The following is a 133,847-nucleotide window of genomic DNA, read 5'->3' on the forward strand; positions in this document are numbered from 1 at the left end:
TGTAACTTAATGAGAATCAAGTCGTAATATTATGAAATAAAGTTGTGACCTCAACAAGAATTAAGTTGCAATATTAACAAGATTAAGTTAAGTTATAATTTAACGAGCATTTAGAAGTAATATGAACAGAAGACTAAACAACAGTCCCAATATTACAAGAATGATGTAGTTATACTATGATAATAAAGTAGTATGAGAATGAAGTAGTGATATTACAAGATTAAACTCATAATTTAACAATTATAAAGTTGTAATTTGGTTTCCGACCCTCGAGTTTCATTAAGATCTAAAACATTTCAACATTTCAAACAAATATCGATTTCCAGCGGTATCATTCCCCGAGCGAATATGAAATCTTTCAGTCTGAGAGTCGAATCTGCAGCAGCTGGTTGTGAAGCAGAAGTTTAACTTCAGGTCTTCACTGCTCAGGAGGAACAGTGGAACCCCCCCGATCGCCCCCTGGTGTCACATTATCCATAATTCATCACCTTCCTGGTTAACGTCTCTAATGCTTTTTCCTCTTGGGTCTTATTTTTAAACCGTGCTCTCTGCAGCAGGTGTCCTGGTTTGAGTGTTTCCCCCCCGAGCTGTGTGAACTCCAGAGGTGAACGATGAAGACCCCAGAACCGGAGCTACACGATTCTCCTCTTCACACCCGAGTCCTGAGCACCAGCAGCGGTGACTCAGCAGTTTCTGTCCCGTCGGCTCTGAAGCAGAAGATGAATTCCAGTCGACACTGAAGTCGCTGATTCGATGAATAATTGAGTTCTGTGGTTCTTGAAAGAATTGAACGTGTGATTTGAAACGGAGGGGTCACGAGGTCACGGTAACTTTAGACAGGAAGTAGTTCACATAATGTTCAGACCATAGACTGTATAGAAGGTTCAGACACGCTGTCATTAGGTGTAACTGCACAGTTCAATACAACAGACTGAGAATATACAGATACTTGGAGGTATTGAAAAGGTTTTACAGGTTTTACTTTATTTCCCTCAGGATCAATAAAGTATCTATTGAGAAGTTTGACTAAATTGTTTTGATAAATGTTTGAATTGGATCCTGGCAGATATTAATTTTTAGGGGCCCATATTGTCATATATATACATCTAAAACAAAATGTGTGTATGTGTTTTATATATATTATATTCATCTGTTAAAATCAGCAGTGAAAGTTTTTCAGAATCCGAATCAGAATTATTTTAATTGCCAAGTATATTTGCACATACAGGAAATTGCCTTGGTGTGGTTGGTGCACTGTACATAATTAACAATCAGACATTAAACAACAATATAAAACAATATAAAACAAAACAATATATATACAATTTGTGCAATTCTCAGCCGATAGTCATGAAACCTTATGAAATGTGAAGCTGCTGTGCAGGATCCTGTCGAGGAGTTTTTAATATAACTCGTTCACAAGGATATTAAAGAAGGTTTGAGAGATCAATGTGACCTTTGACCTTTGACTTACCATCGGGTCATTATTGAGTCAATCTGAACATTTCTATCAAATGAAGAAATTCCTTCACATAAACTGAATTCATCTCCAATCTGTTAGAATGACAGACAAGATGATAATCAATACTTTCAGTTATTTGAGCTCTAATAAGCACCACTAGTTATTTCTAATAGAAACCAGCTGATCATCATAGTTTCTCTCCTGAGCTTCTGGTTCTCGTCCTCCAGCTTCTCGGCTGAAAATTAAAACAGATTCTTAAACACAGACTGATGAAATGTTCCACTGGCTGTTTTCCAGCCTCAGGTTTTAATGTCCGACCTGAAGTATCTGTCCTGACGCTGTTGTCTTAAAGTCTGTCCTCGCTCAGGTCTCGGTTCATTCTCCTCACGAGGACACTTGTAATTACGAGCCTCTTGCGTCTCTGTCCCTGAGATGTCTCGGGACTTTACGAGGACATTTGCTTTATGTTTGTTGGACAGTTCACTAGAACAGCAGTTAAAGTGTCGCCGGGCTTTCTGCCAAACTCAAACTCATCAAGACTTAAGTTTGAGTTTTAAAGAATTAGTTTTTCTAGGTGACGTCTTGTTTCAGAGCGACAGTTAACTTTAATAGAGAGAAACAGATGTTAGCAAAACACAGTTCATTAGAATCATGCACAGGGGATTAACGTTAATTTAATTTATTCATATAACTAATTTAGTTCTTGTTTTAAACGTGTGTTTGTAATGTTGTGTTCTCTTATTATATTATATGATATTATAGATAGATAGATAGATAGATAGATAGATAGATAGATAGATAGATAGATAGATAGATAGATAGATAGATAGATAGATAGATAGATAGATAGATAGATAGATAGATAGATAGATAGATAGATAGATAGATAGATAGATAGATAGATAGATAGATAGATAGATAGATAGATAGATAGATATATTACTTTATTCATCCCCGAAGGGAAATTAAGTCGTCATAGCAGCCGGTATATTTGAATACAATAAAATACAATACAATAGAATAAAATAAAATAAAAATAAAAAATATTGAGGTAGAAAGAATAAAAACAGAAACACAAGATAAATAGGTAGATAAGGTGCAGTGGCAAGATGATGGTAATAGTACTGATGATATGATGGTAATGTTATTGTTAGACATTATATAAAAATAGTACATTATATATAGTATATAATATAACGTAATATATATTTATATTTGATAGTAATTATACCAATATTATAGCAGTATATAGTAATAATGGCAGCAACAGTATATATAATAATAATAGTAATATAATAATAATAATTACAACATGTACACATGTATAAATATGTGTATATAGACTTATATATACAAATAATATACAGAGAGTATGATATAATTTATGATATATAGTAGAGGTATAAATATATATATATGTATATAGTAAATGTACGTGTATGTATATGTTGTGTTTCTCTCGTCCTGTGTCGATACTTCAGATTTATTCCTCGTCCTTCGTGAGTCGTCTTCAAACCTCCTTAGAAGTTTGAAGCCGATGAGATGAACAGTTAGTTTTCCAGAGAAGACACTTGAGACAAATGCTTCATCACCTCAGACTTCACTGTTTCTGTTTGGATCCACTTTCATCTCGTAAAGAAACAAGTGGACGACTCGTTCCGGATGAAGTCGTCCAACAAACTATTCACAGCTCCAATAAAGAAGGAGCAGGGATCTGTGAGCCAAGTGAATAAATCTTCATCATGTCTTCATCAAGTCTTCATCAAGTCTTCATCATGTCTTCATCATGTCTTCATCAAGTCTTCATCATGTCTTCATCAAGTCTTCATCATGTCTTCATCAAGTCTTCATCAAGTCTTCATCATGTCTTCATCACGTCTTCATCATGTCTTCTCAAGTCTTCATCAAGTCTTCATCAAGTCTTCATCATGTCTTCATCAAGTCTTCATCATGTCTTCATCATGTCTTCATCAAGTCTTCATCAAGTCTTCATCACGTCTTCATCACGTCTTCATCATGTCATCATCATGTCTTCATCACGTCTTCATCATGTCTTCTCAAGTCTTCATCAAGTCTTCATCAAGTCTTCATCATGTCTTCATCATGTCTTCATCAAGTCTTCATCATGTCTTCATCATGTCTTCATCATGTCTTCATCAAGTCTTCATCATGTCTTCTCTTCATCAAGTCTTCATCATGTCTTCATCATGTCTTCATCAAGTCTTCATCAAGTCTTCATCAAGTTTTCATCATGTCTTCATCAAGTCTTCATCATGTCTTCATCATGTCTTCATCATGTCTTCTCAAGTCTTCATCAAGTCTTCATCAAGTCTTTATCAAGTCTTCATCATGTCTTCATCATGTCTTCTCAAGTCTTCATCAAGTCTTCATCATGTCTTCATCAAGTCTTCATCATGTCTTCATCATGTCTTCATCATGTCTTCATCAAGTCTTCATCAAGTCTTCATCATGTCTTCTCTTCATCAAGTCTTCATCATGTCTTCATCATGTCTTCATCAAGTCTTCATCAAGTCTTCATCAAGTTTTCATCATGTCTTCATCAAGTCTTCATCATGTCTTCATCATGTCTTCATCATGTCTTCTCAAGTCTTCATCAAGTCTTCATCAAGTCTTTATCAAGTCTTCATCATGTCTTCATCATGTCTTCTCAAGTCTTCATCAAGTCTTCATCATGTCATCATCATGTCATCATCATGTCTTCATCAAGTCTTCATCAAGTCTTCATTATGTCTTCATCATGTCTTCTCAAGTCTTCAGCATGTCCTCATCATGTCTTCATCATGTCTTCTCAAGTCTTCATCATGTCTTCATCAAGTCTTTATCAAGTCTTCATCATGTCTTCATCATGTCTTCATCATGTCTTCTCAAGTCTTCATCAAGTCTTCATCATGTCTTCATCATGTCATCATCATGTCATCATCATGTCTTCATCAAGTCTTCATCATGTCTTCATCATGTCATCATCATGTCTTCATCAAGTCTTCATCATGTCTTCATCAAGTCTTCATCAAGTCTTCATCAAGTCTTCATCATGTCATCATGTATTCATCATGTCCTCATCAAGTCTTCATCATGTCATCATGTCTTCATCATGTCCTCATCAAGTCTTCATCAAGTCTTCATCAAGTCTTCATCATGTCTTCATCATGTCTTCATCATGTCTTCTCAAGTCTTCATCAAGTCTTTATCAAGTCTTCATCATGTCTTCATCATGTATTCATCATGTCCTCATCAAGTCTTCATCAAGTCTTCATCAAGTCTTCATCAAGTCTTCATCATGTCTTCATCAAGTCTTCATCATGTCTTCATCAACTCTTCATCATGTCTTTATCAAGTTTTCATCATGTCTTCATCAAGTCTTCATCATGTCTTCATCATGTCTTCATCATGTCTTCATTAAGTCTTCATCAAGTCTTCATCATGTCTTCATCAAGTCTTCATCATGTCTTCATCATGTCTTCTCTTCATCAAGTCTTCATCATGTCTTCATCAAGTCTTCATCAAGTCTTCAGCATGTCTTCATCAAGTCTTCATCACAAACATGAACGTAGCAGCGGCTTCACTTCTTCTTCAGACAAACAGAATCCACCGGCTCCAGGAGGTCGATCCCTTCAGGTCAACCTGTCCCAGAATGCATTGGGCTTCAGTGACGAGCCGTCATCAGAGAGGTAACGACGCTCGAGACGCCAATCACCAAGATTCTCTGCGTCCTCCAAAGAAGGGCGGAGCTTAAACTGGGACACAGCTTGCGTCATTTGTTATTGTCATTTGGGACTGAGAGCCCCCTAGAGGCCAAAGTCACATACTGTCTGTTTTAAGTCCTGAAGAGAAACGTGTCCATCATCAAATCTGACAAAACAAACAATAAAAGACTTTGTGTTGAATAGAAGCTCAAACAAACGTTATAATTCATTATTATTATATTATAACAAACTGTCCAATGTGTCCTCTCTCATACACAGTGAGATCACTTGTTACTTGTGAAGACAGGAAACGAATGTCATGGAATGGAAGGAAGCCGGTGACGCTCTCTCTCCCCCCCCCCCCCCCCGAGGGCACAGGGTTCATCAGAGCCGGAGCTTTTTTAATCTGAAACATTTATGATGCTCCATCGTCCACAGAGAGTTGTTGAAGCCACAGAAACTCTCTCGGATCAGGAAAGCTCCGGCTCCTGAGTGTTCGCAGCTGAAAGCTTTGAACTGAGTTTCGTGATCTGATTACGACACAGACGCTGTATTAATTCTGCTAATATGAAGTTATATTTGTGATAAAAGCTTTTCATGAGAGGGATTAAAGTAGAATCACAGACCATCGGGTTCATGAAGCCGAATGGGGAGTTTTTTTATATGTGTACAAGGAAAAATGTCCCAAATAGCAAAATCATATATTATTTATTATATGGGCAAGTATATATATAGAGAGATGTTGAGCAGAGACGAGACGTTTGGGATAAAAGTTCATTAAAAACACCTGAGACAGATAAGTGAGATGATTGGCTGATGCAATTAGGAGAAGGAGGAGCCAGGGGGATCACCACGCCCACAACCAAACAGGAAGAGAGCCTGTCGTTTTATTTAACACGTTTTTTAAATGTCCCATTTTCATTTTTAAAATTTTCTGTTGACATTAATCCATCGCTGTTGTTAATAAATATTTTCCTCTGTTTTATTAAAACCAGGTCAAAGGTCAATGAACGCCTGTCATTGCTTTGTCTTTACTGAAGTTCGACTTTTCCTGTAATTACTGTTATGATTGTTTAATCTAAACCAACATTTACGATCTCTAGTTGACTTACTCTTGCTCATGTCGGTTAATTTGGTTAATACAATAGATGCGTTCACGAACTGTCGGGTTTCCACGAATAATAGGAAACAAAGAAAGAAGAAAACAGGAGAAAGTGATGAAAACCAGGAGCTCAGGAGATTTTCTGCTTCTGGTTTTAATGCAGGGATTTTTTAAATTATCTGTAGAAGCTTCAAACCGACTCCAGGAGATCAAAGGACCATGATGTAGGAGGGAAATCCCAAAGAGACCAAAGACAAGAAAGCAAAAGGAAACTTCCCCACGAGCACGTCCTGGTTTCTGAGACGTCTCCTGTCGTGTGATTACATCATCGGCTTCCACTGGACTCCATCTTCTCCTGTTGATGTCATGTGATGCTCAGAGTCTTTGTCACCTCCCACTTCTTCACTGGTTCAAGTCGTCAGCTCGTCTCTTTCTAAACACAGAAAGCTGCTGTAGATGAGATCCTCAGCAGCCAGTAAAGAAGTTTCATGTTTGTTTTGTCCATGAAACGACATAGATCCTGTTGAGATATCTATGTTTTGTTCTTTATCTTATGACTATGTTTTACCTATATCCTATGAATAATATCAGCTGTATAGTCTTTATAATCAATATTGCATAATACAAAGAATAAAATGTGGACTGTGAACTGGTTAACTGAAAAATACATGTTTTCTACCGTTGGCTCCTCAGACGAACAGTGAGCCAGAAGGATGGAAACAGGAACTTGACAATACTTAGAATAAGCTTAGCGACAACTGTTTTTTCTTAGAATAAGGTGTCATCTTTTTGACTCAGACGTAGGGTCAGACACAGGGCACAACCACAGAAAGGGCAACGAAACAGGAACCAGACATAGCAAACGACTGGTAACCATGCACATGAACTTGTGACATTCTGATAAGTGAAATACAATTTGAGGTGAATATGAGGTGAACAAATCTGCATAGCTGCACATTTAGGAAGCAGCATACCTTAGACCAATAACAGGGTCTCCTCAAAAAGGAACCTCCTCTGTGCCGCGCCCTGGGTCTGATTATATATACTGTGGACCTGTGGATAAAACAGGGCTTCTTCTTGACATGAACCCCAGAATTCTGTAAGTATTTGATAATTGTTCTTATACAATAAACGTATTACTGTGAAACTTTTGAACATTGAATTTGTCTGAATTATTAACCTTTCCCATTTGAACCTCGAATTCACGAACACGACGCCGGTCCGGGCGTGGACCGGGCTCAACAATCCTTATATTGAAACATGTTTTTCCAGCTCTGATCCAAGCTCCGCCCTGACTCCCCCCCCCCCCGATCAGCCCCTGGTGGTGATTTCAGCTCTTAACTCAGATTCTCATCAGCTGACGTCTTCTCACCGGTTTCCTCCGTCAGCAGATCTCTGTGGTGACATCACTCTCCTGCTCTCTGATTGGACGCAGCGCCTGTCGCTCGCACACGCTGACCTCGCTGCCCGGTAGGTTTCAGGAGAGGGGGGGAGCAGCAGATGCAGAGCTGTAGCCATGGCGACAGTGGATGCTGAGCGCTGCCACGACTTTGTGTGGGCAGAGTCTGAACGAGGATGACATCACTCAGGGAGACGAGAGGAAAACAACATCTCCCTCACTTCCTGTTTCTCTGCATCAGCTCACGGTTCAGGAGCTGAAGGAAAAACAAGCGTATGATAAGGAAATAAAAACGAGATAAAAACTGGTTTGTCTCCACAGACGATGTAGTTTGTTAAAAAAAGGTTTAAACTGTTATTACCTGTTAAACCTGATATTTTATTAAGATTTTCTGTTTCTTTCCCAGAAATGTTTTCCAGGAAAATCTGTGATTGTGTTAATTCATCAAGTGAAGAAAAATAAAAACAATCTTAGTATTAAAGGAAATCCCCAAAAGCTTTAATAAGAAGATGTTGGTAAATGAAAGCAAAATAACACAGATTGAAAAGGTGGAAACTTTTTTTATTTATATAACCCTATTCACTATTAATAACAAAAACAAAAAACAAATATTATTAGAATAAAACAGTTTTTATCACAGTTACAGTTTGTTTCTGGTTTTAACTTGTGTTGTTGTTCTTTTAACATCATGTTCACTTCGACCATTTGAACAAAGAGAGAAGCTGCTGTTTTGATGCTGTGAACCCCCCCCCCCCCCCCTCTCCCCCCCTCCTCCTCTGAGTCTGTGACTCACCCTCATGATGACCAGCTCCTCCCTCAGATGACATCAGGACTCCTGAAATAGCTGCAGCATCGAGGAAGCTTCCAGTTCAGGCTTCACTTCATCTGAGTGAGGGGGGGAGGGAGGAGGAGGAGGGAGGAGGAGGAGGGAGGAGGAGGGATGAGGGAGGCAGGAGGAGGGAGGAGGGAGGGAGGGAGGGAGGAGGAGGAGGGAGGAGGGAGGGGCTGGAAAAGAAAACAGAGAAGATGATGAAGTGACAGAGCAACAAGTCAGTGAAGGTCACTTCCTGTTTCAGATCAGAATCATCTCCAAAAGCAAACTCACAACCAGACTCCTCCTCTCTGGACTGTGACTCCTCCTCTTTAGACTGTGACTCCTCCTCTCTGGACTGTGACTCCTCCTCTCTGGACTGTGACTCCTCCTCTCTGTACTGTGACTCCTCCTCTCTGGACTGTGACCCCTCCTCTCTGCACTGTGACTCCTCCTCTATGGACTGTGACTCATGTGACTCCTCCTCTTTATACTGTGACTCCTCCTCTCTGGACTGTGACTCCTCCTCTCTGCACTGTGACTCCTCCTCTCTGGACTGTAACTCCTCCTCTCTGCACTGTGACTCCTCCTCTATGGACTGTGACTCCTCCTCTCTGGACTGTGACTCCTGTGACTCCTCGTCTTTATACTGTGACTCCTGTGACTCCTCGTCTTTATACTGTGACTCCTCCTCTCTGGACTGTGACTCCTGTGACTCCTCCTCTTTATACGGTGACTCCTCCTCTCTGGACTGTGACTCATGTGACTCCTCCCCTTTAGACTGTGACCCCCTCCTCTTTATACGGTGACTCCTCCTCTCTGGACTGTGACTCCTCCTCTTTAGACTGTGACTCCTCCTCTATATGATCAGAATAAAGTAATTAAGAGTATTAAAAGTTATAACTGCTAGACAAAGATGATGAAGCAATGTGTGTGGCCTGAAGTGAGCTCTCTCTCACAAACACACACACACACACACACACACAGTTCACTGCTTTGGTTCTCATGTTGTCGTCTGTAACATCCAGAGGAAGTCGACTCAAACTGAACCTGCTCGTGTGTGTGTGTGTGTGTGTGTGTGTCTGTTTCAAGACAACAAGTTGTGTGGACATGCATCTGTTTGGTCAGTTTGTGTCACGAGGTCCTTTAGTGTTTTACATGGTGGGAAAGTATATTGTATGTGTGTGTTTGTGTTAATTTTCTGTTTTGCAGAACTTGTGTCTCCTGTGGTTTGTTTTCATTTGTCTTTCTCTTCATTTTGTCGCCTTGTGGTCGGTTTTTATTCTGTTTCTCTTTCTCTCTTGTGGTTCATTTTCTGTTTTCTAGTCTTCTTGAGTCTCTTTGTGTTTTTTTTATATCTCTTTTGTTTGTGGTGATTTTCATTTTCCTCTAACCGTCGTCTGCACGGTGACGTAAAAGCTTCTTTCACAGAAACATCCCCCCCACCATGTGAAAGTCTTTAATCACAGAAAAGCACAATGTTTGTTCTGAGAGGAAAAAACAAACCAGCCTCAGAATGTCGACTGGATTCCATCGACCAGTTTCCTGCTTTTCAGTGTTCAGTAAAGAGCATGAAATCATCAGTGTGAAGCGGACGTTTGTTATTAATCAACGATTGTGGATGAAACAGATTCTAGATCAGGGGTCTTCAACTGGTTTTGTCCCAGGGACCACGATTCTGACTAGAGAGTACTCCACGGCCCACTGATGTGCCTATGTGTGTGCGTGTGTGTGTGTGTGTGCGTGCGTGCATGTTTCCATGTTGGTTTTATTTAAAAACCTCAAACAAATCTAGAAAAATCTGTGTAAAAAAACTAAAAACGGTTGATTTTCAGTGCTTATGATTTGAAAACAAAATTAAAAAGCAGTTTGTAGTTGTACTGCATCTTAGAACCATATGAACATCAATATATAACGTTCATGACTTAAATGTACAGACATGTAGCCGACATGTTGAGAGAACGTTAAAGTAACGGTGATCAATAACAATCAACATAAACTGGGGCTACACCTGAAGAGGGAAGATGACAAAGTAATGCAGAATATGTCACAAATGAAAATCATACAATATCACACAAACAATTGAGGCCTACTTAAGTTTAACCTCATGATCACCAGCACCTTTATATTATTTTAGCCATATTTTTCTTATTTTAGATATTTTTCACGATATTCAAGAGTAATCTGGAAATGTGTTGAAATATCAAAGCGAATTTCGCGGACCCCCGGTTGACAACCCCTGTCCTATGACATCAGTGTCCATCACTTTTAGTTGTCCTCTGGAAACACTTCCGTTGTCGTTTTCTGTATTTGCCGCGCGTTTCTGTAATATGTTGTGTAGTGTTGTGTTGTGAAATTGATGAAGATGTTTTCCACCTGCATGTGTTTTGTTAAGTTGCTGTGCGTTGAGCTCTCAGGGCCACCGTAGTTCCCAATGTGACCAGAGTGGAAAGAGTTAAACAAACCCAGGAAGTGGAGCAGAGCAGCAGGGGAGGGGCCATCACCAGCGTCATCATGCTGAAGTGAAACTCAAGGAGGAAAGAGACAGTTTGCTCGTCACTTCAAGCTGCTGCTTCTAAACCTCACAAACTTCACAGGTAAATTTAAACCTTCCATTAAATCTATAACAGATTATTCAGCACAGATATGAGTTATAACTGCCTCCCATGTGTTTGTCCAGATATGGCTTCAGCCAGCTCTCTGCTGTCAGAGGAGAGGTTACTGTGTTCCATCTGTCTGGACGTGTTCACAGACCCAGTCTCCATCCTGTGTGGACACAACTTCTGCAGCTCATGTCTCCACACGTACTGGGACAGCGGAGACACTTGCCAGTGTCCCATGTGCAAACGGGAATTCTCCACAAGACCTGAACTTCAAGTCAACACTGTCATGTCAGAGTTAGCTGTTGAGTTTAAGAAGTTGGTTCAAGTCAAAGCCTCGACTCCAGGCCCACAGCTTCCTGCTGTTGACGTTCTTTGTGACATCTGCTCTGAGATAAAAGAAAAGGCCGTTAAATCTTGCCTGACGTGTCTGACTTCTTTCTGTGAGTCACACCTGGAGCCGCATCGGAGAGTTGCTGTGCTCAAAGGTCACACGTTATTAGAGCCAGTGAAGAATCTGGACGACAGGATGTGCAAGACACACAACAAGATGACCGAGCTGTACTGCTTGAAGGAGCAGGCCTTCATCTGCGTCCTGTGTTTTACAGCTGATCACAAGGGTCACAACGCCGTCCCCCTGGAGGAGCAGTATGAAAAAGTGGCTGCAACAAAAGACGAGGCACAGGCAAACATGCAGAAGTTGATACAGACACGGATTGAGAAGATAGTGGAGGTTGAAAAATTACTCGATGTCAGACGGGTAGATTCTGAAAAGGAGGAACAAGCCGCCGTGCAGGTGTTCACCGAGTTGATCCAGTCCATTCAGACGAGCCAGGCCGAGCTGGTTGAGGCGATCCAGCAGAGGCACAGAGGAATAAAGCAAAAGGGTGAAGAGTTTCTCAAAGAACTGAGGAGGGAAGTGACTGAGCTCAAGAGCCGAAGCAGTCAGCTGGAACATCTGTCACAGTCACAGGATCACTATCATTTCCTCCAGAGCTTCCTGACCTTGTCCAAACCTCCACACGAGAGCTGTCCCGACACAGACCTCGACCCTGACCTGTCTTTCCAGGACATGCAAGGTCACCTGACTCGGCTGAAACAGAGAGTCGAGGAAATAATGGAAGAGTTTCTTGAGATCAGAATGAAAAGAATGAGAGAGCATGCGGTCGACTTGACCCTTGACCCCGACACTGCATTTAAGGCACTTGTCATTAGCGAAGACGCAAAACAAGTAACAGTAAAAGACAACTTTGAAAAGGACAAAGTTAAAGACAATCCAAAGAGATTTGATAAATATCGTGAGGTTTTGGCAAAAGAGGGATTCATGACAGGGAAGTTTTACTTTGAGGTGCAGGTGAAAGGAAAGATACGTTGGTTCGTTGGCGTGGTCAGGGAGTCGGTGGAGAGAAAGAGCTGGAGAGCTCTGTCAGTTGAAAATGGATTTTGGTGCTTTTCATTGGTTGAGGGCAAATATCGAACAACTGCAGACTCAGAACCTATAATATTGAAAGAAGAGCTTCAGAAGTTGGGCGTCTTTGTAGACTACAACAAAGGTGAGGTGTCTTTTTACAATGCAGACTCTAAATCACTCATCGGTTGTATCACAGGCTGCTGCTTTACAGAGAAACTTTATCCGTACTTCTGCCCTGAGCCAAATTATAATGGAACAAACTCCGCCCCTCTCATCATTACACCTGTACCTCAAACTCACTAGTCCATCCGTCCCATTCTGGAGAACGTGAAACCCATGAAAGTCAAGTGGGAATTTCTTTCAATTCGGTACAAACATTCACTTGGAATCCAGGATGAACTGGTTAGAATCTGGTAGCCAAAGGTCAAAGGTCATGGTGGCCTCACAGAACAACAAATGAGAGAATGTTGATTATTTATCATTTTGAATCAAAGATCTTTTGATGAATTACATTGGTCAAAGGTCACAGGGACCCCATATAAATCTGGAAAAAATGTATGGACCCAGTGCATGTTTCTAGTTATTGTTACTGTCTGATCCTTTTATATAAGAATGGTAAAGTTTACTGTCATAATGTGGTGTTGGTTTTAATTCAAGTATTTTATCAAGTGTTTCAATCGTTGTAATATTTACATAATAAACTGAATATATACAGATTCTGTTGTGTCTTTCTTTCATGTCACAGCTCAGATGGATTTATATATTAAAGACTAAAGCAGTTCCTCTACACATCACACCACTCGAAGGATTACAGTCCGAGGTTCCAGTGTTAGGAGCAGATCACAGGTTCAGTATTTTGCACTGAGATAAATGTTAAGGGGCCTAAACTACATCTTATTACAAGAGATCTGTCTCAATGATCGTGGAAAATTTGCTAAACTGTAAACGTTTTTTAATTCATTTTTATAAATAATAAACTTTATTTCTGCAGATGTCTACTGTTAACCCTCGGAGACCCACTGGGCCGTATACAATCTCAAATATCATGTTGTCTTTAGACAGAACTGACTCCTCTGGTCTGAGCTGGAGACATGCCGTGTTTTCCTGTTAAACTGAATAAACAGCACCAACAAGCAAGCTCCTGTTCACATGAGGCTCCAGAGCCGCGGGTTGTCGACCCCTGTGTGGAACCGAATTTGTAAGATGTATTGGACGTTTTAGTGTCTCCTATGACACGGGTTTTCAACTGGTTTTGTCCCAGGGACCATTGTGACTAGAAAGTAATCCGCTGCCCACTGATGTGCCTACGCACGCGCGTGCCTCAGGAAGCTTTAACATTTGGTTTTCCATGTTGGTTTTATTTAAAAACCTCAAACAAATCTAGAAAAATCTGTGTAAAAAACAACAAAAACGGTTGATTTTCAGTGCTTAAGAATTGAAAACAAAATTAAAATGCAGTTTGTAGTTGTACTGCATCTCAGAACCATATGAACATCAATATATAACGTTCATGACTTAAATGTACAGACATGTAGCTGACATGTTGAGAGAACGTTAAAGTAACGGTGATCAATAACAATCAACATAAACTGGGGCTACAACTGAAGAGGGAAGATGACAAAGTAATGCAGAATATGTCACAAATGATAATCATACAATATAACACAAACAATTGAGGCCTACTTAAGTTTAACCTCATGATCACCAGCACCTTTATATTATTTTAGCCATATTTTTTCTTATTTTAGATATTTTTCACGATATTCAAGAGTAATCTGGAAATGTGTTGAAATATCAAAGCGAATTTCGCGGACCCCCGGTTGACAACCCCTGTCCTATGACATCAGTGTCCATCACTTTTAGCTGTCCTCTGGAAACACTTCCGTTGTCGTTTTCTGTATTTGCTGCACGTTTCTGTAATATGTTGTGTAGTGTTGTGTTGTGAAATTGATGAAGATGTTTTCCACCTGCATGTGTTTTGTCCACTTGCATGTGTTTTGTTAAGTTGCTGTGCGTTGAGCTCTCAGGGCCACCGTAGTTCCCAATGTGACCAGAGTGGAAAGAGTTAAACAAACCCAGGAAGTGGAGCAGAGCAGCAGGGGAGGGGCCATCACCAGCGTCTTCATGCTGAAGTGAAACTCAAGGAGGAAAGAGACAGTTTGCTCGTCACTTCAAGCTGCTGCTTCTAAACCTCACAAACTTCACAGGTAAATTTAAACCTTCCATTAAATCTATAACAGATTATTCAGCACAGATATGAGTTATAACTGCCTCCCATGTGTTTGTCCAGATATGGCTTCAGCCAGCTCTCTGCTGTCAGAGGAGAGGTTACTGTGTTCCATCTGTCTGGACGTGTTCACAGACCCAGTCTCGATCCTGTGTGGACACAACTTCTGCAGCTCATGTCTCCACACGTACTGGGACAGCGGGGACACCTGCCAGTGTCCCATGTGCAAAAGGGAATTCTACACAAGACCTGAACTCCAAGTCAACACTGTCATGTCAGAGTTAGCTGATGAGTTTAAGAAGTTGGTTCAAGTCAAAGCCTCGACTCCAGGCCCACAGCTTCCTGCTGTTGACGTTCTTTGTGACATCTGCTCTGAGATAAAAGAAAAGGCCGTTAAATCTTGCCTGACGTGTCTGACTTCTTTCTGTGAGTCACACCTGGAGCCGCATGGGAGAGTTGCTGGGCTCAAAGGTCACACGTTATTAGAGCCAGTGAAGAATCTGGACGACAGGATGTGCAAGACACACAACAAGATGACCGAGCTGTACTGCTTGAAGGAGCAGGCCTTCATTTGCGTCCTGTGTTTGAAAGCTGATCACAAGGGTCACAACGCCGTCCCCCTGGAGGAGCAATATGAAAAAGTGGCAGCAACAAAAGACGAGACACAGGCAAACATGCAGAAGTTGATACAGACACGGATTGAGAAGATAGCGGAGGTTGAAGAATTACTCGATGTCAGCCAGGTAGATTCTGAAAAGGAGGAACAAGCCGCCGTGCAGGTGTTCACCGAGTTGATCCAGTCCATTCAGACGAGCCAGGCCGAGCTGGTTGAGGCGATCCAGCAGAGGCACAGAGGAATAAAGCAAAAGGGTGAAGAGCTTCTCAAAGAACTGAGGAGGGAAGTGACTGAGCTCAAGAGCCGAAGCAGTCAGCTGGAACATCTGTCACAGTCACAGGATCACTATCATTTCCTCCAGAGCTTCCTGACCTTGTCCAAACCTCCACACGAGAGCTGTCCCGACACAGACCTCGGCCCTGACCTGTCTTTCCAGGCAACACGAGGTCACCTGACTCGGCTGAAACAGAGAGTCAAGAAAATAATGGAAGAGGTTCCTGAGATCAGAATGAAAAGAATGAGAGAGCACGCGGTCGACTTGACCCTTGACCCTGACACTGCACATTACTCACTTGTCATAAGCGAAGATGGAAAACAAGTTACAGTAAAAGACAACATTGAAAAGGACAAAGTTACAGACAATCCAAAGAGATTTAATGCAGGTTGTGAGGTTTTGGCAAAAGAGGGATTCACGACAGGGAAGTTTTACTTTGAGGTGCAGGTGAAAGGAAAGATACGTTGGTACGTTGGCGTGGTCAGGGAGTCGGTGGAGAGAAAGAACGGGAGAGGTCTGTCAGTTGAAGATGGATATTGGTGCTTTTCATTGGTTGAGGGCAAATATACAACAACTGCAGACTCAAAAGGTAAAATATTGAAAGAAGAGCTTCAGAAGGTGGGCGTCTTTGTAGACTACAACAAAGGTGAGGTGTCTTTTTACAATGCAGACTCTAAATCACGTATCGGTTGTATCACAGGCTGCTGCTTTACAGAGAAACTTTATCCGTACTTCTGCCCTCAGTCGAATGCTAATGGAAGAAACTCCGCCCCTCTCATCATTACACCTGTACCTCAAACTCACTAGTCCATCCGTCCCATTCTGGAGAACGTGAAACCCATGAAAGTCAAATGGGAATTTCTACAAATTCGGTACAAACATTCACTTGGAATCCAGGATGAACTGGTTAGAATCTGGTAGCCAAAGGTCAAAGGTCATGGTGGCCTCACAGAACAATAAATGAGAAAATGTTGATTATTTATTATTTTGAATCAAAGATCTATTGATGAATTACATTGGTCAAAGGTCACAGGGACCCCATATAAATCTGGAAAAAATGTATGGACCCAGTGCATGTTTCTAGTTATTGTTACTGTCTGATCCTTTTATATAAGAATGGTAAAGTTTACTGTCATAATGTGGTGTTGGTTTTAATTCAAGTATTTTATCAAGTGTTTCAATCGTTGAAATATTTACATAATAAACTGAATATATACAGATTCTGTTGTGTCATTCTTTCATGTCACAGCTCAGCTGGATTTATATATTAAAGACTAAAGCAGTTCCTCTACTCATCACACTACTCGTAGGATTACAGTCCGAGGTCCCAGTGTTTGGAGCAGATCACAGGTTCAGTATTTTGAATTGAGATTAATGTTAAGGGGCCTAAACTACATCTTATTACAAGAGATCAGTCTCAATGATCGTGGAAAATTTGCTAAACTCTAAACGTTTAAATTCATTTTTATAAATAATAAACACTATTTCTGCAGATGTCTACTGTTAACCCTCGAAGACCCACTGGGCCGTATACAATCTCAAATATCATGTTGTCTTTAGACAGAACTGACTCCTCTGGTCTGAGCTGGAGACATGACGTGTTTTCCTGTTAAACTGAATAAACAGCACCAACAAGCAAGCTCCTGTTCACATGAGGCTCCAGAGCCGCGGGTTGTCGACCCCTGTGTGGAACCGAATTTGTAAGATGTATTGGACGTTTTTTTGTGTCTCCTATGACAGGGGTTTTCAACTGGTTTTGTCCCAGGGAACATTCTGACTAGAAAGTAATCCGCGGCCCACTGATCTGCCTACGCACGCCCGTGCCTCAGGAAGTTTTAACATTTGGTTTTCCATGTTGGTTTTATTTAAAAACCTCAAACAAATCTAGAAAAATCTGTGTAAAAAACAACAAAAACGGTTGATTCTCAGTGCTTAAGAATTGAAAACAAAATTAAAATGCAGTTTGTAGTTGTACTGCATCTCAGAACCATATGTACATCAATATATAACGTTCATGACTTAAATGTACAGACATGTAGCTGACATGTTGAGAGAGCGTTAAAGTAACGGTGATCAATAACAATCATCATAAGCTGGGGCTACAACTGAAGAGGGAAGATGACAAAGTAATGCAGAATATGTCACAAATGATAATCATACAATATCACACAAACAATTGAGGCCTAATTAAGTTTAACCTCATGATCACCAGCACCTTTATATTATTTTAGACATATTTGTCTTATTTTAGATATTTTTCACGATATTCAAGAGTAATCTGGAAATGTGTTGAAATATCAAAGCGAATTTCGCGGACCCCCGGTTGAAAACCCCTGTCCTATGACATCAGTGTCCATCACTTTTAGCTGTCCTCTGGAAACACTCCTGTTGTCGTTTTCTGTATTGCCGCGCATTTCTGTAATATGTTGTGTAGTGTTGTGTTGTGAAATTGATGAAGATGTTTTCCACCTGCATGTGTTTTGTTAAGTTGCTGTGCGTTGAGCTCTCAGGGCCACCGTAGTTCCCAATGTGACCAGAGTGGAAAGAGTTAAACAAACCCAGGAAGTGGAGCAGAGCAGCAGGGGAGGGGCCATCACCAGCGTCATCATGCTGAAGTGAAACTCAAGGAGGAAAGTCACAGTTTGCTCGTCACTTCAAGCTGCTGCTTCTAAACCTCTCAAACTTCACAGGTAAATTTAAACCTTCCATTAAATCTATAACAGATTATTCAGCACAGATATGAGTTATAACTGCCTCCCATGTGTTTGTCCAGATATGGCTTCAGCCAGCTCTCTGCTGTCAGAGGAGAGGTTACTGTGTTCCATCTGTCTGGACGTGTTCACAGACCCAGTCTCGATCCTGTGTGGACACAACTTCTGCAGCTCATGTCTCCACACGTACTGGGACAGCGGAGACACTTGCCAGTGTCCCATGTGCAAACGGGAATTCTCCACAAGACCTGAACTTCAAGTCAACACTTTCATCTCAGAGTTAGCTGATGAGTTTAAGAAGTTGGTTCAAGTCAAAGCCTCGACTCCAGGCCCACAGCTTCCTGCACTTGACGTTCTCTGTGACATCTGCTCTGAGATAAAAGAAAAGGCCGTTAAATCTTGCCTGACGTGTCTGACTTCTTTCTGTGAGTCACACCTGGAGCCGCATCGGAGAGTTGCTGGGCTCAAAGGTCACACGTTATTAGAGCCAGTGAAGAATCTCGACGACAGGATGTGCGAGACACACAACAAGATGACCGAGCTGTACTGCTTGAAGGAGCAGGCCTTCATTTGCGTCCTGTGTTTTTCAGCTGATCACAAGGGTCACAACGCCGTCCTCCTGGAGGAGCAATATGAAAAAGTGGCAGCAACAAAAGACGAGGCACAGGCAAACATGCAGAAGTTGATACAGACACGGATTGAGAAGATAGCGGAGGTTGAAGAATTACTCGATGTCAGCCGGGTAGATTCTGAAAAGGAGGAACAAGTCGCCGTGCAGGTGTTCACCGAGTTGATCCGGTCCATTCAGGCGAGCCAGGCCGAGCTGGTTGAGGCGATCCAGCAGAGGCACAGAGGAATAAAGCAAAAGGGTGAAGAGCTTCTCAAAGAACTGAGGAGGGAAGTGACTGAGCTCAAGAGCCGAAGCAGTCAGCTGGAACATCTGTCACAGTCACAGGATCACTATCATTTCCTCCAGAACTTCCCCACCTTGTCCAAACCTCCACACGAGAGCTGTCCCGACACAGACCTCGGCCCTGACCTGTCTTTCCAGGCAACACGAGGTCACCTGACTCGGCTGAAACAGAGAGTCCAGGAAATAATGGAAGAGATTCCTGAGATCAGAATGAAAAGAATGAGAGAGCACGCGGTCGACTTGACCCTTGACCCCGACACTGCATTTTACTCACTTGTCATAAGCGAAGACGGAAAACAAGTTACACAAGAAGACAACATTGAAGAGGACGAAGTTACAGACAATCCAAAGAGATTTGATGCATTTTGTGAGGTTTTGACAAAAGAGGGATTCACGACAGGGAAGTTTTACTTTGAGGTGCAGGTGAAAGGAAAGATACGTTGGTTCGTTGGCGTGGCCAGAGAGTCGGTGGAGAGAAAGAACGAGACAAGTGCGTCAGTTAAAAATGGATTTTGGTGCATTTTATTGGTTGAGGGCAAATATAAAACAACTGCAGATTCAAAACCTATAATATTGAAAGAAGAGCTTCAGAAGGTGGGCGTCTTTGTAGACTACAACAAAGGTGAGGTGTCTTTTTACAATGCAGACTCTAAATCACTCATCGGTTGTATCACAGGCTGCTGCTTTACAGAGAAACTTTATCCGTTCTTCTGCCCTCAGTGGAATGATAATGGAAGAAACTCCGCCCCTCTCATCATTACACCTGTACCTCAAACTCACTAGTCCATCCGTCCCATTCTGGAGAACGTGAAACCCATGAAAGTCAAGTGGGAATTTCTACAAATTCGGTACAAACATTCACTTGGAATCCAGGATGAACTGGTTAGAATCTGGTAGCCAAAGGTCAAAGGTCATGGTGGCCTCACAGAACAACAAATGAGAAAATGTTGATTATTTATCATTTTGAATCAAAGATCTATTGATGAATTACATTGGTCAAAGGTCACAAGGACCCCATGTAAATCTGGAAAAAATGTATGGACCCAGTGCATGTTTCTAGTTATTGTTACTGTCTGATCCTTTTATATAAGAATGGTAAAGTTTACTGTTATAATGTGGTGTTGGTTTTAATTCAAGTATTTTATCAAGTGTTTCAATCGTTGAAATATTTACATAATAAACTGAATATATACAGATTCTGTTGTGTCATTCTTTCATGTCACAGCTCAGCTGGATTTATATATTAAAGACTAAAGCAGTTCCTCTACACATCACACTACTCGTAGGATTACAGTCCGAGGTTCCAGTGTTAGGAGCAGATCACAGGTTCAGTATTTTACACTGAGATAAATGTTAAGGGGCCTAAACTACATCTTATTACAAGAGATCTGTCTCAATGATCGTGGAAAATTTGCTAAACTGTAAACGTTTTTAATTAATTTTTATAAATAATAAACTTTATTTCTGCAGATGTCTACTGTTAACCCTCGGAGACCCACTGGGCCGTATACAATCTCAAATATCATGTTGTCTTTAGACAGAACTGACTCCTCTGGTCTGAGCTGGAGACATGACGTGTTTTCCTGTTAAACTGAATAAACAGCACCAACAAGCAAGCCCCTGTTCACATGAGGCTCCAGAGCCGCAGGTTGTCGACCTCTGTGTGGAACCGATTTGAAAGATGTATTGGACGTTTTTGTGTCTCCTATGACAGGGGTTTTCAACTGGTTTTGTCCCAGAGACAATTCTGACTAGAAGTAATCCGCGGCCCACTGATGTGCCTTCGCACGCGCGTGCCTTAGGAAGTTTTGACATTTGGTTTTCCATGTTGGTTTTATTTTAAAATCTCAAACAAATCTGGAAAAATCTGTGAAAAAACAACAAAAACGGTTGATTTTCAGTGCTTAAGAATTGAAAACAAAATTAAAATGCAGTTTGTAGTTGTACTGCATCTCAGAACCATATGTACATCAATATATAACGTTCATGACTTAAATGTACAGACATGTAGCTGACATGTTGACAGAACGTTAAAGTAACGGTGATCAATAACAATCAACATAAACTGGGGCTACAACTGAAGAGGGAAGATGACAAAGTAATGCAGAATATGTCACAAATGATAATCATACAATATCACACAAACAATTGAGGCCTACTTAAGTTTAACCTCATGATCACCAGCACCTTTATATTATTTTAGCCATATTTTTTCTTATTTTAGATATTTTTCACGATATTCAAGAGTAATCTGGAAATGTGTTGAAATATCAAAGCGAATTTCGCGGACCCCCTGCAATGCCGTCGCTGATCCTCTGATCGTCGCTAACACTCGTCCAGTCTGAGCAAACATCTGAGATCGTCACTAGAGAACAAACGAAGCTGTTCACGTGTGAATCGTTTCACGTTGTAGCTTTAAGAGACGAGCTGATGAATGAGCAGCTCAAGGCCGTGAAACACGAAGCTGAGTGAGTTCAGCATCACCATCATCTGCTGCCATGGCAACGCCGGACCATCGCACTCTGATCACACGTCTGATCGACCGAGCTGCAGCGGCTCCGGTGATGGTTTTTAATTTATCTTTATTTACAGATGTGTGTGAAGTCGAAGGAACGAACAGTTTGAGAGACAAATGTTTAAAAGATCCACAGACGGAGGAATCAACAGGTGGATTATAATGAAAAGCTTTTGTGTTTCTGCTTGTTGACCTCGAGTGTCTTTATTCCTTTTTTCTCTCTCACTCACACACACACACACACACACACACACACACACACACACACACACACACACACACACACACACACACACACACACACACACACAGAGACACACACAACCACACACGCAGTGACGAGTTCTTCTCACAGAACATAAATGAATATTCATGTTTCTCTTGAACTCGCAGCAGCTGCAGGTTCATCCGAGTGGGAACAGACTGAGACTCATCTGGTCTGAACTGGTTTCATCAGGTGGGAGAAAAATATTTATTCAACCAATTTGTTTTTTATCTGGATTTGAGAAACGGTCAATTTGTTAAACTTTACCTGACGAACACGTGAAAGCTGCGTGACCCTGAAGAGCTCAGGAGTCACGTTGGCACCAGGAGGATTTACTTTAAAGCGAAGGCCCGGTCTATAATAATAATAATAAGATAATACAATATATAACTTTGACACTGTAACATTATTTTTAGCATGAATCAAAACAGTGAGCTTTACAGTAATGACAGTAATGAGACCGAGGCACCGAGTGAATCTCATGTTTCTTCTCGTCTGTTTTAATAAATCAGCTTCAGCCTCCGTCACCGTTCATTTCATCACATTCACAAACTCATCACCACGACGACCAGTTTCACACCTGTTCCTGTTTCTCAAACTGTCACTTCCTGTTTTTCTCTAACCACGATGAGAATCTTTATTATTAGGTTTGTATTATTGCTTTTGAAATCCACATCCCTCTGAGAACTCAATGAAAATGTGAAATATTCGACAAACACAAGTTAATGCCATTGAAAATTTATTGTGATATCTGATAGTTTACATTAGAGTGAAAACAGACGTGTGACATGGCTTCACTAATACAGAATGCAAAGCAATGTAGTCAAATAAAAAGCAGAGAGTATTTTTGTTTTAAAATTTAGGAAAGAAATCATAATAATAATAATAATAATAAAACAGGCACGACATAAAGCCATTATAAATACAGCATGCCTCACACTGTGGTTCCTCAGGAAACAACACAAAGGAAACATCAGCAGCAAGAATCTACATCTGAGAACCAGACGTTCTACACAAACACAAACGCTTCTCCTCTTTGATTTGGGTTTGACGGTCGAGGCTGCAGAACGGCGCCCGGCGCCCGGGCGTCTTCACTTCCTGTCGCCGGACACACGCCACCGACGCGTCCCGTAGAACTCGTATTTGGTAAACACCGGCGTGACACTGGCTTTGTGTTGGTTCGACTTGTTGTGGTTCTGGCTTTTTGTTGGTTCGTCCCATCATGATTAAAGTCTGCTAGCATGATCCAGAGATCTGTTGTTGTGCCCCTACTGGCAACAATCATAATTAGCCATAACATCTTTTAAATCATATTTCATATGGTACCAGCTTCTTATGTTTAAATATCTGTTTTTTCATGATAATACATTTAATATTCTTGTATTTTCCTAATGTAAATTTGGGCCTTTTCCATTATTTTCGACCTGTCAATCACAAATCGTTGACAGACGTGTTGATAATGATAATGCAACTGATACAGTAAATAATAGTTGATGCAGGATTGACGAACAGTCATCGTGTTAAACTTGTGATTAATCAAATATTTTTTAGGCCCCAAAAAAAAGGTCTAATCCAAGTTTTGGACACGAACTCAAAACACTTCGTCCCAGTTCAGGAGCCGTGATCTTTAAAGGTGCGGCCCCTTGAAAGAGCGCCACCTGGAGGCCACACTGAGCCCGGACGTTCACATGTCTCGTCCTCAGAGCATTTTAAAGAATCTAAAACAGGAGCTCAGGGACTCGATCGGGAGAAGCTAACGAATCGTGACTTCTCCGTTTCTTGAGTAACAAGAAGAAAAACTTAGGCGAGTTTTCAGGAAATGTGTTTTACCAGCACTGACGACTCGGTGAGGTCAAAGGTCAAAGGTCCCGAAGGTTACGGTCTAACAAAGAGCGCCTGAATGCACAATGTAAACACTGGGGGTGGGAAGGGGGGGGGGGCACAATCCTGCATTTTTGGCTTTAGAAAAAAAAATGGTAGAATTAGTTTGACATGTGTTGAAATGCAAAGTCGAGCTGAAGAAGTACAATCCGATATTCACCGCCAGCGTTTCTAAAAGCTCAGGGCGTCCCGTGTGGCGGCCGGGGGGGGGGGCGACGGTGGTGAAAGGGTTTTTTCTGTAAAGGCTGCGACACGGTGGGAGATTCCAGCCCCCCCCCTCGCCACGGCTCTCCGGGAGAGACGCTGACGCCGAACAGCTGTGAAAGAAAAAACACAAACAACAGGACCGATAAAATAATAAAAAACTTCCAAATTAAACAGACGGAAAAAAAAAAGAGAGAAATAAAACAAGTCGGAGGAAAAGGAACCAAACATTCGCTTCGGTGTGCCGGCGTGCACGTGGGCTAACACACATGCACACACACAGACACACACACACACACACACACAGCCAGAGGTACAGTGAACAAAAGTGCTTCAAGTTGGGGAAGTGAGAGAACTAACCCGGTAGAAATACATATAAAACCTTAAATATTACTTTATGTACAAAAACGGTAACCGGGCCGATGACTCAGCTGTTTCTCTTCAAGTAGGTTTCACTGCATTGTCTTTGTTTTCAGGAGTAAAGGTGATATGACCGACCTCGCCGGCAAAGTAATCAATCACTGCTGATTCTTAAATCTGTCTCTGTCCATCGCAGACCACAAGCTCCGCCCCCTCAGCGGCCGAACGCCTCCATCTGCGCCCGGAGATTTAATAAAGTGAATATTCATCTGTGTCTGAATCTGAACATAGAAAATATACGTGTGTCTGTCGACCCAGAATTAGGATTTTGGTGAAGAACGTTATCTGGAGGTCAAGGGGTCAAGGGGTCAGAGTTATGCACTGCACAACAGAAAGAAAACACAAGGGGGGGGGGCACAGGATTCACGCGGCTTCGAGGCAAAGCACCGACGGCGTCCGCAGTGAGACGAGAGAGAGAGAGAGAGAGAGACGGATAAAGTGCAAAAGAGAGAGAGAGAGAGAGGATGAGAAGCTGAATTTAGTTTGACTTTATGTTTTATCAAATCAGAAAAAGCTGAAATCCTCCAAATCGTGAAAACGTCCTGGAACCAGAAACGAGTGCGAGCGGCGCGTTGCCTCGAAACCGACAGGAAGCTGCGTCCTCGGCAAAGTGCAAACGAGGGGGCGTCGTCCAAGTGTGTGTCTGTGTAACAGTGACCACACACACAGTCATATGCATATATACATATGTGCATGACAGCAAATATATATATACATATATTTAGAATCCATGTTCCAATATCTACGTACTAGGAACATTTTCATAGTATTTATGGATATGTAATCATAGGATGTGTATTTATACTCGTATGTACTTGTGTCTCATATTACTACACAATGGAATATTACAATCTGTTTTATGACGAGTGACTTCTCGTGTTTCTGCTGCAGAATGGAACCAGCCAATCGCATTCAGCCAATCACGACAAGTACAACTTATGTGTGCGTGTATATTATATATACACACACACACACACACACACACACACACACACACACACACACACACACACACACATTTATGTCAAAAACAAACATATCAGGTGCTACCAGAAGGGGCGGGAGGAAAAGAGAATTCACAATTCAGAAAAAAAGATATAAACGGAAAATAATATTAGGTATAAAAATCCCACACGACTGCAATCAGGTCCGCTGCCACTCTAAAAACAAGCTACATATCCATAATGAGGATAACCTTTCCCCCCCACCCCACCCCACCCGTCCCTGACCGCTCATTTGGACGTTAGCAAAGAAAAGCTAGCTCAGCTACAGGCGGAGACACAACGAGCCCGACGCACAACCAACAGACGCACAACCAACAGACACACAACGTGACGGGGAAATCAAATGCTAACCAGTAACATCCGTCGGCCATCAAAGCAAAAATAAAAGATCCAAAACCAAAACCCACACGTTTAAAGTTTAAAATAAAGCAAATAAAAAATCAAAACGTTCGTCAGAGAGTCGCTGGATGAGGAAAAAACAAAGAAACGTCCTTTGAGTGAAGTGCGCCCCCGGTGGCCGAGCGGGCGCCACGTCACCAAGACCACTTGTAAGCGTGGTTCGAGGGGGGGGGGGAGTGAGTGGGAATCGAACCCACGAGCTCTGGAGCCGCGAAGTGGGACGTACAATCTTCAACGTAAACGATCGGACTCCTGCGACGTGACTTTTTCAGGAGGAGTAGCTCCGCCCCCCTCGCCGTTCGCTCAGCTCCCCGGTGAGCAGGTGGGCGTGTGCACGTGAGGGGTGTGACTGTCCGTGGAGGCGTGTCTTCTTCGTCTTGTTTTGGGGGCGGGGTGGCTGGTGGCTGGTGGTCGGGGGGGCGGAGTGATGGGAGGACGTTATCGCTCCACGCAGTTCAGTAAAGATAATCCCAAGGTCAGAGAAAAGGGGGCGTGGCCTCGTCACTCCCACCCGTTGTCCTTGATCATGTGAGCCAGCTCGATGATGAACTTCCCCTCCTTGTACTTCTGACTGCTCTCGAAGGCGTGCTCCTGCAAAACCACAGAAGAAGAACAACACCTCAGACCTCAGCACACGTTGGTTTAAATCTCCTGGATCCAGAAGCTATCAAATATGAATATAGATGATATTTAATCAACAAAACACTTTAACACTTTAAAAACTTTCCATTTAGAGTTTCAACAAATAGACGATGAATCGATCTACAGCGGTTTCCTGATATTACATTGACATTTCTCAGACATTTAAGTTATTTGATAATATAAGTAACGAATTATAAACAAAATCAGATAAATTAAACGATAGAGAGCAGTGTTCGAATTACGTGGGAGCCAGAGGGGGCCGAGCTCCCAGAGAGTGAGGACTAGCTCCCATGAAAGCAACAAAGTCAAAAATCTGAGGGGGTCTCTCATATCTGAAGTAGGGGTGCAACGATTACTCGACGTCGTCGACAAAAATAGTCGCCTACGGATTTACTCGTAGATGAATCGTTGGTTACGTCATAGCGCGTGTTTCTCGTGCCGTGCAGCTGAACTAAACATCGTTTTACCGGAGGTGGTGATGGAAGTAGCTGAGGAGTGAGCCATCTCGCTCCCTTCCTATCTCTGAAAGTCGCACGTGTGCAATAGCGACAGAACATGGACCAATGGCGGCGTCGCTGCCTCTCGCGTAGCTTCGCGCACCAGGAAGTCAAAAGTTCGGGAGAACTTCACTTTTAACAGCCCGAAAAAAACTACCTGCAGTATCTGTCAAGATCTGCACAGCGGACCTGCTCTCCATGGAAGCAGGACACGCGTGTGTGAGGAGGAGGAGTCACGTGTGACATCGTAACGGAGACGATGCTGACTCGCCTCTGTCAGATAGCCTGTTAGCTAGCTTGCCATATACCTGTGCGCAGGATTCTAGAATCCATTACAAAAATATGGTTTAAACTTTTTTTTTAACAAGTTTAAAAGCGAAATGTTATCCTATTGCCTGACAAATGTCTTTTTTTAATCACAATTATTTAGTCAGAAGAAGACTGTAGTTTGGTTTGTGGATGTTTTTATTGCTGTTATTTTCCCTGTCATTTTTGTTAACAGGAAAAATGGAAACTTGATTTTAAATGTATTTGTTTTATTAGCACTTTGCCTGTCCTTGCTTTTAAATGGACAAAAACTTGATTTTTCTTTTCTTTTGTGTCAACAGTACCTTTATATGCAGCAAAGTTTATTAAAAGACATTTTTTTAATGAAGTATCGATCTTAATTGTCTTTATTTTCAGTCATCACATGCCTCGAACAACCTCAAGCTAAATTTAAAAGCTGATTGCTAAATAAGAGCAATTGAGAATTTGTGTCATTCATAATCCGATTAGTCGATTAATCGTTTCAATAATCGGTGACTAATCCACTATCAGAATAGTCGTTAGTTGCAGCCCTGATTACAATCAATAATATATTGAAATAATTAAAATAAATCAATTTCTGTACAAAAATGTCTGTCTGTTGTGTGGGTGTGTCAAGTTATATACAGCCTTTGCCTACCGTGCGCAAAAGCGATGCTCGCGTGTAGCCTATTTAATTGTACAGCCTTGGTAGGCTTTGTGCGCGGTGCGCCAACTTTTTTATGAGATAGAGACCCCCTTAGAGACAAAAAGATAATTCGAACCCTGATAGAGAGAATGTTTTAATAACACGCCTGAACACACGTGACCACTCACTGGTCATGTGACGCAGTGAACAGGAAGTAAAACTAGAGCGAGGAGGAAACAGCCGTGTGGAGGTCATGTGACGCGAGCCTGACCAATCAGTGAAGGCTTCGTGTGGATGAAACTGAGACGAGTTGGAAAATAATAATTCTTCATCTGTTCGTAGACCTGATAAACACTAAAAACAAGACATGCTGAAAAGGTGAAGGAACAACTAATTATTTCAAACGCTCGACTACATTATAATATTATTATTGTCATATCAACTCCTATCAACAGCTAATGAGACTCTGAAGCTTCATGTGAAGGTTTTTACTTTGAGCTCTTTAATAATAAAAGTGTCTCGTTCTCTTCTGTGAAAAAATGAATCTTTAGAGATTCAGTGAAACTGAAGTGTGATAGGTCTCCGCCTCCTGCTCCTCCTCCTCTCTGCCTCCTGAACCTGCTCCTCCTCCTCCTCCTCCTCCTGCTCTGCCTCCTGAACCTGCTCCTCCTCCTCCTCCTCCTCCTGCTCTGCCTTCTAAACCTGCTCCTCCTCTCTGCCTCCTGAACCACCTCCTCCTCATCCTCCTCCTGCTCTTCCTCCTCCTCCTCCTCCTCCTCCTCCTGCTCCACCTCCTGAAACTGCTCCTCCTCTCTGCCTCCTGAACCTCCTCCTCCTCCTCCTCCTCCTCCTCCTCCTCCTCGCTTGTCATGTCTGTGATTTTCCTCCTCCTCCTGCTCCTCCTTCTGCTCCTGCTCCTCCTCCTGCTCCTCCTCCTCTCTGCCTCCTGAACCTACTCCTCCTTCTCCTCTCTGCCTCCTGAACCACCTCCTCCTCCTCGCCTGTCATGTCTGTGATTTTCCTCCTCCTCCTGCTCCTCCTCCTCCTCCTCTTCTTCCTCTTCCTGCTCCTCCCCATCTTCCTCCTCCTCCTCCTCGCTTGTCATGTCTGTGATTTTCCTCCTCCTCCTGCTCCTCCTCCTCCTCCTCTTCTTCCTCTTCTTCCTCTTCCTGCTCCTCCCCATCTTCCTCCTCCTCCTGCTCCTCCTCCTCCTCCTACTCCTCCTGCTCCTGCTCCTCCTCTTCCCCCTCCTCCTCCCCCTCCTCCTCCTCCTCTTCCCCCTCCTCCTCCTCCTCCTCCTCCTCGTGAACCTGCTCTCTGAGAACCTCTAATTCTCTGTGTCACTGACTCTAAGTGAGTCTCTGTCTCAGACCCTGTTCAGTTATTTTATTTCCTTCTTCCGTCTCTTCAGACGATCACCGGGACCGACCTCCTCAGAGCGACCTGACAGTTAATCACTGACGACTCTCCGAGGAGCCGCTCTGTCTGTCGACCTCTCGGCTCTGTGATCATCTGCTGCTCCAGGAGACCAGAGAGCAGCTCGGCCTCGGAGCCCGAACCCGAACCTGAGCAGAGGAAACCGTCTCCGCCGCTCTAACAGGTGAAGCTGTAATGATCCTGTTGACCTGTCGCTGCATCACGTGACAGCTCGGGAGGTCACGTGACCCCGGACCTGCTCCACAGGCGTGAAGCTGCATATTGCAATATGACGCTGTTCACTGTTTTGCATTTTGCATTTTACTTTTTACTTCACTTTTTATTAGGGCTGGGCAAGATAACTTGTTTCAATCGAGTTAACTCAAGTGAGGAGTTAACTCGATTAATTATTTGATCTCGCATTAACTCAGGTTTGATTATTTATTGTTTTATTGTGAAAGTCAGGCTTTTATTTTGTGAAAGTCTGTTGCTGACTGCTGCAGAACAGGAAAAAAGAAAATAATTGGCGGATAAACAATCGAGTTAACTCATCACTTGAGTTAACTCGATTAAAACGAGTTAACTTGCCCAGCCCAACTTTTTATATCTTTTATATATTTTTATATAGATATGTTTATGTCTAAATAAATGTTACTTTGTATAAATATTAGAAAAAGTGAGTAGATAAGAAGTAAATATTGAGTAAATATATATTGTTTTTTATTATTATTATTGTTTTTCTTATGTGTGGTGTATTTATTGTGTTTTTATGTTTCTATGTTCATTGTATGCACCAATAACCAGAGCAAATTCCAGGTAGGTGTAAACCTACTTGGCAATAAATACCTTCTGATTCTGATTCTGATTCTGATTCTTATCGACTTTTCTTTATATCTTTTATCTTTTACATATTTTTATATAGATATGTTTATGTCTAAATAAATGTTACTTTGTATAAATATTAGAAAAAGTGAGTAAATAAAAAGTAAATAGTGAGTAAATATATATTGTTTTTCTTATGTGTGGTGTATTTATTGTGTTTTTATGTTTCTAAGTTCATTGTATGCACCAATAACCAGAGCAAATTCCAGGTAGGTGTAAACCTACTTGGCAATAAATACCTTCTGATGCTGATTCTGATTCTGATTCTGATCACAGGTCAGGTAAAAGGTAAAAAGGTCAAACGACGACTTTGACTCACGTATTTCCAGCCCAGCGTGGTTTTACAGTTTTCACAGTAGATGTCGGCCACGGCGTGTAGACCCGTGAGGAGAACCCGCTCCTCAGCTGGCCCGCAGCCCACATTCACCCTGGAGACGAGAGGTCAGAGGTCAGAGGTCAGAGGTCAGGGGACAAGCACAAGAAGAAGATCTGAAATCACCAGGTGCTGCTCGAATGTTTGGTGAAATTTTTCTTTATTCCCTATATGTATCGTGCACTCATTGTTTCCTTCAGTGCATCGTGAGAAGTGGTGTGCAACCGATGGTCACTAACCATCATGCATTGCGCTTGTGGCATTGACAGGAAGAGAAAGGGACGAGGGACGAGAGGAGAGAGAGCAGCACGTCTCAGCTCTCTCTCTCTGGAGATTCTTCTCCTTCTTATTCGGATCAAAAATATCTGAATCGTTGTGGTGATAAAGACAAACAGGTTTATATCTTTTACATTTAATCTAATATTTCTGATGCTGCCGTTTGTTTTAATGACAAAACAAAACCTGTGGGTTGTGGCAGCGAAATATATTGATTTCTATATTTAAAAGATGCTCATTCGACGGGAATTTCACATAAAAAGTATCAAACTAAAGTGTGAGATAAACGTTTATAATGTGTTTTTAATGTCCGCCGCTGTTGATGTCGATGTGATTATTGTTGTTTTCTTGTCTCTGTGTCGTCTTCACACAGAAGAGACACATGAGAAGTTGTGTTATCGAGGGAGAGAGTTCAGAAACAGACTTGGTTCTTTAACCAAGTAGAAGCAGTAGAACTGTCACATTGTCAACAACAGCCAGACTAAACACTGGAGACTTTTTACTACAATGAATACAACTACAGATAAATATGGATTCAAATATTCCTCTTATTTCTGCAGTTAAAGAAATTCACTGAATCTTTGTCTGAAACATTTTGGCGTCAAACAGAAAGAACACTTCTCACGACATAAACAGTGTCGAGAAAAGTTCTCAGACAAATGAAAACTTCTGCAGCCGTCAGCTGGGACTCGTCTGTTCACCCCCCCGAGGAACTGGAGGAACTGGTCTGCACATCAACCAGTTATGAAAATGATAATTCAAACCCTCAGACGACTCCCACCAGGGCTGTGATCAGCGACTTCAACTAACAGAGACAGATGGAAACTTCCCCATCGTCTAGTCTGAACACGTCACACGTCTCCTTCTGGATCACATGCTTCTGCACACGTGTGTATTGTTATTGTTGTTGTTGTTGTTGTTGTTGTTGTTGTTAGCTTGTGTGTTAACTTCACATGTGGCAGCGTCACCAGCGGCAGTGAGTCGGAGAACAAGTGAAGAACGACACTGAGTGAAGTGAAGGTAGAAGCTTCAGGAAGAACCAGTTGAACTCGGGTTTCAGACTCAACGTGTGAAACTGGTTTAAAAATCATCAGTTTTAATGAGAGAGAAACCAAACAATGAAGGTGAGTTGTGAGACTTACACTGAGTTGAACAGGTAGGCTCGTCCTTGGCTGCCTTGAAATGACTGAAACAAGAGAGAGAAACAAAGATGGTGTAAGTCGACATCGAGGAGAAGAAGCAGACGTTTCCTCTTTCAACAGAAAAACATCAAACTTCATTCAACTTCCTGCAAAACGTGTCGTTAAGAATCAGGTGAAAATCTGCCGGCACTTTGAAAAGCAGCTGGAAGTTTTATAGACTGTGAAGCGAGTCGATAAAACCAGAAGAATCTTAATCTGAATAAAAATCTATTAATACAAAGAGTCACTTTAGTTTTCCCTCCGGCAAAGTCAACATGTTGAGCTTCACCACTGATGCATCGTGTTCGAGATGTTCAGCGAATCAGCAGAAGAAGAAAGCAGCGATTATAGACAGAGGAAGAGGAGGAAGATGAAGATGAAGAAGAAGAAGAAGAAGAAGAAGAAGAAGAAGAAGAAGAAGAAGAAGAAGAAGAAGAAGAAGAAGAAGAAGAAGAAGAAGAAGAAGAAGAAGAAGAGTTGGCACGCATGCACAAACTTTTATTTAAACAAACGTGTGTGTTTACATTGTCACTAAATGCAGTGTGTGTGTGTGTGTGTGTGTGTGTGTGTGTGTGTTTGTGTGTCTGTGTCTCCTCGGGGGGGCTGTAAACATGTTTGACACAGTTTTTCTCTCGTGAGGCTTTAATTAATGTTAACGTCTTTATGTGTTTAAACTAAATGCTAAATTTCCGTGTAACTTTATTACTTCAGTTCAATGTAAAGTTTTTAAATGTAACTTTATTTAATCAAATCACTTTTAGGTTTTGATTTATTCAAATTAGCTCAACATGATACAAAACACTCGACTCTTTACAATCAACTTAGGGAATAAAATTACATTTATTGAATTTAATATGTAATCCAATCACATGAAGTCAGCTGTTTATCTGAAGTGAAGTAAAGCTTCTCCACTTCCTCTCAATATCCAGAAACATCCAGAGATAAACTCCAGTAACGATCGGGGGGGTGAACCCTGAGTCTCAGCTGTCAATCATCACGTTTCACTGCGTTTCGAAATCAAATAACTAATTAAAATCAAACTGATCAGAAACAGTTGAACAATCATCAGTGAGATAAGAACTACGTGAAATGACAGAAACATCTTTGATAAACATCTATTTAACGTCTCTTTTGAGTTATTAGGTTTGGTCCATGTCCCGTCTGCTAACATGGAGGAGGCGGGGCTTATTAGCTACACTGCAGACAGCCACTAGGGGGCGATCAAGGCCCTTTAGCTTTTGGAGCCGTCATGTCGTCCATCGTTTTTTTACAGTCTGTGGTAAATACCACATTCACATGTTTACAAATCTTCATATGGATAAAAAACATCCTGAGAAGAAGTTTGATCCCGAAAAGACAAATTCCCAAAATTAGTAGAAATCCCATCAGTTTGAAATGTTTGTTAATATCAACAAAAACAAGATCCTGAATAAATCATCGGTTCGGTTTGAACAGCTGCTATAAATAAACCTGAGCAATAAATAACTCCAGGAAACCACAGGAGCTTCTTACAGCTGCGATGAGAAGAGAGCGTGTAATCAAATCTGACTTGGTGATATCCTGAGTGGTCATGTGACGTAAGAGCCCCCCCACCACCACCACCCCCCACACCCCGGGGACCAGTGGGTGACGGCCGGCTCGCCAGCCTCTGAACTGGGAGCGTTAGATTTCAGAGCCGAGCGGTTTCTCTTGAAGCCGGGTGGAGATAAAACAAAAAAAAAAGGATTATTATTCTCTCCTGTCGCCGTGGGAAACGACGTCTCGCTGTTCCATCCTCGAGTTCAGTGTTTGTGTTTGAAGCTCGAAATCTACAGACACACACGCAGACACACACAGACACACACAGACACACACAGACACAGACACACACAGACACTCACAGACACACACAGACACACACAGACACACACAGGCCGAGCAGCAAGTCATGTGACCTTCAGCTGTGAGAGGGAACTGGGTCGACGCCTGTGGAGCCGACAACAAGTCGCCACAAGGAGGAGGAGGAGGAGGAGGAGGAGGAGGAGGAGGAGGAGGAGGAGGAGGAGGAGGAGGAGGAGGAGGAGGAGGAGGAAGAGGAAGAGAGGAGGAGGAGGAGGAGGAGGAGGAGGAGGAGGAGGAGGAGGAGGAGGAGAAGAGGGAGGAGAGGGAGGAGAGGGAGGAGAAGAGGGAGGAGGAGGAGAAGAGGGAGGAGAAGGAGGAGAGTGAGGAGGAGGAGGCGAAGGAGGAGGAGGAGAGGGAGGAGAAGGAGGAGGAGGAGAGGGAGGAGAAGGAGGAGAGAGAGTAGGAGGAGAAGAGGGAGGAGGAGGAGGAGGAGAAGAGGGAGGAGGAGGAGGAGAAGAGGAGGAGGAGAGGTAGGAAGAGGAGAAGGAGAGCAGGAGGAAGAGGAGGAGGAGGAGGAGGAGGGAGGGAGTAGGAGAGGAGAGGGAGTAGGAAGAGGAGGAGGAGGAGAAGGAGAGGGAGGAGAAGAGGGAGGAGGAGGAGGAGAAGAGGGAGGAGGAGAGGGAGGAAGAGGAGAAGGAGAGGAGGAGGAAGAGGAGGAGGAGGAGGAGGAGGAGGAGGAGGAGGAGGAGGAGGAGGAGAGGGAGTAGGAGGAGAGGGAGGAGAAGGAGGAGAGGGAGGAGAGGGAGTAGGAGGAGAAGAGGAGGAGGAGGAGGAGAAGAGGGAGGAGGAGGAGGAGGAGGAGAGCAGGAGGAGATGGAGTAGGAGGAAAAGAGCGGAGGAGGAGGAGGAGAGGAGGAGGAGGAGGAGAGGGAGGAAGAGGAGGAGGAGAGGAGGAGGAAGAGGAGGAGGAGGAGAGGGAGGAGGAGGAGGAGGAGGAGGAGGAGGAGGAGGAGGAAGAGGAGGAAGAGCAGGAGGAGGAGGAGGAGGAGGAGGAGGAGGAGGAGGAGGAGGAGGAGGAGGAGGAGGAGAGGGAGGAGAGGGAGGAAGAGGAGGAGGAAGAGGAGGAGAGGAGAGAAGAGGGAGGAGGAGGAGGAGGAAGAGGAGGAGGAAGAGGAGGAAGAGGAGGAGGAACTGTTGTATCTGCAGCTCAGCCTCCACTCCTCCACTGGGACGTCTCCTCCTCTTTCTGATCTGCTCTGTCGATAACTCAGCTACAGAAACACCAGGAGCAGGAAGACGCTCGAGCTTCAGACGCTACAGTGAAAACTAGAAAATGTGAACTTGAAACATATTCAGCAGATTCACTATTTGTCCCCCAGACGTTTATCATCATGATCCATAAAATCATCCTCTGGGAAAACAAGGAAAATGTTCTCACAATGTCAAAATGATCCTGGAGTTCCTCATAAAAAAACACATTTAAATTCACTACATCCAGATTTTTCGGCGTGGGGGGGAGGAACCGGTTCCTGTTAATGAGGTGAAATAAAAAGTGTGATCAATCCATTAGAGCGGCTTCCATCAGCCTGACAGGTGGGACGAAGGTATAAAGCCCTCCTCCTCCTCTTCCTCCTGCTCCTTCTTCCTCCCTCCTCTCCTCCTCCTCCTGCTCCTCTTCCTCCTCCTCCTCCTGCTCCTCTTCCTCCTCCTGCTCCTCTTCCTCCTCCTCCCTCTCCTCCTCTTCCTCCTCCTCTTCCTCCTCCTCCCTCTCCTCCTCTTCCTCCTCCTCTTCCTCCTCCTCCTCCTCCTCCTCCTGCTCCTCTTCCTCCTCCTCCCTCTCCTCCTCTTCCTCCTCCTCTTCCTCCTCCTCCCTCTCCTCCTCCTCCTCCTCCTCCTCCTCCTCTTCCTGCTCCTCTTCCTCCTCCTCCCTCTCCTCCTCTTCCTCCTCCTCTTCCTGCTCCTCTTCCTCCTCCTCCCTCTCCTCCTCTTCCTCCTCCTCTTCCTCCTCCTCCTCCTCCTCTTCCTGCTCCTCTTCCTCCTCCTCCCTCTCCTCCTCTTCCTCCTCCTCTTCCTCCTCCTCTTCCTCCTCCTCCTCCTCCTCCTCTTCCTGCTCCTCTTCCTCCTCCTCCCTCTCCTCCTCTTCCTGCTCCTCTTCCTCCTCCTCCCTCTCCTCCTCTTCCTGCTCCTCTTCCTCCTCCTCCCTCTCCTCCTCCCCTCTTCCTCCTCCTCCTGCCACACCTCCCTCTGTGCTCAGGTTAATCTTCTCTTGGCTCCGCCTCCTTCCTCACTCGCCGGCTGGCACGAAGCTCGGGAGGAGAAACCGTTTTATTTTTAATACCTGGTTCAGGAGACTCCAGCTCTCAAACTGTGACTGTGCAGAGGAGCAGAACCTTCAGAGCTTTGCTACGAACACGACCGAGTTATGATTTTCATATTCTGTGTGCAGAGGAAGAAAGAATCTCGGAATGAGCACAATAAAGATTTGAATACGAGGTGAAAGTCAAACGTGGCGAGTCGTGGAAAACACCAGACGCCGATGTCATCTCCTCCTGAGACGTGTTGATGCTGAGGAGCAGTGATGATGGAACTGACCACATCCAGAACTTATTAATACATCTGTCAACTGGGGAAATTAATATCTAGATGTTTACAGATATTGATCTCTGGAGAAAATCTGCTCTTCACTTTAGAATCTCAACGTGAATCAACCATTTAACAGAAGCTATTTAACATAAACTCATATTATCTAGTTACAGAATCATTAATGTGAGGATCTGCTGATTTACTTCATATCATTGTAAATTTAATATCATTATTAAATCAACACTTCTGGGTTTTGTTGTCGCAGTCGGACAAAACTAATTATCCAATGATCCTGGAGCTTTAACAGGATGTGAGTAATCTGACTTTTTTAAACATTTTCTAAAAGTAAACAAATGGTGTTGTATTTTTTACACGAGGAAAAATATTAAAACATTATCAATAATTATTGTTCAATTTATTCTGGAATACAAAATGTTATCAATCATGAATTTGCATTGATATCATCTTTGATCACTACAAACGTCTCCCTCACTTTTCAGATTTCAGCAATTTTAAGAAGAAAAGTTCAAGTTTAAGTCAAGTTTCTTTTACGGTTTAAAATATTGTTTTTTGCTTTGTTATTTTTACAACATATTAAACTTGGGCTCTTAACTGTGCAGTCAGGCTCCATCATAAGAGATTATAAACCTTGAGTCTCCTTTTTCTCAGTTGAACGTCTAGTTACTGAAAGTTTAAAGTTTTTATAATTAAATATAATGTTCAGATAACGGAAAAGTGCAGAACCTTGTCTCCTAATCTGGTGTTTTAGCACCTTTTAACTTTTTATTATAAATTCCACAGCAGCATCGTGGGTTTAGAAACCATCTGGGAGACTTCCTGAGGCCGAGCGCTGGATGTCAGACGAGTTGAAGGTGGAAACCGATAAGCAGCAGCGTGTTTACTACGAGAAGCCGACAGGAACAGGACCGGCTGTCACTGGAAGCTCCTCCCTTCAGGAAATCCAATTACCATCAAAGTGGATTGTTTAGACGACCGGGGTCATTTGTTCAGGCGTCACATTCTGGTCCCGACCGCGTGGACACGACCAGTCAACAGTTCACTCGTTAAACCAGAGAGAGAGAGAGAGAGAGGGACGTCCCTCCACAGCTGGAGACTCTCTGCCTCTCGCTGGGGGTCAGAGGTCAAAGGAACTCTTAGTTCACACGCAGCACTTTCTCTCTGACTCACTCACTCACTCACTCACTGTCTCTGACCCGTGAACACGCCTCCACAGGATCAAAGTGCAGCTTTAATAGTCTCAGTCTTTTCTCCCGTTTACAAACAATAAAATAACAAAACAAACCACCAGACGAGTCGATGCTTCATGAACAAACCTCAAACTCAAACTCAAACCTTTAAACTCTGCAGCGGATCATTCGTCTCCGGGGGAAACTCCCTGAGACTTGGCTCCTGTGTGACTGTAATAAATCTCTTTTCCTGTTTCAAGCTGCTGCTGCTTCTGGTTCTCCAGCTTTCTCCTGCTGAGGAGCTTCTGCAAACAATGAGCTGCGACTCCAATCAAACAAACTCTTCATCGTCTCTTCCTCCTCCTCCTCTTCCTCTTTGTCGCTGACCTCAGGAGCAGCGACGCCCGAGCTCTCACCTCATCACTCACGTCAGAGCTCATAGTGATCCCAGTCTCTAACAGGAGGTGAAGAGGAAAAGTAAATAATGGTTTGATCCTCGTACATCAGGTTATACGCCTGTGATGTTTCAATTCATACAAGTCTCTTTAAATCAAACTACTTTGGAACAAACTGCTTCTTTTGAAGAGAATTTCTCAACTGTAAAGAAGTTCTGTGGGAAGTAACAGAACTTTTAGTTAGTTTCTGTATATTTTTCATGTATCTGTACTTTCCTTTTGTAGATTTATCTGCAAAAATCGTTGCTTTTACTCAATATATATGCAAATAAGTACTTTCTGCTCCACTACATTTTTATAAAGCGTTTTCTAAATAGTAACTTTTTTGTTAACGAGAGGGGAATTGGTCCTTTTATCCAATCAGAGCAGGCAGGTGGCATTAGACTCCGCCTCCTGCAGCAGCATGAAACACACGCTGCGACCACATGACCACGTTTTCCTTTGGGAACATTTTCAAACTGAACCAACAGATTTGTCTCAGACATCACAACCGGGTCAGTAACAAGTGATTGATTCTCCGTCTTGTTTCTACTCTGGGAGCTGAGGCTGGTTGTTTTAATCTGGAAGGAGGTCATGTGACAGGAGCCTGACCAATCAGGGGAGATTGTGACTGAAAAGAACCAATCAGCAAGAGGTCGTGAGTCTACGTCATCGTTTCCAAACATCTCAGTTTCTGTTCGTTCAAACTAAAACTCAGCAGCGTTAACAAACTTTAAATCTCCAGAGTTTGGAGTTTCTGAAACTTTCTCAAATGAAACCGTTGTCGTGCAGCAGCCGTCAGGATGTAGTACTGCATCATCATGTAGTACTGCATCAGGGAATCAGTACACAGAGGTAATACTTGAAGTATATTTAAAAGCAAGTGCTTACTTTCTTTTACTTAGGTAGAAAAGTGAATGTGGTTGTATGTATATCAATGTCTCACATAGACAAGTTAAAATCATCTTCTGCCAACATCCTGGATCAATGATTTAAGAGCTTTGTATGTTTGTGCACGAGGACGTATAGAAAAGTGCACGAGTGTGAACGTGTGAATGACGCAACACACGTTCCTGCCGGTGGTTTCACACTATTCCAGGTTCACAGGTGACGGCAACGTGTCAGGAAACACATGGATGTGCCAAAAGCGAAGAGGAAGAGGAAGAGTAAGACGAAGAGGAAGAGGAAGATGAGGACGGCAGCAGAGAACAGGGATGTGAATAACGTGGGAATCAGACTTTTTCAAAAGAAGAAGAACAGGAAACACAGATTCCTGAGAGAAGCTTCTGAAGACGTAACGTTGTAGAGAATTTAGAGACGTTGAGAAAGAATCCAAAACTTCTCTCAGGTAGCTTCTTCCTTTCTGTCCTTATTGTGATGATTTGAGAATAACTACATTACATGAAATATTGCAACCTTCGAAAAAATGTCAGGATGGTTGATTCATTTTTTATCGGTTTAGTTTTGATATTGATGCTGCAGCTCTGGCTCCAGTTTCTTTCTCATCTTGTTAAACAACGATGATGATGTGCATGACACAATAATAAAAGTCAATCACTCAAAGTAAACAATGTTCTGAAAGCCGCCTGGTTCCAGTTCCAGTCGTAACCATCTTATTACGAATGGTTGGCGCCGCTCGGCTTCGTCTGATCTCTGAGGAACTTCCCTCTTTGCTCAGCAGCTGTGGATCCACGGTTTGCACAAAGTCAGCGTGGCCTAGCTGGACTTCACTACCCAGAAGCCTCTCTGGCAGGTGGACACAGTTACGCTTCATAGCCAGAGAACGCCGTTCGCTCTTTGTCTGTTTTTCACTCAGGTTCAGATTCTCAAATAAATGTCCAGACCCGGCTGCAATTTCTCATCTTCAGCAAATGGACCGAATCTCCAGCGTCTGTTTGGATATGATGCGACTTTAAAATACATTTTTCTGTTTGTTTTTTGTCTCTGACGATGATGGAAGACAGGAAGTGGACGGATTCAGTAGCTGGAATTATGGCTGATGTTGTTCTGAGAGTTTAGAATGTGTTTTTTTTTAAGGACCAAACTAGCCATGTTCATATTTAATGAGTTTTAGAGCCGCGTAATCCTGCTAAGAAACGTACTTAATAATAATAATAATAATAATAATAATAATAATAATCAACAAGTTAATGAAATAATCACAAATTGGAGCTTTGACCACGACAGCAAGAAATAAATCTGCTTCCTTTTGCTTTGACTGAATATTTCCCATCAAATCTGAAGAAGCACAGGAACATAATATGATAAATATAATAAGATGCTGCACGATAAATGAAAAATCTTTTCACAAACACAGAATCATTTTCTGAACGATCGCACACGTCGCGTCTGAAAAGTCTCGACATCGAGGTTTGTTGTCGTCTGTTTTCCTCGAATCTTTGGTTTGAGACGAACTCTTCTGAGTTCAGACGCTTTGTGACTTTCATAACAAACTGAGATCCAGAGTCACGTCGGGTCTCAGTCACACAGATATGAAAGTTCAGCACTGGACAGAAAACACAGCGTTGAATCACTGTCTCATCTGATCTGATGTCTAAAGGTTAAGTTCCTGCATCGGGACATTTGTCAAACTAATCTAGTGACGACTCGAGATGTGATTTATCATCTCATTTTACAGCTGATGTTTTTACCCTCAGCTCAAATATTAAGTTCTGACCAAACTTTTCTTTTAAACTCACATTTTAAAAAAGGACACAAACAGTAGAAAAGGTTCAGATCTGCATCATTTTGTCAATTGGCATTAAAAATATAAGATGATGGTTTTGATTAATTGATTAATTTGAGATTAACAGTAAAATAAAACTTTCCACAGTTGCAGTTTCTTATTTGAGAGGATTTGCTGCTTTTTCTAATCTTCAAAATAAATAGTTTGATTCCATCGTCTAGGGTCAAAAAATCGATTTAATTAAAACAATAATTAGTAAATATCTTAATAATGACAATAATATATAAATAATGTAATTGTGTCCTTTGAGTACAAATACTTTTTTTCTTTCAGTCTCTCATGTGATTATAAAACAAATCCCTTTTTTTTTTTCCAATGAAACAATTATGAACACGACCCCCTGGACTCTGGTATTTATCCTCATTATCTGAAATATTCAAGCGATAAAAAGAACCAGACGATGAAACCATGAGAATCGTTAGATGCTGAGACCAGACAGATGTTAAACAGGACAGATGTTAAACAGCTGCTTCTGTGTCTCTGCTGCTGTCGGGGGGGGGGGGGGGGGGGGGAGCTTTAGGTGAACAGAAGCTCAAACGACCCGGAGGTCAAACTCCACTGATCTCAACTCTCCGTTTAGCTCAGATGATTTATTGCTTTATAAATATTACAAGGACACATTTAATCAGCGCGACTCACGATGTGTTTCAGATCAACAGAGACAGAAAATGATTCAGAGTCTCACGTGAATCATTAAAAACCCATAAAAACATCTGGAATCCGATAAACTCAGACATGAATATCTGCTGCACTGATGAGCAATAATAACATTGAATCATATCTCAGTAAATAAACATGTAGATAAATAAATAACGTCAGAGGAGTCACTAATACAGTTCGATATCCTTTGTTCTGTAGATCTTTACGATACTGGTTCTAAATCAATACTTTAATAATGGTTCTGGTTCTGGTTCTGGTGAGCCAAGCCAGAACGTTAGCATGAACAAGACCAAACTTTAGCATCAACCAAGCTTTAACATGAACCAGGACCAGAACGTTAGCATGACGCGTGATTACATGTTAGCATGACCCAAGTCAGAACGTTAGCATGACGCGTGATTACATGTTAGCATGACCCAAGCCAGAACGTTAGCATGACGCGTGATTACATGTTAGCATGAGCCAAGCCAGAACGTTAGCATGAACAAGACCAAACTTCAACATGAAAAAGACCAAACTTTAGCATCAACCAAGCTTTAACATGAACCAGGACCAGAACGTTAGCATGACGCGTGATTACATGTTAACATGACCCAAGCCAGAACGTTAGCATGACGCGTGATTACATGTTAGCATTACCCAAGCCAGAACGATAGCATGACGCGTGATTAAATGTTAGCCTGACCCAAGCCAGAATGTTAGCATGACGCGTGAATACATGTTAGCATGAGCCAAGCCAGAACGTTAGCATGACACGTGATTACATGTTAGCATGAGCCAAGTCAGAACGATAGCATGACGCGTGATTACATGTTAGCATGAGCCAAGTCAGAACGATAGCATGACACGTGATTACATGTTAGCCTGAGCCAAGTCAGAACGATAGCATGACGCGTGATTACATGTTAACATGACCCAAGCCAGAACGTTAGCATGAATCAGACCAAACTTTAGCATAAACCAAACATTAACCCGAGCCAGGACCAACACGTTAGCATGAGCCGAGACGACACCTGAGCTATAATGAAACGTTAGCATGTGTAAAGCGATGTGTGTTGTGAGATCTGTGACAATTGTTCGTCAGTCCCGATTTAAGTGTTTTCAATGTTTTCTTCTTCTTCTCAAACCAAACACCGGCCCGCAGCCTTCGTCATGTGACCACAGCGTTTGTCATGTGACACGCTGCCGGGTCTCGACAGGTCGAACCGGGCGAGTCGGCGAACTCGTACCTTGGAGATGAGCTCGTCGTGATTGGCCAGGTGAGCCCGGCAGTGGATGCAGCTGTAGGTGCGGTGGCAGCTGGGCAGGTACGCCTGGAAGGTCTTGGACTTGGTCATCTTCACCATGTCCGTGGGGCCGGGCTCCTCGCTGGCGTCCGGGCTGGCGCTGGACGAGTTGCAGCTCTGCTGGACGTGCTGGCAGAAGAAACACTGGAGGATGCAGGCAAAAGCCGTCGTTGTTGTGGAGTGGGGGGGTGGCACGCTCCACCCAGACGCCACGGAGAAAATCAGACCTGGGACAGAGGGACAGAGAGACAGGAAGTGAGTGACATGTTCTGCACTTCCTGTTTCTAGAGCTCATGATCTCGATTGCACTTCCAAAATGAACTCGGCTCATTTGCCGCAGCAATCATCTCTTACATTTGGGGTTTTCAACGGGTTTTGTCCCAGGGACCATTCTGACTAGAAAGTAATCCGCGGCCCACTGATGTGCCTACGCACGCGTGCCTCAGGAAGCTTTAACATTTGGTTTTCCATGTTGGTTTTATTTAAAAACCTCAAACAAATCTAGAAAAATCGGTGTACAAAACAACAAAAACGGTTGATTTTCAGTGCTTAAGAATTGAAAACAAAAATTAAAATGCAGTTTGTAGTTGTACTGCATCTCAGAACCATATGTACATCAATATATAACGTTCATGACTTAAATGTACAGACGTGTAGCCGACATGTTGAGACTTTAACATTTGGTTTTCCATGTTGGTTTTATTTAAAAACCTCAAACAAATCTAGAAAAATCTGTGTAAAAAACAACAAAAACGGTTGATTTCAAGTGCTTAAGAATTGAAAACAAAATTAAAATGCAGTTTGTAGTTGTACTGCATCTCAGAACCATATGAACATCAATATATAACATTCATGACTTAAATGTACAGACATGTAGCTGACATGTTGAGAGAACGTTAAAGTAACGGTGATCAATAACAATCAACATAAACTGGGGCTACACCTGAAGAGGGAAGATGACAAAGTGATGCAGAATATGTCACAAATGATAATCATACAATAACACACAAACAATTGAGGCCTACTTAAGTTTAACCTCATGATCACCAGCACCTTTATATCATTTTAGATATATTTTTCTTATTTTAGATATTTTTCACGATATTCAAGAGTAATCTGGAAATGTGTTGAAATATCAAAGCGAATTTTGCGGACCCCCTGCAATGCCATCGCGGACCACCAGGGGGCCGCGGACCCCCGGTTGAAAACCCCTGTATTACGTGATTACGATCACATGTTGACAACGTGGCAGTTTGTGTTTCATGATTCAATAAAAGTTCAGATCAATGTCGAGTATTTCTGCTTTGAGTCGTTTGAGTTCACAAATAAAGACGTTTATCTGAAGTCGAGTTTAAGAGGAAACATCACAGAGACACATGTTTAATTATTACTCATTATTATCTGAGGCCTCTTGGATGATTGGTTTTGAAAGATAATTGCGGTTTATTATAATTTGGCTTTTATTTAATCACGATGAAGAGGCTCTCATCATCAATTATTAAAATCTAAATGAAGCAGAAGACATTTTCAGGAAAAAGGAAAAAGCACAAAACAGAACCGATCCAAAAACAGAGAAAACAATAAAAACAACAAGAGGCCGAGATGAATTCATCCTCCTGCAGGAGAAGTGTCTCCACAGAGACAAATGAAGACAGGTCCCGGAGGACAGACGAGGTCAGACGAGGACAGACCAGGACAGACGAGGTAAGAGGAGGACAGACCAGGACAGACCAGGACAGACCAGGACAGACCAGGACAGATGAGGACGGACGAGGACAGACTAGGTAAGAGGAGGACAGACGAGGTAAGAGGAGGACAGACGAGGTCAGACGAGGTGAGACTAGGACAGACGAGGACAGACGAGGACAGACGAGGTCAGACGAGGACAGACGAGGACAGACGAGGACAGAGGAGGTGAGACGAGGACAGACCAGGACAGACCAGGACAGACGAGGACAGAGGAGGTCAGACCAGGACAGACGAGGACCGACTAGGTCCGACGAGGACAGACGAGGTCAGACAAGGACAGACGAGGACAGAGGAGGTCAGACCAGGACAGACGAGGACAGACTAGGTCAGACGAGGACAGACGAGGTCAGACGAGGACAGACGAGGACAAACGAGGTCAGACGAGGACAGAGGAGGTCAGACGAGGACAGACGAGGACAGACGAGGACAGAGGAGGTCAGACGAGGACAGAGGAGGTCAGACCAGGACAGACGAGGACAGACGAGGACAGAGGAGGTCATACCAGGACAGACGAGGTCAGACGAGGACAGACGAGGTCAGACGAGGACAGACGGGACGAGCCGAGAACAGACGAGGAGAGACAAGGACAGACGAGGACAGACGAGAACAGACGAGGACAGACGAGGACAGACGAGAACAGACGAGGAGAGACGAGAACAGAGGAGGACGGACGAGGACGGACGAGGACAGACGAGGACAGACGAGAACAGACAAGAACAGAGGAGGTCAGAGGAGGACAGACGAGGTCAGACGAGGACAGACGAGGACAGACGAGGACAGACAAGGACAGACGAGAACAGACGAGGACAGACAAGGACAGACGAGGACAGACAAGGACAGACCAGAACAGACGAGGACAGACGAGGATAGACGAGGTCAGACGAGGTCAGACGAGGTCAGACGAGGACAGACGAGGACAGACGAGGACAGAGGAGGACAGACGAGGTCACACGAGGTCAGATGAGGACAGACGAGAACAGAGGAGGACGGAGGAGGACGGACGAGGACAGACGAGGACAGACGAGGACAGACGAGGACAGATGAGGACAGACGAGGACAGAGGAGGTAAGAGGAGGACAGAGGAGAGCAGACGAGGACAGACGTTGTCAGACCAGGACAGACCAGGACAGACCAGGAAAGACGAGAACAGACGAGAACAGACGAGGACAGACGAGGACAGACGAGGACAGACGAGGACAGACGAGGACAGACCAGGAAAGACGAGAACAGACGAGGACAGACGAGGACAGACGAGGACAGAGGAGGACAGAGGAGGACAGACGAGAACAGACGAGAACAGACGAGGACACACGAGAACAGACGAGAACAGACGAGGACAGACAAGGTCAGACGAGGACAGACGAGGACAGACGAGAACAAACGAGAACAGACGAGAACAGACGAGAACAGACGAGAACAGACGAGAACAGACGAGGACAGAGGAGGACAGACGAGGACAGACGAGAACAGACGAGAACAAACGAGGACAGACGAGGACAGACGAGAACAGACGAGGACAGACGAGGACAGACGAGGACAGACGAGAACAAACGAGGACAGACGAGGACAGACGAGAACAGACGAGGACAGACGAGGACAGACGAGGACAGAGGAGGACAGACGAGAACAGACGAGGACAGAGTTAGCTTAAGAGAGTCGATTATTAGCTTACGTTAGCTCGCTTTAGATAGAAGTTGTGTAATTAACACAACTGAGTCTGTTTGCTGACTTTCTGAAACCTTGTGCGTTCAAACTAGTGTTGAACAAGTTACACAACAGAGACACGACACAAACGAGTTCTCACATCGTGAGATTTAATGTTACACGATATTTACAACCAGCAGCTGCTCAGTGTAACGTTAGCCTGCTAATCCGTTTAGAGTCGAACAGTAAAGTCAACAACTTGCACCTGAAATTTGACGTAAATCAAACAAAATTAGCAAAGTAAACAACCTGAGCTGGATGGTTATGGTCATTTTAAGTTTTTTTACTTTGACCCAGTTACTTCTCCAGGTTCAGAGTCAAGTACAACACAGAACAGATAGAAAAAATTCATGTTTTGTACTTTTATAACTGTAATTCTTGTCAGTTCTTTCTTCCTGTTTACATAGCTCTAGCTTATGATTTCCAACAAAAGATTACTGACGTCTTAAATGGACAATTCTTAAATCTGAATAAATTAAACTGTTAAATCACCACTTTGAAACGTTTTGTCTCAGACTTGTCGTCTCTAAACCGCGGAGCAGTGTGGACGCCACAGTTTTCAAATAAAAACATTGTCGTGTGGATTCAGCCTCAGACGCTGATTGATGAATCTGTGGTGCAGGAGTATTTTTACTTTGTGGTTTCGCTGCTTTCACTCGAGTGAAGCGTGTGAGTTTATTACTTCTGAAGATCAGTGAACGTCTGCTCTGTTCTCTCAGCCAGACGAGGAGGAGGAGGAGGAGGGGGCGGGACTCTGACGAGCTGTGTCTCCTCCTGTGGTGTGTTAAATTTAGACTGTGTGTATTTGATCTGCTCGACCACAGCAGCTTTCACTTCTTGTTTTCACGACAACAACAGGTTCAAAAACAGGTTGATAACAAAAGATCCACTTGTGAGGAGCTGCTGAGAACTTCAGTTTGATTCTAATGGATTCATGCAAATAGGATTTTAATAACTTCATGTTTGATCATCTAACACATCTCTCTGGTAACTTCTACTTAAGTACAGACAATATCAAAGTATCAGAATCTTATTTGATATTTTTATTGATAATCCATCAAAACCCACTGAGACCCATCTGCCTCTGTGTCAGCAGCACGGTCTCTGCTGCAGCTCGGCACCAGAGCACCAGAAGCTTCCTGAGTGAGAGAGCAACAATGAAAACGAGCGGCAGCGGCTCCAGAAGTTTCCAGTCGAGCTGGATCGGCTGCAACAGGAAGAGCGGCAGCGAGACAGCAGCCCGGCGGCCAGACATGAAAACAAAGGAGCTTCCGCAACTCGACAGGAAGCAGCCGTGACGTGGAGCATGGCTGCTCTGCACACACACATGTTAACACACACACACACACACACACACTTCACACAGCTGGGGGGGGTGAGAACTGGGAACTGACCCAGTGACACCAGTCGAGACATATTTACATCCATCCTGAATAATCTGCACAGGTGCCTGAGGAATAATCCCTTTCTGAATTAGCCCAGTTTAACCCCGGCAGCTCGTGCACGGGGAAAGTGAACACACACAAACACACACACACACAAACACACAACTTGCTTTGTTGGTAAATATCAAATAAAGACAAACACACAACACGTGTGCAGCTTCTTTGTTTCTCTTGATCCTGATCATCTCAACACGTTGACTCTGATCTTGTTTATCTACGTTTTGAACTGTTTCCTGTTGTCGGCCTCTCACGTGAACCCGTCCAGGAGCTTCTCACACGGGTTTGACCTTCTCACACGGGTTTGACCTTCTCACTCTGGGGTCTGATCACATGACGGCTCTTGGTTTTGTGTGTTCTCACTTCGTCAGGCGCCGCTTCACAGTTTCATGTTTTGGTTTTTATTGCAAACACTTTAGATTTCCTCTAAAATGGACAGAAAAACAAGTCCGAGCCACTTGAGGAGCTGCTGTCTCCTTTGTCCCGGCCTCGTGTCCTCGGCTGCAGGAGAGGAGGATGGAAGTGAGGGAAGGAGGCGAGTGAAGGAGGCGAGGGAAGGAAGTGAGTGAAGGAGGTGAGGGAATGAGACAAGTGAAGGAGGTGAGGGAAGGAGACAAGTGAAGGAGGTGAGGGAAAGAGGTGAGGGAAGGAAGTGAGTGAAGGACTGAGGTGAAGGAGGTGAGTGAAGGAAGTGAGTGAAGGAGGTGAGTAAAGGAGGTGAGTGAAGGAGGTGAGGGAAGGAAGTGAGTCAAGGAGACAAGTGAAGGAGGCGAGTGAAAGAGGTGAGGGAAGGAAGTGAGTGAGAGGAGACAAGTGAGGGAAGGAAGTGAGTCAAGGAGACAAGTGAAGGAGGCGAGTGAAAGAGGTGAGGGAAGGAAGTGAGTGAAGGAGACAAGTGAAGGAGGTGAATGAAGGAAGTGAGTGAAGGAGGTGAGGGAAGGATGTGAGGGAAGGAAGTGTGTGAAGGAGGTAAATGAAGGAGGTGAGTGAAGGAGGTGAGTGAAGGAGGTAAATGAAGGAGGTGAGTGAATGAGGTGAGGGAAGGATGTGAGGGAAGGAAGTGAGTGAAGGAGGTGAGTGAAGGAGGCGAGTGAAGGAGGTGAGTAAAGGAGGTGAGTAAAGGAGGTGAGGGAAGGAGGCAAGTGAAGGAGGCGAGTGAAGGAGGTGAGTGGAGGACTGAGTTGAAGGAGGAGAGTGAAGGAGGCGAGTGAAGGAGTGAAGTGAGTGAAGGAAGTTAGTGAAGGAGGTGAGTGAAGGAAGTTAGTGAAGGAGGTGAGTGAAGGAGGTGAGGGAAGGATGTGAGGGAAGGAAGTGAGTGAAGGAGGTGAGTGAAGGAGGTAAATGAAGGAGGTGAGTGAAGGAGGTGAGTGAAGGAGGTGAAGGAAGGAAGTGAGTGAAGGACTGAGTTGAAGGAGGTGAGTGAAGGAGGTGAGTGAAGGAGGTAAGTGAAGGAGGTGAGTGAAGGAGGTGAGTGAAGGAGGTGAGTGAAGGAGGTAAGTGAAGGAGGTGAGTGAAGGAGGTGAGTGAAGGAAGTGAGTGAAGGAGGTGAGTGAAGGAGGTAAGTGAAGGAGGTGAGTGAAGGAGGTGAGTGAAGGAGGTAAGTGAAGGAAGTGAGTGAAGGAGGTGAGTGAAGGAGGTAAGTGAAAGAAGTGAGTGAAGGAGGTGAGTGAAGGAGGTGAGTGAAGGAGGCGAGTGAAGGAGGTGAGTGAAGGAGGCGAGTGAAGGAGGCGAGTGAAGGAGGCGAGTGAAGGAAGTTAGTGAAGGAGGTGAGTGAAGGAGGCGAGTGAAGGAGGTGAGTAAAGGAGGTGAGTAAAGGAGGTGAGGGAAGGAGGCAAGTGAAGGAGGCGAGTGAAGGAAGTGAGTGGAGGACTGAGTTGAAGGAGGAGAGTGAAGGAGGTGAAGTGAAGGAGGTGAAGTGAAGGAGGTGAGTGAAGGAGGTGAGTGAAGGAGGTAAGTGAAGGAAGTTAGTGAAGGAGGTGAGTGAAGGAAGTGAGTGAAGGAGGTGAGTGAAGGAGGTGAGTAAAGGAGGTGAGTGAAAGAGGTGAGTGAAGGAGGCGAGTGAAGGAGTGAAGTGAAGGAGGTGAAGTCAAGGAGGTAAGTGAAGGAGGTGAGTGAAGGAGGTGAGTGAAGGAAGTGAGTGGAGGACTGAGTTGAAGGAGGAGAGTGAAGGAGGTAAGTGAAGGAGGCGAGTGAAGGAGGTGAGTGAAGGAGGCGAGGGAAGCAGGTGAGGGAAGGAGGTGAGTGAAGGAGTGAAGTGAAGGAGGTGAGTGAAGGAGGTGAGTGAAGGACAGAGTTGAAGGAGGAGAGTAAAGGAGGTGAGTGAAGGAGGTAAGTGAAGGAGGCGAGTGAAGGAGTGAAGTGAGTGAAGGAAGTTAGTGAAGGAGGTAAGTGAAGGAGGTGAAGTGAAGGAGGTGAGTGAAGGAGGTGAAGTGAAGGAGGTGAGTGAAGGAAGTGAGTGGAGGACTGAGTTGAAGGAGGTGAGTGAAGGAGGTAAATGAAGGAGGTGAGTGAAGGAGGTGAGTGAAGGACTGAGTTGAAGGAGGAGAGTAAAGGAGGTAAATGAAGGAGGTGAGTGAAGGAGGTGAGGGAAGGATGTGAGGGAAGGAAGTGAGTGAAGGAGGTAAATGAAGGAGGTGAGTGAAGGAGTGAAGTGAAGGAGGTGAGTGAAGGAGGTGAAGGAGGTGAGGGAAGGAGGTGAAGTGCACAGGTGGAGAACAGCTGACATCCACACTCAGTGAAAACAAAGCCTTGCAGCTCTGGTATCAGGAAGAGTCCACACAAAAGACCTGGCTGCTCTGACTCACACAAAAACACAACACAACCACAACACAACGTGTCGCTTCCACTCAATCCTCAACCTTCATCTGTGTGAGTTTTATCATGACATCACAGCCTCCTCTTCCTCCTCTTCCTCCTCTAATCCTCCTCTTCCTCTGGACGTGTGTCTCTCCAACAAAGAACACACGACGGCAGCAACAGTGTCGCTGCTGCTTTGTGTGTCTGCTGCTGGTGCAGTGTGTGAACAACACAACACAACACCACACCACACCACACAACCCCTGGCTGTCAGCTGGCCCCCTGCTGTTACTCACCACCTGGGTCAGATGTGCACAGTCAGCTGTTGTTTGTTGTTGGTGTTGTTGTGTTGTTGTTGTTGTGTGGTCGGTCCGCTGGTTGTCGCCCCCCCCGGCTCCATGTGTGTGTCCGTCTCAGGTTCGAGTCCCGCTGATGACGCGTCGCATTTTGAGCCGAACGTTCTTTGTTTTTTCTCTTTTGTGAAACGAGCTGTCCGCGTTACTTTGTGCACGTCACCAGGTGGGCGGGACCCGGGGGCTCTGATTGACGGGCCGGCGGACCAATGGGAAGGCGGCGCTGCCTTCAGGCTCCCGTGGGAAAGATGGAAACCAGGCAGAGCGCTTTGTTTCTCTACTCGTGTTTACTTGGGCTCTATTCGTTTTCTATGTTTCTTTTCTAGTTGTTGATTTGATGGATAATATTTTATTAAGTTCTGCGTAATAAACTGCCTCATTATACTTGTGTTATTGTTTGTGTGCAGAGCTTTTTTCATCCTACCTGGTTTTATGGTCAATGTTTTTCATCAAATGAAACTGAATGTTCTTTATGACTGTTGCTGTTTAAACGTTTTAATGATTTATTGGACTGATGTTTATTTATTCAGTACATGGTTTATATGTATAAATACTTTAAACATTGACACACTTTTACAATATGTTAAAAACTGTTGTAAATACAGCATCTATCGTACTTCTGTTCGTCCCGGGAGATGGATCCTCACATGTTACTCTCTATGAGGTTTATACAGTTTTCATTCCCTGTTAGTATTACTCTTGTTTAGCACTTTGTTAAGATCTGAGACCATTATGTGATTTGTGAATATGGGTTGTACTAATATAATTTGATTGATTTTACAGTTTTTTTCACTATTTTAAAGCTCAGTGATTCAGCTGGATATGGAGCATCGCAGCAACAAAATTAAACTTGTGACTATTAAAGAGGAAGAGATTCTATGAACGTTGTTTTCATGAGATCAGCAGCGACGACTTCTGAGAAGTAACGAAGTGAACAAAAGGATCTGGAGAGTTTTTGCTGCACAAATGGGCCGAAAACTTATCACAAACTAAACATGCAAATAATTGATTGTTCTAAAATATGAAACTCTTTGTCTTTGTATTCTAGTTTTGACAGGAACTTATTCATATGATGCATCTGTACTTAATTAACTTTCCCTGCATACAATCACTCAAATTAATGTCCTTAAATAAATTTGTTTGGATTTTCTTTGGTTCATATCTATCTTGATTAGTTCTGTTTTTTTTAAACACTTTATAATAAAGCTGACTTTGTGTGTTTACTATAAATAGAAGCTTCTTTCACTTCAGTTTTCAGGTTGATGAATGTGGAAACTTCTCCTCTCCAGAAGTTCAGTGCACGTCCACATGATTTCCTGCAGTAAACAGAAACCTTCCACATGTGCATAAAGAGCCTCTGTGTGTGAACTTTGTCGGAGCTGATGTGTTATTCACTGCAATAAATTGAATCATCTACTTTAGTTTCAGGAAGGTGAAGCTCTCAGAGTTATTGCTCAGTTCCTGTTGTTGCTGAGCAGATTATTTCCCATGCGGCCTGAACGCACCTCACAGGAGAGGAGGGAGCGTGCAGATCCCCGGATGTGTAAATAAATACAGGATGAGAATATGAATCTGAGTCTTCATCTTCCTCAGATATTAGAGCGGTGACGTTGACACCTGCAGCTCTAAAGACTCATTTTCAGATTCTGGACATTTTCACCAGATTCTTCTCACAAATAACAAACTGATGTTTATTAATAATAATCTGAAGTGAAGAGTTTGATAGAATGTGTTAAATAAAAAGATCCTCGTGTATTTTACAAGGATGGAAAACAATAAAAGAGTCTGATGTTAGATTGACAGCATGTGACACACACACTCACACAACCACACACACACAGACACACACACACAGACACACTCACACACCCTAGTTATTTTTAGAAACAGATCCATCATCCAGCTTCATCCAGAGTTGTTTACGCACTTTCCCCATTTGAAGGATTTAAGAATCAACAGGACGAGTGGATTTCACCGAACAATGATGATGAAGATATATTTCTATATCTATATATCATATTTCTAATAATCAAGCAGATTCAGTTAGATTCTGTTTGATGAAAACCTAAAATATTAAAAAAAGGACATATACACATCACTAGATTCCTGGAGCAGCTTAGTGAAACCAAACCGATGCTTGTTTTCACACGATTCATATTTCATATGCTCCAAAACCAAAGCAGATATTCCTCCTGCAGCAGATGTTTGTTTATGAGTTCAAATCTGCTTCACTCGGCTCTGATCCACATCTGGAATCAGAGGATAAGATAAATATGAAATCTATTAAATATGGAACCAAACACGAATCTGTCCTTGTGTGAAGCCGAGGAAACGAGCTGCAGCCTGAAGCAAAGACTCATGGGATATTCATCATCATCACCATTGTTGTTTTTATCATCATCATCATCATCATCATCATCATCATCATCATCATCATCATCATCATCATCATCATCATCATCATCATCACTGTGATGCCTGTGTTTGTTCCTCCTGTGTGTTGTTGCTACCATAGATATATATGGTTGCTACACCAGCACCACCAGAGGAAGGGGACGCACGTAAACACATCCTCATCTTCATCATCATCCTCATCATCACCATTATCCTCATCTTCATCATCATCATCATCACTGTGGTGCCTGTGTTTGTTCCTCCTGTGTGTTGTTGCTACCATAGATATATATGGTTGCTACACCAGCACCACCAGAGGAAGGAGACGCACGTAAACACATCCTCATCTTCATCATCACCATCATCATCATCATCATCATCATCATCATCTTCATCATCATCATCACACTGCAGCTTCCCTCAGAGGTGCGTGGCTGCGCGTGCGCGTGACCGTTATGAAATCCGTTCACGTGGCCCGTTAAGCAGCTCCAGGAAAAAAACACTGACCGAGATCTGCAGCCGAGGAAGAGGAGGATGAGGAGGATGAGGAGGAGGCTCTTCATCCTCTTCATCCTCCTCCTCATCATCATAACAGAGGTGGCGCAGATGATCACGTGACAGCAGCAGAGGAAACGTCAGCTGATTGTTGTTGAAACCTCGAACACTAATTAATGTAAGAAGATTATTACCGAGGCCGGAACCGTTATATAAAGGAAAAGTGTGTCCGATAAAGGAACCACCAGGTCAGAGACCAACAGAGAAGAATCAGGAATATTAAACTATATGAATATAATAAACAGAACCAGCCTGTGAGATAGAAACTCTCTGAATCTAACACAATATAAAGTGTGGTTATATAAAGTTGAATGTGTGTAGTTGTGCAGTAGTTGTGTCCTCAGCGGGACACCGGACCAACACTCACCGCTGGACCTCGTCCTCGTCCCCCGCCGGAGACACCTCAACACGCCGGAGACGATCCTCCGGTGTGTCCTCCGGTGTGTCCCCCGGTGTGTGTCCCGGTGTGTGTCCCGGTGTGTCCTCCGGTGTGTCCTCCGGTGTGTCCCCCGGTGTGTGTCCCGGTGTGTCCCCTCTATGTGTGTCCTCCGGTGTGTCCCCTCTATGTGTGTCCTCCGGTGTGTCCCCTCTATGTGTGTCCTCCGGTGTGTGTCCCGGTGTGTCCTCCGGTGTGTCCTCCGGTGTGTCCCCCGGAGCTCCAGCAGGAGCCAGAGTGGACAGGTGGACAATCCGTCACTGTCCCATGGAGACAGCAGCGGACAAAGACATGAGGGTCTCCGGTGGAGGTGGTCCTCTCAGGTGGAGCTGTCCGGTGCTGGAGGGTGAGACAGGTCTTTCTGTCCTCGGTCCGGTCCCTGGAGGGTGAGACAGGTCTTTATGTCCTCGGTCCGGTCCCTGGGGGGTGAGACAGGTCTTTCTGTCCTCGGCCCGGTCCCTGGGGGGTGAGACAGGTTTTTCTGTCCTCGGTCCGGTCCCTGGAGGGGGAGACAGGTCTTTCTGTCCTCGGTCCGGTCCCTGGGGGGTGAGACAGGTCTTTCTGTCCTCTGTCCTAATCAGCTGTGATTACACAGGAAGCTGCGGGCTGTGTACGAGGCGTCACCGGGTGTGTGGTCCAGGCTTCATGCTCCGCGGGCATCGAACGTGTGAGAGCTGCGTTCACTGTCAACTTGTTCATGGAAAGTGCAGGAAAAAGCAGTTTTATTTTCCTCCAGCAGGGATGCGTTTAGGGACCGTGGGACAAAGGAATGTTTTGTTCGAGCGCGCAGGGAAAGAACCTGGAACATGTCGAGACAAGTTTAACTTCAGGATGAACAAGATCCTGGAGGGAGTTTAGATTGAGACAAGACACAAAACACATACAACACACAAAGTGACAGGTGTTTAAAAGAGGTCCAATAAAAACAAGATAAGGAAAACAAGATATAAAACATCCAAGGCAACAACCAAATCAGGACAATGTCATTTAAATACAACAGGTACAAAATGATTCATGGTTTAAAAGTCATGGAAAAAGATAAGATTAATATAAATATAATAAACATTTCTATACGACAAATATAACTTAAACTTATGGGCAAAAAACATCTTGAGTGCAGTTCAATCTAATTGTTTCCAAAGCTTTCGGACATTTCTTAAAGAATACCACAAGATACGGTTGAAAGCTCTGGATTGAGATGGCTATGTGTATTAACACATGTATTTTTAACTTTGAAGTTAAGTCCTGACTTTTTTTCATGTGTTTCCTGTGTGGTGTCACCAGAAATACTTGTCTAGAAATCACAGACGCTGTGTCAGCTGTGTAACAGTCTATTTTGGGTAAATATCAACCACAGTCATTTTACTTTCACTATTCAACTCTCACTTCCACAAAGTATCTGTAACCTCCTGAAAAGTTAAATCAAAGTTTACTTCCAGCTGCTGCTTCTAACCTCAACAATAACAACAGAGCTTCTCATCTTCAGAAACTCTTAAATCTGACTTTTGGAGCAGACCCTGAAGGCAGCAGCAGCCTAGCTACACAGCCGCTTCTAAAAAAAGCGTCCAATCAGCGAGAAGAAGAATCCGCAGCTGGCCAATCCGCTGCGAGGGAGGGCGGGGCCAGAGGAAACAGCCAATCAGCCTGAGACCATATTTTGGACTGCGCGCTCCCGTGGCTGAGGGTTGTTTTTGACTGTGCGCGCCACCGACTCAGTCGCAGTGCGCATGCGTGACCGCATTGCGAGCACGTGGTCGAGGCGCAGGAAGTAAACAAACCCAGAGGTCTCCACGTGACCTTTATTGTCTCACATCACAGGTCAAATTTGTTTTATTTTACATTTTATATTTTTACAACAACAATTTAAAACCCGAATTTACATATTTCCTTTATTATAACTCAGGTTAAAATAGCTGGAAACGATACAGTGTGTTTTATGATAATATTACTTCATAACAAACATAACTCATCTTCAAAATAAAGCAGATTTCCGTTCACATGAAAGCGAACTCCATGGATTTGGACCTCGCCGGCTCCGGTAGTGAATGACATTAATTTATAAAGCAAAGGACAAAGACTGCACCAGATGTTTTAGCCTGAACAACAGCGCCCCCTAAAGGACACTGTGGATTAAAGTGGTGACAACTCAGACTTTAAAAGATGAAATTAGTTTTCCATGGTTAAAATATATGAAGTGATTCTTCTAGAACAGACTCAAGATATTCAAATGTCCTCAGATCTTTAAGTGACAACACAACAATGTAAAGAATATTAGAATATTAAGTTTTACCAGTAAAATGCATTTAAAGTTTCACTGTGGAATAAAGTGGCTACAACTCAGACTTTAAAAGATGAAATTAGTTTTCATAGTTAACATATATTAAGTTATTATTCTAGAACAGACTCACGATATTAAGAAATCCTCAGATATTTTAGTTACAACACAACAATGTAAAGAATATTAAGTTTTAGCAGTAAAATGTATTTAAAGTTTCAAAAGTAGGAGTTAAATTCTGAAGAACTGACGTCCTGATGATTCAAATAAAAAACTCTTATTCAAACAAGATCATATTATGAACATGAGATTTTATTCTTTACTCTTATCAGACACATGAGCATGAATGACGATGTGTGGCGGCAGGGGGCGCTGTTTCTCAGCATAAGTTACATAAACGTTGATTTATGTAAACTTTTAGATGTTTATATAGTTTGTACAAACAACAGTGTCTAAGCATCATTAAGCAGAAGTGTGATATATTACAGTGGCAGACAATAAGAGCCACACGTCATGTTTTGGAGTAATAAACCAGTTTTATTAAGAATTTCCACTCGTGTCATTAAACAACATTAAACATTGATCGTGAATCTGGATTGTGAATCAAAAACACACGTCACAGACTTGGTTCAGAGTTTTTAATGTCTACTCAAATGTCTTGGCAGAGTCGCAAAGAGAAAAGATATTTTTCAAAGTGGCCGTCGGTTTTTTAATAACAGCTCAGAAAAACGCTTTGTTCAAAATCAAAATCCTTCACATGATAAAATGAAACCGATGGATTCAAAGTATTTCTGTGGCAGATCCAAAACACAACCAAGGAGCTCCAGGGTTTCTACTGTTTGCTTTGAGAAAAAAGTTCAACTACACAATTAAAGGTTTTTATACTGATCAAAAAACATACAGAGTGAAGAAGTTCCACTGGAGACGACGAGATTAGTGTCCGATAGAAACATAACATTCATCTTACCATAAAAATATCTGCACAAAAACAAATCAAAGAAAAAAAACAACCAACAAAAAAAAAAAAAAGAAGAAAGGGTAATGCAAAAAAAATATAAATGTTTGCTTTTTCATCTTTTTCAATACAGTCACAAATCACACAGCTGTGGCAAAGGATTCTCTTTAAAATGTACAGAACTGAAAGATAAGGATCCCCCCCCACCCCCCCAACCCAACCCCCCCCACTTGATTGTGTTCATTGTTAAGAGCGTATACTGCGAGGACGACGGATCCCGACGGAACACAAGCTGCACGTCAAATCTTGGATATCAAGACTATCAAAAAAGGCACAAACAGACGCACAAAGAACTCGGCAGAAGCTTCTTTTTTTTTTTTTTTAATACAACTAATATCAGGAAGGTTTTTCCAGTCCCCCCCCCCCACCCCAAAAAGGAAAAACAAAAAGACTATCTACAGGCGAGTCCCAGCAGGCACCTCGGATTACCAGTCCGGTCCCAGTCCAAGTCCCAGTCCCAGTCCCAGTCCCAGTCCTGGTCCCAGTCCGGTCCGGTCCCAGTCCCAGTCCTGTCCTGGTCCCGTCCCGGTCCCAGTCCCAGTCCGTTCTTGTCCCGTCCCAGTCCAGTCCCCAGTCCAGTCCCAGTCCTGTTCCAGTCCTGTTCCAGTCCTGTTCCAGTCCCATCCCAGTCCCTGTCCCCAGTCCAGTCCCAGTCCCAGTCCCAGTCCCAGTCCCAGTCCCATCCCAGTCCAAGTCCCGTCCCAGTCCAAGTCCCGCCCCAGTCCCCGTCCCGGTCCCGTCCCAGTCCCGGTCCGTCCCAGTCCCTTCCCGTCCCAGTCCCTTCCCGACCCAGTCCCCATCCCAATCCCAGTCCCAGTCCCGTCCCCGTCCAGTCCCGTCCCAGCCCCCGTCCCAGTCCCAGTCCCAGTCCCAGTCCCAGTCCCAGTCCCGTCCCAGTCCCAGTCCCGTCCCAGTCCCGGTCCCGTCCCGCTGCTGCAGAAGCAAGTGCATTTAGTAAAGAGTGTGAAGACGAGTGTGAGGACGAGCGGGACAGACGAGTCTCCACCTCACGTCTCTGCACGGGAAACGTGGGAGTGCAATAAACTGTCCTCACTGAAATCAGTTTTGGTCATAACGTCGTTTTTAATAAATCTCAGTGGACAGAAAAAATACGTTTTTTTATTCTTAAGCAAAGAGGAAACTGAGAAAAATAGTTTTAGTTTCTTTCCCAGAAAAACTTGATGAGCTGTGGATCCAGAGTTTTGTTTTTACATTCTCAGACATAGTTTAGTTTCTTTTTTACATTTCACAAATTTTTTGAAAAATCATTGATGGATCTTGATGAAACATTAATATATTTTGAGTCATTCATCAAGACACAATATTGATTGACATCATTTCAAACTATCCTGGACTTTTAAACCGTCATTTATCTGAATTCATCCAGGGTTTCTTTTTAGCCCAAACCATAATTATATAAATCGACAGATTGTATTATGATGAAAATGTATCTACATTAGCAGCAAATTACAAATTTATTGATTATTTTATCAATTACAACACACAGAGTTGTCGTCTCAGGTTCGGCAGCTGAATCTGAAAATCTCCACATTATCTGTGAATGTGGTTTCTGTCGCCCTCCAGTGGTTCAACTCGTCACTGACTCTTCCTCACATTGATTTTTAACTCTGTCCACTGTGATTTAATTTGAGCAGAAGTGTCTGTAAAACTCAAACTTGCCTCTGACGTGTGAGTTAATGTAGAATAAGAATCTTCTGATAATAAATCGTGAGTTTGCAGCTCGACCCTGAAACAGAACGTTACTCGTCAGTGAGAAGAAGAAGAAGCATCGTCTCGATTTGGATTTAAATCTCTAATTTCTTCCTTTAAGTGCTGTTTGAGTTTGTCAGGTAGATTCAGAGTTTCATCGACTGGGAGACGCTTCAGTGTCGGATGTGATTCTGCTTTGATTTGATCGTTAAGGACGTGAATCTGACCCGAGTCCGGATTCACCACGACACCGACCACGTCTGAGGCTCCTGAACAATGAACACGAGACGCTGGAGCTAAAAAAGACCGAACCCCTCAAATCCACAAATATGATCATTGAGGTCATAACTTCTTTCACTTGAAATGAAACCTAATTCAACAGTCTTCAATCAGCAGCGACTGACGAGAAGGGAAACGAGGGTTTGGACTCTGCTGCAGTTCTGGGTTGATTAATTTCTTCTTCTACTCGAGTGAAAGCGAAGTCGCCTTCTGACGTCGCCCTCTACTGTCCCGGAGGACTGATGGAGAACATGATCAGCGTCCGGATCCCAGTTCTCCGGTTCAGGAAACAACATGCTCGTGTTGCACTTGGTATAAATACCGATATATGGTTATTCTCCTATTTGCGACCACAACAGCGTGGATGTCTTTGCATCACGAGGAGACTGGAAACTGAGGGAATGAGCATCGATGGAGGTGGAAACTAAAGAGACGAGAACGCTGGAGAGAGAGAGAGAGAGAAAGCGAGCAGACAAAGCACCGTGTGATCGGCAGGTGTGATTCACCGCAGGGGGTCGAAGGTCAGAGCGGCTCTGCCCGGCTCGTGTGGCACTTAACATCCTCGTCTTTGTCTTTGTTTACAGAGCTTTTTAACAGTCATGCAAAGGGCACAGTTGTTTTCTAACAAGGCGAGAGAGAAAGACACGAAGAACAAACTGAAGCACGGGACAGAGGACGAGAAGCGGAGGGCGAGACATCGAGCGTCAGCGGCGAACGGATTCTCCTCCCGACGCGGAGACTTCCCCCAAATATGAAAAACATTCTCCTCACACGCGTGCGGATTTAACTTTAAGTTTCCTTCAGGTTCTCGTGGCTAAGGCAGAAATCGAAGGTGAAACTTTTCAGCGCATCATGAAATGTGATTTTTTTTTTTTTTTAAATCAACTACACAAATTGACGACTCACTGAAGCCGATGAGAAATAAAAACGGGCATTTAAATTTAAATGTTTTTTGATAAAAAGAAAACGGTTATAAATTCATCTGATTCACCTTCTGTCGTCCCACCTGCCAGTAAAATATCTTAAGACTCTTTAGGCTGTATATATATATCTATTTATATATTCATATTTATATGTATGTATTTGCATTAGGGCCTGGGTGAGAGTGTTAGCGGCGGCTCGTGGTCTCCAGAGGATGATCCTGTGACTTCATTGCATAAATCAGTTGATTTCATTTGTGTTTTTCTTTTTTGTCAAAAAGACACAAAGCGAGCGAGAGACAGATCCTCGCTTGTAACAGTGCGTCAAAGGTGAGAAAATTCAAAAAAGACCCTTTGATTTTTAATGATGAATCTTTCTACGTAATAAACCGTCGTTTTGTGCGATGTGGGCGGAGCTAACACAGCGACGCAGAGAGACGCTCGTCTGTCGCCGGACATGAAAAGGTCGTGAATAAGAAAAGCCAGAGCCAAACGCCTTAGAGACACAAACACACACACAACTTGTTTATCTTGGCTTAAATCACAAAAATCCCCCCCACCCCCCCAAACTGTAAGCTGTGATCCTCCCCCCCCCCCCGCCTAACCCATCACCTCCGGGGGAGAGAGACGTGATGTTTGATTGATTGATTGATTGATTCCTGACGCCATTCCTGAGTAAAGTGGACTTGACGAGTGAGACCCAAGGAATCCAGGTGATGTGGAAAAGCAGGAGAAAGAAAAAGAGAGAATAGATATTTATATATCACAGCAACAGTGAGGAGGAGGAGGAGGAGGAGGAGGAGGAGGAGGAGGAGGAGGAGGAGGAGGAGGAGGAGGAGGAGGAGGAGCCGTGGCAGCGTGAGGCTCGTCCACACAGATCTGCAGAGAGAAGAAACAAGAAGCTGAAACACACCGACTCAAACTGGACTGAACAGATTTACATGCTCCCGTCATGGTCTCCAACCCGTTAACACCTGAGGGCCTTAAAAATGCTGAGTCACTTCGAACTCAAAGTGAAGTTTTGCATCACGTGACTCACGGATTATTTGCATTTACTCTCACAAGCAACGTAACGGGAATATTCGCCTGTTCTGTGGAAAACTGACGGAGTCTAGAGTCATCACGTGGGAGGAGCTCACGGCTGAAATCACAAGTATCCACCATTATAAACAGTGGCATTAGCTTTAAGTGGAGAACCACCCGAACTATTTAAAAAAACACACATTTTACACCATTGAAACACACCCAGTTATTGAAAACTCACGTGTCTATCTAAAAACACTGATCTGTTGCTTCCCTAGTCAGCTCCACAGCTAACGTGGCTCAGCTAAAGCAGAGAGAAATTTTCATATCCACATCTTGGAGACTCTTCCTGGAAGTCTCTGGTCTAGTAAACCATCTTGATGAAGACAAGTTCTTTCTGAAGCCTCCGCATTGATCCCTCCCTGGAGTGGTGTGGCTTATGTTCTTCGTGGGTCTAATATAACACCTGAGGCTGCACTGAACTCAAAGTTTTGCATCATGTGACTCACGGATGATTTGCATTTACTCTCGCAAGCAACGTAATGGGAATTTTCGTTTTTCTTTGGAAAACTGACGGAAGCTAATTCCTGTTTTGGAAACAAAGGACTGTGGTTTCCAGCACGAGAATCAGAAGGAACGTTACTGCTACAGCTTCCATCTCCACCTTCACTCCGTCCTACGCTCTGATTGGCTGGAAATCTTATGAGTATGAACTCGGCTTTACCGACGGAGCCTCGGTCAGCGGGAAAATCACCCGAGTCTGAATCTTCATTATTTAAATCTTTGTTTTGGTGAATGAAACTCTCACTTAGATCTTCAGCCATCGTCTGAATCACTCAAACGTCTTTACAGGCTGAGAGAGCTGAAAAACAAACTACACTCCGGAATGGATTCTGACTTCACTGCAAGTATCAGGAAGTTTATGATAACTTCATAAAGACATGCACACGAGTCGTCCAGCTCTAAAGAGAGAAACACGCATGTGGCATCAGGTGTAAACGGGTTGAAGGAAGCATGTAAACCTTAGTTTTACATCCATGACTTTAGATTTAAAAAGGCACAAATGTAGGAATATTTCAGGTTAGTCAGTAAAATAGAACTTTGTGTTGTTTCTTTAAAGTTTCAGCTCAGATAGAAGTGGTTTCACCCTCACAGAGTTCAGTGTGACATCTTAACTCCATGAGGAACACCTCGGTCCCTCTCTGGGTTCGTGTACGTTCCTCCTGGACCGGGGACTCACCTGTGTGAGATGTTAGGACCTGAAGGCTTGCTGGAAACGTGCCGTCTCTTCAAAGATGAGCTCCTTCAGCGTCTCTTTGGGTAGATCGTCCAGCTCCATGTCAAACTTGAAGGGAGCCTCAGCGACCGGCTGCACAGGACGACAGAGACACACTGGTTTAAAACCTTTATCCAGTAGGACAGATATGAAGGAATAAGTCCCAGAATTAAACAGTTTTCAGACAGTGACATCTGAAGACAGATCCCTGTGAGCGTCTCACCTCGTCTGTGGGGTCGTAGTATTGCTCCAGGTACGGATGAGCCAGGGCCTCCTCCACCTCGATCCTCTTGTGAGGGTTAAAGGTCAACATCTTGTCCAACAGGTCCAGAGCTGCAGCGCAAAATGACACATCAGCAAAAAGAGGAGATGATGTCAGAGATTTGGAAACAACCTCAGCAGATCAACACCCGGCACACTGAGCAGGACTACACTCAGTTCTAATTGTACACATTTCAGGAGGAGCTGCAGTGTTTCCTCCAGGATCTGTCTGGGGTGAACTCTGTGATATTGAGGATGGATGGATGGATAGATGGATAGATGGATAGATGGATAGATGGATGGATGGATAGATGGATAGATAGATGGATAGATGGATAGATTACTTTATTCATCCCCGAAGGGAAATTAAGTCGTCATAGCAGCCGGTATATTTGAATACAATAAAATACAATACAATAGAATAAAATAAAAAATATTGAGGTAGAAAGAATAAAAACAGAAACACAAGATAAATAGGTAGATAAGGTGCAGTGGCAAGATGATGGTAATAGTACTGATGATATGATGGTAATGTTATTGTTAGACAGTATATAAAAATAGTACAGTATATATAGTATATAATATAACATAATATATATGATAGTAATTATACCAATATAATAGCAGTATATAGTAATAATGGCAGCAACAGTATATATAAGAATAATAGTAAATATAATAATAATATGTACACATGTATAAATATGTGTATATAGACTTATATATACAAAGAATATACAGAGAGTATGATATAATATGATATATAGTAGAGGTATGAATATAAGTATTTGACTATACAATAGATAATATACTATGAGTGTAAGAATATGTAGACAGAGTGCAAAAGACAATATTATTGTATAAAATGATATATAATATCAATATGGTTTAAATTAACACATATCACATATGATGTGAAGTAAGAGGTCGTCCGGGCTCTGACCTTTGGGGTCGGCGTTGGGGAAGAGGCGGTTCCACGGCACTTTGCAGCGCAGCGGCAGCGACAGCAGGTAGTTCCTGGCCTTGATGTTGATGATGCAGTTGAGATCCTCCTGAGACGGAGAACCCAGGATCCCTGAGGGAGAACAGATGAGGTCATATCATCAGGAGCACACAACACTACACACAACACTACACACAACGCTACACACAACGCTACACACAACACACACTGTACTACCTCGGTCTCAACCTACTGTAAAACAGGGAGATATTGACTGGTGTGATGTAATTGTATCTATAATTAAGAAGCAAGTGGGCACAGTATAATAATTTATATTTCTCACATCCAAGTTGGCTGAATATCTGCTATTCACACATGGTTCACACTTCACTATTTACTGATTCAGAGCAGAATTATTACCCAGAATGTGGTTGAGCTGATCCAAGTAGTGTTTCCCAGGAAAGATCGGCCTGTTGGACAACATCTCAGCCAGGATGCAGCCCACGGACCAGATGTCTATGGACTTGGTGTAACCCTGAGGGTCACAGGCACAGAGACACAGTCACACCAAAGGTCAATGAGTTCAAACAGAATGTATTCTGGTCTGGAAGCAACAACAGAGGCTGAAGCCTGGAGGTGTGAGGACCTGGAAACTGGTTTACTACATCAGAGTATTAGCAGGATTCAGAACACAACGTCTATAATTAGATTAAAAGGAATACAAGAACTCTAATTTAAACTGAAATTTAATTCATGACAAAGCTGAGCTCCCAAAACAAACATTTAATCTCAGCCTTTTCTCCTCTGTGATCTCGAAGGACACTCACCTTGGAGTTGAGCATGATCTCAGGTGCTCGGTACCAGCGAGTGGCCACGTACTCCGTGAGGAACCCGGTGTGGTCGTGGTCGGGATCGGCCACGCGAGCCAAACCAAAATCACAGATCTGCACAAAGACGAGACACAACACGACGATGAGCAACATCAGACGATACAGATTGTTTTCACTGACAAAGTCAAACTGTTGGAACAGTTCAGACTCTTCAGAGCAAAGGTTTGAACGTCTCTCCTCTTGAACCACGATGGTCAGACACACATTATTACACACAACTCTTCATATCAAATATCCCATATAGTGCATCTAGCTGTCTGAATGATTAGTGAGTATCTGGACCCGACCTTGAGGTCACAGGTGGTGTTGAGCAGGAGGTTGGACGGCTTCAGGTCGCGGTGCAGCACGTTGGCAGAGTGGATGTACTTGAGTCCACGGAGGATCTGGTAGAGGAAGTAGCAGATGTGGTCGTTGCTCAGGTGCTGAGTCTTCAGCAGCTTGTACAGGTCCGTCTCCATCAGATCCTGGACGATGTATCTGCACGTTTACACACGTTAAAGAACTTGAACAACAAAATACACAAGTAGAAAACTTTGTCCCGGGTCGGATGAGTCACGTTTTTTATTCCCTATCTGGTGCACGTGGATATGTTCTATGAGAAATGAGGATCCTAGAGATGTTGCTGTTGAGACGACTGTGCTGGTTTCCACTGAGCGAGTCGGCTCATCACCAGCAGAACAACACACACACTACATGAAGAAACTAGGATTACGGACTCCAGTTGCTGCTGGGCTACAGTGAAGAGCGTCTCCGACAAATACACGGTGACAGGAGATGATTATGTAATAAAACAACTGAACAGCCCCGGTCTGCAAACAGTGTTCGAGTGGAAGAGCCTCAGTTAGACGGATGAGAAGTGAGAAGGATACACGTCCTTCATCTGGTCGATGGTCGGCGTGCGGATGATGTCGTTGATCCCGATGATGTTCTCGTGTTTGAAGCGCAGCAGGATCTTGATCTCCCTCAGCGTGCGCTGGCAGTACGTCTGGTGCTCGAAGGGACTGATCTTCTTGATGGCCACACGCACCTTGTTCTCCCGGTCGTGGGCGGCGCTGGAAAACAAAACAGACCCGAAAGGTTGAAGGAACAAAAGACTGAGATTTTACACATTTGAAATAGAAATATTGATTTTTGTGTTCTTCCGCTCTATCTTTTTCTGCCCCCGGTTAATTTTTGAGAATCAGGCTGAATTTGACACGAAGCTTTTCTTTATATTAGATTAGATTCAACTTGTCATTGCACAGTACAAGTACATATGCAACGAAATGCAGTTTAGCGTCTAACCAGAAGTGCAAAAAAAAGGCAGTAAAATGCAGAGTATTGTGCATATTAAAGTGAAAATGTAATAAATAGGATCTGTACAGTAGAAATATATATGGAATATAACAGTATTAACAGGAATTGTAAGATATAGGACGATGAATACACTATGAGCAGGCTAAAAAATATAAATATGAATACACTATAGGCAGGATAACGTATGAATGTACGCAGCTCGGCTCCAGTTTGTTATACTGGTTTCTGAAATCCAATAAAGAAAAGCTTTTCATGTACAGGAAATAATAAACCATGTCTGCATGCACGAGATGTCTTAGTCCGTCGGATCTCACAAAACCGTCCGACACAGAGAAGAGTCAATAAGTTCAAACTCAAAGCTGAGGAGGTTTCTTCCATCATGGGAACAAGAGTGTGATGGGAAAGCAGAAGGTTTAAGATCAGAACTGAATCTCTCTGGAACTAATCTTCCAGCTTCAAGAATATCCTGAAAACCACTTGAACGATGAGGTTCATGTGATCAGATGCAAACAGGAACGATTTCCTTCGAGCACCAGGTGATGAAGACGAGCAGAGAGAAATGTGAGAGTGACTCCAGCTCGGTTTCCGCCTGCAGGCCTTTCTCTTTACAGGATGACGTGCAGTGTTTACTGAAGGTGGGCGTCGTCATTCATCACTCGCTGTTTCTTTGCGTTAACACGTGACAACACGTTCATGGTTCACTACGATCACTGGAGAGCAGAGGATTCCTGTTGGGTTTGCATGTTCCTCACTCGCTACTTCACCTTTGTTTGTCCTGAGAGTAAAACAACTGAATTAAGATGAAAACAAGTTATTTTTTAATGCAAAATGCAATAACAACTAACAAAGGGCTTTACTGTTTTGAGTGTCTGACTAATTGTCTGAGTGTGTCTCCACCCAGGAGATTAAATGTTCACTTCCCCTCACACGTCTTGTCCCTGCCTGTGATGAGACACGTCCTCCGCACCGAGGAACCCGTCCAGGTACAGACACGTCCAGCGACTCGGCTCAGGCTCTTTGCTCCGGTTCACCGGCTGCTTCAACTTTCTCACGCTCACTACGCCCGAGATATTTAAACACACGTGAAAAGAGAAGAAGTAGAACCGCTGGCTCATGCTCGGACGTCTCCAGGAGCAGGAGAGTGAGCTCACACTTTCCCCTTCAGTCGACAAGTTATGTAAAAACAAAATGACGTCACAGTGAAGTTCAGCTAGTTTTGGATTTAAAATATCAGCTATTTATCATTTAATCCAATTAAAACGTTGTCATAATAAACAGATGAGTTATAATCTGCAGGGGGGGGGGGGGCATGGAGAGATTCCTGGGGCGTTGCCATCGAGTGCAGTGACTGATTCATTCAGAGGTTTTGGTTTCATGTTGCAGGAGATTAATGACTTCTTAAGCACATTGAGGTTCTAGTGAAACGATAAACACTCAGACCACCTAGTTTCCAGCCTGTGGTGAGGAATGATAATCGAACCAGACGTCTTCGGTGCTTCAGGAAGTGACACATCACAACGTCCGACTCACAACCCGCCGCCAACAGACACACAAACCACTCCAGGACTTTCTGCATCTACACGTCCTCACTGTTGCAACTCGCTGCCTTTTGGTGCAATCGCTAAAAAAAACAAAAAAAAACTAAATTGCCCAACAGAGCCGATCTTCTTCAAGGAGGGACAAACAGCAACCTTGCGATATTAATGGTTTCCTCAAGATGCAGCGTTCACATCCAGCCCAGTGTGGGTTTTTATTTCTGCACATTACAAACAGAAAAGACTGAAAAACACCCACGGAGGACGAGAGAGCAAGGAAACGAGTTGCTATAGTGACGGGGGCGTCGGGACTGGAATGTAAACGCAAGTGTGCCAGCCTTCTGCGAGGGAAGTATGAGTGACCTTCCTTTCCACTTGTGTGAGGAGAGAGTGTGTGTGTGAGGTGTGTGTGTGTGTGTGTGTGTGTGTGTGTGTGTGTGTGTGTGTGTGTGTGTGTGTGTGTGTGTGTGGGAGGAAAGCGTTCTCCGTGTTACTGTTCACCACCAGCAGATCCCCTCGTGTACACAGACCGGCTGTTTGTTCACATACAGTCAATGGTATGTTCTCACATTATATAAAAGCACAAGAAAAATATGTCTTTACAATACCTCATCTCATACAGTGTGATGAAATATGATTTTCATTATGTTCTAATGCAAACGGCAGCAGGGACAGAAATGGCTTCAAAAAAATACTGCCTGACTAATACAGATTTTTTGTGAGATGAGGCAGATTCTGATATTTGGAGTAAAAAATGCCAGATGCTAATATATATCAGCATATATGTATATATAATATTACAAATGTCAATCATTCCTAACATGTATAAATGGCTAAATAGAAAGAAACACAAATACGGCCAAATATATAAAACTTGAATGGAGCAAATACATTTTTCTATGCATAACGTAAACATGAATAAACATATTTACTGTTTCTGCCTTGTTCCTTCTGTAGAATAAACATTTTCATATCAGCAAAGATTAATGTCTCATATTGGTATATTTTTAATCAGCCAACAGATAATTCGTTGTCGCGCTCCAGTAAGAACTGTACGAACTCTCTGGCACATTGATATGATCAGATTTCTCTCGGTGAGTCTACAGTTTGTCGGATGAGTTCATTCCCGATGTTTGTGAGTTTTAAAGAAACTGGTATAAAAGTATAAAATCAATCTGTGACCTCGGACGTTAATATTGGGGCAAATCGTCACAAATAAAATCGACCTAAAGGAAACACTGGTGTGCAAATATCATACAAACCATTCAGTCACAATATTAAAGAAATATAAACCTATTAACTTGTTGATTGTGTGTTTGTCACTGAAGACGATAATTTGATCAACAGAAATCGATGTTTAACTGATAAACTCGAAGTCACAGAAACTGCACCTTTTCTCCCTCAGGACTCTGGGTTTGTTAAAAAGATCTTAAAAGACAACACAACTTGTACGGATATGCAGATCAGTGTGTTTGTGTTTAATTATGGTTAGACTGGAGAAAACACCAACGTGCAGCAGTTACACACTTCCAGGGATTAAATATCACATATGTACTTGTCCATAAATAGGAATACAACTCTCTTGATGTCCTGCAGCGGCTGCGTGACGGGAACCAACGAGGACGAGCGGGACAATCTGAGCTCCAGATTTCACAATGTTTGCTGAGGCAAGCCCCACAGTCCGTTAGAGCAGGCCTGAAAGAGAGGGAACTTTCTGAGGAAGTACAAAGTTCACTGGGCTGAGTCAGTGTGTAGTAGTATCAAGATCACTGAGGACTTCCTCCTGTGAGCCTGTTGCTCTCAGGGTCTAGAGACGTGAGAAGCAGAAGCTGAGACTTCACAGGTCGGGATCGATTCTGAGGCGACTTGGTCCCAACTGGTAGAAACACACACATCCAGCTTCAAAACAAAGCCGAGTCATTCCTCAGAGTTAGAAAGCTTCAACTCATTTAGACCCAAGGTGCTGAATTAAAGAATCTGAGACCTGAGAGTTTTCTGAGGAGCCGACAGAATCATAAAACATTTTAAATATTTCAGTCTCTGAAGCCGATCCAGATTCAAACATTTAATAACTTAAACATGTTTTGCTTCCATTTTAAAACAGTTTCCTCTAAACTATGAACTTTAAAAGAAACAACAACAAGCACACAAGCATTTGAGTGACTCACAAAGTATTTCATCAGTCACATGTGTTGGCCAACATGACATCGTGCGGAGAAGCACACAAACGTTGCATCCGGCCAGAATGGGCACACGCACACATGTGTGTGTCTTCCTGTCTCAACACAACACACCAGCGTCCTGATGGGCCTGGATATGAATAGCTGCTTATTCATCCAGGGCATTTTTAGCCTGAAATCATAATCATAATCATAATAATAATAATAATGCAGTCATAGGAACATGTTCTTGTGATTGAGCTGAGGAGCTGTGGTGATGACGGAGCTCCACTGTGTCTCTGCTGTCTTCTACCAGAGGACACGGCTCAGAGACGACTGTCCTATCTGCCCATTGTCTTCTGAGCATGCTCAGTGCGGACCGCTGGAGGAGGAGGAGGGGGGGGTAGCTCTGTTTCCAAGGAGATGGGAATACAAGGCTTTACACTGCAGCCGCTGGGTTATGCAACAGGACTGTTACCATGACGACGCTCAGGGGGTTGGCTTGAAGGGGGGTGGGGGGTGGGGGGGGACAGCTCACTATGCTTAAGGGTGCAACGTGTCCCCAGGAAGAGCCGATTACGTGAACGTCCACACACAGACGGACATGGTGGAGCGTGATGCTCGGTAGAGGACCGGTGGCAGCTCGGAGGGACCACGGGAGGGACGGGAATCGAACACGTCCACCGGCTGATGAGCGGTGACGTGTCAGGCTGCTGCAGGATTACGTCTTTGCATCATGTTGTTTCCACCAGGTTGAACTACAATGTTCTTTTAGAGAAGTTACATTGTAAAAACCACACACGTTTAACTCATAATACAGAATCTACTCATGTGGATGAATCTGCTCTTTTAATTTGAAATGTTCACTTCCTGTCTCTGCATGTCATTTAACCACAGTCGCCAGAACCCTCCTCTCTACGCTCACATCATGTAAGAGCCCAACGTGATGAAGTCTCTCTGTGACGGATTCAAACCGGCCGTCGGTGAAATGAATCCTCAAGTGACCTCACAGCAAAATACACTGAAGACTTAAAAAATATAGAAATATGGACGTGCAAACAAGTGAATGCCACAAACGTTTCTTTAACACGTGTTCACACCAACTCAACACGAGCTTCCAGGTCAGAAAGAGACAAACATGATGAAGCACAGAGATTGGAAATTAGCAAGATTATCGGCCCAATAATACGAAACACGACCTCGACTTCCTGTCCCATATCAGACGAGATCGTATGAGAAAATGAATAAAATCAACGAGTGAAACCACGAACGTCCTGAATTCAGAGAAACAAACAGGAAAGTCTCAAGCTGAAGAGTCACAATCGCACTTCTATGATTTCAACACACAGACGACACTAAAAACCAAACTTCTGTTACTGAGTAAACGACTCTGTTTGGATTCTGACTCTTTATCCGAGCGTCAGATTAAATAAACGTTGTTTCATTTACTAACAACTTGGATTCACATTGAAACTGAGCTGAGCTGTAAAAAGAAGAAACGTGTGTAAATAACTGTGCGTCCACAATAAAACATGTTTATGACGAGTTTAAACGACAGGTTTGTTTGACCACCTGTCGGCCGAGGGCTAGTTCAACGTCAGGTTTCAAGGTAAACACAGGTTTAAGAATTTAGTAGAGTTCAACTACAGGCGCCGTCCTATAAAAACATGACTGCCTGTGCCCATGAGCACGCGGGCACTCCCTGATTCTGTGAAACCACTTTGTTCCCGGCAGCTCTCGGCTGCTGATCAAACACCTGGAGCTCGTTATCAGTCGGAGATTCCATCCACGGACGAATCTCTAGATGTAACACGTGCTGTTTTATGTACGTCAAAATTCTGCCAATGTAATGAAATCAGAAAGGATTTATTACCAAGTAGGTAAATAGGTGCATACATTGAACATAAAGCATAAAAACACAATAAGTACTTCACATAAGGAAGAAATAACTGTATATAAAACAAAACAAAAATATATACAAGAGGATAAACAGTCAACACGACATTATTATTATCTAAAATACCAAACATGGACTGAAAGGTTCCGTCACTGTTTTCCACTGTGACAATCACAAAGAAAATATTTTAATAGCTCTTTTTGTTTTAAAAACACGATAAAAGCATCACCTCAGACGTGTTGGTAATTTCAGAGACTTAACAATAAAAAATAAAGGTAAAAAACGAATCAGGATTTAAAAAATTAATGTGTAGGGTTTTTAAAATATCAAGGATTCCTGCAACAACTCACAAAATGAACCACACGTGTTCACAGACTGTCCATAAACATCCAGTTCTATAAACTAAACTGTGAAGATGTAAATTATGTCTGTAGTTAACGTCTATAGCTAACAGTCCGGTGAGACCCCTGGTACTCCGCTGCTTTACATGTACACACATGTTGCATTGAGTCACATTAACGTCTCGGTTACACACACAAGGAGCCGGAATACAAGACAATAGCAGCTCTATAGAAGATGAACACAACTCGCAGCCGAGTGCAGCTCTATAGACGATGAACACAACTCGCAGCCGAGTGCAGCTCTATAGACGATGAACACAACACGCAGCAGAGTGCAGCTCTATAGAAGATGAACACAACTCGCAGCCGAGTGCGGCTCTATAGACGATGAACACAACACGCAGCCGAGTGCAGCTCTATAGACGATGAACACAACACGCAGCCGAGTGCAGCTCTATAGAAGATGAACACAACACGCAGCAGAGTGCAGCTCTATAGAAGATGAACACAACACGCAGCCGAGTGCAACTCTATAGACGATAAACACAACACGCAGCAGAGTGCAGCTCTATAGACGATGAACACAACACGCAGCCGAGTGCAGCTCTATAGACGATGAACACAACACGCAGCCGAGTGCAGCTCTATAGACGATGAACACAACACGCAGCCGAGTGCAGCTCTATAGACGATGAACACAACACGCAGCCGAGTGCAGCTCTATAGACGATGAACACAACACGCAGCCGAGTGCAGCTCTATAGAAGATGAACACAACACGCAGCCGAGTGCAGCTCTATAGAAGATGAACACAACACGCAGCCGAGTGCAGCTCTATAGAAGATGAACACAACACGCAGCCGAGTGCAGCTCTATAGAAGATGAACACAACACGCAGCCGAGTGCAGCTCTATAGACGATGAACACAACACGCAGCCGAGTGCGGCTCTATAGAAGATGAACACAACACGCAGCCGAGTGCAGCTCTATAGAAGATGAACACAACACGCAGCCGAGTGCAGCTCTATAGAAGATGAACACAACACGCAGCCGAGTGCAGCTCTATAGAAGATGAACGCAACACGCAGCCGAGTGCAGCTCTATAGAAGATGAACGCAACACGCAGCCGAGTGCGGCTCTATAGAAGATGAACACAACATGCAGCCGAGTGCAGCTCTATAGAAGATGAACACAACACGCAGCCGAGTGCGGCTCTATAGACGATGAACACAACACGCAGCTGAGTGCAGCTCTATAGACGATGAACACAACACGCAGCTGAGTGCAGCTCTATAGACGATGAACACAACACGCAGCTGAGTGCAGCTCTATAGAAGATGAACACAACACGCAGCCGAGTGCAGCTCTATAGACGATGAACACAACACGCAGCAGAGTGCAGCTCTATAGACGATGAACACAACACGCAGCTGAGTGCAGCTCTATAGAAGATGAACACAACACGCAGCCGAGTGCAGCTCTATAGACGATGAACACAACACGCAGCAGAGTGCAGCTCTATAGAAGATGAACACAACACGAAGCCGAGTGCAGCTCTATAGACGATGAACACAACACGAAGCCGAGTGCAGCTCTATAGACGATGAACACAACACGCAGCCGAGTGCAGCTCTATAGACGATGAACACAACACACAGCCGAGTGCAGCTCTATAGAAGATGAACACAACACGCAGCCGAGTGCAGCTCTATAGAAAATGAACACAACACGCAGCCGAGTGCAGCTCTATAGACGATGAACACAACTCGAAGCCGAGTGCGGCTCTATAGAAGATGAACACAACACGCAGCCGAGTGCGGCTCTATAGACGATGAACACAACACGCAGCCGAGTGCAGCTCTATAGACGATGAACACAACACGCAGCCGAGTGCAGCTCTATAGAAGATGAACACAACACGCAGCCGAGTGCAGCTCTATAGAAAATGAACACAACACGCAGCCGAGTGCAGCTCTATAGACGATGAACACAACTCGCAGCCGAGTGCGGCTCTATAGAAGATGAACACAACACGCAGCCGAGTGCGGCTCTATAGACGATGAACACAACACGCAGCCGAGTGCAGCTCTATAGAAGATGAACACAACACGCAGCCGAGTGCAGCTCTATAGACGATGAACACAACACGCAGCCGAGTGCAGCTCTATAGAAGATGAACACAACACGCAGCCGAGTGCGGCTCTATAGAAGATGAACACAACACGCAGCCGAGTGCAGCTCTATAGAAGATGAACACAACACGCAGCCGAGTGCAGCTATATAGAAGATGAACACAACACGCAGCCGAGTGCAACTCTATTGAAGATGAACACATCACGCAGCCGAGTGCAGCTCTATAGAAGATGAACACAACACGCAGCCGAGTGCAGCTCTATAGAAGATGAACACAACACGCAGCCGAGTGCAACTCTATAGAAGATGAACACAACACGCAGCCGAGTGCAACTCTATAGAAGATGAACACAACACGCAGCCGAGTGCAACTCTATAGAAGATGAACACAACACGCAGCCGAGTGCAGCTCTATAGAAGATGAACACAACACGCAGCCGAGTGCAGCTCTATAGAAGATGAACACAACACGCAGCCGAGTGCAACTCTATAGAAGATGAACACAACACGCAGCCGAGTGCAACTCTATAGAAGATGAACACAACACGCAGCAGAGTGCAGCTCTATAGAAGATGAACACAACACGCAGCAGAGTGCAGCTCTATAGAAGATGAACACAACATGCAGCAGAGTGCGGCTCTATAGAAGATGAACACAACACGCAGCCGAGTCCAGCTCTATAGACGATGAACACAACACGAAGCCGAGTGCAGCTCTATAGACGATGAACACAACACGAAGCCGAGTGCAGCTCTATAGAAGATGAACACAACATGCAGCCGAGTGCAGCTCTATAGACGATGAACACAACACGCAGCAGAGTGCAGCTCTATAGAAGATGAACACAACACGCAGCCGAGTGCAGCTCTATAGACGATGAACACAACACGCAGCCGAGTGCAGCTCTATAGACGATGAACACAACACGCAGCAGAGTGCAGCTCTATAGAAGATGAACACAACATGCAGCCGAGTGCAGCTCTATAGACGATGAACACAACACGCAGCAGAGTGCAGCTCTATAGAAGATGAACACAACACGCAGCCGAGTGCAGCTCTATAGACGATGAACACAACACGCAGCCGAGTGCAGCTCTATAGAAGAACACAACACGCAGCAGAGTGCAGCTCTATAGACAATGAACACAACACGCAGCCGAGTGCAGCTCTATAGAAGATGAACACAACACGCAGCCGAGTGCAGCTCTATAGACGATGAACACAACAAGCAGCCGAATGCAGCTCTATAGAAGATGAACACAACACGCAGCCTAGTGCGGCTCTATAGAAGATGAACACAACACGCAGCCGAGTGCAGCTCTATAGACGATGAACACAACACGCAGCCGAGTGCAGCTCTATAGAAGATGAACACAACACGCAGCCGAGTGCAGCTCTATAGAAGATGAACACAACACGCAGCCGAGTGCAGCTCTATAGAAGATGAACACAACACGCAGCCTAGTGCGGCTCTATAGAAGATGAACACAACACGCAGCCTGTTGAACCCGGAGTCATCGAGCTCGTCTTCAGGGAGATAATCACCCAAATTACACAAATTACATCTCCTTCAGAATTGCACAACAGGATTTGAGTGTCGAGGCTCTCCTTTGCCCCCCCCCCCCCCCCCACTCTCCCCATTGGCTGTGGAGCGGTGGTACTGATGTCAGAGGCAGAGGGGTTGCCATGGCGATGGGCATCACAGAGTCATTTCAAGAGGACGGCTCGTTGCAGGAGGAAGCCGAGAGTCAGAACCTCGAGGGTCAAGGAGTCGATATCGAGATCAGCTGGAGATGTGTTAGCTCTAGATATTTGTTTTGGTAAAACGTTCTCTAGAGCAAATTAGTGTTAGACTGTAAGATTAAATCCAAATTAAGAATCCAGAGTTTTGTTCAGATTCCAGACCTGCTCATTTCCAGACTGCAGGTTCAGGTCACATGTGAAGTGAGCTGAAGCTAATATCTGATAAACAAAAACATCAGCTGCTGGAATGTGAAGATTTGATCCATTTCCTCTGGTTTATCACCAGAATATTTGTTAGAAATGACAATTCATGGCAAAAACAAAAGATTATTCATTAGTCACAAAGTAACAAACTTTACCTTCGTCACAGTGATTTAAATTTATAATCTAATGATACGTTCACGTCACGTCAGACGTTCTGAGATTCAGCTGCAAACGACAAAATACTGCTCATATGAAGAGTTTCTTTTAATTGTCTTTACAACGCAAATGATATTCGATATTTGTACCTCAAGTCGATTGTGTTGAGAATCACTGATCAACACACTGGAGTATTTTCCTTTAAATAAACGTCTGTTAACTCACCACCTGAAGAAGGGGACAGGTATTGAGACGTGGATTCAGCCACCAATGGAAGAACAGCAATATTTATGTGTAATAATACGAACAGGGTGTGTGTGTGTGTGTGTGTGTGTGTGTGTGTGGCGACATTTGCAGGAGGAGGAAATGTTGTGTATTAAGTTGCACACACACACACACACACCTGTCGTGCCGGAAAATCTTCCAATCTTTAAATCTTTATAAACAGAAGCCGCTCTGGCAGCATTCCCCCGTCAGCGACCTGCTCTCGTGGGCGGGCAGTAAAGGCAGAGTACTCAGCGGGTGATTCGCTCTCTCGTGACCACGTGAGCAGACGGCGTTCACCAACCCGGAGCCGGCGTGAAGAGGCTCCGAGCGGCGTGGACCCGCTCGGCCCTCAGCCGCTGAGAAGCCCCGACACGCAGCAGCCTCACCGGCAACAAGAGGCTGTTGAACACAGGAATAGAATCACTCTGAAAGTGACACAGACTCGCTGCTGAACGCCTCCTCCACAAGTCAAGCAGCTTGTGTAACACACGGGATCCCGACTGCAAACTTCTGTGCAACTCTGCAACCAAATAAATCCTGTGAACGCAAAGAACTACAACTAAGAGACAATTAAAGTACATTGTCCCTGGTTAAAGGCTCAAATTCTCATTTAGAGTTTATATCCAAAGAAGTTAGGATCATCCCAACTGGAAACTAGTGGTTTAGCTATGTTGTAGTTTTCAGACTTATTGACTAAATGTGTGTACGAGTCTCATTTCACTTCTTATTTGTAGTTTTACTAAATTACAAAATATGGAATCAGGACTTGCTCTCAAACTAAATATTTATCTGAGGATGAAGAAGAGGAGCCGGACACTTAGAAGACGAAGACGTCAACTTGGAAACACGAGGAGATTCCAGATCTTCTGGTGATGAGTGATGAGCTGGAAACAACAACACTGATCTTTATAAGTCATGTCCCGCCTCCTGCTGCTCTACAGGCTCCGCCTCTCGCCTGGATGTTCCCCACATGTTCCTGTTTCAACGACCAACAACAACCTGTTGCTGCTGCTCCACAAACACCAACTACACAACATGTCAGAATCCAATTTTCTGGACATTTCCTGGAGTTCATGTCTGAAAATAGTTTTTCCATTTCAATCATTCTGCTCAACCTGTTGTGTGTTAAATGTGTTTTATACATTAAGTGCATAAATTAAACTAGGAGTTAAAAACCAGCCTCGGTCCCGCAGCACTTGTTGAAGCTGTTTACGAGACGCTAACAGCGGCCACAAGAAGAGACCGACACAGAACGACTTTCTGATGTGGCTTTGAAAGACACTTGAGACGCAAACCAAAGGGAATCAGTGACGAGCACGATGCACCGCTACGTTTGTTACTGGAAACCACAGGACGAGAAGAACAAGTGACTGGAAACCTCAGGACGAGAAGAACAAGTGACTGGAAACCACAGGACGCAAGAAGAACAAGTGACTGGAAACCTCAGGACGAGAAGAACTGGAAACCACAGGACGAGAAGAACAAGTGACTGGAAACCACAGGACGAGAAGAACACCGACAAGAAGACACATCGCTGGAATCCAACTGGACACAAACAGGAAGCAACTGGACTTTCACACAAGAGGAGATCAGAGAGATGAATGGAGAAGTTTTACTTGGCTCCAATATCTTAAATATATTGTATTTGATTCTATCTGTATCTTCCTCCCTCTGTATTTTTCTCCATTCAACTAATATAGGTCAAATTTTCTCTTTTATTCTAATCTAAGCTGCGATTCAGATCCTTGTATGTTTCCCATTTGAGAGTTGTGTTATATTTGTGTGTGGTTTTCCTAGAAGCTACTGTTGGTTTCTCCCGAGCCTCACACATGTTTCCATTTATCCACGAGTGATGCGTGCGTGTGAGTGATGTGGAGCCGTGGACATAAATATGTTCATGTTCTTACAAAGACGGGTTTCATGAGTTACTGATTTTAATCTCCACTCTTTTATTTTCACCTGGAACCACTTTGTGTTTTAGCTTGACAAGTGCTTAGTAAATAAAAGGTGTTATTACTACTGCAAATATAAGTGTTATTATCAATTTCTCTTTAAGAACATTAAATGCAACGTATCACAGTTTTTGGTCAAATGATTGAAGAGTTATTTAGTTTTGTGAGAAAGGCTTGTGAAAGACAAAAGATCTCATTTATGATCATAAGTCATTTGTGTGATCCCTGTAACCTCAGCCAGGCACGTCGGACCGGTCTGTGCTTGTTGCTATAATTTGTGATTTCAGGAAATAGGAGATGCTCGACGCTCACAAGCCGTCGTGTTGTGCGTCTGTTTCCTGTGTTTGCTCTGAGATTATAATTCTAACGAAGCGTATCGACGTTTCCTTGGAAGAATCAAATGTAAAAGGCAGAGCAGCTCAGGGTTCTGGGGTCTGATCGGAGGGGCTTTGTTCACACACCTGCCCAGATTCAAACTTTCCAGAGTGGAAATACACTGGTCACATAATAAAGAGTTCCAATCAGGTCCACTGAAAACCATGAGAGATCATATTTTGCCATCATTTGGTCAACAGGAGGGAAGCTGTCAAAGAGAATTTCATTTTTACTGGAAGGTTCATTCCCAGAACCGGGCAGAAAACCTGGTTTAACGACAGAGAATTCGATTGACAGATAGTGAAACTACATTAAAAGAAAGTGAACGGAGAAAGCGTCAGAGAGCCGCCCACAGAGCGACTGACAGACGAGAGGTGAGAGATGAGAGGTGAGAGACAGGAACACCAGAGTGAGTGAAAAGAATCCACAACTTAGTGCTTGTAACGTGTTAACATTCATATGAAGTGGAAAACATGGGCCGAGTTCCCAATAACAACAACTGTCCTTTCTTATCTAAGATCATCTGGAGAACCTCCTGCTTTTAGTTTGATGGATTCAAGCTATTCAAGCTCCAATAAACATTACATGTTATAATTCGTTTCCATGATTTGTCCTTAAATCTTTTGAGGGCTGCAAATTAGGTTTATTTCCATTATTCATTATTCTGCGAATCATTTATTTCCAGATAATTGTTTGGTTGATAACATTTCAGACAATTGCACCTGGAGTAATTCTTTAAAACATCTTCAAATATAAATTTCCATGTAAATCTACTTTCATACTAAAACAAGATTTAAAAAAAAAAGGACTCCTGTTTATTTTGTAACATTAAAAAAGCTAAAGCTGTAACTTCAAATCCTCTCAAAATCAACTGTCCTTTCTTATCTAAGATCATCTGGAGAACCTCCTGCTTTTAGTTTGATGGATTCAAGCTATTCAAGCTCCAATAAACATGACATCTTATTATTCGTTTCCATGATTTATATCCTTAAATCTTTTGAGGGCTGCAAATTAGGTTTATTTCTGTTATTCATTAATCTGCAGATTGTTTTTTTCAGAGACTTGTTTGGTTGATAACATTTCAGACAATTGCACCTGGAGTAATTCTTTAAAACATCTTCAAATATAAACTCCCATGTAAATTTACTTTCACACTAAAACAAGATTTTAAAAAAAGGACTCCTGTTTATTTTGTAACATTAAAAAAGCTAAAGCTGTAACTTCAAATCCTCTCAAAATCAACTGTCCTTTCTTATCAAAGTTCATCTGGAGAACCTCCTGCTTTTAGTTTGATGGATTCAAGCTCCAATAAACATTACATCTAGTTATTCGTTTCCATGATTTATATCCTTAAATCTTTTGAGGGCTGCAAATAAGGTTTATTTCCATTATTCATTATTCTGCGGATCCTTTATTTCCAGATAACTGTTTGGTCGATAACATTTCAGACAATTGCACCTGGAGTAATTCTTTAAAACATCTTCAAATATAAACTCCCATGTAAATTTACTTTCACACTAAAACAAGATTTAAAAAAAAGGACTCCTGTTTATTTTGTAATATTAAAAAAAGCTAAAGCTGTAACTTCAAATCCTCTCAAATCCTTTCTGAAGATGTTATTTGATATATTTTCTTTCTTTTCTGTATAACGTTGCATTTCTTTTTTTTCTGTTTTTCTTTTTCTGTTGTTACCTCGTGTTTTTGTTTTGTTTTGTTTGTTCCTGAAGTTATATTGCCCAATCCATGTCTGTCTGGACACATTGGTGTTGATTGTTGTACTCATGTTTACCTCCTGTCTCTGTAAACGTCCATTCAGCCCTGCACTTATATATATTGAAAATCCTTCAATAAACAGATTTTGATTTGAAAAAAGGACTCCTGTTTATTTTGTAACATTAAAAAAAGCTAAAGCTGTAACTTCAAATCCTCTCAAAATCATAGTGTGAGACCATTCGGTTCAGCTGGAGTTTGGTCAGAGGAGAGTTTCTTTAGTTATTGTGGATTTCCATTTCAGTTCTTTCCCCCAGCTCTCAGCCCTTCTCAGCTCTCACTCTAATGTACGACTGTCTCCTTCACTTTCACTTTCCAGCCTCCAGGCTCCGGCTCGTCTGCTCGGCTTCAGCCTCGAGCTGCGTTTTCCATTCTGCCGACAGAAAGATGCTAAACCAGCAGCTGAGCCTCGGCTGTGAGGAAACAGGCTGCGAGTCGAATCAACGCTCTCACAGAATCCACGCCGTCTCACTGCAGAAGAAGAAGAAGAGAAGCGCCGCTGCTGCTGCTGCTGCTTGACACGACGACTCTGTGTTATGTAATCCAGTGAAGTGTGAACACTGAAGGTGAACGACACAATCACAGGCTTGAGAAACTGAGATTCTGTGTCTGAGTGAATGTGGAAGATGCATTTAGCTAAACTGAGGTTGTGCAACAGGATCAAATAGAATTTATACACAAGAAATAAAATGGAGCATCAATGGAGTTTTGATTCCTCCGTGATTCACTACAGAACTGATAACATATCAGTAGGTAGAGCAAACTGTTTCCAGATTGTTTATCTCCTACAGATTCTATAGAATGTAACTATACATCAGCTACTAATGTACGAGGTACTAATGCAAGAAAACCAAGAAGATATCACCAACACAACTGTAACATTCTGTGCAAAGCAACCACAGGAGGAACACACGCAGATATTATAAAGAGACAAACATATAATGTACTATAAGAGAATGTATTGAGAACAAATGTGAACAGATTAGGTTTAAAACGACAGATAAAGATAAAGAGTGAAGTGAAATCAATGTTAATTTAAAGCGGAGGACTGGTCACATCCCTGTCGTAGAGAGATCACTGCAAGATGTTCATTTTATGATCTATATTTTGAATTTAAAAGGCTAAAATAAAGGAATACTGATGGTTTTTAATGTAGTTTACACAAGTTGCCAAACTACATAAAAGCAACAGAAGTACAGACTTCTCAGATCTGACAACCCACGAGATAAAGGGTTCAGATTATTAAAATGAACGGGGGCCTGTACACACTCCTGTTGTAGAAATATTATTAAAATTAGTATAAATCAGTTCCTTTTATGAGCTGCATTTTCAGTCAGTTAAGAGAGAATAACTGTTTTTTTTTACCAACAATAATACAAGTTACTAACTGATTAAAATAGATTAATAAGTGAAGAAAAGGGACTTGAACTGATGGAGAAACTGTTATTTTTTCACATATAGAAACTGGCTTCATTCAGCTCAGGACAGTTGATTGATATGAAATGTAAATGACTTACTGTACAGTTGATTTAAAACCTAGAAACTAAATAATTATGTAAAATGAATGATCATATAAAGTGGAGGATTATACACACTCCTCTTGTAAGAATATTATTGGAATAAATATAAATTTGTTCATTTCACAAGCTGTAATTTGCCTAAAAAAAGCAAAGTACAGTGTTTTTTAACATAGTTCACCACCAGCACCAGTTATTTACTGGTTTAACAGACTAATAGGTGAAGAACTGGGACTCGAGCTGATGGAGAAACTGTTTTTCTTCACATATAGAAACTGGATTCATACAGCAATGAAATGTAAATGACTGTAACTGTACAGATGAGGAGTGAAAACCTATAAACTAAATACTTCTAATAATAAACTAATAAATCTACTTTAGATGAATAATCATATAAAGTGGAGGATTGTACACATCCCTGTTGTCAGACTATTATTGGAATAAATATAAATTTGTCTGTTTCATGAGCTGTGATTTGCCTTAAAAACTCATGACACAGTTGATTGCTATGAAATGTAAATTACTGTAAATGTACAGATGAAGAGTTAAACACCTATAAACTAAATAGTTATTGGAATAAATATCAATTTGTTCATTTCAACGAGCTGTAATCTGTCTAAAAACGCATTAAACAGAAAAGTACAGTGGTTTTTAAGCGTAGTTCACCACCAGTACCAGTTAGTTACTGGTTCAATAGACTAATGGATAAGAACTGGGACTCGAGCTGATGGAGAAACTGTTTTTCTTCACATATAGAAACTGGATTCATACAGCAATGAAATGTAAATGACTGTAACTGTACAGATGAGGAGTGAACACCTATAAACTAAATAGTTATGTGAAATGAATAATCATATAAAGTGGAGGATTGAACACATCCCTGTTGTAAAGATACTATTGGAATAAATATAAATTTGCCTAAAAACTCAGTAAAAGGAAAAGTGCAGTGGTTTTTTTAACGTAGTTCACCAGCAGCACCAGTTAGTTACTGGTTCCACAGACTAGTGGATAAGAACTGGGATTCGAACCCTTCACTTTCTGGAACCTGGAAGCTAACAAGCTACATGATGCTACACCGAGGTGTCGGGCGAGCCGAGGCCGGGCCCGGGCTGCCTGTTTCCGGCTGCACTCACCACACCATCCCGTAGGCTCCCTCCCCGATGTACGACAGGTTGTGGTACCGAGGCCCGACGTCGAAGGCCTGCCCGCGGACGAGCTCCGCCGCCGGGCTGGATCCGGAGCCGGACCCGGTGGGAGGGGCGGGGGGCACCGCAGCGGTCGCCATGATGAGCACTGGGTCGAGGTTTTAGATCCGGACTGGTGCTGGACTGGTTCTGGAGAGGAGCCGGGACCGGGACTGGGACCTGAGATCTGATCCTTCGAGTCTCCGAGCAGCTGTGAGGCCTCAGCGACGTGCGCGCGCCTTTCTACTGGCGGGAGCGCGCCTGGGAGCTGCGGCGCTGCCCGGGCGGGAGCGCGCAGCGGCGGGAGCGAGCGCGCCACGTGACCTGCTCTTCTAGTGTAATCCTTATATAATAATTCACATATATACTACTAATCATAATATAATAAATAGCAATTATGATAATAACAATTAAAACAATATTATTAATAGTAATAATAATGTGTGAGGTATGTTTTGTGTTCTATGTTTTGAGTTTGTAGCTTTTTATGTTAATTTTTACGTTTAAGTATCTTTGAGTACTTTGAAAGTGCTAAAAAAAAATTAAATGTACTGTTATTATTATTATTACAAATTACTTTATAAATGACTTATTATTAAAAATGACTACCAATAATAACAATTAAAACAATATTATTAATATTAATAATAATGTGTGAGGTATGTTGTGTGTTCTATGTTTTGAGTGTGTAGCTTTTTATGTTTACGTTTAAGTATCTTTGAGTACTTTGAAAGTGCTAAAAAAATTAAATGTACTGTTATTATTATTATTACAAATGACTCCAGAATGCATACATTTTCACCACTTTCTAAATTTCTGTAAACTTAAGTAACGATATGAGCACGTTGACGCCTCAAAAAGCCAATTTTTTTTTTTTTTTTAATCCTTAAAATTTCATTAGGGCTTCCCACTGTTCGGTGCTCGGGCCCTAATTCAATATTTTGTAATAATTTAGATATTATTGTTATAAATCATTGTTATCATAGTAATTGTTAGAGACAGACTGTTTCTACAGTTTCAACAACCTCGTGTTTTCATCGCGTTTCATCAAACGCCACAAAGTTTGAATCTCTACGTTGTGGAGATAACGTCATTTTGATATGAGCGACGTGTAACGTGTAACGTCAAAAATTGGCGACTTCCTGTGGCGTGATTCCATAATGCTCCGCCATAACAACTTTTTTGTGGTTCCACAGTTCCACAAAAAATCCGAACTGTTGTTGTAGTGTTACTAGAAAAAAATTTTATTTAAAAAAAAAAAGATGATATATACAGTAAATGATAATTCATAGAGATTGATTGCTCCGTCAGTTTCCACTTTTTTCCACCAGATGGCAGTCTTGTATTGCTCAGTTTAAGCAAATGTTGTGATCTGTACACATTTAAAAATTCTCTTTTTACTCTTAATCATAAACTAAAGTTGTCTCTCAACATGAATTGACACATCAGTAAGTTCAATTTAGTTTCCAACATATTAACAATTTAATAAATCTGTGTGAACAAACTCTTCCGCCCTGGAGAAGAAGACTAGACATAGATAGGGCAGTAAATTATAGCAAGGCTTAGATCAAAAGTACAATCAATATATTATGTAATGATATGATATATTATATTATATTTTATATTACTAGAACAGAATTTAGATTGACTCTCCTCCCACTCCTGTCCAGACGGGGGCGGTAGAGCACCGGTAAGATGTTGGCTAACCTCCAGGGAACCTAGAAGAAGCAGCGTGTCCTTCACTCATCTTCCTCCCTCATGTGAGCGTCTGTCCCCGGGAGCCTGTCACTCATCAACCCGCCTCAGACCCTCCGGTTCCCCGCCTCAGACCCTCCGGTGCCCCGCTCCCTCCGCCCCGGACCCCGGTGCCCTGCCCCGGCCTCACACCTCCACCATGTCCCGCCGGCCGCTGCTGCTCCTGCTGCGGAGCCTCGCCGCGGTGAGACCGGGCTCGTTACCCGGAGCTGCGACCCTCAGAGCCGGCTTCACTCAGCACAGAGCCCGGTCCTCGAGCACCAGAGCCGGCTTCCTCCAGGGAGGCTGCCCGCTGCTGTCCGCGGTGAAGAGCTCTCAGCTCGGCCTCTGCACCAAGGTGAGCACCCGAGCTCCAGGATATAGATATATAACTTTAATAAGTACAACTCAAGACAGGTACTAGAACCTCTGAAGTACTCCAGTACACTGCTAAGGTACTCTAGTATTTGTATACATATAAATATATGAGTATTGTACCTCTGCTTGTATATATTGATAATACTTTAGTAAAGTATAAATGCTATCAGGCTGAATATAGTGAACAGAACACATGTACCAAATACCTCAGTTACTAGAGTACTTAAGTATGATGTACTTATACTCCATTTTAGCATTAGTATTTAATATTACTCTATACATTCATTTTGTTCTTATTCTGTATAAATATTTATAAGTTAATGTATATTAGTACATACAGAAGTGCAGTTTGGAGGTGCTTCAGTATTTGTATATAATACTATTCCTCTATACATCTGGATGACTACATTATTATATATTAGAATATAATACAGTATAGTAAGTAGTAGTGGTGTATATAAGTACAGTTTAATATATATGTGTGTGTGTGTTTGTGTGTGAGTACTTGTATGTATATATCAGTGTACAGTAATACTTCTCCCCCCCCCCAGGCTGGACCCCCGTTAGAGGACGAGTACCCCCCCCGTGAGGACGAGTACCCCCCCCTCCCGGCCTACCAGAGCGTCCCGGAGCCAGAGAAGAAGGAGGTGTTCATCGTGCAGGTGAAGGGAGTACCCTGGGCGTGTACAGCTCAGGACCTCCTGCACTTCTTCTCTGGTGAGACTTCCTCCAGCTGTCCTGTGTGTGTGTGTCTGTCCTGTGTGTGTGTGTCTGTCCTGTGTGTGTGTCTGTCCTGTGTGTGTGTCTGTCCTGTGTGTGTGTGTCCTGTGTGTGTCTGTCCTGTGTGTGTCTGTCCTGTGTTAGAATCCTCACATGTTTAAACCCAGTTTCCTGTGCTGCAGACTGCCGGATCCGGGACGGGCTGAAGGGGATCCACCTCACCCTGGACAAGCTGGGGAGGTCGTCGGGTCGAGCCTTCATCGAGCTGGAGCACGAGGAGGACGTGAACAAAGCGCTGGAGAAGCACCGGCAGTACATGGGCCCGCGATACGTGGAAGGTTCGTCTCCTCGGGAAGAAAACCCGTCACGCTGAGGCTCAGAGGGGATTTAGAAATATCCTGAATAGATAGATAGATAGATAGATAGATAGATAGATAGATAGATAGATAGATAGATAGATAGATAGATAGATAGATAGATAGATAGATAGATAGATAGATAGATAGATAGATAGATAGATAGATAGATAGAGTACTTTATTCATCCCCGAAGGGAAATTAAGTCGTCATAGCAGCCGGTATATTTGAATACAATAAAATACAATACAATAGAATAAAATAAAAAATATTGAGGTAGAAAGAATAAAAACTGAACACAAGATAAATAGGTAGATAAGGTGCAGTGGCAAGATGATGGTAAAAGTACTGATGATATAATGGTAATGGTATTGTTAAACAGTATATAAAAATAGTACAGTATATATAGTATATAATATAACATAATATATATTTATATATGATAGTAATTATACCAATATAATAGCAGTATATAGTAATAATGGCAGCAACAGTATATATAATAATAACAGTAATATAATAATAATAATTATAATATAACATGTACACATGTATAAATATGTGAATATAGACTTAAAGAATATACAGAGAGTATGATATAATATATGATATATAGTAGAGGTATAAATATAAGTATTTGACTATACAATAGATAATATAATATACTATGAATGTAAGAATATGTATACAGAGTGTGCAAAAGACAATATTATTGTATAAAATGATATATAATATCAGTATGGTTTATATGAACACATATCACATATGATGTGAAGTAAGTGTATATGGAGGGGAGTGTTGTACAGGTCCACAGAGCAGGAGACAGGTTTAGTGCAGTTCTGTGATGGAGGCTCTGACAGAGGGGGAGGAGTTGAACAGTCTTATTGCGGTTGGGAGGAACGACTTCCTGTATCGTTCCTTCGAGCAGCGGGGGGGGTTATCTTCACAAACCAGTTGAAATGATTGGTTCCTGCTCCGTGTGCGTCCTCAGTGTCCGAGGTGACGAACAGCGACGCTGAGGCGATCCTGAACAAGGCCGTGACGGCTCCGGCTGAGAGCTGGGTGGTGAAGCTGAGGGGTCTCCCCTTCTCCTGCTGCCAGGACGACATCGCCCACTTCTTCTCAGGTGAACCACAGGACGGATGACAGGTTCTACTCACCTGTAGGGATGGGGGGGGGAATCGATTCAGTTACAAATCGCGATTCTTGTGAATGACGATTTTAAATCGCCATGCTGCCTCCCAAATCGATTTTTTTAAAACATATTTATTGGTTTATCGGGGGGGGGATATAGGGGGGGCAACATCACCCCAGAGCATGTTGACCAGCTCTTGTTTTTGCACAAGAATCTAAACAAACCCAAGCACTAGTTTTGCATCGCCTACATGCAAACAACAATAGCCTACTTTTTGTTTATTTCAAAGTTTATATTTTAAGTAAACTTTTATTAATTCTATTTAATTTACCTTTTATTTATTGTTTAAAAGTAGCCTAAGTGGCTTACATTTCTTAATCTGTCAGTTTGTGTGCAGTTGACAGGGGCTATACAATAATAGGGAACATTTTTATTTATTTTCTCTATTGGCTGCCCGGCAGTCGTTAAGTTAATGTTAATATTTGAAATAAAACTGGTAAAGCTCTAAGTGAATTTGACTGTGTTGTATTTGAAGGAATGATTCAACATTTTTCCATGGTCCAGTATTTAAAAAAAAAAAAATAACCAAAAGAAATCCCAGGAAATCGTAATATAGAATCGCAATACTTACAGAATCGCAATACATATCGTATCGCCGGCTAAGTATCGTGATAGTATCGTATCGGGAGGTCCCTGCCGATTCCCGTCCCTACTCACCTGTAACTGCTTCTTCGTCAATCCCACTTTCAAACTTATTATAAACTAGAAGGTTTATCGGAGAGTTTAAACCTCCGCTGTCCGGCTAACGTCTTTTCTTACCATGTTAAGAACAGTGGAACAAATTAGTTCAGGTTCTGCCTGTTTTTTCAGATCTGCTCCAAATAGAATGGATCCTTCCTTCGTCCAACATTCCACCAAATGTCAGAGAATGTGTTTCATTATTTCTTGAGTTTTGCTGCTGAACAACAGACGGGCACGAAAACAAAAACCTCAGTCTCAACACGTTCCTACTGTATTTGAAATATCTCCGGATCTGTTTTTGATTTGCAGGTTTGGATATTGCGGAGAACGGCGTCACGGTCGTTACGGACCACAGAAATCAATGTTAATTTAAAGTGGAGGACTGGTCACATCCCTGTCGTAGAGAGATCACTGCAATACAAAGAAATGTGTTAATTTTATGATCTGTATTTTGAATTTAAAAGGCTATCATAAAGGAATACTGATGGTTTTTAATGTAGTTTACCACTCACACAAGTTGCCAAAATACATAAAAGCAACAGAAGTACAGACTTCTCAGGACTGAAAACACACGAGATAAAGGGATAAGATTATTAAAATGAATGGTTCTGCCTGTTTACTCAGATCTTGGATCCTTCCTTCCTGCAACATTCCACCAAATGTCAGAGAATGTGTTTCAGTGGTTTTTGAATTTTTGCTGCTGAACGACAGACGGGGATTCTGCTGATCTCAACACGTTTCTACTGTATTTGAAATATCTCGGGATCTGTTTTTGATTTGCAGGTTTGGATATTGCGCAGAACGGCGTCACGGTCGTCACGGACCACAGAGGAAGAAACTCCGGCGAGGCCTTTGTGCAGTTCGTCTCTCAGGAAGCAGCAGACGGCGCTCTGAAGAGAGACAGAGACAGCATCGGAAACAGGTTCGATACCCGCACCTGTTCAGACTCCGGCTCCTCCTCTGCCCGAGCTCCTGTCAGCTGACGTGTTGTTCCTCCTGCAGATACATCGAGGTGTTTCCCAGCTCGACTGAGGAGATCCACTCCAGCTGGAGGAAGAAGAAGGGGATGAGTCCTCCGGGCGGCGTTCAGCCGGGGAACAGGAACGCCTCCTCCGCACAGACCAACCACAGAACAGGTGACTCATTGTTATTAAGAGACTGACTTGGTCCGTGTCCCCTCTGCTAACGTGGAGGAGGAGGCGTGGTCTCTGATCTGAAATCCCTGGAGTCTTTTCCTCCTGACACCTGGTTTCTGCTCCGTCAGGTTCTCCACCGAGCTCCACGGCGCCGCTTCACTACATCCACATGCGAGGTCTTCCCTACCAGGCGTCCGGAGAAGACATCGTGAAGGTGAAAACCAAGATGGAGGCAGAAGAGACGTTGAAGCTGGATGTTTGTTTTTATTTTTAATAATATGTTTGTTTCTTTGTTTTTCCTCCTGCAGTTCTTCTCTCCTCTCGCCGTCTCCAGGATCCTGATCGAGTGCGGCGCCGACGGCCGGCGGAGCGGCGAGGCCGGCGTTTACTTCACGAGTCACCAGGACGCCGCCGCCGCCCTGACCAGGAACAGACAGTACATAGGTGAGGCCGAGCAGGAGGCGCTCCCGTAGTCGGGTTTAAAACCGTCTGTAAGATAAGAATCAGATCAGCTATTCATATATAAGCCTGATTCCAAGTTTTCAGATTCTTAATATTAAAGTAACTGTTAATTTTATCCATAATGAACCAATATTTACATGTTAATTTAGTTAATGTTATTAATCTGCAGATAGAAACATTAAAAACATGAGAAATAAATTAACAAACCTCACGTGTTAAATTTCACCCTCAAACAATAAATATATTCGTATTCTTTTGGTCTGTGTTAAAATATAACTAACCATCATATTTCTATTTTTAATATCATAAACATGTATAACGTTATATTATAAAATGATCACTGATGTTAGAACTTAATAACTTTCTCTACTTTTCAGGGGAAAGATACGTTGAGTTGTTCATGAACTCTGCATCAGATTCTAACGGGAGGTGAGAGACACTGATTTAATAATATTCATAATAATTAGAGATGCTGCACCCACACTACATTCATTCATAAATATTCAATATGTGCTAGACTGTTAAATGTTGAAATTTGAATCACAGGTTAATTTTAATGACAAAATGTTGAAATTATTCTAACTTACGTTTAATGGGTGAACTGGTTTCTATCATCACTGTGTCATAGCTTCCTCTGAGAGTTCAGTAACAAACAACTCTGCTTTTCTCTTATTAAACTATATTTAGTTTGAAAATCTTGCTTTTAAAAAACAGATGTTTTTATATTTTAACTGAACGTGTGATTTCATATATTTTCTCCTGCAGATGAACGATGACGACAACAAACATCTTAATTTCCCTACACAACCCACGATTGTTGCATTTAATTTCCAGCCTGAACTAAAACAATAAACAAACCTGATGTCAAAGAATCAAACTGTCGTCATTTCACTGCAGGAAGAATCACGATGGTTATAAATGTTTATTAATATTTATTATTTAAACTACCAACATCAGCTCATGTAACTGCATCTACGAAATAACTTGTGAAGATGAATTGGTGAAATTTCTTCAGGATCAGTTTTATTAAAGTAAATTCTTCTCTTAGCTTTAACATGAAGGATTAAATGAACTTGGGAGTCGTCACAGTTAAAATAGAATAAAAGTTTATTGATCTCAGAAGCATTTCCACATGTTACTTGGCTCCAATGAGAGAAATCAACCGGTTTGTCTGGATCCAGCCTCTGACTCCTCCCCCTCATATGAACCAATAATACATAAAAACAGCTGATATGTTGATTTGTCCTCTTCAAACCAGACATGTGCTTTTTAAAAGTGCCCAGAAAAACTCAGAATGCCATTGGAACCTAAAAGCAGCAGATTCTACGAAACGTTAGTTATTGCAGTGAAACATTATACCCAGAATGATAAATCATAAATCATAAACGTATGATCTTCACCTGTGAACCTGAAGGAGTCATTTGACTTTTAGGGAAATGATTAATTTGCTTTATTGCAAACACAGAAAAGCCTCTTTTATCCATAGTGTTAATAAATTGAGGAAAATTAACAATCAACATTAATCCTCAAACTGTCCCGTGTAACATTTTGTTTTTTATGCAAAGCCAGGATAGAAGACAGAGCCATGCTAGCTGTTCCCACCCGTTTCAAGTCTTTATGCTAAGCTAAGCTACTCATCTGCAGACAGATGCCTCATATTTAATCTCCAACAGATTCAGACTGAAAACATCAATACTGGGATAAAACATGAGATGATATTCTGTGTAATTATTTAAATTTTGCATGGATTTAGCAAATTTTGCAAGACTCTAAACTCAATTGAGTTAAATAAACATTTTCTGACTTTCATATTGTGTAAAAGACTTTTTACACAAAAAGTCTCTTACAGACACGAATAATATCTGTGTTCAAAAGAGTTTTATCTTCATCTGTACAGTCACATTTCATTAATCAGCACTTGCATCATATTCTGATGTTCATGATTAAATCTGATGTGTTGTGAAAATCCAGTTTTTCCTTTTGCATCTTTTAAAAATCTTGGTTAAAAGCATTGTCAGTTGACCTTTGACCCCTCAGTCCACTCAGTGGACACTGTGGAAAGTCAGTTTCTAAATGAGATGATTTTCATAATGCCCGACCACTTGGAGCTGAGGAAGTGCAGGTTTCTAATTAAATGAAAAACACCACAGCAGCTCCACACCCGAGGTTTTATAACCACAACAGCATCTGATTTAAATAGAAACCTGCTCAGCTCTCCGTGGAACATCTGGACACCGCTGGATTAAAAGTAATTAAAAGATTCCACAGAGTTCAGGAGTGAAAAAGTGCATTTCTTGGCGGTGCCAGTTTTCACACGTCGATGCCTCGGGTGTCCGGCGTGTCGGAGTGCGTTCATGTTGGCGTGGAGGCGTACTGCTGCAGCAGCAGCGAGTAGCAGGGGACGCACACCGTCTCTGGGAGGATGGAGGACGCCAGCGGCAGCTCGTTGGACACGCAGCTCTCACAGAAGACGCCGCTGCAGTTCTTACACTGTTTCTGGAGGAAGAAGAGGAACACGGGTTTTAACCAGATACAGTTCAGGATCTAGTGAATCTGTGGCTTCGTGAGGAGAAGCTGGACCTGGAGGAGGTCTGAGGTCTGAGCTCTGCTGAGAGAGGTTCTCCTCGTACCTTAGTCTTCAGGAGGGAGTCGTCCTGCTCACACATGGTGCACACGGACGGCTCGTTGATCTCCACCAACGACTCCTCCTGCAGGGAACAGCAACAGGACAAGGATTTAACAAACTGTGGATTTCTACTGTGTGAATAACTAATCTGCACTTTACTGTCAGTTCTGCAGATTGTTTGAAGAAACCTGTTTAATAAAGTAAACTCAGGAAATACAAAGCCCTTAACAAACTTATCTTAATATTAGGGCTGGGCAAGTTAACTCGTTTCAATCGAGTTAACTCAAGTGATGAGTTAACTCGATTAATTATTTTATCTCGCATTTACTCAGGTTTGATTATTTATTGTTTTATTGTGAAAGTCAGGCTTTTATTTTGTGAAAGTCTGTTGCTGACTGCTGCAGAACAGGAAAAAAGAAAATAATTGGCGGATAAACAATCGAGTTAACTCATCACTTGAGTTAACTCGATTAAAACGAGTTAACTTGCCCAGCCCTACTTAATATAAATATTACTGTTTTCTGAAGGACGCTGAGATGACCAAGCAAAGTACTGAACTACGGAGATTCTCTGCAGCTGTTTGTGCAAATGACGGAGTGACAGTCTCGGGAGTTTCTGTGGAATGTTTGAGGATTTGTTGGTGTTGTAAGAGAATCTTTGTTGCATTGTTCATGTGTGAGAGACAAACTGTGGAGAAAGTCTGGACCCAGATCTCCAGGGATCCTCCACAGGATATCAACTCTGACTCGTGTTCAGAGGACTTCAATCAGGAGCTGTATTTACGGCCTGCACTTGATTTATTGGTTGTTGGTCAGGAAGTACGACAGCGACACAAACAACAGGATCTGAGCTTCAGGCAAGATAAGTATTTCCAGTGAAGGTCAGTTCTGAGTGTCTCAAAATGTTCTTTATTTTTAAAGTTTATCAATCCTGTTGTGAATATTGTCCCACAAAATTGTTTATTCTGAGAACCACATTTTAGAACATTTTAGGATGTTTCATGAAAGTTCTCACTAGAAAATTACTGAATTCGAATGAAATATATATATATATATATATATATATATATAAAATATATCAATGGTTGCAAAGGAGTAGTATTTGAACACAAATGAGAGATTTGGGAAATGGAAGCAGAGGCAGATTTTATTTTATGTTGAGTCGTCAATTATTTTTTATCCCAGAAATATTTGTGTATATAAATTTGAAATGTTAAATGATTGTTTACAGGATTTAGTAGTTAAAATACTCAATCCTACGCTGGTCTGTTGTAAAAAGGTAAATTCTCACCTGTTCATCCTCGTGATGAGACAAAGATCTAAAAGAAGAAGAAGTAAGAGAATTTAAAAAGTTGATATTTGTCCAGAACATGGAGGATCTTAGTGACACCGACTCTGATCCACTCACAAACTGGAGCTCAGACTGGTTCTGTCCTCGTGTCCAACGTGAAGCGCCTCAATGTCTCTTTTCCCTGACGGAGAATCTGGGAGCTGCTGCAGGAAAGAAATCACAGCTGATGTAAAGGAAACTTTCAACTGGACTTGAAAGTAAAGATGAGCAGAGACGTACGTTGGTTGAGTTCTCTGTGAGTCTCCTCTGCCTCGGAGGACTGGGAGGTCTGGGACCAGCGACGAGATGATGCCGCTCTCGCTCTCTCCTCAGCTCGTGATCCAGGTTCGACCTGAAAAAGCAGAGGACACAGATTTATATAAACACAGAAGAGACATTATTATTATCAAGAGTCATCAGGAAGTGAAATATCCTCCAGAAAAACTGACAGATAATTTAGTGCTGTCATATAATTTCTCTCAGGGATGAAGAACAGCGCTTCACTACCGGATTAATCTATTTTCAATCAAAAATTCTATTTGGTTTTACCCTGAAAAAGTAAATGTATGTATAAAGCATATTATTATAATATGCATACAGGTTATTCAATGTATACAAGTATAAAACAGAATAGAAAAATGTAAAAATGGTCAAACATTATGAAAAATATATAATCTGGTCAAAGTCTTTATCATGGAACTATTCAGAAGAAATAAAAACCTCATGATAAATTAAAGCATAACATGCCTCCATGATACAGACTGTTGTTGATTGTATAGATATTGAAAACAAACAATCGCACAGGGATGAAAACAGATCGACCTCCGAGGATGTGAGTGTGGATTTTAAAACCAGGTGATCTGACAGCTCCTGTTTCCTCAGCGCTCACCTGCTCCTCCTCAGCTGCTCCACCTCCGCCTGCAGACTCTCGATCTTGTCTCCGAACTCCTGCTTGAAGAGCCGGTTGGCCTCCAGCGCCAGCTCCCGCTCCCGCTCCGCCTGCTTGCATCTGGTTTGAGGCGAGCGCGTTAACACAAACTTATGATCAAACCAAAAACTCGATGAAGAGAAACATGGAGGGAGAGAGAGATGACTTTAAAAAACTTAAATAACAAATAAATAAAAAGAAAAGAGGAGAAAAGGTGAAACTAAAGCCAAAGAAGATGAAGCCGGCTGTGTTCGTTCATTGTTTTATTTGCCTAATGATTACTACAGGTTACACCAATGTTATGTTCACATACAATTCAAAATTAATTAATTAATTTTGCCCTTTTATTCTTACGGTACATTTCTCCTGACCTGGCCTTCGACTCTCGTGGATCAACAAATAACAACTTAACTCTTTAAAACATCGGATTCGCTCTTTTCTTGGTGTCACACACTGAATCAGTCTCTGGTGGAATTCTTCTTAACGACTTTACCGTCCGTCCACTGGACTCAAATCTCCACAAATGTCCATCAGCTCATTAACCATCATCCTCTGTCCATCACGTGTTAAAGCTGATCTCAGTGGACGTTCACACTCCTCTTACCTTCTCCATTAAATGGGGGTTGTTTTTAAAATTTCTACCAAAATAAAAGCAGAACCCTGATGTGGCGAAACACACCAGTCGGAGAACACAAGGACTTGGGGGGGGGGGGGTGGGGGGGCTGCTAAAAGGATCGATTCAGTCCACACTACTCAAAGCTGATGCTGGAGAGCCACTGAGGGAGGATGTGGCGAGATGGTTTTTTAATTTTCAACGGAGGAGCATCGTACAGAAAAAAGAGAGAACATCCTAGTTGGGTTATTTCTATAGAAGCCGGGTTTGTATGTGTATATGCAGATGTGAGGCGGCGGCTCGGAGCTACTGCTGCAGCTGGAGCAGCTTCCCCGCCGCGGAGTTCAGGTTCTTGGCCTGCTTCACCAAATGTTTCTCACTGATTCAAAAATAATATAAATGATGGGAAATCAAATAATGATCGAGAACGTGAAGGAGAGAGACAACAAACAGGGCGGTAAGAGATTGATGCAGTTTAGTGAAACCTTTGAAAAACCTTCTGTCGGCTGTGATATTAATAATATGATTTATGGGGTTGAACTGGTCTCACCTGCTCTCCAGCTGTTTTACTGTCCCAGACATCTGGTTGATTTTCTCCTCCAGGCGAGAGATGACCTCACTCTTCTGTTTCGAGCTGGCCTCTGTGCTCTGAGGAGGAATAACAACAAGTCGCTGTTAATGGGACTTTTTATTCAAATTAAATTGAATCAAATCAACAGAATTCTCAATGTCCATACGTAGATTTGTTTGTGGCCACGATTTCAAAACACCGACAAACTCATAAGGATGAATACTTTTCTTAAATAAGTAAAATCTTTGGTCCCTCCTGACTTTGTCTTTCTTACAAACACACAGACACATGAACCCAGACTGGGATAAAACAGCAGAACTTGCTGGAACCAGACAAATTTAGAGACACTTGTTGTTTAATCTCTGAGGACAGATGTTAATAATGTGCGTGAACAGGGACAAAGTTTAACGTAGAAGCTGTGGATCTTTATTGTTCTTCATAAACGAGACGGTGTGGAGCAGTTTCTTCTTTTTACTTTTGCTCAGAATGTTTTGACGTTCAATCTTAAGTAAGAAACTAAGTAAAAGGGTTTGGAGAATTCATGTAAACACTGGATTTAAATAAACAATTATACCTATGTTATATATTTTGTACTCATGTTATCCAAAATGTCTCCAATAATGTTCAAACTCAGACAAATCCACAGACAACAGACGAAGCGTTACCTGTGACTTGTGGCTGAGCTGTTGGTTGATGGCACGAAGATCCTCCAGCTGCTGCCTGAGATCCACCAGAGCGTCCTGCTTCTCACAGATGTCCTTCTCCAGCATCTTCATCGACAGCTCCATCTCCTGCTTCATCCCGATCTGCACCTCCAGCTCCTTCTCCACGTCCTGCACACAGAGGCACAACGTCAGACGCACACGGAGATCGCTCAGAGTCTCAGAGGGAAAAACAAACGTCTCTATGTTGAGCAGTGAAAGATTTAAGTGTCAATTATATATAGTAAATATGTTTTAAAAAAAAAGGAAATCAGTTAAACACAGCTTCTGTCTAAATGCATAAGTGATGGTGCATTTAGAAATTGAATAATACAATGACTGATTTGTGTAAAACCATAATCTGCATGTACCACTGACACTTGATTTATTACTTTATAAGTAAATATAAACCGTGACAGCATTTAAAGCAACACTTCAGTATAAAGGTCGGTTACACAACGCTACACAACCGTGAGAAACGCACCAATCTGAGCACAGTTTCCTCTTTGAGCTGCTTGCGTGTTTCACCGAGCGCTTGTCCATCTGGTGCCGAGTCGTTTCTTAGAGCCTGAGGACGACAGGAGCATGTTTAATGTGCGTAAGTTAAAAAAGAGGATCCTTGTTTCATGTTTTATCTCAATTAAAATAACGTGTTAAAATGTTTTCTTCACCTTTCTGGACTCCAGCTGATACGAGCTCTCCTCTTGTACTCGCTCCACGTCTTCTTGTAGAGTGATGATCCTGTTATTTGCCACGGCAAGCTGAGGAGACACAAGTGAAGAGAACAGCTCGGTTAACAGAGAGAATCCCTGAAGAGAGGAAGGAGAAATAAAAACATCTACAAGACTCACCTCCTCTGTGAGCTTCGTGTTGGACTTTTCCAGAGCGTCCACCTTGGCCTGGAGGTTATTTACTGAAGCACTGAAAACAGACAGAAACATCCCATTAGAGGAAAGAGAGTAAAGATGGAGTGAAGAGAGACTGAGAGAAGAGAGACTGAGAGAAGAGAGACTGAGAGAAGAGAGATGGAGTAAAGAGTGATGGAGTGAAGAGAGATGTAGTAAAGAGAGATGGAGTGAAGAGAGATGGAGTAAAGAGAGATGGAGTAAAGAGAGATGGAGTAAAGAGAGATGGAGTAAAGAGAGATGGGGTAAAGAGAGATGGAGTAAAGAGAGATGGAGAGAAGAGAGATGGAGAGAAGAGAGATGGAGAGAAGAGAGATGGAGAGAAGAGAGATGGAGTGAGAGAGATGGAGTGAGAGAGCCGTACTAACAAACCTTAAATGTCTGTTCAGCTCCTCGACGTAATTCTTCTGATCGAGAATCGCTGTGATCTGACCGTCACTGAGGAGCAGAGAAGGAAGTAAAGATATTTTAGTATTAAAAATAATAACAAACACAAAGTTTCTGTAAGTCACTCTGGTTTGAATTCATCTAGAATACTTTCGAGGATTTGGTGAAAGGTCCGGAAGCAGCACTCACCCCTCTGCACTCTTACTGCTGTGGCCTCCATCTTTGAGGTACATGGAGAAATCGATCACTCCGACCTGAGGAGGTCATTGAACGAGAGAAAGAGAATTAATAACAACAGAAACCAAACGTCAGAGATGTAAATTGTTTAAAAAAATAACATAATTATTCATAAGTATGCAGTGTCATAACTACATATCTGACGTTTATAACAAACCAAACAGTTTAAAAATCAGTTGAAAATTGAGCAAGTTATGGTTATTTAAAAAGTACGCAACACTACAACACAATGTTATGGTCGAGCGAGCCGCCTGCAGCAAGATGGCCGCCATGTGGTGACGTTCGACTCCATTGGCCGAGACATCTAACCTTATATATGTCTAAAGTGTTCACATGAATTCTCAAAACCCAATTACTTAGTTTCTTACTTAACGTCAAAACATTCTGAGCAAAAGTAAAAAGAAGAAACTGCTCCACACCGTCTCGTTTATGAGGAACAATAAAACTGATTAAAGTTTAACTTCACATAAAAATGAAAGCCACCACATGAAGAGAGAACATTCCTCCTCCTCCTTCCTGTGACCACGGATCATAAACTGGTTCTGTGTGGTTTCATCTCAGTCAGTGGGAGTGAATCACCTGCGAGTCCAGGTCCTCTCCCTTCATGCACAGATTGGCGTCGATGACGTTCAGTCCAACGAGCAGCCCGGCGATGACGGCTCCTTCCTCCTCCATCATCAGAGCATTGGCCTCGTAGAATTCACTACACAGAGATAAGAGTTTCAGCTGAGTCAGCATTACATTTTAAACCTTTTAATAACATGTAGAATTTAATTTATTCCTGTTTCCCAAACAACAAAACAACTGATTTACAGTATAAGAGGTTAATTCTGTGTTTAATCCACAGATTCCTCCAGTTTGATCAGAATGATTTACTTTATACTTCATGTCAATTATCAGTCAGTTTAACCAAGCAACGGTTAAAAAAAGTTTTCAGCATAAATCTTTAGTTTCTGGAATATTGAAGCTTTTAAAAGGAAACGTGACCTGAATACTAAAAAGGTTGCTGAGTGTATGATTTAAACTGTACCAATAGAGAGAGAGAGAGAGAGAGAGAGAGAGAGAGAGAGAGAGAGCATGTTTTAATAAGGAAATTCACAAAATATGAAGTTTGCACCTTGAACTAAATTCTATTTATTAAAAGGATCAAACATGAAGGTTTGACTGTTTGTTGTCTTCCTTGGTTTCCAGTGATTGCTTTTGTTTACCCTCACATGTGCAGTTCTGTTTCCATGGCAATGTGCTTCTGTTATGTGTCCAACATATTTAAGACCTTTGTAAATTACATTTCTTGATATTTCTCAGGCCTTATTTTTGAGTCCAGACTTTTGAAGAGCTGCAGAAAAACCATCTGGTTTGTTTCTTTCTCAGAGTGCATCATGTGTTATCACACACACCTGAGCAGGTCCTTCCTGTTGATGATGGTCTTCATGTAGTCTGAGAGCTTCTTCTGCATCAGAGCGAGTCGTAACCAGGCCCGACCTCTTCCTAGAGGAGTTCTGTCAACAAACAGAATATACATATATAGCCAGGGTTAACTGCTGCCAAAAGAAATACATGTGAATCCTGTGCCTTTATATCAAGTTATGAAGTTTTGCGCCTAGATTTTGTGAAATGCATTAATAAAAACACTCAAATCTAGAAGGTGTAGGGAGGATTCCGTCTTCCTCCTTCAGGGAGATGAAGACAGACTCACTTGAGGCCCGGCAGGTCTTTGACGCTGGCAGTGATCTCTCCTGCTTCAGGCGTCAGCTTCTCCACCAACTCCAACGCCCCCCAGAAGGACTTGTTCTGCCCCAGGAAGGTCTTCTTAGCTGAAGGTCCACACACAGGGAGAGGTTAGTTAAGGAATCTGGGTCACAGAGTTATGACACTCAAACTGTGACTGACTGAAACAACATTTATCTGAACACATTCTAATAAAAATACAGAATTCTAGAGAACGTACTTTTCAGGCCGTGCTTCAGACAGTGCTCCATCACCACAAAGAACTGCTGGAGCGGAGCGTAGTCGGAGTCCAGTGTGCGTCCCAGGTTCAGAGCAGATTCGATCAGGCCCTTGATGCTCAGCTTGGCCATGTTCATCAGGTTCAGCCTTTCAATCGCGATGGGATCCTTGGGATCTGAACAGATAGACAAGAAAAGTGTCGTTAAAGTCCTCGTTTTAAAATTTATATTGTTTATTTTCATGTCAGGACAAGACACAAAAAGAAACAGTCACAGTTTTCAAACACAATTTATTTTACAATTCGATCTTGGACTAAAAAGTCTGTCTTTTCTCCCAAGACCTTTTTCTCTGGACACGAGAAACTTGTTCCTGCTCTGAATCTCATGAACATCACAAAGTGACCTGATCTGGAAAATAAAACACGGATCCTCACAGTGACGAGTCGGGAGCTAAACTTATCAGGAGCCTTCAGTCTCAGATTGAGTCACTTCTGTTTTCTCCTTCAATATAGAAAAAACACCAAATCTTTTCCAGGAAGTAAAAGTCAGGCTGTGTAGCTGGAAACGAAGAAAATCTCGATGAAACCAAAGACCGACTGTCCAGCTACAGTCAGCACTTCAGGATCCATCTATACATGTAGAACGAATCCATTATTTACGTCAATACATAACAGACACTCAGGCTTTTAGTGCAGCAGTTTCACAGGGTTATAGTTTCCCTCAGCATCTGCTTCATGTGAATGTGATGCTCTTTGTTTGAAGATCTGATTACAACCAGTTAATAAAGATATGAGACATTGTTGCTGGTGCTGAAATGGTGTAAATGTGAATCAGGTCGGTTTTCTTAGTAGAAAAGCTTCACAATAATGTTTCTATAGTATATAGTAGAGTAATTAATACTTTGATGAGAGTTGACAGCTTGTTAAAGACAGAACAACCTGACAGACTGATTACATCTAATTCAGTCCAAATCACAGACGTCCTGTAATAATATTAATATAATAAATCCTTCAGATTCTAGAAGTGAATTTCCAGTTGTACACAAACCAACATTTTCAAAATGATTTAATAATAATTCAGGACAGTAAAGTCAACGCTAGATGCTTCATTTTGTCAGTGAGGTCTCAATGTCTTTCCATGAGCTTTATTACATTCTATAGATCCTGTTTACATTAGAGGGCAACAGACCAACATCAATAATTAACTCAATATCAGTATCTGCTATTCTCTGACAGAATAGAAGAGTAAAGGAAATCAGATTTCTCCAGTTCCCCACCAGAGGTCAACTCCACTCGTGGACTCTGCATTGAAATGAATAAACCTCCGTATCTGCCGGAGTGAAACGGACATTGTCAAGCGAAGAATAAAATATTGATCGTTTCTTTTAATGAACCCGGTCATCTTACGCACAACATTAGAGACTTTAAACAACAGGATAAATGTCCCTGTAGGTGTTGAAGCTCCTGTGTAACATCATTATAATAGATCTCCTGCTCAGCTGGAGGGGGAAGTGCTGCGGTGATGAATTTGCAAACTGGCCGAGAAGGAAGAGTCTGACTTGCCGACCTGCCTGGTCTGTGCTGAGAGAAGGCGTGGCAAAGAGATGAGGAAGTCTTCATCTCTGACAACAGACACACAACATCATCTGGAGTGTAGAACGGACAAACCACAGGAACACAATAAATGCTGTAGAGACATGTGTGTTTACAGCTGATTTATGTGTCACTTCTAGACCCGAATATCTGGATTGAACGTGAAACAAACTTAGAAACCAACAGAAACAACATGAAAACTGATTTCTGTTGGAATTCCTAAGGATTTAATAAAACAGGCCCGACAAAATCCAGCTGTCCATTTGATTTACTACAAGCAAATTAATTCTGGTGACAAAACAACCTGCACTTCCGGGTTGATTCTCATCCTCGTCCTATTTCCTGGCAGCGTCTTCCTGCCGTGTGATCCTGCTCCGAGAAAATCAAACCCCGCCCCCCCCTCTGAAATCCACCATGACACAGCTCAAACAGGACGCCACGGTCTCCTGGGCTGAGACGTGCGGCGCCCGGAGAGACCTTGTGTTCCACCACGCCCTAACACACATCGCACAAACTCCCACCGAGGAGCTGCTCCGTCACGTTACCTTCCAGGGCCGGCTCCGGGTCGGGGGTGAGCGAGATGTCGTTGAGCTCGCGAAGGCAGAGCCACTCGCCGTCCACGGACACGCGGAAGTTGCAGAGATAAATGGTCTCGCGGGCGGCCTGGGTGATCTTGTCGCTGGTGGGAGTCGGGGTTTCGCTCTGGGGCGTCAGATCGGCCATGATGACTCAGCTGATGTGAGGCAAAGCCAACAGCGCCGAGGGGGAAAAAAGGCGTGATGGCTCCAGACGCCGGCGAAGGCCCCAAAAAAACAACAGCTCAGCTCAGAGAGAGAGAGAGAGAGAGAGAAACCGGAGAGGATGAAAAGAGACAAAGGAGAGAAAAGGCCAAGACGGGGGGGGGGGAAGGCTGGCAGCGTTTAGCAGGTGGAAGAAAGGATGATGCTTCTCCTCCTCCTCTCTACGCCTGCATCCCTCTCTCCTCCTTTGCTCCAACTGAGTTAATTACACTGCCGGTTTGAGAAAGGCTGCTGCTGCTCCGTCCTCTCCTCCTCCTCCTCCACCTCCTCCTCTTCAACCTCCGGTTATCCCCTTCTGTGCAGACAGGGGGGTGGGGGGGTATTTAAAATGCAGGAGAGCACCGAGCTGGAAATCACAGCCCTCCTCCTCCTCCTCCTCCTCCTCCGCTCAGCACCGCCTCACTCAGACTGCACCGCGGTGAATGCTCTGGGTGGGTGTCGACCAAGATGGCTGACATCAGCGCTGGGTAGAGCAACACACACGGTCACGTGAGCAGATGGTGCATGCGTAAAAAAAAAAGGAAAAGGATGGTGCGTGTGTGTGGGGGGGGGTGGGTGCTCAGGCAGCGCTAACGATGCAGCAGAGAACTCATCCGTCTCTCAGGCATCCACAGCCTGACCTGGATCTGAGGCCTGTTCTTTAAATAATGCAATTACTGAACTGCTCCGTCATGTGAAGCCAAACCAGAGACCGGACCATTCAGAACCTCTAAGTGAAGCCACAGCCTCTTGGTCGCCCCCTGGTGGCTGGCAGCAGGATAGACCATTAACCCAGCCTTCTCCATGTTAGCAGATGGGACATCGGCCACACTACCAGGACTCAGGAATATAACCTCCATCAAGAATGTTGTGTTTTTGTCTGCATTTGTTTGTTTGTTAGCGGGATAACGCAAAAACTGATTTATGAAAGGGGCGTGGCCACCGTACGGTAACAATTAAAGCGAGAAACCCTGTTCCGACCTCTGATGTGTAGCAGAGAAACACAATGTTTACTGTAAGGTTTGCTCTAGGCAACTGTTGGGCTTTAGCTAAAGTAAAAGCTCCACTGAATGCGATTCGGTTTTTATTAATTACAAGTTATTAAGTCATGTACTGGATTCATTACTAAGACTTTTACTTTGTACAGGATTTGTGTTTTCTTGACGTCTTTGAATGTTTTGTTTATATTCTATATGAACTATGTCTCTTCCTTTGTGTATTTCTGAATTAAAACAAGAATTCCATGAATTACGATGAGCCAGTAGATGCGACAGCGGTGTAAAGTTAATTACACGTTGTAAGAGTCATAAACCAGCTATAATTAGTATTTTCTGTTCAGTGAAAGCAGTGAATAACTGTCATAACTCATATTTGGTGAAATAGAGTGAACTGTTGGTGACACAACAATTATCACCACAGACAAACGGAGCTCAAAGCTAAACCAGCTCTGACTGATCCACCTTTAAATTCATAAAACAGCAAACAGCAGAGCTACAGTCAACACAACACAGAAGAATCAAACTCTTCACATCAACTGTATAATATGAACCATTGTTATTGTATTTATTCATCCGTTGTGCTTGTGGCTTTCTACTATTCTCTCAATTAGAAGCACATGGAGTTTCTGCCTATGAAATGTTCTATATAATAAATATGTCATTACATTTTATAATATCACATTATTTCACATGTACACCACTTATTGATTGATTGATGATTCACCCATATGTGCACATGTGTGTGTTTGTTTCTTTCTGCTGTGACAAGTGAAAGTGGATCAATAAAGTTTTATCTAATCATGAACCACACGCAGCTTGTTAGCTTGTTAGCTTGTTTACAGCTCTGTCAGCTGACGGACGTGACACATTAAATTACTGAGGATTTAATTAGTTTGAAAAGATAATCTGTGACTTGTTTTACCTTCAGAACTCAAAATACATTAGTTGTTAGAATTGTATTAAAGTAAAAAGAGACAAGAAGTTGCTTGTTTGGGAGAATCCAAAGATAGCTAACTCCTCCAACAAGCTAGATGCTAACAGCTGGTGCTTTAAGTGTTGTTGTGTACTTTATGTATTTAAATATTCTAACAGCTGGTACTTTAGTGTAGTTACTTACTATGAGTTTATTTAAGAGTCTAACAGCATGTACTTTAGTATAGTTGTGTACGTTATGTATTTTAAGATGCTTACATCAGGTACTTTAGTGTAGTTGTGTACTTTATGCATTTTAAGATGCTAACAGCAGGTACTTTAGTGTAGTTATGTACTAAACGTTTATTTAAGATGCTAACAGCAGGTGCTTTAGGGTAGTTGTGTACATTATGTATTTTAAGATGCTAACAGCATGAACTGTAGTATAGTTGTGTACTTCATGTATTTTAAGATGCTTACATCAGGTGCGTTATTGTAGTTGTGTACTTTATGTATTTAAAGATGCTAACAGCAGGTGCTTTAGTGTTGTTGTGTATTATAAGTTTATTTAAGATGCTAACTGTTGGTACTTCAGTGTAGTTGTGTACTTTATGTATTTTAAGATGCTAACATCAGGGGCTTTAGTGTTGTGTTGTACTTTATGCATTAAAAGATGCTAAGAGCAGGTGCTTTAGTGTACTTTATGTATTTAAGATGCTAACAGCAGGTACTTGCGTGTAGTTGTGTACTGTATGTATTTTAAGATGCTAACAGCAGGTGCTTTAGTGTACGTGTGTACCTTCAGTTTATTTAAGATGCTAACAGCAGGTACTTTACTGTAGTTGTGTACTTTATGTATTTTAAGATGCTAACATCAGGTACTTTAGTGTTGTTGTGTACTAAAAGTTTATTTAAGATGCTAACAGCAGGTGCTTTAGTGTAGTTGTGTACTTTATGTATTTTAAGATGCTAACTGCAGGTGCTTTAGTGTACTTACAGTATTAAAACATGCTAACAGCTGGTACTTTAGTGTAGTTGTGTACTTTAAGTTTATTTAAGATGCTAATAGCAGGTACTTTAGTGTACTTTAAGTATTTTAAGATGCTAACAGAAGGTGCTTTAGTGTACTTATGCACTTTATGTATTTCAAGATGCTAACAGCTGGCTCTTTAGTGGAGTTGTGTACTTTATGTATTTTAAGGATACTAACATCAGGTGCTTTAGTATAGTTGTGTACTTGAAGTCAATTTAAAGATGCTAACAGCAGGTACTTTAGTGTTCTTTAAGTATTTAAAGATGCTAACAGCAGGTGGTTTAGTAGTATACTTATGCATTTTATGTATTTAAAGATGCTAACAGAGCTCAGTGTTGTTAGCATCTTTATGCTCATTTTGCTCATGTTTGCTGATGGAGGTTGTGTTACTCTTACTCTTGCTCCTGCGCTTGGACTCGATCCTCTCGATCTGGAAGTCGTAGTGCCGCAGCGGAGCCGGGGACCCGGAGCCCGGCTTCCCGGAGCCCGGCTTCCCGAACCGGACGTTCGCGGAGCTCAGCGCCTCCCTGAAGTAAATCACCGAGGTCGGGGACAAGGTCTCGTCCGGGCTGTCAGCGTGTCCGGTCCCGTCCGAGGAGCTCCGTGGGCCCGGGCCGTGCAAGCCCTCCGGCGGGGCATCCTGCTCCGCCATCCTCCTCCTGCTCCCCGGTCAGACCCGCTGCATGTGCCCGGCGCCGGGGCTCGGACTGCGGGGTCACTGCTCAGCTAGCTGCGGTTAGCCTGTGTGGCTACACCCGGGGAGGCTAGCAGCACCACCGGCAGGCCGCTCCGGGTTCCGTCCCGGTTCTATCCGGGTTCCGGCCGGGTTCAGTCCGGGTTCAGTCCGCTCGTCCCGTCCTCCGCCGCCGCCTCCTGACCCGGAAGTAACTCGGGATTAACATTTTGTTCAAAGTGTTTAATTCCGCGAGATTTTCAGTGATCACGTGACCAGAGACCGTGACGTGAGCGGAGATGGGTCGCGAGCAGCGGGTCCCCTGACCGCAGAGCTCCCATGATGCATTGCGGTGGGGTTGAGACACTCGGAGCACTTGTGCCTCTTCCGCTTTTAGAGTCTCTGAGCTGTTTACATCGAGTGGGAACTTTGAGAAACAGCGCTTCCTGCAGGACAATAATACAACTACAGCTGAACGACGATAACATGATATTATTGAAAAATGTTGCCTAAGCAATAATAATAATATGAATAATGATATTAACAATACAATACATTTCTCATCGATACATAGACATAACAGCTAGAGTACTACTACTTATTGGTTGGTCTAATAATTACAACAAAAAGCGATCTATCAATCTATTTTAGTAATCTCAATATAATTATAATTAATCTCTGTAGGCAGAGAGCACTTTGCCACACATGTAATACCCTAATATAAAACAGGGGGCGCTAAAAGGAAGAGTATCAGGAATTAAAAAGTGTTTCCTCCCCGTCGGGGAATTGAACCCCGGTCTCCCGCGTGACAGGCGGGGATACTATCCACTATACTAACGAGGAGTTAGTGAAGATTGCAAGTTTTTGAGACATTTTATTCAATTTTTATGACAATATAACAATATCAATCAATCAGTCAATCATTAATTTAAAGGGTGTTGAGACTCCATCACTTTACTTCCTTCAGTTAAGTTACGAAAAATTAATTTTAAAAACACGACAATGTTGTGTGACATTAACAATTATGTCTCTCCCAGTTATTTCACTCGCCAACCCATTTGACTTGACTACGTTACACAGATTATTATTCTGCAGAAACAGATTTACTGTGATTAACTGAAACGTGAGTATTTATAGTACTGCTATAATCAGTTTTTTACATCGTTAATCTTACCCAACCACCTATTTCCTGAACTGAAATGATTATAATCTGATGAACTTTGAAGTAATAAACTTTTATTTTTGCGATGTAAAAGTCTGTTAAGGAGTTAACATGGCACATGTATGACTTTACATATCTGTATATTTGTGTTGAATGTTCCTCTAGGATGTCAAACATGAGACAACTGGATCCAACCAGAGTCATCACTTCAACACTGACTCCAGGTACAGACATGTTTTCATAACTTACAAACAATCAAAGCAAAGTATTGCACATAATACATAACGTGTTAAATTATATATGCAATACTAATAATGTGGAAGAACTCCATACATTACATTCATTGTCTTGATAGTGCAAAGTTTAATCCAAAACCATATTCAAAATCAGTAGTTGAATATCCACAGAAAATAAGGATACAAACTTTGTTCATAAGTAACACTTCCTCTACAATAATGCCCTACTTTTATGTTTCCTATCATTTTATTAGGTACGGACGAGCCTGAAGGACACAGCTGTGCTGAACGTGTTCTGTCTCTTATGGCAAAGAAGAAAAATAAAACACTGGGTTCTAATCTAAAGTGTATCAAATCAGAAAGCAAAAGATAAACATTGTTCTAATAACTGTTCATTTGGGTATATAATATATAGTGAATATAGAAATAAACTCTTTTATCCATGACACTTAGCAATGAAGGCTCTTATATACTTCTACGTATCCGTTTCTCGGAGAGGTCTCAGCGGGGGACAAAGAGTCTTTTTGATTTTTACTTCTCCGACGACTATCCGTCTAAAAACAATTCCCCGCCAAACCCATAGGTGGCGCAACGGAAGACGAGCTCAGAGAAGCCTACCCCATTTGGGAAGAAGAAGTCCACGTGTCTGTGTTTACATGTTAGCTTGCGTCCCACACACTGAACCATGGCAACTAACAGAACTAAATAAAGTGACACCCAGCGGGTCAAGATGCTGATGTAATCGTTTCTTAGCGCAGCGGTTCTCCGGTCTTGTTTCCGAACTGTGTTGCTGATTCCACAGCTTGAATCTGCTTGAGGCTACATGTAGCTAGAAGCTACCCGGAGCTAGCTCGTTATAACCGTCTGTGACCGTGCACACATGCCCTCAGTGCTCGAACGAGCCACCGTCAGCCGGACAACTCCGCTGGCTTAACACACACGTCACATTAATCGTAGAATCATAGTTGTGTTCGTGTTTGTTGCTACAAGTAAACAGGAAGTTTGAGGTCCGGAAATACGGAAATGACGTCATACGGAAATGATGTCGTTGGCGGACCAATCACAGCCAAGAGCGGTCCGTCGGGTCTCCAACATGAAGACGGATAGTTAGAAAAATCAGACGTGTACGAAAAGCTGTCCGAAGCACTCGGAGAGGACGTTTCACGACGGATAGGGTGGTCTTATCTGTCCGTAATAGAAAAAACGGAGAGGCATAAATTGGCCTTGACTCTAAACAGTTGCAGGCCTTCTTTAGTTAGGGAGGAAAACACAAAGTGTTGTGCAGATGAAGCTGGTGCATGTCGTCCTCATGTTGATAATAATAAATTAATAAATTATGCAAGTTATTTGAGCTATGTGTCTGTCTAATCTTTTTACTTTGTTGCAATCATTTTACTTTAATGCTGTATTATAGGCAACATCTTTGTGTCGGGCTGAGCGCTAAAGCATGTGAAATGTATTTGAAATAGGATTTCTGCTCCCTGCTCAAAATGCAGCCCATGGTATATCTTACTGGTCTATATAGGCCTACTGCTTATAATAATCAGCTACCTCTATTTTTGTGACGGTGACATGACGTCATACAAAATTGCCCCACCAGAAATGTCCGGCTAAAATCGCCACTGATTGTCAAACATTAACAGGAACACGAGCAGCAGCAGCTCAGTTAGTCGCTCCACAGATCCAGAGGAATGCTGACGGCTGCGTTCACCTCCAGCATCGGAACAAGAAACACCTTCAGCTGGACGATCAAACACTCAATCACAACTGGTTCATCTGACTTCGTCCTTCAGGTGTTTAACTGGTTTATTATTTACATTTGGAGCCATGAAGCCCACGTGGCTCCAGGGGTCAGAGGTCACTTCACCTCTGAAGAACTGAAGAGAAGTCGACTCATCAGAGCAGAAGATGAACTTTTAATTTAATGTTTCATCACTCGACACTTTAACAGATGAAGTCGTTACAATCCAAAGTCTCAGTGAGTGGTTTTCAACAAACAAACAATACTGAACAGAACCAGTAGATGGCCACAGAGAGGTCCTCAGCACAAATATAACAGATCATATATAACATATAAAGTTATAGAATCTGACGTTTCAAAGACGCTGATCAACAACTCATCAACTTTGATGATCCCTGACTTTTTTTTTCTTCAGTTGCCATTATTAGGTTATAAAGTATATATCGTACATATCGCCACCTGGTGGTTTGCTGCTGTTGGCTCATAACCTACACGTTACATATCTTTTTCTCAAAGATGGTTTCTGTCATTTTAGTTCTTGTCTCACTGATGTTTGTTCGAGTATTTCTGATCAGTTTGTTTTGAATTAGTTACCTGATAGAAAAATAAGGGTGTGACATCATGATTGACAGCTGACACTGACTCCTGATTGGTCGGATACTGCTCATTGATCCGGTCAAGTCAACAGCTTCGCTAGTAAAACAGACTGGAGAGTTACTTTGAGATTAACCTGATTGAACAACGAGCTGGAACTGTTCAGCTGCTTTAACAGGATTTAACTGAATAACTCCACAAATGGACATCAAGCAGGTTCGGAGAGTTTCTGAGAACAAGGATGAGCTGTAGTTCCTGGAACAATTTCACATGAAACCCAGTGGAAAGTCACCGGGAATCCAACCAGCAGAACCAGAGCAGGAACCCGGTGAAGAAACAAAGTGCAAAGCTCCAACAGGCCGAGGAGATTCCTCCAGAATCCTCCTCAGAACCACGTCCAACTCGTGAAAGGCTTCAGAGAGGGACTTTGGAATAAATCTGAGGAAAATGTGAAACGAAGATGTTGAAGATGTCCCTTGATGTTGTTCTGTCTAGCCCCAGCCCCCCCCCACCTTTACGCACATGATGGAAAAACATGGAAGTGCTGACATGCTCGAGGTTGTAAATGTGTAAGACAGCAGCTGTTTTGCATTATACACTCGTGCATGAGGGACGATCCGCTCTCACACTCACTTGTCTCAGATGTGTCGTACTGATGTTAGCCTTAACAATATTTTGTGTTATGAATAAAAACATTAATCGTTGTTTTGAGAACAAATTTCAACTTGTGGAAAATGTAAGTGGTTTTGGTGAAGAGCCCAGGATGGAAAGTCTCACTTTTCACTGCAGGTTCAGGTTCAAGTGTCGTCGATGATTATGAAACAATTAATTCAATAAATCCTTTGTCCTTATATATGAAGTACAGACCAGACTGAACTATTATATTTTAATAATTTACACCTTAAATAACCACACACTTGCTTTACATCACAAATTAACACACACTACCAAAGAAAACATAATATAAACGTATTATCCCTTTATATTTATCATCTTTTTAAGAAAATACATTTCTGCTTTTATTAAAATTAACAAATCTACTAACTTTGTAAATATCAAAATGTCCCAAACTTACAAAATGTAGTATTTTTTTGACATAGATGTACAAAAAGAAAAGTAACATCTGTAAAGTGTCTTTCTTTCATTGTTGAAAGTGCGATATGAGTTTTTAAAAAGCATCTCAATGATGAATTATTAAAAGAGAAATAAACACCTCGGTTCAGACGGTTCAGACAAACCTGTAAATTCCCGTGATATCACAAGTCTCTCTCCCGCCTTTGTTTTGGTAATAACCACGACTTTCCAAAAGGAGTCAGGTGTCCGAGGGACTCGTCCACCTGAAACATTTAACGTTTCATAACCTGCACATGAATTTAATGATACAATCCCGTTACTGTGTATAATTTACATTTTAAACATACAAGCTGTCTTCGTGCCTTATTAGAAGAGAAACTGATTCATAAACTATAGTTATTATGTTTTTATTGTTTTACTGTTTCTCATTCGTGTTTCCTGTGAATGTTTTCTGTGTTTTCTTTACTCGGACATATTTAAATTATGTCTCCTTAACTCTGTGTGTTCCACAGTTAAAAGAAGTGAATGAATAATCTCATGTTCTCGGTGCAGAAGGTGACACAGAAAACCAAGTTGGTCTGTATACTCTGTCTGAACCGTTTGACGTCAAGTTAAAGTCTGACTAAACTGAACTTAGTTTTAAAATGTACATTTTTGTATCCATAATGATATATTATCAAAGTAAAACTTCAGTTCCTTGGACATTTACTGGTCTCCTTTTCTTTCACTTTTGCATCCAGATATTATTTTATTTCCTCCACTTTCTCTACTTATATAATAAAATAATCATCTTTATTTTGACCTTTCATACAAGAAATGCAGCTCAAAGTGCTTTATATACAATACAGATTCTTTCTGTCTTTCTTAGATCCAGAATTCCTGTGTCAGCCGGAGAAGAAACTGAATAACAACAAAGGTATTTTAATGGACTTGAGACTTGATTCAGATGTTGTCACGTCTCAGACAGTGAAATATCCTGAAAGTTAAAATCAGAGCATAAAAGCCAATTTAATGTCAAAGCTCTTTTCCTTTTGAACTAGAAGATTTCTATAAAAGTCCTGTAAACAGAAAGTCAGAAAGCTCGGAGGTGATTTGAGGCTTTGAGAGAATAAATCCTCTGAGATTCTGTTCTGAGGAAACACGAGCGGTCGGACTTCAGATCAAAAGTGAACGAAAACCTCGTAGATTTGTTTTATTGGAATTTGAAAAAACGTGTGTTTGGTCTTTTCTGTGTAAAATATTTCTGATCTGTTGTTTTCAAGGTGAAACACAGAAGATGGAGTCTCAGAAATGTAATAAATATCTCTTCATGAAAGTAAACTGATGATTTATCTGAACATGTGTTTAATTGATTGCTGTTAATCTTCGTGCATCACGTTGCTTCCTGCAGATGGCGCTGTAGATCCAGATTACTGTCATTCACAGCTGAAATAAATAAACAATCCCATATGAATAATAATCCTGTTGTTCTTTTTCATTTCTCTGTAGTTTGATTTAGAACCAACGTCATATCAGTTTTAATGGTACTCATGTAAACAAGAATATATAAACACAGATTTATGTGATTGTGGATTTTCACAGATCAGGTTTCACATCTGTTTCCAAAAACTCTGGTGGACTTTGTTCAAGTGTGAATCAATCACACAGAACCGGAAACAGATAGAAAACAGAAACTTTCTCTGATTGAACTTCACTTTTTCTTCTTCTTCTTCTTCTTCTTCTGCTCCAGTTGGTTTCTCTCAGTTCCACAGATTCCTGTTGGAGCTGCGCGTAAAAAGCGTTTGGCACCGATGACGCGTCCGGGCTGGAGGGGTTGGAGGCGCAGAAACAGACAGTGTTGACCTCCCCCCCCACCACCACCACCACCACCACCACCACCCCCCCCACCCCACCCTGGAGGAGTGGCGTTGACAGAAGGATGGTCCCGTCACAGATAGAGGAGGGAGGCAGCTCGGTGACGGAACAGCGAGAGGAGACGTCTTCTTCACCTTCACGCACCAGCAGGTCTGACACCAGGAGCCGGAGAGACCAGCTGCAGCGGTGAGTCCTCCTCCTCCTCTTCCTCCTCTTCCTCCTCTTCATCTCTTCTCCTGTCTTCTTCAGTAGAAGTGAAGCGACCTCCTCTTGCTCTGCTCCGGCTCTAATCTCCTCTCAGGCTCAACGTGGAGCTGGAATAACGCGCTTGGAGATTCGGGTTCGTGCGTAAAGGCGCAGCTGGAGAGAGTGTGTTTCCAGAACTTGGGAACTTGGAGAAGATTTATGAGCTCGTTTCAAACTCCACTTCTGTTTTTATCATTTGTTTTTTTTCTTCGTGCAGCCAGAAGCAGCTGCATCCGGCTGTTGGGTCTGTTCTGTAAATCCATCCCTGGATAATCACAGCTCTGGCACAGGGGCCCACAGAGGGTCAGCATGATATTCAGATGTTTGTGCATGTGTCTTCTTCCTCTTCCTGTGTTCCTCTCTCCATGTGATGGCATGTTGCTGTTTTGTGTTATCATTAACGTGTGTGTGCCAGCAGCAGGTGCACAATGAGTGTGTTAGGTTCCTGTGCAGTGGATTCCCTGGGTTCTTCACCTGGTGGTCCAGATGAATGACCTCTCCATGTGTTGCTCTGTCAGGTCACACATCCAGCAGCCGCTCTGCTGATCCGCTCGGCTCTGCACCTTCACTCAGGAGATCGATCACACGCATCCTGCAGAGATGAGCAACAAGAAGTAAGTGACTCCACCAGACTCACACACCTCTGTCCTCTGACACATGTCCACCTGCAGACGTCTCCTGGTGAGGACACAGGAGGACGGACAGCTCACACACTCGGTGCAAAGACTTCTGATAAGTTAGATCCGCTCTGATGGACAAACAGAGGAGACCTTCAGTGGTTTCTGGTTCAGCTTGAGCTGCTCTGCTGATTCAGCTCTGCACTAACAACCCGGACGCCTTAGAGGTCGTTTACTGTTTGACTACGTTAAAGTTTAATCTCCGAGACATGAACCTCCGTGTAATTGCTTCACAGAGATCGGAGCCTCAGAGAAAAACAAACCGAGGAAACAACTGAGTGTTGAAACATGTGGATTTAGTCCTGCACAGTCACAAGAGCAAGTTTCTGATTTATATTAGATCTGATTCCTTTATTCATCTTGTGAATATGATCGAATCGTTGGATTCATTTCTCTTAACCCGAGGAATCAGAACCTTAGATACATGAATCATGTTTAAAGTGTATAGCTGCAGGAAGTTGTTCCTTGAAAACATATCAAAAGTCACAGAAATAGATTCAAGATTCAGCCCAAACTGTGTCAGCTGAGAGACTTTACAGATTTTAAAATGTTATTTTCAAGAGCCTGATTTCTGATTTACATCAGATCTGATTCCTTTATTCATCTTTACATGTGTGACTGCGACCAAATCATTGGATTGATTTCTCTTAACCTGAGGAATCAGAAGCTTAGATACATGAAACAGGTTTAAAGTGTATTAATGCAGGAAGCTGCTCATTGAAAACATATCGAAAGTCACAGAAACAGATTAAAGATTCAGCCCAAACTACAGATTTTAAAATGTAATTTTCACTCCATGCTTCCAGGCTTCAGTTCCTGTGTCTTTCTTTTGTCTCATGTGATGTTTATTTTGACTATAAGCAGAGGAACGTTTTGTTGTCACCACGAAACAAATCTACTGAGACATTCAAAACTTCACTCAGGTGAAACCTCGACGTTGTTTTACCGAAGGTGGAGAATCCCTGTGAGTTTCAGTGAAACCTGAGATCCTGGACACATTAGTTCCTATCTCCTGTGACGCTGCAGCAGACGATGATTCCAGGGTCGACATGTCGTCACAGAGCCGTGGACACGCTCAGGGAACGTAGGACTGTTGTCCCTCCGAGGACAGAGATACCTTATCTGTGCGCTGACACACTGATAGCTGCTAATTTACAATCACCAGAGCAAAGTCACAGCCTGTGGAGCTCTGGAGGCTCCTGCAGCTCGTGTGAAGGTTCAGCCGAAGCTCGTCAATACGCACATGTTCACGTATCGATCAGAGGAAAAAGTGGAATACTTCACATTCCTGAAGCGCATGTGTTTCTAATCTAGGTTTAGATTCCTCTCTCTCTCTCTTCTTGTTGCTCGGCAGTGACGTCACTGTTACGTAGTTCAAGCAGAAAAAGGAACTTTGTGTTCTGCATCTTGTGTCAAATATGATTTGAAAAGATTTGTGCAGCTGATGACGTCTCATATTTCAGAAGCTGCAGTCGTTGGACTCTTTAAAAACGACCTTTAAAACGTGAATTATACTTTGACTTTAAAGTGACTTTGTGCTGAAGCAGTTTTCCAGTGGATGTGGGAGCAGGCGAGATGTTAACTGAAGTGAATTATTCCCAGAGGACGTTGTTCAGAGGTGTAACTGAGGATTACTCATTCATACAATATGACATCATCAGCAGGCAGGGTAGAGGCAGTACTAGTAGTAGTGGTAGAAGTAGTAGTAGTAGTGGTAGTAGTAGTAGTAGTAGTAGTAGTAATAGTAGTAGTAGTAGTAGTGGTGGTAATAGTAGTAGTAGTAGTAGTGGTGGTAGAAGTTTAGTAGTAGTAGTAGTAGCAGTAGTAGTAGTAGCAGTAATAGTAGAAGTAGTAGTAGTAGTAGTAGTAGTAGTAATAGTAGTAGTAGTAGTAGTGGTGGTAGAAGTTTAGTAGTAGTAGTAGTAGTAGCAGTAGTAGTAGTAGTAGTAATAGTAGTAGTAGTAGTAGTGGTGGTAATAGTAGTAGTAGTAGTAGTGGTGGTAGAAGTTTAGTAGTAGAAGTAGTAGTAGAAGTAGTAGAAGTAGTAGTAGTAGTAGTAGCAGTAGTAGTAGTCGTAGTAGTAGTAGTAATAGTAGTAGTAGTAGTAGTGGTGGTAGAAGTTTAGTAGTAGTAGTAGTAGCAGTAGTAGTAGTAGTAGTAATAGTAGTAGTAGTAGTAGTGGTGGTGGTAGAAGTTTAGTAGTAGTAGTAGTAGTAGTAGTAGTAGTAGTAGTAGTAATGATGATAATAAACTTTATTCGTATGTACTTTTCTGAATGTTAGAAGGTTTTTCACTAGATGATAAAAAAAGAAAAATGTTGCTTAACTTGCGTCAGAGCCTGTTAATACTTATGGATATTATTTAATTGTTTCTACTTCTGAGTATTTCGATATGGACATATGAATATAATGATCAGAAACTTGGTAGATTTCAGTATCTGCAGCTCAAACTGGAAAAAACGTGTTCGCACAAAGCTCCGAACAATCGTGACATCACTGTCGTCTTTCTGCTCTCACTGGTTTATTCTGGTAAAAAAAATCATTATACTCTTCTTATATTAAAAATAAGTTATAAAACTAATCCTGAGGTTGAAGGAAGTTTGAAGATTTGTGTTGCAAAGAGTCTGGTTTGATAAAGAGGTGGAAAGAAGCCTGTTGTTCCCTCAGTTGTTCTATAGGTGGCGCTGGAGGAAGAAAGAACAGCAAAGAAGCTGCTGAGACAGAAACTACTTTTACTACAAGTTCATCAGACACAGTCACACATCAAAAGATGTTGCTTCATTAACTTTTATTACATTATTATAATAAATAATAATAAACTTCAAAACACATTCACAAGCTGATCTACGGGTTAAAGATGACGATTTGGAACAGAAGGAAACAATTAAAAGCAGTTAGAACATTAGACAATTGTTTCTCAGGCATAATTATTTATGAGTGATTTTTAAACAGCTTTAAGCTGATGTTCAGGGACATTAAAAACTGAATGAAAAAGAAATGTAAAATCAGAAAGCACCGTTTAAATCAAACATAAAGCAAAAATAAATCAGAGGAAAAAGAGAAGAATAAAGAGGTGAAGAGATTAAAAGAGAAAAGTGTCAAATAAAAGAACAGTGAAATACAAGAGGTTATGAGCTTGTGAAATAATTTCAATGAAGACATTAAAAAATAGAGCAGAAATATAAAAATAAAAATGATGCAAGAGTAAAGACAAACAGTTCACTTATAAAAACATTAGCATTAATAGTTGAATTGACAAGGAGCCGTTAAAAATAAACTTATTCTTAAGGTTCATTTAATTAAATCAACATTTCCCTTGTTTACATTAAGACTAGAATCCTGAAGCTTTGTTTGTCTTCATCGAAACCAAAACGACGACGTATTGGTTTTTCGTGAAAGATCGTGAAAGATGCTAGTCGTTAGTGTGAGTCCTGTGTTGCGCCCTCTAGTGGAATCCTCAAGTAACACATATAAGAAAGTACGTGAACGTCGGACTTAGTGAAGTTTCTCTACGTTTAAAGTGGCTCATAAAATACTGTGTGGCTGGTCTGAGGTATGTGTGTGTGTGTGTGTGTGTGTGTGTGTGAGTGTGTTAAAGTGTCTTGGAGAGCAGCGAGGTTCCGACACGCCAGCCTGTTACTGGTTTGTGTGTGTATGTGTGTGTGTGTGTGTGTGTGTGTGTGTGTGTGTTGTCACTTAAGTAAAGCCGGTTTAATCCTGTAAGGGCGGATGAGTAGACAGACATGTGATGGCCCACTTGTGTCTTAGGTGGAGGCCGGTGGCGAGGGGGGGGTGGCGGGCATTAGCCGCCAGATGGAGCGGCTTTGTAGTGTGTGTGTGTGTGTGTGTGTGTGTGTGTGTGTGTGTGTGACTGATAAGACACAACTCTTTTCCACATGCTTTTATTGTCTCCTTCCTCCCACTGATACGACTCCACGCTCTGATCCTGAGAGACCACCACCACAAAGTCCAACTCCGACTCGGACCCAGTCCACGCCGCTCAGGCACCTGTCACTCATCACGCTCAATTAGCCGCCACTTCCTGTCCTCTCCCTCACCCTCCTCCGCCAGATTAAACCCATGACATCGCACCTATTGGCTGTGAGGACGACACACAAACACACTGGCACACAACGCCACATGTCTGATGTAGAAGCCGCCGCACACAGTGGCGTCTGTGACCGACTGGTTGATGGGAGGAGATGAGCGCCACCAGCAGCACCCGACTGACTCCCAGCGCCAGCCTGCTGCTGCCGGGGGGGGGCGAGCCGCGGCGCTACGGCTCCACGCTGTCGCTGGAGGACAAGTGTGATCCGAATTTCTTCCTCTTCTATTACTACAGGATGGAGGACGAGGCGGTGCTGGACCGGGGGGCGTCCTTCGTCAAGCACCTGTGTGACGAGGAGGAGGTGGAGGGTGAGTTTCTTTTCCGTTTATCTTTATTTTATAGAGTCTTTCAATCTGAAAACCAAGCTGCCTTCAGCACGATTCCTGTAAGTGGCGAATCAGGCCGGGCGTCACTCGGCCTTTCAGCCGGCGCCAAGTTTCTCACCTGCGGTAACGAGCTGGCACGGGACGGATGTAGAACACGGAGCATGTGATCCTGTGTTTACTTCACTGATCTGCTCCGACACCGACTGGACCTCAAGGAAAAAACATCTTCAATCACAAAGAGACAGAACCGAACTCTGTTCTCCTGTCGAGCACGAAGAGGAAAGTTAGAGACGCAGATCTGGATCATTAATCTGATGTTGTGAATCAAAACAAGTGTTTTTAGAGACTGATCTGAATTCAGTTAATGTACAGGAGCAAATATTCATTTCAATTACTCCAGAGAATTGATATTTTACCTGAGTTTAATGTCAAGAATATGCAGAAAAGGGTTTTAATGTAACCTGGTGATAAAGTGGGCGGAGACTTGTACTTTAGCTTCTCCAGCTCTTTGATGCCTTTGTTGATTTCAGGACAAAAGTCACAAAGAAACTATTGAAATTGACTGTTTTCATGTCTCAAATTTGAAGAAGTCCCCTAAATGTTGCTCTATTAGATTTTAGTGAAAGACGAACTTCCCGTCTAGAGTCCTCTCCCTCGGCCCGACCTCTGGATCCGACCTCTGGATCCGACCTCTGGATCCGACCTCTGGATCCGACCTCTGGATCCGACCTCTGAGAAGTGGTATCAAACCACCGGAGCCGTTCAGTGACTTGCACTCACGCTGCAGATCAACATTTTGTCAGGTGTCACCTCAGCTTGAACTCTGTCCAACTTCCTGTGCGTGAACCAGCGTCTCAGCTGTGTCCTCCCCCCCCTCCCCCCCGCCCCCCCGCTCCCTCACAGACGACCCACTGATAAAAGGAACGAGCACAGATGAGGCAACTTGACATTTTTTCACACGAGACACGATAGAGAGAAGCGTCACTTCGCTCCGTCTTGTTTTCATTCCAGCGACTCGTTCTCTATCTGAGTCGGAGGAACAGACGTCGTCAGTGATGAAAACAGGAGATTCAGTCTCTCTCTCTCCGTGACCTTTGTCCCACTGAGGTCCATCCGGATACTGGGTGTCATGAAACGACCGTAGATCTGAGCTCTGAAGCTTCATCCTCACGACTACGCTGCAGTTTGAGAACTCATCAACTCTTCTACTGATTCGTCCACAAGAATCCAGATATACTGAGAGACGCTGAAGCTGAAGAACCTTGGGACTTTGAGAACCTTGAGTTTGGACGAGGACAAACTGAGATGTTTGGAAACGATGACGCTGAGAACATCCGACTCACTGATTGGGTTTCTACGCTCGGGGATTAAAACTGATATGAAGCCAAAACACTGGTGTGGACAGATATCGATTTAATACGTAATAAAATATATGACGTAAATTCACGAATGTAAGTGGAGCGCCGACCTCGACCAAGGCCTGATAGTCTCTTATCTTTAATCAGGCTGCACCGAATTCCACACTCTCATAAATATTTGAGTTTTTTCCGTCAAGATCTGTGAATTAATCTCTGCGAAATCAAAGATAATAATGAAAAACGTCTCACATCACATCCTCCAGAGTTCTGTTCTAATTCCTGTCGAATTTTTTTGTGTAATCCTGCGAACTATCAGACACACAAACAAAGAAACGCAGATGAAAACCTGGTTCCTCAGCCCCGCCCCCATCCTCCCTCCATCTGCTGTGACCTTTTATCAAAGTGATGCATGTTTATATTTGTTGGGATGAAACTCAAAGTTTTAAAACCCTTTTTCTGCCGAGTCAGAAACCAGCAGGAGGCGTCTCTTTCCCCCCAAAACACAAACAGAGCAGCTCTCTCTCTCTCTCTCTTAATCCAGCAGCAGCTCTTAAAGCGGCTCGGTATTAGCATGCTGTCGGGGGGGCCGCGTGGCCGCTCGCCATCCTCCCGCCGGGCCCGTCCCAGCGGTTACTGTGGAAACCGCGCTTGCATCCCCTCAGAAATCCCGAGAGAGAAACAAACCTCCCGGCGAACACAAGGATCTCGGTTCATTCAGCGCGGCCGAGCTCCAAAAGAAGTTCTCCTTCCAGGACCCTGAAAAAAAAAAGAGGAGGAGGAAGTGGTTTCACAAAGCGAGTGCAAATCTTCCTTTCCTTCGCCTTGACTCGGCCATTTTTTATTCCTCCTCCAGCGCTCTCCTCTCATTCTCTCACCTCCCGGCTCGTTGCCGTTCAACCTGTGCAAACGTCTCCTCTCTCTTGTTTTATTGCTCGTCCATCAGCTCTAATGGTTCCGAGCTCTTTCTTCTCTTCTGCTGGTCTGTGTCTCTTTGTCCTTTGTGGCCGTTCAGCCATCTGCCTCCTGCTTCTTCTCCACAGATGAAACTAATGGGTTCCACATAAATAACGTCTTGTTCCAGGAGGACGAGTTGTGTTGCTGGAGGGAAACTTCTTCTGATAGCGTTTGTGTGATAGTTTGCAGAATCAGACACAAACTACTGGAATGATTCACACTAAACTTGGTAGAAGTTTGTGGAATCTGTGGATCAGGGAGAAAGAACCGGATCAACATTATCCTTATGAGGGATTTTTTAACATTTAAGTTGATTTCACAGAGAATAATTCATGGATTTCGTAGATTTAAAAACAATATTAATCAGAGTACGTAATTTGATGGAGAGCCAAATAAAAGTACAGATCTAGTGAAATTTAAATATGGTTTCATAAGGAAACCGTTGGGCCTTAATAACGTCTTGTTCCAGGAGGACGAGTTGTGTTGCTGGAGGGAAACATCTTCTGATAGGACCAATCTGATGCTGATATAACTATGAATTATGAACCATAAAGAGGTTTTCAGCCCTGGTTTGTGTGATAGTTTGCAGAATCAGACACAAACTACTGGAATGATTCACACTAAACTTTGTAGAAGTTTGTGGAATCTGTGGATCAGGGAGAAAGAACCGAATCAACATTATCCTTATGAGAGATTTTTTAACATTTAAGTTTGATTTCCAAGATAATAATTCATGGATTTCGTAGATTTAAAAATGATATTAATCAGTATACGTAATTTGGTGCAGAGACAAAAGATAAAAATACAAATCTAGTGAATTTAAATATGGTTTCATAAGGAAACCGTTGGGCCTTAATAACGTCTTGTTCCAGGAGGACGAGTTGTGTTGCTGGAGGGAAACTTCTTCTGATAGGACCAATCTGATGCTGATACAACTATGAATTATGAACTATAAAGAGGTTTTCAGCCCTGGTTTGTGTGATAGTTTGCAGAATCAGACACAAACTACTGGAATGATTCACACTAAACTTTGTAGAAGTTTGTGGATCAGGGAGAAAGAACCGAATCAACATTATCCTTATGAGAGATTTTTTAACATTTAAGTTGATTTCACAGAGAATAATTCATGGATTTCGTAGATTTAAAAACAATATTAATCAGAGTACGTAATTTGATGCAGAGCCGAATAAAAGTACAGATCTAGTGAATTAAAATATGGTTTCATAAGGAAACTGTTGTGTCTTAATATCACAACATAGGACCTGGACTCTCGGGTCATTAATTCAGTTCCATCGAGGTCGTCTGAGTGAACTTAACTCTGACGATAGATTCGCCGCCAGCGGCGCCTCCTTCATTGATCTGGTTCCCAGTGTTTTCATGTTGTCACATAAACACGGGACAGGTGGCGTCCTTGTTGAACCAAAAGCCGAACGTGAAGCCGGTGGAGTGAGGGCGATGCTGGTTCTGTCCCCGGTCCTACGTCACTTCTCGTCTTCAAAGTCTCTGATCGTCTCTCTTACACCTTCTGAAACGTTTGTTTGAAGGAAGTTTTAAATAACATTGGTCACATTTTCCTTGACGTCGATATTATTATGACAACATCATCTTTTAATGTTTAGAAAACTAAACTATATGTTTTTCTTTCTTTCTCTGCACTAAGTCTCATGGTCAATGTGTGATGTTCAGAGTTTAGCAGCAGCATCAGTTTCTTCATCAAACAGAAGCTCAAGACCGACATCTCTTAAGGGAATAAAAAAGAACGCTTGCTGACTTCAATGCTGCTTTCCCCTCTAACTTTATAATAATGTATTTTAAAATTAAATGTAGATAGCCTGTTATATATTTGAAGACCAGTGTCGTCTGTTTGAATATGAGAATGAGAGAACAAGGAAATGTTTTGGACAATCTGAAGTGGAACATAGCTGTTAATATTGAGGTGAGATAATATAAAGTAATTGTTGATTTTCAATCATAAATACTGACGTCTGTAAATACAAACTTAAATATATTTCCCATATTATAACACTCATTCTTGCCAGAAGTGCCTTTTGAGTACTTAATGCTTTATGTACTAATTTCTAGAAGAAAGTCCAGCGCCCCCTGGAGGTTCCGAGCTGCTCACATCTCCTCGTCTCTGAGGCTCATTATCTTATTGTTCTTCTGAACCGTCGGTGTCGGCGAGTTTAGACGAACGCTGGAAAAACACAATGCATTGTGGTACGAGGGAATAATGAACGCCGTTGTTTCCTCAAGAGGAGATCATTGTTTAGTCGTGTCCGGGGGGTTCAGCCACTTCCTGGTTGTGCCGCGGCTCGGGAAGAGAACTGATCATTTAGAGCTTTTTTGTGTCAGGGAAGTTTCATTTCTGCAAAAAGAAAAGTAAATTAGAAAATTAGAAAACACAGAAAAGCAAACAGCAAAATCAGAAGAGAAAATAAACTTTTATTCCAAAACTTCTCTTTAACTCTTGAGTCTGTGGGAAACTATTTAAAGCTGATAACACACTGAACTCTCGTCTGTGAGGATTAAGCTTCAGCTGGAATCTCTCACCTCCACCGGTAGAATAAACTAAAGACTAAATGCCGGGAATGGAATCCACACGTGTGCCCGACCCAGCGTGTATCGCATGTTGGCGTGAACTCCAGGTTCCCGGTGAAGGCGAGTTCCTCGGCCCACGCTCGGCTCGGCTCTTCGTCACATGACCCCGAACCCGACGACTACATGTAGAACATCACGTTGTGTTGGTGTCGGGCCGGCGTGAGAAACAAGTGTGTAGTCACGCACGCAGCCACGGCGTCTTCGCTGCTACGCGCGACTTCTTTTATGTCCAAATATTTGTTTTGACAGTGTAGTGCCACCTCTGACCCCCCCCCCCCCCCCCCCGGCCCGGCCTGGCTCGGCTCGGCTGCTGAGGGACACGTGAGAATGTTCCCTCGGACGCAGAGACGCTCACGAGTCACTTTGGGTTTTTTACTGGAGCTTCATTTTGTGTCACGTCAGGATTTTTCAAAAAGAAACTCACTGAAAATCCAGTTTCTTCAGTGCATGATTCTAACGAGAGAGCAGAACGTGTCAGGTTGGTCAGAGGTCAGAGGTCATCTCCTGTGTTTGTTCCTCCTGCAGGTCACCACACCGTGTACATCGGCGTGCACGTGCCCAAGAGCTACCGCCGTCGGAGGCGCCACCGCCGGAGAGCCGGGGGCCACAAGGAGCGGAAGGAGCGGCCGGCGGAGGGAACCTCGGACAAGTCGGACACGGAGAACAACGATGAGCCCAGCAGCAGCATCCTCCGACCGCTCAGTAAGTGATGGACGCCACGTCAGGGACGATTAGCGTCCACGTCCGTCCCCTCGCCGCACGCCGCTCTCTGAGGGACGACCCCGAGGATCTGCTGAGTCAGCTGTGTGTGTTTCGCTGAGTGAATCTTTACAGGAAGTCAGAGGTTTTGTCAGATGCAGCTTGTGCTGATCAGAGTCTCCTGAGCTCCTGTGTTCGTGTGTGTGTCCTTGGTGGTTGTGGTAGACATCAGTGTGTTGTGTTGTTGTCGGTGTTGTGTGTGCGTGCTGCCGTGCGAGCATCTCCACGTGTCAGTGCTTTGTGTTGTTGTTGGTCGGCCGGAGCCTCTTGTGTCCCGATGAGATGGAAAGTGCGATGTGGCCTCGGGCGCCGACAAAGAGCCGCGGTCGCTGGGAGTGACAGAGAGAGAGAGAGAGAGAGAGAGAGAGAGAGGGGGGGGTGGAGGAGAGAGAGAGAGAGAGAGAGAGAGAGAGAGATGTGTAAAGACCTTGAGACCGTTAGCGTGAATAAAGCCTGCAGTGATTTGATACTGTCACAGAGATCATGGAGATTCAGTCCCAGAGATAAAACCGTTCAAGAGACACCATTAATATTTTGTATATATATATTTTAAGTCAAAGTTTTGAAGCTGAAAACAATAACTTGAATTAATTCTGTATAAACAATCGGAGGCTCGCTGTTGATTCTCTGGTTCCACGAGGTTCATGTTTCACCATCGCTCTCTGGGACTGAAGCTTTGGGGATTTCGTTCAGGACACAAATCCAATCAGAGGAGAAATTACAGCTGCTGCATCTGGTTGTTGCTACGGTGACGCTGCGTCAGCATAAAATAACTGGGAGTGTTTCATAATCACAGTCACATCAGGATGAACTAATCGATAATAAAACTTCCAGAGTGAAGAGGAAGTGATGACTGACGTTGAGACGCGAGTTCGGAATCAGACGTTCTGTATTTCCTGTTTTCTCCTCGACTTCCTGTTGACTTCCTGTTGACTTCCTGTTGACTTCCTGTTGACTTCCTGTTGACTTCCTGTTGACTTCCTGTTGACTTCCTGAATCCTGATCCTGGAGATGCAGCTGGATCTCATGGGTTGTGTCCTTGTGGCGGTGATGGATGTTCGGGTGGAGTCACTCCAAACCTGTTGTGTGTAAACAGAAGCTCAGCTGCTCTTCAGACGCAAAAGATCAGTGCTGCTGCTTCTATTAATATTACTAATCAGAATTAAGTAATTGTGCATTAATTGGGAAACCATCGATGAATCTCAAGCCGTGTCCTGCTAATGAAAATGTCTGGAAAACCATGTGTGGACATGTTGTGTAGTTGGTGTTTGTGAAGCAGCAGCAGGAGGTTGTTGGGTCCGACATGCGGGAACATCCAGACGAGGGGCGGAGCCTGTAGAGCAGCAGGAGGCGGGACTTGACGTATAAACTCTGCCGTGGACAGATCAGTGTTGTTGTTTCCAGCTCCTCCACACGGCGTCGGCCTCATCACCAGAAGATCTGGAATCTCCTCGTGTTTCCAAGTGGACGTCTTCGTCTTCTACGTGTCCGGCTCCTCTTCTTCATCCTGAGATCTTTGTGTTCTTCAGTTTCACGTCACGTGTTAGAAACCTCGTCCACACGTCCACTCGTTCTCTGAGAAGCTTCCACACGTCGTCCTGCTGGTTCCTCACCGAACGTGAATGTGTGTGAGAGTTGACGTTCCTGAAAAACGTGGTTTTTGTTTACAGCAACACGGGTGATTCTCCATTCATGGAAATGCGTCTGTGTTGTCAGGAGCATGTGAGCGTTGACGTGATGTTGACAGTCAACGCGGCGGCGGCGTTCTGCTGGTTCCTGTGGGGGGGGGGGGGGGGGGTCGGGCAGCGTAAACCCTCAGGTGGAAGTGGTGCAGAAACAACACAAACACAGACAACACACCTGGTTGTGTTGCACAGTGAATGGTTCAGTTGTGATATTGTATGTAAACACACTTTCTACTTTTATATTCCATTGACGGGAACCAGTCTATTTATTTACTAATCAGAGGTTATTACACAATCTGAGCAAAATGGAATTATTAGTCGACCTGATTATGAATTTGTAGCTTTTTTGAATCAGAAATCCATCTTTTAATAGAAATGATTTATTATCTATTATTGGATAATCCTTGTGTGGTTCTTCTTGTGAAATAAACAATTTAAAAGTCTTAAATTCATTAAAATATGAAGCATTAGATCTTAATCATATTAATATTAATTAAACGCTGTCGTGCTTTAAGATGGAGAAACGTCCTGGTGATAGTTTGAACTCTCTCCGTGTGTCACAGTTCTCAGTGACACAGATATTAAACAGCAGATATTATAACAGCAGATATTAAACAGCAGATAGTTCCTGCCTCTGTCTGAAGCTACAGAGACAACATGAGGATCAGGGTTGTTTCATCTTATCTTCACTTATGAACCTGATGTTCCTTCATGTCCGACATAGATTTAACATTTCAGTTATTCTTCAGACTATACCTATATATATTAAAAAAAATAAAAAAAATAAAAATAAACTAACAATTTTTGAAACTAACAATTTAGTAGCACTAAAATGGCTCTTACTTATAGCATTTTGTAGTTTTGCTTTATTTTTGAAGAACTTGTACTTTCTTGACTCTTGTTGTTCTTGGTTTGTTCCCTCGGGGTTGAATGCACTTATTGTGAGTCGCTTTGGATTAAAGCGTCAGCTAAATGAAATGAAATGTAATAATTCTGCTCTTAACAAAGTCTGATCATATTGACACCTGAAGAAACCCTGAACACGCTTCATACTCCAACATACTACATACTACATACCACTTCCTTTATCCTAATCATGTAGACCTCACACTTTCTCACCACTGTTCTGTTAGATGCTGAATTCCAGTGTCTCTGATTAACTCAGAGTTGATGAAACTCAGACTTTGACTCCGTGCAGATCAATAAACCAGAAGATTGTAAAATCACAGATTACTTTTATTATCATTAATCATTATTCAAATATTTGTACATCCGACAGATAAGGCAATCATAGTAAACTTAATCAAACTTGTATCTGTGTGTACATGTCTCACAGGACGAGTTAGGTTAGCGTGACACTCTGGTATTGGACGTCTTGTTACTTCTAAACGTTTCATCAGTGAAGTGCAATGAATTCTGGGAAAGGTCAGATTCTGCTGCCGTGACTCGATCGCTCTTCAGCTTCTGAAGGTCGCGGCTCCTGATCCGAGACTCAGCTCTGACCTTTGAGTTAAGGGGGTGGAGCTGTAGACCAGTAGGTTGTTTTTGATGGTTCCTGTGGGACAGAACAACACAGAAGTATAACACATAGAAGAGACACCGAACATAGAACTAGAGTGAAGTTATGAAATCTCAGGATGTTTATGTGAGAAGTTCTTATCTTTACAAGGCGGCTGTGGCTGAGGGGGTAGAGCGGTCGTCCACCGGATAGAGACAACTCCGACCTTCAAATGTCGTCAAGGTCACAGACATGAGAGTGAAAATACTAGAACTGCAGTTTTACTCTCAGATCTTTTCAGTTTGAGCTTTTCTACGTAGCTGAACACGTCCGTGTGTCTCTCTGCTGCTGTGACCTCAGCTCTGGTTTGAACCTCACGTCCTCCCGTCCCTCTCGGTATCCTCCTCCGTGGTCGTCCCTCTGTGTCCTCCTCCGTGGTCGTCCCTCTGGGAGTCAGGGTCCCGGGGGGGGGGGGGCCCTGTCCGTCATGTTGTGGATCAAACCCTCTTGTTTGGTCAGATGGACGCCGCGGGGACGGACAGGAAGTCTCCTGGCTGCACGTGTGTGTCCGCTGCAGTGGTTTGACCTCTGCTCGTTCTGATGAGCGTGCTCCCCCCCCCACCCCCACCCCCCCCTCTAAGCCTTTTCCCCATCTTCTCCACCAGGATCAAACGTTCTCTGGAAGTGGATTAAAAAGATTATGTCGAATCTTGATTCTTATACGAATGGTTTTTCATTTCCCGAAGGAAAACAGTTTATAGTATTTATCCAGTTTTTTAATCTCTGATCCATGAGATACTCCTTCCTCTGATAATTCAGAGTATGATCATCAGAAATGTGAAAGTTGATAAGTGAAATTAATGCAAGTTATATACCGAACACATAAGAACACAACATAAGAATAATAACTTAAATACTGGAACATAAGAATAATATCTTAAATACAGGAACATAAGAATAATAACTGAATAACTGGAACATAAGAATAATATCTTAAATACTGGAACATAAGAATAATGTCTTAAATACTGGAACATAAGAATAATAACTTAAATACTGGAACATAAGAATAATAACTTAAATACTGGAACATAAGAATAATATCTTAAATACTGGAACATAAGAATAATATCTTAAATACTGGAAAATAAGAATAATAACTTAAATACTGGAACATAAGAATAATATCTTAAATACTGGAACATAAGAATAATAACTTAAATACTGGAACATAAGAATAATAACTTAAAAACTGGAACATAAGAATAATAACTTAAATACAGGAACATAAGAATAATAACTTAAATACAGGAACATAAGAATAATAACTTAAATACTGGAACATAAGAATAATATCTCAAGTACTGAAACATAAGAATAATAACTTAAATACTGGAACATAAGAATAATAACTTAAATACCGGAACATAAGAATAATAACTTAAATACTGGAACATAAGAATAATATCTTATATACTGGAACATAAGAATAATAACTTAAATACTGGAACATAAGAATAATAACTTAAATACTGGAACATAAGAATAATAACTTAAATACTGGAACATAAGAATAATATCTTAAATACTGGAACATAAGAATAATAACTTAAATACTGGAACATAAGAATAATATCTTAAATACAGGAACATAAGAATAATAACTTAAATACTGGAACATAAGAATAATAACTTAAATACTGGAACATAAGAATAATAAATTAAATAATGGAAGATAACAATAATAACTTAAATACTGGAACATAAGAATAATATCTTAAATACTGGATTATATGTATATTATTGTATGAACTGAACAAAGGCATTAAACCCTTGTGCAGATGAATCCCTCACGAGCTCCAGCTGCTGTGATGCATCGTGCAGCCGTGGAAACGTATGAGTTTGTACATTAGTACAGTAATATTCCATATATCCCCCCCCCCTTCCCAGCTGGTATTTGTGACGCTCTCATCAGAACGTTCCCACCTCAGCTGTCACACATACCAGAGCTGCACGGCCCGGGTGGAGCCACGGCTCTGTGAATGGCTCACCCTCAGGGTGTCACTCTGCATTCAGCCAACCACCCCCCCCACCCCTTGTGTCCAGTGGCTGTGAGCGAGCCGCTCTGCATACTGAGCACTTCCTGTCCCGCTGCCGCTCGTTCACAGAGAGCGGCAGCGAGGTGCGTTATCGCTAGCGGTTGGCGTGCTATCAGATCCCGTGTGGTCGTTCACTGTGCAGGGTGGGGCGGGGGGGCAGATAGGAGGAGATGTGATGGTATTTGTGTAGGATGCTTTTCCCCAGCGGCACTGAACTGGTGCTCGGTGGCAGCTTCACTCAGCTTCCTACTGGGCAGCGAGCATTCCTCCTGCATCTCTCCCATGAGCCTCTGCTGCCGGGACAAAGTGCTCTTTGTGTTTCCTCCGCTTGGCGACAACACACGGCTCCGAGATCGCATCTGAACGATGGGATTTTCATTTGTCTCTCTGCTCTCACCCTCCTCACCCTCCTCACCCTCCTCACCCTCCTCACCCTCCTCACCCTCCTCACCCTTAGCAACAGTGTCACATTGAATTGTTTTCAGCTTTTTCATCGATACATCAACTTTTTTATTAGTAGTTTTTCAGGCCTCTTGTGATTTAGACGAATCTTCAGTGAACTCATTTAGTTTTTCCTTCCCTAACATCCTATATACAATTAAATATTCCTCTATTATACAATATTCTGTAAACTTAATATACATTTCTTGTTACCTTCGCAGAGCAGGTTGTGCTTTACTCTGTTTTCGTCAGTTAGCAGGATTACTAAAAAACACTCAATATTTATCGGTGTTTCCAAATCTGGATCTGGTGTAGTTTCATGAGGAGACAGTTTGTGGAGATATTAGCTCTACTTATCAATAGTTAATAGGTTTAATAGGTTTAATTTAATAAATTATGTACCTGCTCACACCCTGAACCCTCCTCAACCTCCTCACCCTCCTCACCCTCCTCACCCTTAGCAACAGTGTCACATTGAACACATTGAATCGTTTTCAGCTTTTTCATCGATACATCAGCTTTTTTATTAGTCATTTTTCAGTTCTCTTGTGATTTAGAGGAATCTTCAGTGAACTCATTCCCTAACATCTTGTTCCTCTATTATACAATATTGTGTAAACTTAATATACATTTCATGTTACCTTCACCAAGCAGGATGTGCTTTACTCTGTTTTCGTCAGTGAGCAGGATTACTAAAAAACACTCAATATTTATCGGTGTTTCCAAATCTGGATCTGGTGTAGTTTCATGAGGAGACAGTTTGTGGAGATATTAGCTCTACTTATCAATAGTTAATAGGTTTAATTCAATAAATGATGTGCTTGCTCACACCCTGAACCCTCCTCACCCTCCTCACCCTCCTCACCCTCCTCACCCTCCTCACCCTTAGCAACAGTGTCACATTGAACAAATTGAATCGTTTTCAGCCTTTCATCGATACATCAACTTTTTTATTAATAGTTTTTCAGTTCTCTTGTGATTTAGAGGAATCTTCAGTGAACTCATTCCCTAACATCTTGTTCCTCTATTAAACAATATTGTGTAAACTTAATATACATTTCTTGTTACCTTCGCTTTGCAGGTTGTGCTTTACTCTGTTTTCGTCAGTGAGCAGGATTACTAAAAAACACTCAATATTTATCGGTGTTTCCAAATCTGGATCTGGTGAATTTAAAATAGTTTCATGAGGAGACAGTTTGTGGAGATTTTAGCTCTACTTATCAATAGTTAATAGGTTTAATAGGTTTAATTTAATAAATTACTTACTTGCTCACACCCTGAACCCTCTTCACCCTTAGCAACAGTGTCACATTGAACAAATTGAATCGTTTTCTGCTTTTTCATCGATACATCAGCTTTTTTATTAATAGTTTTTCAGTTCTCTTGTGATTTAGAGGAATCTTCAGTGAACTCATTTCCTAACATCTTGTTCCTCTATTAAACAATATTCTGTAGACTTAATATACATTTCTTGTTACCTTCGCAGAGCAGGATGTGCTTTACTCTGTTTTCGTCGGTGAGCAGGATTACTAAAAAACACTCAATATTTATCGGTGTTTCCAAATCTGGATCTGGTGTAGTTTCATGAGGAGACAGTTTGTGGAGATATTAGCTCTACTTATCAATAGTGAATAGGTTTAATAGGTTTAATTTAATAAATGATGTGCTTGCTCACACCCTGAACCCTCCTCACCCTCCTCACCCTCCTCTTCCTCCTCTTCCTCCTCACCCTCCTCACCCTTAGCAACAGTGTCACATTGAGCTCAGCTCGTTTTCTGCGTTTTAATCAATACATCAACTTTTTAATGAGTAATTTTTCAGGCCTCTTAGACTAAATATTAACCTGTTGTTACCTCAGTTAAAAGGATTACTCAAAAACACCCAATATTTATTAAAAATCTGGATCTGGTGAATTTAAAATAGTTTCATGAGGAGACAGTTTGCGGAGATATTAGCTCTACTTATCATTAGTAATAGGTTTAATTTAATAATTAAAGGTATATAGTCGTTTTCAGACATGAACTCTGGAGGATTTCCACCTGATTGGGTCCAGACTTTCTCCAGAGTTCTCCAGATAACTTCATGATTGTGTGTTAAATTAACTCTTTTCACCAAAACCTCTCTTGACTTCTTCATCTACGTATGAGGCTCCTTGTTTTCATCCTCCGATATTTGTTTTCTTTTTGTGTTTTGCGTGTTTGAAACGTCATCAACTCACAAAAATTCTGTGGACTTTTTACTCGGATCCTGGCAGGAGAAACTCTTCAGGATGTCCAGAGACTCTCACTCAGACATCTCAGCTCCTCTGAAGGAAGTCCAGAGATGATCTGGAGCTCAGTGCAGGTCGAAGCAGCTCATTACTGGAAAGCAGATGATTCCAGATGTTAAAACTGTCCTTATTTCTTCATTTCTCAATTGAATTGATCTTTATTCTGGATGGACACTCTCACCTCTTCTCATGAATCAACAGTATTTGCACAGTGCTGTGTGTGAGTCCAGCTCTCTGAGGCTTTGACCCTCACATTGTCCACTCTGACCAAACAGCAGGTATTTAAAAGTTGTTTTAACTGTTTACTGTAATCACTGTAAATCACTGTGGACAGAAGTGTCAGCGCTGAATGTGTGAAACGCACGTGGACATTAGTCCACCACAGCTGTTATTAAACAGGTTGTGGCCACTTCAGCTGGTTGCAGCTTGTGTGTGTGTGTGTGTGTGTGTGTGTGTGTGTGTGTGTGTGTGTGTGTGTGTGCGTGCCAGCAGACAGTTTATCCTCCACCTAGTAATCTTTCTCCCTCTTGTCTGCTGCTGTTGTTGTTATTGTGATGCAGAGAAAAAGGTGAAGATTCATCTGATTTACAGTTTGTTCACTTGCTGCTGAATGAATGAATGAATGAATGAATGAATGAATGAATGACTTTGTTTGGTTGTTTGTGAAAATGTCAGAACTCCAGTTAAAGACACAAGACAGATTATTATCCTGCATAAATAAAGCCTGTTTGGAAATATTATTCATACTTTCAGTTATAAACTATAAATATAGGAGCAGAGCATAATTTCCTCCTGTAACATTTGTTTTTGTGGCCATGGATTTGCTTTTGTTTTGACAAGATTAGGACTCTGTTTTTTGAGGAATTTAATATTTAAATATCCAATATCTACAGTGGACTGTGTTGCTGTGGTATTAGTGAGTTGTTCTGTAATCTGAGGAGGAAGCTTGGTTATTATTACTCACTTTCACACACACGTCTGTTGGAGCTTCTACACTTGTGAGGACCCTGGACATTGACTGTAACGACAGCTAAATGTCCAAACTCTAATCTCAACCTTAATTTAGTCTATTATTATTAATTAGATACAAATAAATAATAATTTAAAGTAATTCAACCCACAAAAAACCTTTCGAAGTAATAAAGACAACATTTAAAGACATCTTTTGTTGCTGATTGGCCAGTTTCCACATTACAGGCTAAACCAGAACGACCAAGATTAATGACGACAGGATGAATTATTAAAGAGATACAGCCGAGTGGCGGCCATGTTTCTCCAGAGCTCTCTCTCTTGCAGACGCCAAAGGCTCCGAATTAGTTCAGACCCCAAAAGTTTCTATTTATTTCACTGTTTACATTCGTCTGAAACTTTGATCTCATCCTGTGATCGTAACCTTTACGGGATTTGGAAAAAAATGTAGTAATAGCACAGATCCTTATTCCAGCCCCAGACTCGCCAAGTTTAATCCAAATTGAATTAAAACCACCCGAGTCATTGCTAAGATACAGAAACTTTATATATATATATAAATATGTAAATATATAACTATTACATAAAGATTATATCCCCCACTATTGTGTAGTGTGGGTTAAACAATGACTGATAAACATGGAATTTGTTCAGTATTGTTGTGTAGCACTTCTTTGTACTTTGTATTGGAAAGTGCTCTTTAAATAAAGTTATTATTATTAAAACAAGTTTGACATAGTATGAAAGGCGAATCTGTACCTAGCAACAATGTTGAAACATAGATAACGATGGAGGTACAAACCCTCATGTAGCGTGTAGCGTGTAGCATGTAGCGTGTAGCGTGTAGCATGTAGCGTGTAGCGTGTGCAGAGATGAACACGTTCCACACTGTTACGTATTCCATGGATCAGAGGAGCCATTG

General features: G+C 42.5%; 8 protein-coding genes across 9 annotated transcripts in view; 5 read left to right on the forward strand and 3 right to left on the reverse strand.

Moving 5' to 3' along the window:
• Positions 1 to 11,006: 11,006 nt before the first annotated feature.
• LOC133001885 (zinc finger protein RFP-like) lies at positions 11,007 to 13,203 on the forward strand. Its single transcript, XM_061071593.1, has 2 exons — positions 11,007 to 11,075; positions 11,159 to 13,203. Exon 2 carries the CDS (start codon positions 11,161 to 11,163, stop codon positions 12,790 to 12,792), a length of 1,632 nt encoding a protein of 543 aa, XP_060927576.1. The 5' UTR covers positions 11,007 to 11,075; positions 11,159 to 11,160; the 3' UTR covers positions 12,793 to 13,203.
• Positions 13,204 to 14,639: 1,436 nt separating this feature from the next.
• On the forward strand, positions 14,640 to 16,826 carry LOC133001850 (E3 ubiquitin-protein ligase TRIM39-like). Its single transcript, XM_061071555.1, has 2 exons — positions 14,640 to 14,696; positions 14,780 to 16,826. The coding sequence occupies exon 2, from the start codon at positions 14,782 to 14,784 to the stop codon at positions 16,411 to 16,413; it is 1,632 nt and encodes a 543-aa protein (XP_060927538.1). The 5' UTR covers positions 14,640 to 14,696; positions 14,780 to 14,781; the 3' UTR covers positions 16,414 to 16,826.
• Positions 16,827 to 18,227: 1,401 nt separating this feature from the next.
• Positions 18,228 to 20,426, forward strand: LOC133001763 (E3 ubiquitin-protein ligase TRIM21-like). The gene is made up of 2 exons (XM_061071447.1): positions 18,228 to 18,296; positions 18,380 to 20,426. Exon 2 carries the CDS (start codon positions 18,382 to 18,384, stop codon positions 20,011 to 20,013), a length of 1,632 nt encoding a protein of 543 aa, XP_060927430.1. The 5' UTR covers positions 18,228 to 18,296; positions 18,380 to 18,381; the 3' UTR covers positions 20,014 to 20,426.
• A 5,898-nt stretch (positions 20,427 to 26,324) lies between these two features.
• On the reverse strand, positions 26,325 to 54,252 carry ypel1 (yippee-like 1). Of its 2 annotated transcripts, none has more exons than XM_061072043.1 (5): positions 54,197 to 54,252; positions 42,780 to 43,063; positions 32,081 to 32,124; positions 30,609 to 30,717; positions 26,325 to 26,509 (listed from the first exon to the last, which is right to left on the reverse strand). In XM_061072043.1, the coding sequence occupies exons 2-5, from the start codon at positions 42,894 to 42,896 to the stop codon at positions 26,420 to 26,422; spliced, it is 360 nt and encodes a 119-aa protein (XP_060928026.1). In that variant the 5' UTR covers positions 42,897 to 43,063; positions 54,197 to 54,252; the 3' UTR covers positions 26,325 to 26,419. The 2 variants fall into 2 exon arrangements, with proteins under 2 accessions (XP_060928026.1, XP_060928025.1); XM_061072042.1 differs by lacking the exon at positions 54,197 to 54,252 and adding an exon at positions 50,824 to 51,032.
• A 7,025-nt stretch (positions 54,253 to 61,277) lies between these two features.
• Positions 61,278 to 83,609, reverse strand: mapk1 (mitogen-activated protein kinase 1). Its single transcript, XM_061071224.1, has 9 exons — positions 83,336 to 83,609; positions 65,727 to 65,909; positions 65,145 to 65,334; positions 64,795 to 64,911; positions 64,388 to 64,502; positions 63,968 to 64,099; positions 62,987 to 63,096; positions 62,728 to 62,856; positions 61,278 to 61,343 (listed from the first exon to the last, which is right to left on the reverse strand). The coding sequence occupies exons 1-8, from the start codon at positions 83,485 to 83,487 to the stop codon at positions 62,740 to 62,742; spliced, it is 1,116 nt and encodes a 371-aa protein (XP_060927207.1). The 5' UTR covers positions 83,488 to 83,609; the 3' UTR covers positions 61,278 to 61,343; positions 62,728 to 62,739.
• Positions 83,610 to 85,137: 1,528 nt separating this feature from the next.
• grsf1 (G-rich RNA sequence binding factor 1) lies at positions 85,138 to 90,925 on the forward strand. Its single transcript, XM_061071662.1, has 10 exons — positions 85,138 to 85,478; positions 86,050 to 86,215; positions 86,401 to 86,556; positions 87,566 to 87,700; positions 89,234 to 89,372; positions 89,453 to 89,586; positions 89,715 to 89,800; positions 89,895 to 90,030; positions 90,426 to 90,477; positions 90,814 to 90,925. Exons 1-10 carry the CDS (start codon positions 85,281 to 85,283, stop codon positions 90,815 to 90,817), a joined length of 1,206 nt encoding a protein of 401 aa, XP_060927645.1. The 5' UTR covers positions 85,138 to 85,280; the 3' UTR covers positions 90,818 to 90,925.
• A 212-nt stretch (positions 90,926 to 91,137) lies between these two features.
• Positions 91,138 to 106,472, reverse strand: rufy3 (RUN and FYVE domain containing 3). Its single transcript, XM_061072144.1, has 18 exons — positions 106,002 to 106,472; positions 100,294 to 100,467; positions 100,042 to 100,159; positions 99,743 to 99,844; positions 98,925 to 99,048; positions 98,298 to 98,362; positions 98,094 to 98,159; positions 97,668 to 97,737; positions 97,488 to 97,577; positions 97,301 to 97,384; positions 96,781 to 96,948; positions 96,095 to 96,192; positions 94,893 to 95,012; positions 94,244 to 94,355; positions 94,082 to 94,167; positions 93,965 to 93,992; positions 92,679 to 92,756; positions 91,138 to 92,544 (listed from the first exon to the last, which is right to left on the reverse strand). The coding sequence occupies exons 1-18, from the start codon at positions 106,255 to 106,257 to the stop codon at positions 92,401 to 92,403; spliced, it is 1,983 nt and encodes a 660-aa protein (XP_060928127.1). The 5' UTR covers positions 106,258 to 106,472; the 3' UTR covers positions 91,138 to 92,400.
• A 7,313-nt stretch (positions 106,473 to 113,785) lies between these two features.
• Positions 113,786 to 133,847, forward strand: part of slc4a4a (solute carrier family 4 member 4a) — a 52,293-nt gene continuing 32,231 nt past the window's right edge. Inside the window, exons 1-3 of the mRNA XM_061070903.1 lie at positions 113,786 to 113,799; positions 118,204 to 118,277; positions 123,731 to 123,907. Of these exons, the coding sequence (XP_060926886.1) occupies positions 113,786 to 113,799; positions 118,204 to 118,277; positions 123,731 to 123,907 (265 nt within the window). The remainder of the gene's footprint in view (positions 113,800 to 118,203; positions 118,278 to 123,730; positions 123,908 to 133,847) is intronic.

This window comes from Limanda limanda, chromosome 5 (assembly GCF_963576545.1).
Source record: "Limanda limanda chromosome 5, fLimLim1.1, whole genome shotgun sequence".
Taxonomy (NCBI): Eukaryota; Metazoa; Chordata; class Actinopteri; order Pleuronectiformes; family Pleuronectidae; genus Limanda; species Limanda limanda.

What these genes read in the sequence shown, in the direction of transcription:
- LOC133001885 (XM_061071593.1), top strand. Translation starts at nt 11,161, where the DNA reads ATGGCTTCAGCCAGCTCTCTGCTGTCAGAGGAGAGGTTACTGTGTTCC.
- LOC133001850 (XM_061071555.1), top strand. Translation starts at nt 14,782, where the DNA reads ATGGCTTCAGCCAGCTCTCTGCTGTCAGAGGAGAGGTTACTGTGTTCC.
- LOC133001763 (XM_061071447.1), top strand. Translation starts at nt 18,382, where the DNA reads ATGGCTTCAGCCAGCTCTCTGCTGTCAGAGGAGAGGTTACTGTGTTCC.
- ypel1 (XM_061072043.1), bottom strand. Translation starts at nt 42,896, where the DNA reads ATGGTGAAGATGACCAAGTCCAAGACCTTCCAGGCGTACCTGCCCAGC. An exon ending in ACGACGAGCTCATCTCCAAG is followed by an intron (nt 32,125 to 42,779) that starts GTACGAGTTCGC and finishes CTCTTGTTTCAG; the next exon opens with TCATTTCAAGGCAGCCAAGG. An exon ending in GCCTACCTGTTCAACTCAGT is followed by an intron (nt 30,718 to 32,080) that starts GTAAGTCTCACA and finishes TCTCGTCTCCAG; the next exon opens with GGTGAATGTGGGCTGCGGGC.
- mapk1 (XM_061071224.1), bottom strand. Translation starts at nt 83,487, where the DNA reads ATGGCGACCGCTGCGGTGCCCCCCGCCCCTCCCACCGGGTCCGGCTCC. An exon ending in AGATCATGCTCAACTCCAAG is followed by an intron (nt 64,503 to 64,794) that starts GTGAGTGTCCTT and finishes TGTGACCCTCAG; the next exon opens with GGTTACACCAAGTCCATAGA. An exon ending in ACTACGACCCCACAGACGAG is followed by an intron (nt 62,857 to 62,986) that starts GTGAGACGCTCA and finishes CGTCCTGTGCAG; the next exon opens with CCGGTCGCTGAGGCTCCCTT.
- grsf1 (XM_061071662.1), top strand. Translation starts at nt 85,281, where the DNA reads ATGTCCCGCCGGCCGCTGCTGCTCCTGCTGCGGAGCCTCGCCGCGGTG. An exon ending in AGAGACAGCATCGGAAACAG is followed by an intron (nt 89,373 to 89,452) that starts GTTCGATACCCG and finishes TTCCTCCTGCAG; the next exon opens with ATACATCGAGGTGTTTCCCA. An exon ending in ACAGACCAACCACAGAACAG is followed by an intron (nt 89,587 to 89,714) that starts GTGACTCATTGT and finishes CTGCTCCGTCAG; the next exon opens with GTTCTCCACCGAGCTCCACG.
- rufy3 (XM_061072144.1), bottom strand. Translation starts at nt 106,257, where the DNA reads ATGGCGGAGCAGGATGCCCCGCCGGAGGGCTTGCACGGCCCGGGCCCA. An exon ending in GTCCAAGCGCAGGAGCAAGA is followed by an intron (nt 100,468 to 106,001) that starts GTAAGAGTAACA and finishes CTATCTGTTCAG; the next exon opens with ATCCCAAGGATCCCATCGCG. An exon ending in TCACAGAGAACTCAACCAAC is followed by an intron (nt 94,168 to 94,243) that starts GTACGTCTCTGC and finishes TCTTTCCTGCAG; the next exon opens with CAGCTCCCAGATTCTCCGTC.